Source organism: Phoenix dactylifera, chromosome 7 (assembly GCF_051530095.1).
Source record: "Phoenix dactylifera cultivar Ajwa chromosome 7, Ajwa_hap1_PhDact_Kaust_v1.1, whole genome shotgun sequence".
Lineage (NCBI taxonomy): Eukaryota > Viridiplantae > Streptophyta > Magnoliopsida > Arecales > Arecaceae > Phoenix > Phoenix dactylifera.
In genome coordinates this window covers 31,826,471-31,959,304 of record NC_143196.1, presented here as the reverse complement: position 1 = coordinate 31,959,304, position 132,834 = coordinate 31,826,471, and the positions used below count along the sequence as shown (strand labels likewise).

The window sequence follows — 132,834 nt, the reverse complement described above, 5'->3', positions numbered from 1 at the left end:
TCGGAGTCGTTCTCTGATCAACTGAATCTTTTCCATTGTCTGCTGCACCATCTCTGGACCCAAGATCTTCCTCTCCCCCACATCATCCCAACAGATAGGCGATCTACACTTCCTACCATATAGAGCTTCATAAGGAGCCATCTGTATGCTTGCCTGGTAGCTATTATTATAAGCAAACTCTACCAGTGACAAGTGATGATCCCAAGAGCCCCTCATATCAATAGAGCAGGCTCACAGCATATCCTCTAAAATCTGGATAGTCCTCTCAGACTGTCCATCTGTCTGTGGATGAAAGGCTGTACTGAAACTAAGGGTGGTCCCCAAAGCTCTGTGCAAGCTGCCCCAGAAATGTGCCACAAACCGGGAATCTCTGTCTGATACAATGGATACTGGAACTCCGTGCAGCCGTACTATCTGCTCGATATATAATTCTGCCAGCTTCTCCAGTGTCATCCCAGTCTTGATTGCCAGAAAATGAGCTATTTTGGTCAGTCTGTCTACAATCACCCAGACTGAATCATGACCTCTAAGGGTACGAGGTAGTCCTGATACGAAATCCATAGTGATATGCTCCCATTTCCACTCTGGAATCGGCAGAGGCTGTAGCATACCTGCTGGTCTCTGATGCTCAATCTTAACTTGCTGACAAGTTAAGCATTGCGATACATGCTGGGCAATCTCCCTCTTCATGTTATTCCACCAAAACACCGCTTTCAGATCCTTGTACATCTTGGTACTGCCTGGGTGCACTGTATATCCCGTACTGTGAGCTTCATCCATGATTTCCTTCTTCAGACCAGGATTTTCTGGAACACAGACTCTGTTAATAAACCTCAAAGAGCCATCTTCATGTATACGGAAATCTGACTGTGTACCAGACTCGATATCTTTCCTGATCTTCTGGAGTCGAGGGTCATCAACTTGCGCTGCCTTAATTCTATCAATAAGTGTAGGCTGGACTCGCAAGTTTGCCAATTTCATAGTAGCCTCATGTAGATACACCTCTATCTCTGCTCTCCTCAGATCTTCCAGAATATCCTTCTGAGTAGTAATCAAGGCTGCAATATTCCCTGAAGATTTCCGGCTCAGTGCATCTGCTACTACATTTGCCTTTCCAGGGTGATAGTGGATAGTCAGATCATAATCTTTTAACAACTCCAACCACCTCCTCTGTCTCATGTTCAGCTCTTTTTGAGTAAAGAGATATTTCAGGCTTTTATGATCAGTATATACCTGACATGTCTCTCCATACAAATAGTGCCTCCATATCTTTAAAGCAAACACCACAGCTGCAAGCTCAAGATCATGAGTGGGATAATTTTCTTCATAAGGCTTGAGCTGTCTAGAGGCGTAGGCAATAACTTTTCCATTCTGCATCAGCACACAGCCCAAACCCTTCTTGGAGGCATCACTGTAAATAATATAATCAACACCCGTGACTGGCAGAGTCAAAATAGGTGCTGACACTAGCCGGCGCTTCAATTCCTCGAAGCTCTTCTCACACTGATCTGACCACTCGAATTTCACTCCTTTGCGAGTGAGTCGAGTCAAGGGCCCAGCAATACTAGAGAAGCCTTCTACAAATCTTCTGTAATAGCCGGCTAATCCAAGAAAACTGCGGATCTCTGATACATTTGTCGGTCTGCTCCAGTCAACTACAGCTTCGATCTTCTTCGGGTCAACCATAATTCCTTCTTTAGATACCACATGCCCCAAGAACATCACCTGATCCAGCCAGAACTGACATTTCTTCAGTTTCCCATACAATTGATTCTGTCTCAAAATTTTCAAAACAATTTTCAAGTGTTGCTCATGCTCAGTATGACTCTTGGAATAGATTAAAATGTCATCAATAAACACAATTACAAATTTGTCCAAGAAAGGTTTAAATACCCTATTCATCAGATCCATAAATGCAGCTGGAGCATTTGTCAACCCGAAAGGCATCACCAGATACTCATAATGGCCATATCTGGTGCGGAAGGCAGTCTTGGCTATATCAGACTCCTTTATCCTCAACTGATGATATCCAGATCGCAGATCAATCTTTGAAAACACCTGGGCACCCTGAAGCTGATCAAACAAGTCATCAATCCGGGGCAGGAGGTACCTGTTCTTGATAGTCACTTTGTTAATTTCCCGGAAATCAATGCATAGCCTCATACTGCCGTCCTTCTTCCTCACAAATAACACTGGTGCACCCCAAGGAGAGACACTGGGTCGAATGAAACCCAGATCCAATAGCTCCTGTAACTGTTCCTTCAGTTCTTTTAGTTCAGCCGGGGCCATTCTGTAAGGAGGTCTAGATATGGGTGCCGTACCAGGGTTTAGATCAATGGCAAATTCTACCTCTCTAACTGGTGGTAAACCAGGAAGCTCATCAGGAAAAACATCAGGGTATTCCCTGACCACGGGTATGTCTTCAATTTTCTGTTCCGACTGCTCAGAATCCATGACGGCCGCCATATACACAGAGCACCCCTTCCTGAGAGACCGAATACCCTGTAAGGCTGCCACTATCTGAGAGGAGACACACCCTCCATCACCCACAAAATAAAACTCTTCAATGTCAGGGATTCGGAAAGTCACCCGCTTCGAGAAGCAGTCAATGGTAGCGTGATATATAGCTAACCAATCCATACCCAGAATTAAATCAAATTCATGTAAGTCCATGACAATAAGGTCAGCTTTCAAGTCTCTACCCTCTACAATTACTGGGCAAGACTTGCATATCAGTGAAGTGATCATCTTACCCCCAGCTGGGGTACTCACACATAATTCCCTCTCCAAGGGTGAGCAAAATATATCATGCTTATGCACATATGTAGATGAAATAAAAGAGTGTGTGGCCCCTGAGTCGAATAGTGCATATGCATAAGTAGAATGTACTAATAAGGTACCTGTCACTGCCGTGTTGGATGCCTGAGCATCCTGCTGTGTCAGTGCATATACCCGTCCCTGGGTGCGAGACCCTCCTCCTGTCTGCTGTCTGGGAGCGGCTGGCTGAGAAATCTGTGCTGGATCAGGGGGAATCTGCCGCTGAGGAGCCCTAGCGCTCGGTGGCCTCTGCACAAATCCGGCCCGGGGACAACTAGAAATCCTGTGGCCCGGCTGACCACACCCATAACAGACAATAGTCCTAGACTGGGTCTGAGGACACTGAGCCATCTCGTGGCCCTGTTGGCCACATCTGTAACATGCTCCAACCCTGGGCAGTCTCCGGGGACAATCAATGGCCTTGTGTCCAATCTGACTGCAAAAATAACAGGTTCCTGATATCACCCGGTGCTCTGGTGCAGTCCTCCCAGGTGGAGCTCGCTGTCCTGCTCCGTGACGGATCTGCACGGGTCGACGTACATGCCGCTCACTATCCGAATCAGAATCTCTGGCCCTCTTCAGCCTCCCTTTATGTGCTTCCTGCGTCTCTTTCCAGATAATCTCCATATTCTTCGCTCTGTCTACAAGATCATCATAGTCGGTCCAATGAACAGCAGCCAAGCCTCGACGCAGGTGGGGTCTCAATCCCTCCTCAAATCTACTCATCCTGGCTATAGGGTCCTGGACGAGGGAGGGTGCAAAACGAGACAATCTATCGAACTCTGCCTCGTAATCCTCAACTGACATACTCCCCTGAGAGAGACTCAGGAACTCTCTCTCCAACTCTCTGACACGGCTGGACGGAAAATATTTGGAATAAAAAGCCGTCCGAAATCCAGCCCAAGTCACAGTCCCGATATCCTGTATCATGGTCCGCTCCACTGACTCCCACCAGTGGTGTGCCCGGTCCTGGAGCATATAAGTAGCATATATGACTCTCTCCTCCTCGGTGCATCCCATGGCCCTGAAGGCCTTCTCCATCTCGTCTAGCCAGTGTTCGGCCTCCTGGGGATCTGTGGTTCCCTTGAAGGCCGGAGGAGCCAACTTCCGGAATTCTGCAATGCTCCTCCCCTGATCCGACGAGCTAGCAGAGGGATGCTGTGGCTGTGGGTCCCTCTGCTGTCTGACCAGCCCAATCACCTCCCTGACCAGTTCCAATACTGGGGTCGATCCTCCCGCCTGATCCTGTTCTGATCGGTCTAAAACTGTCGGAGCAATCTCCTCTTCCTGAACTCGCTCAGCTGGGCGAGGAGTCGCCGGATCATCTCCCATCGTCTCAATCAGACGACGAGGTGGTACACGAGCACGGCGGGGCGGCATCCTGATACAGACATAATACCACAAGTTAGGGTTAAGTCAAAAATCATCCTATGAGTTTACTACCCCACTCTTATTTCCTCACATATGTCCCTATGCTCCTAGGGTTTTCATTAGTTATTGTTCTTTTGTTCTGATGTCCCTAATGATCGTTAACCTAAGCTCTGATACCACTAAATCTGTCACGCCCCGAACCCGAACCTAGGCCCGAGACGCGCCAGACGCCGCACACCCGCACGGCGGACCGCACGGGCGTGCAAGGCTGAATAATCAGACACTCAAGTCACAACATCAGATCACAATATCAATACTAAAAATCTATCATTTAAGATAATCAAATCAATAATTCAATTTCAAATGTCTCAAATAAAGTTGATAACATTTATTTACAAGATCAATTACTTATGACAAAATGAATCTAAATCTATCTATGTCCAGTGTCATAAGTCCTCTCCTCCCGAATCCCCCATCAATCATCTCCTGCAATTTTGTCAAAAACAGGTATGAGCTACAACAGCTCAGTAGGTAACAACATGCATAAAGTCACGATAACATGTATTAAAGCATATGCAATGTAACTACAGGTCATGTGCACAAATAAATGTGATGATCCGCAAACCAATCCGATACTCAAGTAATATATATATATACCATTTCAGTCTATCATATCACGCATAACATAATCCACAGCTCTACCGCATGACTACGGCCACATCACCCAGTGGCATGGTCACACCGAAGTGTCAACACTCTGCTCCAAATGGAGCCCTGCACCGCAGTGCTGCACCCCAGGGTGCCCCAATCTCTGCTCCTCAGAGCATGCTCCGCAGAGCCAAAACACCCCATAGTGCCGGAACTAGCTCCTCATACAAGTCGACAGGGCCAACGTTTCCACCCCATTGGCGGGAATCCTAGACAATAGTCACGCGGTCTCCAAAATCACATCCACAAATTCCAACAATTAAACTTAATATAAACATAAGTTTTCAAAACCAATATATGCATAATAGATTTTCAGATGATCGATTTCCAGTCAAAAACATGCTTCTAAATAATAATACTGCCAAGAATATAAAACATATCAATATGCTGGAAATAATCATACACATATGCATAGTACATGTAAATCATACTTTAAGCAAGGTTACCTACCTGGGTTAGCTTAAGAATCCCTGCCACAGATATCACGAACCCCTGATTAAAACACAAACTTTAATTATTTAATTAACTAAGAAATATAATTTAAACTATTTCTAATCCCTTAAACCCTTAAGTTCATAGATCCAAGAATGGGCCCCTAAGATCAAACATAGACTCTAAAATCAGGATCCTTTAAACTCAAGTCAATCGTGGCCCAACACAGATTAAGCCCAATTGAGCCAAACCAGATAACAGGTCCGGATCAGATTTCGAGCCCAACCCAAACCAGCCCACAGTTCCAATTTGGCCCGACTCAGCCCAACACAGACCCCTAGCCCAACCCAAACCAGGTCTGATCAGACCATAACAAAACCCATTCATGGAATAGGTGGAACCGGTTCACAATTTAAACCCGGTTCAAAGTCTGGTTCACCCTTAAGGCACGGATTTCGATGCAAAGGAAACACCCAAAGCTCATCTGTGCCTGGTTTGAGACACCAACAGGGCACAGAAAATGATGCAAGGAAAACACCCAGCCGGCGGAAGAAGAAGAAGAAGAGGAAGAAGAAGAAGAGGAAGAAGGAGAAGAAGAAGAAGAAGAAGAAGAAGGTGGCTGGTGGTCGGCCCTCGGCGGCCGACCGTGGTCCTCGGCGGCGTGCTCGGCCAGCCGCCGTCGGCTACCCCACCTTCACAGGCGGCACCGAACGGGAAGAAAGAGAGAAGAAGGAGAGAGAGAGAGGAAGAAAAAGGGAGGAAAGAGAGAGAGACCGGGGCTGGAAGCCCGGCCCCCCGTCACCCACCTCCGGCCGAACCCATTTCGGCCGGATTGACCTCGGCCGGCCACCGTCGGCCGGTCGATCAAAAAAAAAAAAAAAAAAAAAAAAAAAAAAAAAAAAAAAAAAAAAAAAAAAAAGTCTTTCCGAAACAGGGCATGAAATTGATTAACCTAACCTTATTCTTTCCCCTCTTAAATCCATAAAACAGTAAATGTGTAGTCTTTCTCACCTCCGGCGGTCGACGAGTGGCTTCTCCGGCGGCGATGGCGGCTCCGGCGACGCCTACGGCTCCGGCGACCGTCTCTAGAAGAGGGGAAAATGAGGAGGAAAAATGAAATGGAACAAGGGTTGGGGCTCTCAGAGAAGAGAAAGAGCGAGAGAGAGAGAGGGAGAGAGGGAGAGGGAGAGAGGGGAAGGGCGTGCGGAGATCTCGCTGGCCGTTCGGCCGGCGTGGTCTTCGTGGGCAAACCACGATGACCCAACTGAAGTCGGCACTCCTTGCCGACTTCAGTTCGGGTCTTCACAGTCGGGTTGGGTCCACGGTTACAATTTTTGACCTAAAGAGTCGAATTTTCATTTCCTCTGTTTATTCTAGCTATACTAATGTCTGTTTGATAGATTTGCTTCATAGAGATGTAACAGATGGGTATATGAAGATGGAGATGACATATGAAAGGTTAAAACAAAAAATACTCTAGGATATATGTATCCTTTTAATTTAGTACTTCTTTAATTTAAAGAATAAAATAGGTATTATAAAAAAATTATTAAGTTCCAATTTGTTTCTCTCCAAATTCTCTTAAGAAACGAGAGCATTGGAGCCCAAAATTTTTCCCCCTATTCTCTCCTATTTCTTTTTTTTTTTTTCCACTAAAAAACTCTCAAACATCAAAATTTTTAACTTTTTCTTTCATCCCTTTTTTTTTTTTCTTTCTTAATTTCAAGTTTTCAAATGGCGCCTTAAGTATTTAACTCAAGCCAGATTATTCCTCGCCATCTTGGCGCATGATTTTTACGAGACCGGGTCCGTTTCCTGGATTTCACCACTCCTGTGCGAGACTCACACGTTTCGCACCCCTTTTCCGAGACCTCGACTCCCAACTCTTCGACCGAGCACCTGCGCCGGGTTCACGTGTCCAGCGTCCTAGTCTTATTTCCGAGCAACACAGACCTGGCTTTGGAAACACCGCCGCGCACCCACTCACTGACCCTGTGGGCCCCGCGCATCTGGCCGTCCCAAGCACCCGGCCGCTCCCCCTTGGCGTTACCTGCTGCCAGCCGGACTGAAACCTGGACCAGCCAAGTCGACCGCCCACGTGGTGCCTCCAAACCGGCAGCAACGAGCGTGGCCCACCGGTTACGAAACCGAACAGCGAACGCTGGCCTTTACCACTTCCTTGTTTCCCACGTTTCGAGGCCACCGTGGGCCCCACGTAAAAGTAAACGAGCTGGTGGGCCCACGTGGCGTCGACTAGGTAGAGAGATGGGTGTCATTAAATGTGTTCTTGTCCGATTATCGTTCCTAACATACATAGCCTCGATTCTAAATCCCACAAAAATCTCTCTCGTCCAAACTGGGGACGTTTCAAAGGGGTGGGGTGAGAGAAAGAGCGAGAAGCGAGGAAGGGAAGAAAAGGGCAAAGGAAAAAAAAAAAGGGAAGAAAAATCCGGGGCTATAAATTCGTCCGGGCGGTGCGACCCACACTGGCTCCACTCGCTGCGATCTCAGGGCGAAGGGGGGAGAGCGAGAGGGAAGGAGAGGGGAAGGAGATTTGGGGAATCTCGGAAGATCCATTAAATCTCTTCTTTTCTCGTTCCAGGTACAAACCCTAACTTTCTCGCCCGAAAGGGGCGAAAGATCGTGCCTTTCGGGCGGTGGATCGTTGGATTTGCGGCCGGAAGGGAAAATATCGTGTCTATATTGAACTTTATGCTGTTTCCTGATGGAAATCTTTTGATTTCAGGTTTGCGATCGGCAGGGCTCGGGTTTAGGGTTTGCTGGAAGCCGATCTGAGGGATCCGGGATGGGCGGAGCCATGGAATTCGGGTCTTCGTCTTGTGTGAGCGTAGAACTCAAGGTAATTATCGGGTTGCTCTAGGGTTTTCACTAGGATGGCTGACGGGCGCATGAAGGCCGTGGTGGACGATGACAGCAGCGTGGATGGGGATGATGAGATCGGAAGGGCGGATGAAGATGAGGAGGAGTACGATGAACTAGAATTAGAGCTTTCCATCGGGAGGTGGGGATGGAAGGGAGGGATGCCGATGGATGGAGGAAGGAGGGAATGGTTCCCTCAGTGGGACCAAAACGTCGGGAGCTCGCGGTTCTTTGAGAGGCAGGCTGCTGCGAGGCAAGCTTTTCCTCACAGGCAGCCCGTTGCTGATCCTGCGCTGAGATTTTGGGGAGAGGATCTGGTGGCAACGCCATTTGCGCGGGTGGGATCTGCAGGTTTGATCCGATTGGATGATGAGACCATCTCGGAGACGGAGAGGGCCATGTCTGATAGGGAAAGAGACAACCAGCACAAGCGGCCTAAAGTTCTTGCCTCACCAGAGTGAGTTTTATTGTTAAGATTTTTCAAAAACTTCTTTCCCCCTTGTATGGTGAAACCCTCTGGAACTTTGGTCTTCTAACCTTTATTCCTACAATTATTTTAGGGTTAGTGTTAGGGCTTTATATATTATTGGTGTTGGTTTTATTATTAGGACTTGTCTTTTATGTCTTTCACCTGGGAAGATTTGTTTTTGGCCACCACGGTTTCTACTGAAAATTTATGTTTCTATTGCCTTAGAGTCAAATTATATTTTAAGGATTTCGTTTTGGTTTATGCTATGAAATGCTCTTTTTTGATGATCCATCTTGGAAGTTCTTTAACAAGCCAGACATATCTATGGTGTTATGGAGAAGCATACTTACCGTAACTGTAACAACCGGACGTTATTCAAACTATATGGGTTGGCTTTATGAATTCTTATGCCAAAAATTGCTATATAGGGTTATGTCTGATGTCATTACAAGACAAAACAGGGGCCACCCTATGATTCATGGATAGTGAGTGTGGATTCGTCTTTTCGTTACAGATATTTGCATTCTTATAAATCAAAAATCAAGTTTTGATTCTGGAGTTTCTGTCAAATCCTTTTGTTTTGATGCACCTTTAGTTATAACTTGGTGGTTCATTCGCAATTTTTGAACATATCTAGCATGCAATGGAGATAGGGGTGTAAACAAGCTAAGCTTAGGTTGCTATTTTATTCTCTAGCTCCTTAATGCTTATGAACAACATTTTAAGAAATCTAGCGAGAGCTTGTGACCCCTGAGGTCTTTTATATATCTATAATTCTATATCTATATATGTTCATATCCATCATATTCTCAAATTTGGTTGTCCTCATTAAAATATCTAACATACCCTAGCCTCTATTCTATAGGTTATTTCGTTTAATCACAAAATTAATGTTGTGACAAGTTATATAATTGTTAGATCTTGAATTGCCAACTATGATTAGCCAATTAGTGACCTTTGTTTTATAGTTTAATATGTTTTATAATATTAATAACGGAGTTGGTTATATAATTGTTGGGTGAACTATTTCTGCCATTACATGTATTAAATGACCTCTTATTAGCAGTTTTTCTTGTCGTGGACTTATAGCCCAAAAGCTCAAGCTATTGGGAGGAGAATCTATTTGGTCTAATAAATCCATGAGGCAACCCTTTTATTAGTTAGTTTAGGACTATGACAATCTTCTCCGCCCAATCTCATGATGTCCTCATCACGATTGGCTCCTACTCGAGAGGGGGACCTCACCCCATGGCCCGGATCCTACTTGATCCTGCCGGATCCTCCTTGACCCTAGCATCCTCCAGTGAAGGACCCACCTAACAAATAAAGATTGTAATGCACAATGGACTCGTCTCTGATGCCACTTGTCACGAGCTTACAACACAATAGAGTGTTTTATTATTATTAGCGACTGTGGATTCCGTTGCTTCCTTTCATTCCATCTATAACATCGACGGAGCTCAACATGAAAGAGGTAGGCAATTTGGAATATCTCCAAGTTTGAGAACATGGCCTGACATTCTAGTTCAAACTGTATAAATTCTAAGTTCTAACCTTGCAGTCCTATTTTACTTCTTGTTTTTTTTTTGATGGTCACAAGGTATCACATTTTCCTATGGAAAATATGGTCCTGTTGATCAGCTCTTTCAAGATCTTTGTCGTCGAACATAATTGGGAGAGTTTCTTCATTCCTGGGATGGACACCATAAAAACTAAAATTCTTCTTTTGCTTGGCCAATGGATGACCTTTACTTAATTGGTTATTTTGTTTTACTGCTTAATTGATAATGCTATGAGTTATACGATTGATATGTGAGTATTTTGCTTTTACATGTGTTAAGAGTCTTCATTGCTATCATTTTATATAATACCATTCGATGAATTTAGAATTGGACTTATTTTTCACATATCATGACTTTTTAATTTATTGATTCGATCTTTTCTTTCAATAGTAACATATTCCTTAATGGCTAATTTTCCTAAGCCTAGAGAAAAATGTTCAAGGGATTTTAAAGCTCTAGAGGTATTGGGCTATTACATCCTGTACAACGAGTAATGGTTTGCTTGCAATATAATAGTGTCTATGGGCCTTTCACACACATCAATATCATTATAATATTTATTTTTTACATTTAGCTATTTTTTTTGGGTTATATCTAATATTAAAGCTGGAATACATTCTTTTATACGTAAAATATATCAGTCTTTAATATTTCTAAGAAAAATGTATTTTTTATCATAAACATAACAAGTAAAAATAAATATTACACATCAGCTAATTATGTTTTCATGTTTTAAGCTAATTGAGCCTAGCTTGAGCAAGCCAAGCCTAGTTATAGCAGTTTGGTTACACGGGTGTCTATAGCATGTTCATGAAATCATGTTAAACTACATATATGCATGTCTTGGCATATATGCAGAACCATATCATAGTCACAAACAACATATTAATATTGATGTGATTTGTTTTCATAGTTGCGCTGGTAATAATTGTGGGAAATACTAGCAAGCAACATATTATCACATAGAATATGGATCACTAGAATGGAGCCATGCATATAGAAGGTCAATGAACTCAAGTCCATCTTTGCGGTTGAAAGTGCCAATTCATGATCTAACCATTGACTCGTGGCTATTTATGATGACTCATTTGAATTTACTAAGGGCCTTAATATGTGTATAAATGCATACTTACGTAACTTATGGGCTTCCCCTATAGGCTTTTTCAAGTGTTATTAGAGGTCACTCATTGCCTTCTCTAGGGAGAGAAGGATCTATTTTGCTAAGGCCATTACACAGTTATGGTGTTGGCAATCCACGGTCTTGGGAGGCGCAGACGGGGACCAGGTTTAACATTTGGCCCTTTTTTCTTTCTTCACAAAGCGGCTGTCCCAGGGCTTGAAGTTGCGCCACTGTGCTTGTCAGCCTTTACAATTGCACCAAGCAATGACCCCTTAGGGATTTTGAATCCATTTTGTATCCATTTGTAGCTGTCTTCTTGGAAAGTAATATATAGGTATGCGTGTACCATCTTGGTTCGAGCATAAAAGTGGTGTTCCTTGTTTCTTAATTTCATTAGTTATTCATGTGAGGGATTGTGCAGTTGTTTCAGAGAGTTCTTGTCATATAGCAAGTTGAGTTTAGGTATTTTAGCAGAGGTGCTTGTTTTATCTGAGGGGTGCACAATGATGATTTCTAAGTCAGTTATTCCCAGATATTAAAGTGGTTTGCCTTTTTTGCCTTTTTTTGGTAGTGTTTGCACTTTGCAATAAAATCTTTTTTTCATTCAAGTGCTGGAACCAAATTCTGGTGATTAGCATGACTGAACGGGGTTTCTAGAACTTCAAGACAACTATGGTTGGACATAGTCAAAGATGGTCGAACATGTTGACTATGGGCTAGTCATATGGTCAACCATGGCACCTATGGATAGTTATGTCAAACAGATGCAAAAGCTTAAACATTGTCATCTTCAGCTTTTAGAAGTGGCTTTATCTTTTTTTTTGGTCTTACATTGGAAAGATTGGAAGGAAAATGCACCCGACACCTGGAAAATAGGAGTGGCTGATGTATATAGCAACCTTCTACTTTCCTCAGATTTCTCTTCATTTTAGTTTTGCTTTCGTGCGATTAATGATTTCCTAGTTTACAATTTTGTTAATTATATTTCCTCAAGCAAGTTTTTGTCTTCTTTCCTTCTAATGCATTAGTTGATGGTATTTGTTTTGCCTACATTTTCACTTTATTTTTTAATTTGAAATCTTCCATCTCCTCTTATGTACTTCTATTTTCAAATCTAGACTTTAAGCCTTGGTTAAATGAATCCTACCTTTTCTTCCAAGGTTGCTATCTACCAGCAGAAGTCTGCCTTTCCTTCTATTAGTCATTGGTGTCGCACCTCCTTAGTTTCTCACAATGTGCTATAGGAGAATCCTACCTCTTATGCACTACTTTCCTTTCTTTCTTTTTTTCTTTTTATTGTTTATTTATTTTATTTTTCTGGGTTCTTCGGGGAGATTCCAATTGCTTAATCAAGTTGAAAATCTTCTTTGGGATCCTCAAAGGCATCAAGTCTCAAAGAAACCCAATCCATCCGACTCGATAAAGTAGGTTTCAAGTGTGCTTACTAATTTATAGTGCTTGTAGCCTTGCTTGGATTTATCATTGTTTTGTTTACTGAAACTTACACTATGTTGAATACTTGATTTGGAACATTGTGCTTTTCTAGAACTCCTGTTAAGATTGCTCCACTTGGTTCTCTAGATTGCAGTCATTTGAACTACGCATGGGTTGACTCTATTTTAAATAATGAAATAAGTTGTATTTCTCTTTCCGTTTCGGAGAGTGGTAGTCCGGAGTGTAACTAAGGGGGTTCGGGGGTACTCCCCTGAAACCTGCCCGATAGGGGCAACAGTAATAGTCCTGCCCTGCCAGCGAAGAAGCTAGCTCAACCGAATAAAGATCTTCAAACTGAATCTGTATTAGAATCAAAAAAAGTACCTGGATCCAAGATCAGGATATCCGGTTTTGTTCCAACCAAGGGAAAGTCTTATTCTATAGATTCCACCTCAACTGAAAGAGATGCAGGAAAGTTTGGAACTGATAGCGCTAGTCACAGGAAACTACTTAGTTATTTGAATTGTCACTTTCCACAAAGAGATAGTCGGCAGAGGAGTGGCAACCTAGGAAAGGAGTGAAATATGCTCTCAGGAGTCTTGCTTTGTAGCTGAACCAGTAGCTTACGGAGGAACTGACTCGACATCAAGGTTTGGAACAAAGCTGCTAGCAGATAGTTCAGTAGCAGAGTTGATAACTACACCTAGACCTTTGGCTAATAGTTCCCAGAAGACTCAATCCATTCCCCAGAGTTGATAATTGGATTATGCATACTTTTGTTTCCTATGTATAGCATGAATATTGCATTAGTAAAATGTTTTTTCAGAATAGGGTATTCTACTTTTGAACAGTTCACTGAAATAGCAATTTTTATTCGGTCATGAGTGGCTGATTTCCTATAATTGGGTAAGTGATAGTCTTGTTTATATGTGCGGACAAGATGTATGGGTCCATGGATTTTCAATTGTATAGATGCTGTTCATGGAAGAAAAATGTGCAGAATCTCTATTTGCCTCCACCATTCTATGGGTCACTTATTGTTTATGACGACCTCACTCCTGTTCAATTATGGACCTTCGACCTTGTGGTTGATAAGTGCCCAATTTACCTGCCTGGGTTTGACGGGATGGCACAAACAGGGGGAAGGGAACGTGGAAGGAATGTGGAAAGCTGGGTGGAGAAACGAGAATGGTCAGACATGCCTCACACTCGGATCCATTAGGGGCATTGATGTTGGAGTTGCTCCATGTGTTGCTTGATCTAAAATAGTTAATGGATTTCTCTGTTTTTTGTTGATTTTTTTTTGCACATGGCTCAATATATAATCTAAGAAGATGGGGATCTCTTTCGAGGGTGAGCTTTGGCGCAATGGTAAGATTGCTCCGTTGTGATCCGGAGGTTATAGGCTTGAAACACAGAAACAACATCTTTGCAGACGACGCTAAGGTTACTCATATCTAACCCTCCCCAAACCTTACAATGATGGGAGTTTCGGGCGCTAGCCTTTCTTTTAAGCCAGTGATTTTTCTGACCTTTTACAGAATACACTAAACCAACATGTTAACTAATTGGATCAATTTTTACAGTTTTTCTTCTGCAGTGCCTTGATGTGACATGGGCGGGAAAGTGGTTCAAGTGCCGGTTCTCTTTTTATAAGAACTAAAATGAATCATTTGTTTTGGATTTTGACCTCTCTGCAGGGTGGATCTCGATAGATATAAAAAGATCTCCCTACAAGCCATTCATTCAACTTTCTGTAGGATTATATATGCGTGATGTATATATGTGTGCATGTGTATGTTTTAAATTTGTTTTTAGAGATTGATTATGGAATTCTTTTTACTAACTTTAAATTGAGTTTCTATTTCCTGCTTTCCTGCTGGATTGGAAATCCTGTATTTCACATATCCATATGATGGTCCTTAGGTTTCTGGAATAGAGTAATGTAAAATGAAGTGCTCTGACTCTAATTCATTTATAGAGGTGACATGCTTATCAGGTTATGAAACTATGTTGACATTTGACAAGGCCTATAAAGATGCCCGTATTGTGTATGTAGTACTGTCCTTCTGATTCATTAATTTGAGTAGGAAAAAGGTCATGCTTCTCTATGGATGCCTTTCATGACTTCATCACTTTGATAACGTTCATTCTACTATTACTTAGTTCCATACCTGTGTTTCTTTGAAGTATCTTTTTTCTCCGGTTGGTACTTTTGTAAGACTTTCTGTACCATTGATGATTGTGTTATTGCAATTAATCTCTTGTGGTGTCGAGGCTCGTTTTAGTTAAAGCCTCCACACAGCACTTTGCAAGGATTCTAGAGCTGAGCACTGATAAGCTTGTTTCATGTCTTATTTTTAAACAGGGCTTGCGATTATGCTGCTGCATCTTCCTCAGGGGCTGAAGCATCTGCTCCACCGGAAACCAGGGAGTACACAATTCAAAGCTCGCCAGTTCTATCTGATATTGAGATGGCTTACTACTTAAGCCTCTTTTCAAATGATGATGGTAATGGAAAACCCAGGGAGTCTAATGATGGAGGAAGTGCTGATGGAGGTGGTACTAGAAATATTGAGGATGTAGAGGTTAGAATGGACCTTACAGATGATCTATTGCACCTGGTATGCCCACATCTCTGCTTCATGTTTAACCGTTAGTTTGCTTGAACAGGACTCCATGTTGATATATTATATTTCCTTGCAGATTTTCTCCTTCTTGGGCCAAAAAGACTTATGTAGAGCTGGCGCAACTTGCAAGCAGTGGCTAGCAGCTAGTACACATGAGGATTTCTGGAGGTGTTTAAAGTTTGAGAATACAGGGATCTCTCAGCAGAATTGTAGGTCTTCTGTTCTAACCTCTCTGCCCCTTCCCCTTTTCTTTCCTACTCTGGTATATCTATGAACTATATAATGCGCCATTTAAAGGAACAGCTTTTAATGTTCATGGCGCTAGCGGCAGGTGCATTGAATTGCTTAACATGAAATGTGGACTTGTCAAGTCAATTTTAGAATTGTTCAACCTTTGCATTCTGTCATTCATTTACTTTGGATTGTGCTAAAATAGCCTAAATGAACTTGGCTTAAAAAACAAACTGAAAGAGCTGAAATGAATCAGGATGGCCCCAATTTTTGGCTGAGCATGTGATATAACCATTACATCAAACCTTGCTCCTCAAGTACAGCTTGTTATACCATAATTTTGTTGAGTTGAATTCCTAATTGCCAAACGTGGGACATTTTCAATGAAATGAAAACTGAAAAGTACCCATCCTTGTACCTTCATTTATGATTTCTACAAGTTTTAGACCAATGAATAATGTTTTTGATTTAAGTTTCTTAACTGTTCATCTAGGAGATATAGTATGATAAAAGTAGGTTGAAGATTGAAGTTCTTCCTCATCTTTTGTACCACAAGAACCTCGCATATCCTTGCTGTGTGAGACTTCATTGTGGTTCCTCTTTGTTGTTGGTGAAATTGATAGCAGTGCAATTATTCAATAAACATACATTGTGAAATTTTCAACAAAATCGTTGGTTTCTGTATTGCTTTCTATAGGCACTTCACTGATTGTCTCCAGTGTTAACCAAAATTGTTTCTAGAGTTTACGAAAACTTATATTAATCATCATGTCTCAGGTTGGCACTATGCAATTTTTTATTACTCTATGCTAGGTACCTTGGTTCACAGAAATAATAAGAATGAATTAGGGCTTCTCACACATCATACTTGTTGAGACATTCTACTTTGTTGTCGAGGGTTTACAAGTCTGAGATTAAAAATTGGAGTCTGGGGATGTAAGAAGTTAGAACTTCAAAGTATAACTTGTAAATGCCATACTCCTCTTAAGAGAATTGCAAGGGAAAAGTGCACTCCATACTCTTTGAAATTGAAGCAAATCCAGACAATTTTTTTAAACTCAAAGATGACTTGACATCTCTAAATGGCTTGACTAAACTGTGGGAGCCATACCAAAATTCAGAATGGAAAGACAAGTGAAAAAATTTTAGAAATTGATTTTTGTGTCATTCTAGACTGAAATATAATGTGTTTTTGGGCTGCTGTATTAACTTAAGCGAGCTATATTGTCTTTTCTGATTATACTCTTCTGACTTGCGATTGAAATATAGTGTGTATTATGGTCCGCAATCTCGATACAGACTCCTTACTGTTTCTCATGCTGATACAGTGTTGATATGCCCAGTTATGGGGGTTGGTTTGGTGCATTGAGACTCGTTTAGGTATTGATACAGTACAATATGTCCAGGATGGGGTGGTAAGGCGAACCTACCGTGTATTTTCTCTTTGACCTTCATATTTGTATTGGAACTCTCACCGACAACATAGAAATATGAATAAGATGCTTATTGGATAAATGACCTTTTGAGGTTCAAGATTCAAAATTTCCTTGTGTAATTATTGATCAAATAACCTGAACTACATCTGTACATATAGGGTTGGAATTGGGACCAAGCCGACCCGATAGGCCTTATTGGGCTACGGGCTAGGCCTAAAAGATTTTGGACCGAGTTTGGGTTTAAATATAGAGCTTATATTTTTTTGGGCCGGGCTCGGGTATATCATTGCCTCGGCCTAAGCCCAGACGAAGCCCGAAATGGAGCCTAAACTTAGGTACTTGTTTTATGAACCATTTAGAAACTTGGAATGCCATTTCCAATTGTGTTTTCAATTTTTCTTTTCTAGTAAACATGTTTCTGATCATTAGATGGTTGCTAACATGAAGCTACAGTATTTCATCAAAAAATATGTGAAGCTACAATATGTGAAAGATTAAGCTTCAATTGGGTTTGGCCCAGCCCAATTTTTAGCTTAAATGGATAATTTGGGCTGGGCTGGGGTCGGGATTTTCTAAAAGTTTTAAGGCCTAAGCCCGGCCCGAAGCCTGAAAATTTTTTGGGTCGGGCTTGGGTAGGGGAGTGGCCCGGCCAACCCGGCCCATTTCCACCCTATGCACATATGATTATCTTTGCTTGGTCATCGGTTGATGGAAATGTATAGGCCCAATGGCTCAGATAATTTGCTTGTGGTGGACTGTGGACATGGCTTTAGTTGCTCTAAAATCTTGGTGGACAGTGAAACATTTGAAACTTACACCCATCATAGGAGATTAGCATCATATCCAAAAACAGCGCTAACTTGTCTGACTATAGGGGAGCCCACCCCTTTCAGGAGTAACAGTCAGTGTTTTGTAATTCAGTGCATGTTGCTGAATATGCGCTCCCATATGTGTAGGGAGTCTCTTGGCCACACTGCATTGTCCATATGCAGTTACTCTATGCAGTCATACCACATATGGACTGAAAAGATGATCTACTTTGAATTGTACCACATATGCAACTCACTAAAGTTTTTTCCTGGAGGTTTCAACCGTCGTTGACTATGACAACAGTCACGACCGACTATAAAGATCCTCGCGACTATGGCAGGGCGGTACGCTCTGCTCTCTCGCGACCTCTACTCTAATCAAATCAAGGCCCCTACGGAAGATGAAAAAAGGGCGAGCACTGAAATGAGAAAGGAACGAGTGAAGCAAGACGACTTCGGTACCTTAGTACAAGATCGAAAAGTGGCTAATTTAGCTCAGTCGACGCTCCCTATTAATGAATGTTGGTGACTTCTGTTCCAACTGGACGGGGAGAACAACAGTCAGGTGCACCCATTGGACGCTGGAGCCAATGTTCTACACACAGAAGGACTGCACACCATACAAAAAGGTCAAAGTAAATACAAAGTAAAAAAATGATCAAAAAACAAAAAAGGCTGGGCATTGCCTCCCAGTCGGCATCGGAGAATGCAAAGAAGGTGGTTTTTGGTCCCGGAGTGTTGGTTACCGGCGATTTCCGACAAGTCTTTCTTCATTTTTAGAGCAAGAAGCGGAACAAAAATCGACGCTTTCTTTATTTATATTTATGGATAACCAATCCATTTGCAAATATAGTTGGGAGACTTTCCCCAAGAAATGGGTACATAAAATGAAAAGATCGGAACATGGGAATAGATCTTATACCAATACTGACTACCCATTTCCATTGTTGTGCTTTCTAAAATGGCATACCTATACAAGGGTTCAAGTTTCTATCGATATTTGCGGAGTTTAAAAGTATGTACGTGCGTAGTTCAAGTTTTCGCCCGATTCACCAAGGAATATTTTGGTTGCTTTTGGCGGATCGCTTACTACTAGGTTGGATCGGATGTCAACCTGTGGAGGCACCATTTGTGACTATTGGACAAATTCCTTCTTTCTCTTTCTTCTTGTTCTTTGCCATAACACCCATTCCGGGGCTTTACCTTTATCTGGGCCTGTGCAGATGAAGTGGGTTCAAGCTAATGATTAGGTTTCTTGTTGGTTGGCTTTATATGGGTGTAATAATACTAAATGCTGACTGTGTTATAGCTATGCTATTGCACCTTTGTGACCAGCACAATTGCTAGTTGTTATTGTTATTTATATTGCTACCATCCATCCAGAAGTATAATTATCTTTATTGTTCTTATGATTGTATATAATGTATTATATTTAATTTTAAAATTGTTATAAAATAGTAACTGCATATGCAGCCTGTATGTACTATGCAGTCTCTTGACTACTTGCATACAGCAACTGCCTTTTAAAGCATTGGAAATAATCATTTGGTCATGTCCCTTACTGCTCAAACTTGAATATTTTTCCGTTTATTGACTTGTTATGCTCAACAGATAGGAAAAGTATATCTCTCCTGTTCTCTTCATAGACTAGCCAAAATTTATGCAAGTTATCTTGAACAAACCAAGGACTTCTGGACTTACACTCTACTATCTGTAGACATTTTGTTCTAATTTGCTTACTGCTCCAATGCCTTTGCAGTTGTTGCCATTTGCCGGCGATATCCAAATGCTACTGAATTGAATATGTCTGGCATTCCGAATGCTGATGCGCTTGTTGTGGAAGCAATGACTTCTCTTAGGTTTTTCTTCTGAAATCCTTGCTTTTGTGTCCTTGTTCATTCTTTTTTCAATTTACTTATTTCCCTTTTGAGTTGCTAATAACTTACTGATTTTCAGGCGTCTTGAAACTTTAATCTTGGAAAAAGGGCAGCTGGGCGATGCTTTTTTCCATGCTTTGACAGATTGTCCTGCATTGACCAATCTGAAAATTTCTGATGCCTCTCTTGGAAATGGCATTCAGGAGATAACTGTGTACCATGATAGGTTGCGCGACCTTCAGATTTTAAAGTGTCGCGCTCTCCGTATTTCTGTCAGGTGATGATATCTCTACTCTTTTCTCTGAACTCTGGTTTACTTCCATTACTTCGTTGAAATGTATCCATCTACTGGTATGCTTGACGCTGATAATTTACAGATGCCCTCAGCTTCAAACTTTATCTCTGAGGCGCACCAGTATGGGTCATGCCTTGCTTAGTTGTCCTCAATTACATGAATTGGATTTATCTTCCTGCCACAAGCTATCTGATGCTGTGATTCGATCAGCTGCTACATCATGCCCTTTATTGGCATCATTAGATATGTCGTCTTGCTCATGTGTTAGTGATGAAACGTTGCGTGAAATAGCTTTTGCATGCCCTAATCTCTGCGTTCTGGATGCTTCATACTGTCCAAACATCTCATTTGAGGTTGGTTTCATGAGTTTCTAGATGTTCTTTTCTATTGATCTGTTTGCATTGATTTGAGCTCACATATTTATTTGTCTTACTGGAAGTCTGTGAGACTGCCAATGTTGATAGATCTAAAACTTCAAAGCTGTGAAGGCATAACTTCAGCTTCAATGTCTGCAATATCTCATAGTCATATGCTAGAGGTTAGAGCTTTCTTTCCCAGTTTTCTTGTCATTTAATCCATTTGTTTCATGATATCTTTGGCACCATTATGTTTTATTCTATTTATATAATGATTGCAGGCGTTACAACTCGATAACTGTGGCCTACTAACGTCTATCTCATTGGATCTGCCACACTTGCGGAATATAAGTCTTGTACACTTACGCAAGTACAGTATGATATTGTTTTTTTGTCTATATCTTTGTGAAATTATGCTCTTTCATGGGCTTTATGCTAGACTTTTTAATACTTATTTTAGATTTGTGGATTTAAATCTGCGGAGTCCTGTTCTTTCGTACATAAAGGTTTCTAGATGTTCAGCCCTCCATCGGATCAGCATAACATCAAATTCTCTTCAGGCAAACTTTGTTCTTATGAGACTTGCATTCTTTCTCTGTTCTTTATTTTTGTTTTGGTGGTTAGAGATTCAAAGAACAATATTTTCTGGCTTTGCAGAAACTGGTATTGCAAAAGCAAGAAAGTTTGGCTACATTATCATTGCAGTGTCAGAACTTGCAAGAAGTGGACCTCAGTGATTGCGAATCTTTGACAAATTCAATTTGTGAAGTTTTTAGTGATGGCGGTGGTTGCCCAATGCTCAGATCATTGGTTCTTGACAACTGCGAGGTCTGCTGTCCAGTCTGTTTCGAGATTTAATTAATGCAAATATCGTATCCAGTTTTTGAGCTCAAATATCCCTTTCTATTTAGAGTGCTTTGGCAAAACTAAGGACCTGAATGTTATCACCAATACAGAGATGTAGATTATCTTAATGGTGCTATTTTTCCTTCAGCTTATGAATCTGCTTCATAGTTTATACAGAATCATTAAGCATGAGAGGATTGGGTAAATTCAGATGAGTGAATTATGACAATGACGATGGAAAGAAAGAATTATATTACCATTAGTCACTGCTTGTTTTTTCTTTTTGCCCTTTTCACAGGGAATTGATGTACAGTTGACATTTTGAAACTCTTCTATCCTTTTTTGAAAACTCTGCTGCACTTAGATGCTATAAATGTTTGTGTTTTATTGTCTTTGTTTGGCCTAACTTTAATTATCATCCATTTTTGTTTGTCATTTGCATGCATGATCAGCTGCTGCTATTGACTGCTGGTCATCATTACAAATTCTAACCACCACTTATCTCCATCATTTTAGTTATTGTTTCATATCCTGGTGGGATGTCATGCGGGATGTGGGAATGGGTGCTGCCCCAAGTGTTGGGATGGAACCATCTGCTATCATCCTAGCATCCCGAGTGGCATGTCCTAGGTCATCCCTCATCGATGGGATGGCGGCACGTCCCGTTCCATGGGGGAACTAGGACGGCCTTGTAAAATCTTGGTTATAGTAATAATTACTCTAATTATTGCGTTTGTCATTTAAAGTGGTTAAGTCTAAACCATTTCTTTTCTCATCCAAATTCAGCTTTTCGGGTTAACTCTGATGGTTGTGATGTGGTCTATTAAATGTTTATTCAGGGAATCCTAGTGCTCCATTGTTCATTTGGTAGATTTTTTTTGGAAGCTCAATACAGCAAGCCTCTATGAGCACTACTTCATAGCTCAGTTTTGTTGTTTTGAAGTAATAATTTTTTTCTAATGGTCCTTTCAGATAGTGTCTTATGCTAATGTTGTTTGATTTTGTTGCTGGCTTTTCAGTGTGATTGTGCATTTTCTTGTGAATATGTTGAGGTATTTTTATAAACTTGGTATTTACTTTCTCGTGACTTTCCAGAGCTTAAGTATGATAGGACTGAACACTAGCTCTCTGGTCAGCCTGTCACTTGCTGGTTGCCGTGCTATGACTTTTCTTGAACTCTCATGTCCAAATCTTCAAAAAATAAATCTTGATGGATGCGATCATCTTGAAAGAGCATCATTTTGTCCCGTAAGTTGACTTTTTTATTATTTTTTTAATAAAATATAGTCAATGTTGAATCTATACATTTATGCTTTTCATGCTTTGCTCGCTTTATCGTACTCATGATGATGTACATGCATCTTTGTGCGCGTGATTGTGTGTGTTTTGTACTGTGTTTCTTTGCTTAAATAAATACGTATGACATGCCTGAAGGCTGTTGCCCCATTATAAGTCCAGACAACTTTGTGAATCTTCTACATTAAATTGATATGCAGTCTCATCTTGTTATCAAAACAGTTTGTAAAAAGAAATTGTTTTTCTTATTTAATTCCTAGCTATCTTTCTTATATGTAATATCTAATTTTAACTAGACTTATCATGCCTTCATCTTGTCACTGAGAAATTCAGAACATTCCCTTAAAGAGATGAGTTTCAACTTCCACTACAGGCATGCGGAACTGGATTAGGATTTGTGTATCTGAGCTGGGAACTTACGGTCTTCAAAATATGACAAGATGCATCCCATGTGCACTATTTGGAAAGCATAGTCATGCAAATGGCATAAAGTTTAATTTATTGGTCTGTACCCATGCAACAGCATATGCACATTTGCATGTGCACGCACGTGGACGAATGCACATACATACAAGAGTTAAGCTAGTACCCTAGTGGTGCAAAACTGATGATTGACATTTTTTTAGTTGAGGTTCCATTCTGCTGGTTATGATCTACCATATTTAACATACCTACAAACAGAATAATCATGTGTTTGGAGTTCTCCCATCTATGCATCATGTGGATGGAAAATCAATAGTGTTAATGTTCTAAAGATATATATTGCAGACCATATATACATTAAATCATAAAAAGTAAAAATCGACTGATTTGGATGCTTCTGAGCCAAATCAAATACTGTTTATTCCACCAGATTGGTTTTATTTGACGCACAAGTATGAAGTCTTTAAAATTTTTGATTTTTGGTTTCTAGGCAATGTTATATGATGGAGGTCATGTTTAATGATGTGGGGTTTCAATTTAGATGCTCCGTAATTAATAGAATTATAGTCTTAATCCCAGAAGGGGGTATTACTATTGGTGTAAACAAGCCGAGCACAAGAGGGCTGGCTTCAGCTTAAGCTCGAATTGAAATAAAATGTGACCAACTTGGGCTTGACCTATTGTTATAGAGCCAACTCAAACTTGGCTCTGTGGGTCATCAAGGAACATGGGGAGAGGAGAAAAGGGAAAAACGTTGACTAGTGATTACTAGGGAGACGAAGCAGCCTCGACGATGTTAGTGGCATGGGTGGAGGAAAGGAGACTTAAGATATAGAGGACTACCATCTCACTGAATGTCTTTTTATCAATTCTTCAGCCAATGATCCACTGATCAATAGCCTGATCTAGAAAATCATTGTCATTCCTGTAAAACTAGAAGAGGAAGGAGAAACAGAATTTAGGAGGCTCATCTTGAGTTCTCTGGTGGGGTACAGGCCATGGATTAGCGGTTAAGGTTTGGCATCGAGAAGAGAGTTGCTGTTTGAAAAGGAGAGGTAGGCTGTCAGAAACTGCTCTAGAGGGTCTGGGTGACTCGGCTTTTTTCTTTTCTTTTTTTTTTTGGGGGGGGGGGGTGGGGATGCTGGGAGAGGAGATGGGGACAGGGAGGAGAGAGTAGGAGGTGGCTTCAGGTGAGTTGTCATGATTGTTGAAAGAGGGAAATCAAAAGCATTAGCATATAAAATATCTTATCGATCTAAATCATCATATATCATTCCAGTGGTCACAATCTAATATTTTTAATTAAGCATCAGTCATAGTTTTTGGATGAAAAGTAACTACTGTGTAACATTATTCTTTATATCAAATTTACTAATTTCATCAACTAATTCTGTAATTGACATTTTTAATTAAGTAATAACCAAGATACGCGCACACATAATTTATTTGTTCATATTTCGAGCTATAGCGAGCTGCACTGAACTCATCATCCTCAGATAAGAGACATGGTTTTACTTGAAAAGATTAAGAATTGCCGGGCTTCTTCGAAAGGGATATTACTTATCTCTTTAGGAGGGAGAATTACTCTTTTAAATGTGATGCTTTTACCCTTTCTACCTACATCATGTCTATGTTTAGATTACATAAATGGGTGATTAAGAGATAGATCAAATAAAAAAAAGCTCCTTTTGAAAGGCCAAGAAAAGACAACATGGTTTCATTGCCTTGTGAATTGGCTTGATAAAAATAAATTGTTTATCATCTCACTTTGTGTTCACACTGATCAGAGCATTCTTTGTAGGTTGGTCTTGAATCACTCAATCTGGGGATATGCCCAAAGCTAAGTATTCTTCAGATTGAAGCTCCAAAAATGTCAACTTTGGAGCTGAAGGGCTGTGGTGTGCTGTCTCAAGCATCCATCGATTGCCCTTTGTTGACATCTTTGGATGCTTCATTTTGCAGGTGGTATTTATTCTGCATGCTTTTTCATTATCTGTTATTTCTTCACATAAGCTGAGTTTTTCTTCTGTATACAGGCAATTAGTGGATGACTCACTGTCTATGACAGCTGCTTCATGCCGTCGTATCGAAACTCTAATCCTGTCATCCTGCTTATCAATAGGATTTGGTGGGCTGTCATCTTTGCATTGGCTTCGACGTCTGACCCTATTGGATTTGTCATACACTTTTTTGATGAACTTACAGCCTGTTTTTGATACTTGTTCGCAGTTAATGGTGAGTCCATTGGATTGTTGGAAACATATTCATTTGAATCATTAAAATCATTACTTCCATTTAAATTTTAAACTTTTATTTGAAAACTAACTTGACCAAATTGGATTATTTTAATTTAATAATCTTTAACTAATTATTAATGCTGCATTCTTTTGAATAATGTCTCTCAACTTGTTGTATGATCGTCTGTGATCATGTTCGGTTTTAATATTTGGTATAAGAGGTAAATGTTAATCTGCACCACTCTATGAATTTCCCGGATAGGTTTGAATGGAGAATTTGCCGTTTAAATTGTAGTGACAGAGCACAAAATATCAAACGCATTATATCCAGAAGGTGCAAAGCCATTCATTTTAATTTTTGAACATCAGAACATTAATCTACCACTAAAGGATGGTGTAATATATCCTGTTTTTATAAATGAGCAGCAATTTTCTTCATCTTAATGCCATTTCCTTTTCACCATTCAGAAGCATTTTCTGCCTTTATGTTATTTATAGACTGGGCAATGTTGTGACTTCTATTTCCTTCCTCACAGACCCTAAAACTTTCAGCTTGCAAGTACCTTACTGACTCGTCTTTGGATGCTCTCTATAAAGAATGTGCGCTTCCAGCCCTTTGTGAGTTAGACTTGTCATACTCATCCATTGGGCAGTCTGCGATAGCGGAGCTACTTTCTTGCTGTACGAATTTAGTTCATGTGAACTTGAATGGTTGTGGGAATATGCATGAACTTGTTTGGGGTTCAAATGATTTCCTTTCATTGGAGATGCCAGATGATGTTTGCCCATCTAACCTGATGTTCTTGAAGAAAGAAAACAAGGCTTTCAGAAAATCTGAGCATTTGCTCGAGACTCTTAACTGTACTGGATGTCCAAACATTAAGAAAGTTCTCATTCCTTCTATGGCTCATTGTTTTCATTTATCTAAAATAAACCTTAATTTATCCACAAATCTGAAGGAAGTGGATCTTGCATGTTTCAATCTCAGCACTCTAAATTTGAGGTTAGTGTTCCTTTTGAGACTTCACCTGGTTTCAATCTCAGCACTCTAAATCTCTCTGTTGATATTTTATGCTTTTGGGTTATTTAGCAATTGTAACTCCTTGGAGATTTTGAAGCTCGACTGTCCAAGATTGACCAACCTCCAACTTCTGGTAATTCCTCTATCCATGATCATCCACAAAATTGTTTACAAATACAATACTTGCATGAAAGATACAAAATTGCTTACAAATATAATACTTATCATGAAAGATACATTGCTCATAGCTGTTTCAACTGATGCTATTATCAGTGCTTTATCCTGTGTGGATAAGCTTGGTTTTGAAACCAAAAAAAAACCAAGTTCCTTCACATGGTATTAGTCTGGAGTTCTAGTTTTTGTACATGGCTTCATGGTTGTCATGGTTGTGCTTGCCATTTCCATGGACAGTGTTTCTTGGACTTGAAATTATTGTGTTGCGCTTGAGTACACTTATCTACATCTTGAAGGCACCACTGTCTTGTGTTTGACTTTGTCTAAGGCTATCAATTGGTCATCTTTGACGTGCGGTAGCAGCATGCAGGTGTCTGTCGTGTCACCCAATCGTGAACTAAATATTCACATAACCATCCAAATTGGAACAATTATTGGGATCCTACTAACTGTATACCATATGAAGCCATGGTCACCACCTGGCCATTGCGTGACAATTCTTATGTCATGGAGTTTTACATGTTAGTTGATGGACTGGTATGCAGTTCCATAGTGCACATGGCAATAATATGAACAACTGCAAAAAATTTTCATGTGGGTGCTGGTGTTCAAGCCATGTCTGGCTGCATAACAATCTATAGTGTGAAGCTGACCTGCCTCTGCCCAGCTGGTTAGCACCTCTCTCCTGGGCACTTGAGCTGGGGAGAGCTCCTGAGTTTTGACTCAGGATGGTGGCTTTCCCACTGTTATTTTCAAAAGCAATTCATAATATGAATTGATCTTGCTATATCTGTAAAAGTTTGTGTTCATGTGTTCACCTCTCTGTTTTGCTGTTTTCTTTTTTAGTTTACAACTATCAACTCATAATGACCTAATGCTGTCTTCTTCTATCAGTTTTTTATTTTAATTTTTGGGTAAATTATGTTTTACAGGCTTGCAACATGCTGGCTGTGGAAGATGTAGAAGTTGCCGTATCCCACTGTACTATGTTGGAAACCCTCAATGTCCACTCCTGTCCAAAGGTGAGATTACGTGATTAGTTGCTATATATGCATTAAATTTGCACACTATCACAGATATTATGTGTATTACCCTTTTTCTGGTTAAAAATCTCTTAACCTGTTGTTCTGTGTATTTGTTTCTTTCCTGGACAGATAAATGTTGAGGATGTTGGGAGATTACGTATGGTGTGCCCTAGTCTGAAACGCATCCAGAGCGGCCAACCAATGTAGTGGCATTAATGCTTTTGTAATATTCATTTCTCTTGCAGCTGGTATTTAAAAAACTAGTCTTGTGGAGTTCTGATATCGTAAAAATGACCCATTGGTGCTTTTGTTGTACATACACCAAGTGGCATTGCTTCTTGTTTGTTCCTGGCAGCTTTTTTGCTAATGTGAGCGCGTGGTAGCTTGTAGAAGAGCCATACGCTCGTGTGCGAACCAAATGCAGTGGCATCGTTGTGTGTGGTTAATATATTGAAAATAATTGTGTAGTTGGATCTGAATTGATGGTCTGTGGCATGTAAGATTGTGCTCATTCATATTCTCCTTGTTCTCAAATTGGCTGCTATTAGCAGCATTTCCTGATAATATCAAGTTTGAGGTGACTGCTCTGCCACCAATCTGATTTGAGTGGTTGTGGCATATTATTGCTTCTGGAGGCTGATCTACTTTCCTTTATAAGCCTACTACGAAATTGTAAGGTTCCCGAATATATATTTTTGAAGGATAAGGATTCATAAACCCTTGCATTTTTCCAGTGCTCATGGACTCCGAGTAGACTGAAGGATAGGGTGAGCTCTCTAAAATTTTAGTTTTAAAATGATCCATCCTGGTTCTTTGTGGAGATGGTCTGATTCTGGTACGAGGCCATACTTAGAAGATTGGGCTGTCGGACTTGTTATACGGTAAGGTGAGTTCCGAACGCTTGGAGGTCCTTCTAACTTATATACCCTATGGGGATTGCCTATCACTTGCTCTTGCATCCACGCTAAAGTTAACACTCCAACGATGGAATCGTCATCATATGGGAAGCATCTTTAAAGTAGGGGAGATTTTTTATGACCGGCAGCTTCGCTTGCAAACTAAAGAAGCACAGCTGGGTGCTCTCTCGCCTGCTGAACACACTACTATCTTCTTGAAAGGCTCCGGGAGCATCATGTTAATCTAAAGTTTCAAGGATTACATGGATCAAATAGGGGGATACAGATTCTAAGTATTTTCAAAAATCAACTATTCTTAGGTGTAAGAGGAATAGAATTACAATACTTCAAAGGGAAAATGACAGGGAGGGTGCGCCGGGAGATCAGGGCGACTATGGGGATACAGGAGCAGACGGGGGCCCTGGTGTATCTTGGGGTTCCTATCACAGGGAGGAGGTTACGGGTGGCAGAGTGCGCCACCTTATTGGAGAGGGTGCGGAGCAGACTAGAGGGATGGAGGGCATCGTCTCTCTCTATGATGGGGAGATTGACGTTGATCAGGTCAGTTCTGTCTTCCATGCCTATTTACTTGATGGCTCACACAGTGGTGCCAAAGACTGTGCTGGTGGGGATTGAGCGGCTTATGCGGAGCTTTCTTTGGGGCTCCTACCGGGGGGGGCCATGGGATACATTTGGTGGCTTGGGAGAGAGTGTGTTTACCACTGAGGGAGGGTGGGCTGGGGGTGCAGTCACTCTTGGTGCGACGCGAGGCTCTTTTGGCACGGAGGGCGGCACAGCTTGTCCTGGAGCCGCTCGGTCACTGGAGTCAGGTTATGATAGCCAGGTATGGCCGAGCGGGTCTCGAGGGCCAGGCGATAGGACGGCGGAGGAGATCCTTTATGTGGCGAGAGATTGGGAGGTATGTGCCTATGGCCCTGGCGCATTCGAGGTGGCTGATCGGCGACGGGCGGAGTGTTGATGTGATGGAGGATCCATGGGTGGATGCAGTTCCTTTGAGACTATGGCCGACGACTATTAGCATTGAGGTGGGAGAGGGACTCCGAGTTTCTGATCTTCTCCGGCCGGGAGAGGCAGAGTGGGATGGTGACAGGCTGGGCCAGCTATTTGGAGAGCACCTAGTTGAGCGGGTTCGGTCGATTCCCCTTCCGGGATCAGCAGGTCCAGATGTCAGGGTCTGGAGCACTACCTCTCGAGCGAGTGTTGGGATCGGAGAGGTTGCCAGGCTCCTTCAGTCAGGCTCACAGTTGGGCATAGATTGTGGCTGGGTGTGGAGGTTTGGGCTACACCAGCGGGTTGCTCTCTTCCTGTGGAAGGTGGCCTGGGAGCGGTTGCCGACATGCTCAGTGTTGTGCAGACGAGGTTTGAGCCTTTCCCCCTCTTGTCCAGACTGCGAGGTGGAGGAGTCGGTGGATCATGTTTTATTCCACTGCGTATGGGCGAGAGGGGTTTGGAGCTTGACTGGGATTCTGGGGGCCACCTGGAGTGGGAGAGATCTCTTCCTGGAGGAGGTTCGGCTGTGGGCTAGTGCACCTCAGACACGGGGATTGGCTATCAGGGCGTTTTGTACAGCGTACCAGATATGGCTGGCCAGGAACGCCCGAGTGTTTGGTGAGCGTCGGCTATCCCTACGTTTTGTGATGGAGCGGGCCAGAGCTCAGGCTGTAGAGATTGTTCAGGTAGAGCCAGCTCATCGACCTTTGATAGCTCGGGACATCTGGGGTTCCTATATTGCTTCGGCAGCTCCTCACAGGGTATTCTTTACCTGGGAGCCCCCACCCCCGAGCTTCCTCAAGGTCAATTTTGATGGCTCTGTCATGGATGGCGGCAGGAGGGGAGGGGCCGGATTTGTTGTTAGGGGCCCGAGTTTTGATGTGGTGGCAGCAGGGGGCCATCAGATTTTTGATATCTCTGTTCCAGGGGCAGAGCTGCGAGCGGCATGGATGGGCCTGTCTTATGCGTGGCGGGTACTCCGAGCGAGCTCGGTTTTTCTGGAGGGTGATTCGGCCACGGTGATTAGCTGGATCCGTAGGGGCCCGGGTAGTCATGCATGTGTTCATCCTTTGCTTCGCGACATTTGGACAATGGTGGGAGAGGGGGTTACATTTCAGGCCAGGCATGTATATCGTGAGGCCAATGGGGCAGCCGACTGGGTGGCTGCGTATGTAGCGAGCCACTCAGGAGGCACTCTTTGGGCTGGGGTGAGAGAGATGCCCGGTGCCCTTCGGGACATTTTGTATTCTGACTCCTTAGGGTGTATTCGTACCCGTGTTGTATGAAATGACCGCTTTAGCAAAAAAAAAAAAAAAAAAAAAAAAAAAGGGAAAATGACTAGTTGGAGGATGATGCAAGAATTCATCTTATGCTAGTATACAACATTTCCCAAAAAGGTGGGCACCACAGCGATATTCCATCTCAGGCTAGTTGCAGCCAAATAAAGCCTCAGGTCCAGATAGATTTCTACCTTGTTTCCTTCAGAAATTCTGTCACCTTATTGAAAATGATGTTGTCTTAGCCATCAAGGAATGCTTTAGGTATGAAGCCATACGTATGACTTGGAAATAAATCTTTATAACCCTTATCCCCAAGAAACCTAATCCTTTAAGGGTGAGAGATTTTGGACCTATTAGCTTATGCAAGACCATATATAAAATTATGGCCAAAATAGTAGTACAAAGTCTGAAAACTCTTATGCCTACTCTAGTGTCTCCCGCACAAGGTGCTTTTGTTCAAGGCCGACAAATTGTTGATAAATATTCTAATAGCACAAGAACGTATGCACTCCCTTAGTAATGCCCCTAGAACGAAAAGCTTAATTCTCCTAAGGTTAGATAAGGAAAAGGCCTTTGATAGAATTCTTTGGGAATTTCTCCTTAGGGTGTTGCATCACTATTGTTTTCATCTTATTATTGCTTGGGTACGTGCATGGCATGTGTGATGGATCCTAGTTTTGCCCTACTAATAAATGGGACTCTCACTTGTTGGTTCATTCCCTCTATGGGCCTTAGGCAAGGATGTCCATTGTCCTCCCCGTGTTTGTTCGTACTATGCTGTGATATCCTTTCTACATTATTGCAGCTAGTAGTATTGCACCAGCTATTGAGAGTTTATAAACCTGGTCAACGGGGGCCTTCTGTCTCTCATATCATGTTTTCTGATGACCTCTCTTTGATAGCTAGAGCAACCGCCAGAGATGCCATGTGTCTCAACAGATTATATATGGATCTTTATTTTGCTTTATCCCGACAGGCAATCAATCTTGAAAAGTCACAAATAATCTTCATCCTTTCTCTAGATCGCATTGTCGGCGAGCAAATCAGATGACTTCTGCATATCCCTATTCATAATGGAGTTTGATACTATTTGGTAGCTGGTCGTAGACTGAATCTTCTAAGTTTAATTCCTTACTTCACCAAATAGAGGCTCGTATGGCAGGTTGGCAATGGAGGGCTTTGTCCTTTGCCAGACGAGTAATCTTGCTCCAGTCCATGCTAGCTTCTGTGCCTATCTACACTATGTTAGCTGTTCACGTTCCCCTTGCAGTAGTTTTACAGCAGTTGGAAAAGGAATTCAGAGCATTTTTATGGGGCCGTTCTACACAAAGGAGGGGCGTGCATCTGGTATCGTGGGAGTTCCTCTGTTCACTCAAGCCTCATGGTGCTCTTGGACTTCAATCCATGCGCCTCAAACAAAAACTGCTGTTGGCTAAGTTGGCTGCATAGGTAGTGCTACATCCTCGTACTTTAATTATGGGCCCACGTAGTTTCTGCTAAGTACAAGTTTAATGGATCGATCTCGAGTTATGTATCACAGACCTCATGGGACATCAGTTATTTGGAGCCGGACATGTGCCGCGGCATCTCTTGTTCAATATGAATTCATTTGTTCCTTGGTAGATGTCATCCCTGTTGGCTATTTTGAGTGACCCACAGGTCTCTTCACTACCTCTCAATGCGGTGGCCTACATTTATTAATATGCATCTAAATCTATCCCATTTACGTACAGCTTGCTGATTTCAATTCATTTTCCGTAGATTGTGGTTCTCTTTATTTATACTGGTTTCTTATATTTCATCATACTTTATCTGTTGTTTTCATGTAACTCAGCAAACTTTATTTTTTGCACCAAGAAAAAAAAAAAGAAAAAAAAACACTTTGAAATGAGCTGGTTCATCTTGGTGCTATCCATGGAGCTTTCGAAAAGGTAAGTGCTACCTCTCTGCTATTATAGTGCCTATGCATGTTCTTGTTTTTTGGAAGCCCTCATCCTCTTGCCATCTCAAGATGAATTTCAACGGTAATCTGTACACTAACATGGAGATTGTGATGGTGGGGCATTTGTGATCAAGGACCATGACTCCAGACTGATTGATGCTGGAAAGCGTTGCACCTTTGAGATTTCAGCTTTTAGGGCGGAGCCCAGGGCGCGCAGCATGGGAGGGACTCTCTTATGTGAGATGCGTATTGGAGGTTGGGTATATTATTCTTGAGGGAGATTTAGCCGAGGAAATTAAGTGCATACTAGAGGTGGGGCGGGAAGAGGCAGAGCTGCTGCTTCTAGGTGACATCCGACAGATGATGAGGGACTGCTGTGTTTTTCGGGTGGTGTACGTACTTCGTGAGGCGAAAAGAGCTGCAGATTGGGTCACCTCATTTACTGCCTAACACTCTGGTGCGATTCTCTAGACTCGGCATACTTCGGTTTTATTCTCACTGTGTAGTCTTATTGCCATGGATTTAGATAGTTGTGGTCATGCAAAATTAGTGTGAGCAACCGATGTACAAAAAAAAAAAAAAAAAAGAAGGAAGAAGAAGAAGAAAAATAAGAAGAAGAGGAGGAGGAGGATGAAGGGGAACAACTATAGCTTCAGAATTTTTCTTCGATGGGATAAGTTTATGTTGGCCGGTTCATGAAATTCTGATTGGATCAATGATCATTGTGCCATTAAGAAATAGACTTCACAACGCTTCAAAAATTTGATGAATTCAGGGAGTGTATGCACAACTTTTTCATTACCAACCTTGGATTGTTTGTTGCTGATGTCGTCCCTTTTTCTCGTAGCTTGCTTTTTCTTCATGTCTCCTGTGTAACACTGCCGCTTTGTACACTTTCTTCAAAGAGATTTTTGTCAAGTTCTTGGCCATTTTTAATTTTTTCTGAAATTATTTATACTTTTTGCCACCTAGCTAAATTGTTTCCAAATTCTCAATCCAATAATATGCTTCTCCTTTTTCTGGTTTTAATAGCTATTAAATAGTTCTGATTTTGTGTTCCCACATCGCCAGAATAATATTAATACGTAATTGCAACTATACCGGTCTCTTCTTTTGAGATTTTTTTTTCGCTCCAAGTCGTGAAAGGACGTGAAGAAAGCGGTCGACCTTATGATTCCATGCCACGGTGGCACGTACGGTTCGTGGCTCCTGATTTCGAACTCTCGGGTCGCACTCCATGGCCCATACAGCAAGCATCACTTTGCTGAGGACACGTGGGGCTCAAGCTGGCCAACTGATTAAAGAAGCATGGGTAAGCCAATCCACTTGCACCCAAGGGGAAATGGCCTTGTTGGACAAACAAAGATCTTACGGTGCGAGCACTACCGCATCATATGGGACAGAATTTTTTTTGTTTTACCATATTTTCTTATGTTTATTTAAAATATTAAAAATTAAATAAAAATTAATGGAGACCGCCAATTTCATAACTTAAAAAACTATATATATATATATTTACATACCAGTAGAGATCATGCGCGACAGAAGACCCACGCTTCCTTTTTTTTCCGTTAAGTGGTATACACTCATTAGTTTTCTGATACATACTATAAACTTTTTTTTCTGTGCTAAAGCGGATGTATCATACATGGCGGAGTCATAAATTCTTTGATACATACTGAGTAACAACCTAATACATACCTCTAGATAAATCAGTACATAATTTCCAGAATATAGTGTTCACCAGTACATAATATATGACTAGTCGATACACACCTACTTAGCAATGTTGTCATCTAATATCCCAATACACACCTCCATTAAATCGATATAGTCTAAAATATGGTGCTCATTAGTACAAACTAAATGGTCAAGTGATACACACTTGTCGGCTTCCTAATACACACTGCAAACTTTTTTGATACATACCTATTAACAATCCAATATATACATTTAGGTAAATTGATACATAGTTTTCAGAACATAATAATATTCATGAGTACGCACAGCACGGTTAGATACATATAACATTTTAATACACATCTTTAGATAAATTGATACATAGTTTCCAGAAGAAAGAGAGAAAGGGACTCGGGAAGAGAAGCAAACCCTTACAGATGAGAGAGATGACTTGATGAGGAAGAGGATAGAAGAAGAGGTTTGATGAGGAAGAAAGAGGATCCCGATGGTTTTTCTTCACAAAGAGTCTCTCTTGGTGCATGCAATTCTCTTTCCTTTTTGTTTTTTATTTAATTTTGTTAGTAAGAATTTCTTTAATTTTTATATGACTTTAGATTTTCTCCGTAAGGTCGGTGTAAAAATAATATATCAAAAAAGAAGCCCCATTCCATGTTTTCTCCTACGGTGCTCGCCCAAGATGATTTTTTGTTCTTATTGGACAGAGAAAGGCTCTTGTTTCTTCAAAAGAGTGAGCCTAGTTTGCAATTGTGAGACCCACACCTTGTCCTCCCTCTCTTTCTAAACCCCTCTTTTGTGTAAATTTTGGGACAGCTCGGAGTTGAGCATAATATTAGTTGGCAGTTTGAGGGTACGTACCAACTAAGCTAACACAAGGAAACAGGGGCGGAAAGAGGATGAGGACATGACTTGTGATGCACGGACTTACACGCAAAGGCCCAGGGTCCCATTGATTAAACGCTGGGGTGGAACAAGATTTTTTTTTCTTCTTTTCTTTTAATGAATCGGCACATTGCTCTAGCACGAGCATAACCAGCTACATCAACATCAAGTAAATAATATAAAGCAAAAAAAAAAAAAAATTGCTAAGTCAAAAATTTTCGAAGTGGTACACAACGAATGAGGCGACCCAGTCTGCAGTCTGGTTCGTCTTCCACAACAAGAATTTTTCCAACCCCCTGTGGATTGCACAAATTCCCTCTCGCCACATCACACAGGAACGGAGCCATGCCCGATTAGGCTTGGTGTTGTGTTTTGAGCGTCTTCCTAGACAAATGATATAGTGGTCTTTGTCCTTACAAAAGCAAGATGATCTTATGATGATATAATTTAAGCTTCCATAGTTATAACAGAATCTAGCACTAGCTGCCTTGACACATCCGATGCAAGGGAAAAATGCTCTGAGGTGCTTGTAATTTAGAGCTCGTTTGGTTCGCAAAAAAAGAAGGGGAAAAAGTGTGGTCAATGAAAAAGTAATAAAATGCCTCCTGTTTGGTTGGAGTTTTCGAAGGAGAGATATGAAAAAGTTATATTCCCATAGGAATATAATTCCCACATTTCATGAAAAGTCTTTTCCATGAGAAACATGGAAAAATTACTTTCCCATGAGGCAGGAATCGCTCCATCTTTATTTTTTCCCAAAAAGACCCTTCAGCATTAAAGAGGCATTAAAGACCTAACTTTTATTAAGGGTATAATGGGAATTACACATAACTTTTACAGAAAAGTGGATGGTCAACCAAACATAAGCACTCTAAATATCTGTTACTTTTCCATGTTAAACCAAACATGCCAAAAATACATTCACAAGCATTCTCTTCCTAGGAATTTTCTTTTTAGGAATCATATTTCTAGAGGAAAAAATGCTTCCCGCGAACCAAACGAGCCCTTGATCTTGTGATGATATAATTTAAGTTTGTAGACTCATATTCATTTACTTCTCAACTCTACAATCAAACTATCCACTGTATCTGGCAGCAAATCTATAAGATGCATTGACATCATCTTGTCATTTGATAGAAAGATTGCATGCGCTTTATGGAAGCCGCGTAGTTTATTCATCGCATGGTACGCCAAAAAAAACAACCAAAAAAATTCTACTGGGGAGCTTCAAGAGTCGACCCACCTCTTAAAATCCATATGTAGAAAGAAAATTCAGTTCTAAATCCAATTACAGGAACAGTGTTAAGCGACATGAAAAACAAATCTATTCATGCAAATTTCTCTCATTAAAATAGTAAAAATTTTATATTACGAAAAAGTTTAAGACGTTTGGTGTAAATTTATGATTGATGGCTTAACAAGTAGATAAAATGCTTTAGTTAATAACTGGAATCAATGACTAATCGAATCACCTAGATAGTATTTTAGTTATTGTTTGGATGTAATTTTTTTTTTGTTAAATGCACATATTTATAGCTACTATCCTCTCTTGCTACTTGAAAGCTTCTGAGCTTGACATTGCCGAGAACTTTTGCTCAGATGGTATCACCAAATTCGATTCTGCTATTAAGAAATGTAGCGGCCCTAGAATAAAATATGGAATAGAAAAATAAAATGCAACCTTGACAAAGGTAGTATATATGGCAGCAAAAGGATATCGGAAATGCGGTGTCAATTGAGACCATCTACCTTGTTGGCAACTTGAATGAATTTTTTGACCTGATCAATCTAAGTATAATAGTTTTTTTCATCTACATCATCTATAGTTAGACAACATTTTTCTAAAGGAAAAAGATACGTCCTGTGTCACTGCTGATACCAATTTTCAGTTGAATTGAAAAAGACAAATTATTGACATCACATTTAGATGAACTATAGAATGAAAAGGGGAGTGGAAAAGAGAAAAAAAAGAAGAAAAACTAAAAACAATAGAACAAATGCTGATTAGATTTTTGTGAACATTAAAAAGTGTTCAGTTTGAATAATTAGGATTGCACATAGGCACAGATGAAGATAGAGAGATGGTTATCATTTTTTTTTTGTTTTTTTTAGTATATTGGCTGCTCACACTAATCTCGCATGAGCACAACCAGCTGAATCACTAGTAAAAATACTACATAGTAGCGTAGAAGCAGAAGCATGCCTAGTTCGAAGGATGATAAAAGAGAGGCAATTACTGGCACTAAAACCGTTTTCTCATTAAACATGGTTCTCCCCTTGTTTGTTCCATCGCATGGCTTTAATATTATTGTTATGAACATATTAAATTGTTATAACATATTAAATTGTTATATCATTGTCATCCACAAAAAAATCAAGGTTTGTTTTTGAAGATCGCGACCCTGTGTAGCAATACCCGCTGGTAGTTGGTTGGACTGAAACCAAAGATAGTAAAAATAAAATATTAAATTTTTTAAGATAATAAAATAATAAAATAAAATAATATTATTGGACCATTTTGTTGTTCTTCTAGCTTCATTTTTATGTGGAATTTATATATTTATCAACGAGTCAAAAAATCTTTAAATAAAATAACTTGGTGAATGGTGGCAAAGATAAAATAAGTTGTTCGTAATGCTGTTGCTATAAATATTACATATCATATAATACAATAGACTAATGAAATAGGCTCAACTATTTAACATATATTGTTATCTTGTACAATATACAAAATAAGTCTACAAATATTTGATAGAGTTTGCATAAGCAAACTTGATCGCTTCGTTGACTCTCCACTCCCAAGTTCTTACAAAAAAAACAATCCGACAAAAGAGAATTTTCTTTTTTTTTTTCTTCTATTGTTACTTCCCATAACTTTTGTTGTTTCATTCGATTATTATTTTTTGTTAATATTGAATGTGAAGCGTATCGTTTTTTTTGCAAAAAATGATCTAAATGAATTTCTCTTTTTAAAGAATTCAATTTTTGAGACTATAAAATTGTTTTGGATGGTGAAAAATAAAAGAATGCATAAAAAGGTTTTTCAGACTCAGCTAAATTAGACAACCGAAGACAGTGGACCTTTTCTAGAAATCCATTCTTCTCCCTTATTTTAATGTTATAGTTTATATTAATAAAAGTTTATTAGCTGTTGCAGAATGGGAAACAGCCATCTACTCAAAAAAAGAGAGATGTTGGCGGGGCATGTAACCGAAAACGCTTCCCCTCGCTCTCTCTAGCCGTTGCCAGCCTGGCCTTCCTCTGGGCCTGTTTTCCTCTCTCTCTCTCTCTCTCTCTCTCTCTCTCTCTCTCTCTCTCTCTCTCTCTCTCTCTCTCTCTCTCTCTCTCTGGGCTCGTTTGGTTCGCAGGAAAAGGAGGGAGAAAGTGTAGTCAACGGGAAAGTAATGAAATGCCTCTTGTTTGGTTGGAGTTTTCAAAGGAGAGAGATGGAAAAGTTGTATTCCCATGGGAATATGATTCCCACATTTCTTGGGAAAGTCTTTCCCATGAGAAACATGGGAAAGTTACTTTTCCATGAGGTGGGAATCACTCCTTTTTTATTTTTTCTCAAAAAGACCCTTCAGAATTAAAGAAGCATTAAAGAGGCATTAAAGACCTAATTTTTATTAAGGGCATAATAGAAATTATACATAACTTTCCTAGAAAAGTGGATGGTCAACCAAACATAAGCACTTTGGAAATTTGTCACTTTCCCATGGTTAACCAAACATGCCAAAAGTACTTTCCTAGGTATTCTCTTCCTAGGAATCTGATTTTCAGGAATCATATTCCTAGGAGGGAAAATACTTTTCGCGGACCAAACGAGCCCTATATATAAATTAAATGAGAGGGGGATTCTGGGAGGAGGAAAGCAGTAGGGAGAGATAAGAGTTCAGGTAGTGTTTGATATTTTCTTTGCCAGAAGTGGAGAGAAGCAGGGAGAGTCCTTGAATCAACAGCGGCCGCTTCCTCTTTATCTCCTCCTTCCTTGAAAAAAAAATGAGTTTCTTTGGTCTGGGAAACAGGTTAATCTCTTCCATTTCTCACGTTTCTTTTCTTTTCGAGGGGTTTTGTCATCATTTCTTTGATTTTGTTGCCATTTGCTTAAGATATCCTTGGTAAAAATCTCTTTTTTATCAGATTTTGGATTGTTTCGTTCTTTTTTTTTTCCCCCACGAATTATGTGGTGATCCTGAGATAGGAAGTAGGGGAGAGTTGGAACGGGCCTAAAAATTAGATTTTTGATTTGATGTAGTAGTTAATAAGCTGATCTTATGGAATAAGAATGTTTTGGTCTTGAGTGAAGCGTCCTTTTTCCTTCTTGGAAAGCTCTAAATTCTCATCTTTCCTCTTCTTTTGTGAAGAGATGCTATGTGTCTTATGATGTCTTGGATGTGCAGAAATCAGAGGACTTTTCGACCCAAGAAAAATGCTGCATCTGGCAATAAGGTCAGGTTTTCATCTTGAGATTTGTTGCTTATAACGAAGAATTCAGCATGTTTAGGTTCTGTATTGTACTTTGTATATTTTTGAGTTTGAAAGTTTTTGTATATTGCAAAGAATTTGTGGTCATTGACATTGGTCACCGCACTTTTGATTATATGGTTGGATTGCATTCTTCTTGTGCTCAAATGTGGAGGTGCTTGCATATTTTTTCTAGAGTGAATGATTATAGCCACAGCAACTTGACAGGATCTTTTGGCTTGAATAGAAATGAAGGATGTTTCTCAACCCCCTTTTAATCAGACAGTGATATGAAGAATGTGCTTTTGAAAATGTTCATGTTGTCGCTATCAACATAAATTATAAGACTGAAGCAGAGTGGCCAAGTTTGGTCACATGCTCCTCATGCTTTTATGAGTTAAAGTTGAAATGGTCAGCTAGGGTGTGTACTGCTGAGCTTCGTCAAACTCGGCTCGATCTGGGAAACCTTACATCAGTTTGGGACAATTAGGAACTCTTGTGGTCCTTCTCCTTTCCTCACCTTGGGTCATAGGCTTGCACTTTCCTACATTTAGCATTAAGCTTGGTCAGTGTGGCTCATGCGATGTCGGGCCTACTTAAGTTATAATCCAACTTCTGAACCACTTCCATTTGAACTAAATGAAGGATATCCCAGTACAATGGCACACTGTGCAGCAACCTATTAATCACATATGAACTGATGGAGCTGGGGGAAGAGAACCATGTGCATGCAATCCATGCAATAACTCTTGCATATACTAAAAATATCTTTTGGTTTATTCAGAAAAAGGCATTCTCTATGGGGCTCACTTGATCTGTAAGTGCCGCTATAAGCATAAACTAAAACGGTGCTGCTGCACTCCTCTCTTTAGTCTGAATAATGTTTTAAGATAATTGCATTCTGACCATCTTTTGTTATCTGAAATATGCTTAGTGTTGCAAATTAAAGAAATCTAACATCCTTTTGCTTTTGAGCAAGCAGGGTACACAACTGAAAGGGCATATTGATACAACCTTGGGCAGTGGGAACTTAACAGAGGCTGTTCGCTTACCTCCTGGAGTGGATCGCAATGAATGGCTTGCGGTTAATAGTAATATCTTTAACTTTTAGTTGTTGCCATAAAAAATATTTATTATGGTGGTAGTGTGGAGTTCAGAGAATTATGTCTTTATATGTACTGAATGATCATGCCATTCAAGTTATCACAATAATTTTTTTTAATGATGAGTGGTAGTATTGGGCTATCTGATTATTCCTGTCATTGGCGGTTTTTGTAGCATCTGTTTGTTAACACCTCATTTTCTATTTTCCTCAGTTGTTGACTTCTTCAATCAAGTGAATATATTGTATGGCACTCTGATGGAATTTTGCACACCAACCACCTGCCCAACGATGTCAGCAGGACCAAAGTAGATATCTTTTAGCCACTCGAAATTCTTATACTGATTTCTTAACACTAACGCATAAATATTTAGGTTTTAATAACTATACCTTGAGCAAAATTGATATACCAGGTATTTATTTCATTTTTGGTTATATTTTTAGGGAACTAAGTGCTCTAATGGGATGGCTTTCGACAGGTTTGAGTATAGATGGGCTGATGGAGTTCAAATAAAAAAACCCATAGAGGTCTCTGCACCAAAATATGTAGAGCATCTGATGGACTGGATTGAAGCTCAGCTTGATGATGAATCTATATTTCCTCAAAAACTTGGTATTGTAAAATGGAATGGTCTTGATGCATGCAATGAATGTGAGTAATTGAAAAGAATTTTCTTTGACTCACAGAAATCTACTTTTGCAGGGGCACCTTTTCCTCCCAATTTCCAAGATGTTGTTAAAACGATATTTAAACGTCTTTTTAGGGTGTATGCTCATATCTATCACTCTCATTTTCAGAAGATTGTGAGTCTCAAGGAAGAAGCTCATCTCAATACTTGCTTCAAGCATTTCACTTTATTCACATGGGTAAGTTTTCCTACTTGGTTGTTTTATTCTGTGCCTTCTGTATTTGATGCCTTGATTTGCATACACGAGATTTTTTTTTTTAAAAAAAAATCCTTTTTTGCAATTTTTATCAGTGCTGGCCTCATCTATGATCCGTACTACCCACTGAATTGCACTTGGATTCTTTCTTGAGTTAAAACCCAGTGAAACATTATTGGGTAATCTCAATGGTTTGATTTCAAAGCAACTTTTTAATTATTTTGTTCATGATGCAAATATCTTGTCCTTTGTGCAAGCTTTTCACTTTCTGGTTTGAACTAATGCTGATCTCTCGTGGTCAATGATCACAGAAGTGATGTGTATATATAGATCAAGAAGTGCCTTCAGGTCCAGTTTATGAAATGTTGCATGTGTTACTTCAATCTCTCGGTGCTGTTCGTCTGATGTGTTTTGTGATATAGGAGTTCTGCCTGATAGACGAGCGGGAGCTTGCGCCACTCAATGATCTCATTGAGTCGATTGTCCTTGCATATTAAGGAAGCATGACTGCGAATGATGGATGAAGAACTACTGAATAGGAATTTTTGATATAGCACAGGGATTCTATTTCTTTTTCTTTTTTTTTTTGTTTTTTTTTTTTAATCCAAAACTATTCTCAGGTTCATGATTATGATTCTGAATTTATTGTGATGAGACTCAATTAATTGACTTTTAGTTGGTCTGTTTGTGTGCTGTGTGCTCTTTTATCTGTACTGCTGCTCTTGTACTGCTCTGTAATTATGTGACTGTAATCAGTAATTTTGATCATTAACCCTATTATTTGTACTCTTGGCTCTCTCTTTATCAAGAGTTCTAGTTTCCCATTTGTTCCATTTGGTAGTTCAGAATGTAAGTAAAAAGAACATTGGTTGAAAGGTTTGAGGAGAATCTTCTTTTCCAAAATTTGCTAAAAAATTAGAAATTATGCCAAAAGGGAGAAAATTAAAGATCATCATCTTTTAATGCGAAGGTAATATTATTTTTTCTCTTTTTAGGTGGAGATATACTCTTATATCCGATCCACTCACTTAACCGATTGGACTGGTCCCAATTTGAAGGCGCCAGAAGCTAATTTTGGTTGGTTTGCAATTTTTGTTGGGAGTATTGAGTCTTATTTAGGAATTAGGACATAATAGGAGATTTAGTTTTGGATATTGCTGGGTCAAAATCAGATTGAGCACTCAAGTCAACTTGAGACATCTGCACCCCTTTGAAACATGTCTTTAGGAGGTCGAGCTTATCGGTATTGTGCTGGTTTGAGCCTGCCTGAAGCATTGTGCATTACCATGGAGATTGTATGCTCAGATGCATTAGGGTTCATTAATACAACAGCAACCTTTTTTCTTTCCCCCCTCTGTTTTTTAGTTGGTTAGAACAAACAACCGCCTTGCTGTTTACATTTACTTCAAATTTGATAATTGATGGAGTCAAGCTTATTGTTCTATATGCATATTCTTCAAAAATAAAAAGAGAATATGTCTTCTCCAAAACACTTGTCTTCTTTAAATAGAAAAAAAGCCATCAGTGGCTAATATTTCCATGTCAGAAGCTTAAACTTTGCTGACAAGACACATCAATAAGGAGATAATCAGGTATAATCAAGCAGAAGTATATATTTTGTGGATAAAGAACCAAACTTTCATGAAGCTCATCAATAAAATCCCTGGGATTTCTCTCTCTGTCTTGTGTATGAATCTTGAGTGGGCAATTTTTATATACTCTGCATTCAAATGAACTACTTTCTAAGACCTTTATCATAATAAGAACCACACCTCCTCACCCCTCTCAAAAAAAAAGATCACTACATTGAAATGAAACCAATAGAAAATACATTCTTCATTAGAAGAACAATCTGGATTGTCGATAAGAACTCATGTTTGATGTCACTACAAGACAAAGTACAGTAAAGAGTACCATATAATGCGTAAGCTCAATATATGGAAGACTCTGAGCCTCAATAAGTAAAATTTAATAACTGGATCATTCTTTAGAAGTGCCTTCCCATGGACTTCATAGAAGCGCTTCCAACTGTTTCGTGCTGGGATCCAGGTCTTCCGGGCTGCTTTCATCACTCTGCTTGCTTGGAACCCGATAAGCATCTGCAATTGCCTTCCCTTTATCCAGCACTGCCGTAGGTACGGTTTCCAAAAGGCTGTGATGAGAAAATCTTTATTCATGGGCTAATTCTTCTTTCTAATACAAGCTCCGTAGTAAGTGAAAAAAATCTGTCTTAATAATAACTTGGCAGTGCATGGTTCCAATTCTAACCCCCCAAACCTTAACCATCTGGTGCTTCAGAACATGGACTACCATAGCACATAAGTTCCACTCCACTAAATTAGGAGCTTATTGTTAGTCATTGTTTAACAAAGACTGCAAAATAATAATTTTTATTGGGTTGTCACATGTCAGAAAACGAGGGTAATGTAAAGGGAAAGTTCTTCAGTACCTGTCCAAAGCTCCCAGAGCAATATCGATCTTCCTCTTCATAGATTCAATGGAAGCTGTTGGATCATTCCTTGAAGCATGCAGCAGCAGTGAGTCAAGATCTTCCAAGGCCCTGCAAAAGAATAAACAAGTTTCAGGAATAGTTATAATAAATTTAGAAATGTCTTCCAAGGCAGGCTAGGCCAGGTGAAATCACTTGGATCTTGTTCAGGATACTTGTACCTACCTTAGGCATTGATCAACAGCATCGGAAGCAGCTTTTCCTTTACCATCATCGGTTGCATATTGTGCCACCTATAATTCCGAAGATAATGTTCAAAGCTACAAGGAACGGAGGTCAGAAAAGACTGCCACAGCAAATAAAACACGAGTAAGAACTCTATGCTAGATGGATTTGTCTTACATGTTACCCTAGAGTCTTTTCATATAATATAATACATATACAGAAGAACAAACTGCAAACAATGATTATATACAAATCTGCAGTAAGCCAATGCATTAGCAGGCAAAGTTCTGTATGCAACTTTGCCATAAAGGAATTTCCAGTCAAAGTCGCATTCTTGGACTGTTCTTTCTTATTAAGGGCTGTATGAAGTAGGCAAGCTTTAAACCCAGATTATTCCAATTCTCTTCCAATTTTGAGCCTTTCTCATAAACCCAAAACCCTCTTCTTGTAGGTGTCCTTTATAACTTCACCGCAATGAACTCTTTCATCTCAATCATTTCTCCATGCGACTCCTCAAACTTCCAATTACATCTATACCTGTTAACTACCTTGACATAGCCATTTTAGTATGCATAGAAATATTTATCAAACACGATATAAATCAAATGATCATTTTGCTCATCTTTTTTGTTTTCCCTCCGGGTAGATGATTACAAATCAAACCCCTATCCTTTATAGTCTTTAACAAATGTTTGAGGAATATTTTTGGATTTATCAATCGTGAAGGTTTTTAGGAGTCATGTATTGTCTTGTAGATCCTGAAATTACAGGTTTCACATTTTAAAGTATAGAATACTTATTATAATTAAGAAAGCAGGGTTTCAACCATTGCCATGGTCTTATTTTATGCGTAATCTTAAAGCTCGATGCATTGTCAGAACAAGGAATCAAAAATTTTTCGGCACAGTTTTGGGATTTCCATAAACATATTCACAAGGAGCTCCACCCAACATTAAGGTAACGATGATTAGGAGTACCAGCAAGGTAAAAGACGAGAGAAAAGAGTGAAATTTTGATTTGAAATATGATTACTGAATCAGACATTGAATCTTCCTTTTTAAGTGCAATACACCATTCCTTTCCCCTCTCCACACCCCCCTCCTAAGAGATCAGCTTTGTCTGACTACCCCGTATTACAACCTTGTCCTCTCTCACCACTGTCCCATCTCCCAAAAAAGTGACTGCTGGTGCATCTGTTCTTTTCCTCCTATTTAAACTGACAAATTTGTTTTCTGCTTGTGTATTTATAATCTCGTTGACATTAAGGAAAAGCCATCTATGGATTCCCTTGAAGTAGGTATTTTCAAGCACCAATGCATACTAGTTGTACCGTATCATATCAGTAAGCTTGATACATGCCCCGTTGTGCGATACTGTATCAGCATGCGGTATATGCCTCCTATTGTTGTAGCATGAACAGGAATATTGTTTGTTGGGTATAGTACCATACCATACCATAAGCTACCAGTATAGGTACCGGTATTGGTACTCCAACCCTTAAATTATAGTTTAAAATGTCTTAGTCTTCTTTAATTTGAACGAATTCTCAACACTCATACCTCCCTTACTGCTCATCATAGAATTAATAAGTTTGCCTTGGGATTCCAAATATAATATCTACACAATTTTTAACTAACCAAATACCACATCATCTTCTTATCACACATACAAAAAGCCCATGGAGAATTTCTTCCAAGAATCAGTAGGGATATGAGAACTTCAACCCACCTTCCAATACACTATCTTCACTGCAAATAGTTCTAGCAGTGATGAAGTGTAACCTAAGCAGCAAGCAGCAAATACAGGTCTATATATCAATTTGCAGCTCATATTATTTACCATAAAAGAATAAGCCACTGAGTTCGAAACGGGATTGGAAGAGCAACTTACAAGCACCAACTACATCACAGACTAAATTAAAATTAATGATTGTAAGTTTTAAATTAGCGACTCCAAGAAAAACATTTAAAACAGAGAAGAAACTACAAATCATAACCATATGTAAAGCAGTTGGTACAACACTTACTGCTCGAATATTCACGCGCAAAGATGCTGCCGGACCAGAACGCAACAAAGATCTGCTTATGCCATACTCTGGCTTCTCAACATCCAAAGATTCCTCTGAGTGAAGTTATTGACAATATGAGACCGCAGTAATAAAAAAGAACTAATGCGATTTGGGATGTAAATCATCAAAGACAGAAGATTCCAAGATGGAAACTAAAACTACTTTCCAGCAATTACAAGGCTCAGAACAAATAGATAAAAGTTGTAAACTATTTGGGTGGTAACCACTCAAGGTCTTTGTTAGTCAAGCAAAAATCACCGATTGAGTTGTAAATGTGAAATATGAAACATAAAAGTGATCTAACGCCCGTATCACATATGTGTTCTGTTAATAAACGATAAGGTTATTAAGGCAGCTAGATATCTTTGACAGAATGACAGAAAAATACAATAATGAAATGATAATTTTCTCTTTCTCAAAAAAAAAGAAAAGAAATGATAAGCATGAACCTGATGAATTAAATCCTAGACATATGCAGCAAGAGCTTTCATATTTTGATCAGAGAGTAAACAAAGGATAGGACTTCATGCCCAAATTATAAATTTGATACAGTTCTACTGTTAATCCTTTGGATGATGAGAACCATAACTAGAAGGTATAGTCTATCTTCTAGTGCAAAATCCGGTTGTTTCCCTGGCCAATAGATGGATTCGACAGTCAAGCCAATTAATGAACTTGATAAAAGATAGAGGAAACTCCATATCTAAAGAGAGACTAATGATTATATTAAATTTTCTGAGCACAAAGATGACATCTATAGTCTTGCAAGTATGACGTGACATGCATCAGGGGTTCCAGTGGTGGAGAAAAGCATCAGGCAGTGGAAGCTTATACTCTTATTTTTGGTGAAAATCGAATGCTAAGTATGAAGTTACATTGTGTGAAATAGCTTGGGCAAAGTGCATGCATTAAACATGTCAATACATTGACTTGCTTCGATTTTCCTAAGCTTCATGGTTATAGGCATGTCAATATCACAAAAAAGCAAAAAATCTTATGTTAATCATCCTTGTTTTTCTTGGGAAATACATTAATCTGTGTTTTGGAGCAAGCTTTGCACATCATCAAAAATTCTGATCCGTTAAATGTCAATATCCTCGAAGATAATATTAGATGCATAACAATGGCTGACCTATAACAGGAACAATAGAAGCCATTTGATCTTTTCCCTTCTCACAAATCAAAGTACTACTTTATATCTAATGCTTTTATCAATATATAAAGGGATTACTGCAAAAATTAATATCATAATCGTATTAGAACAGTGTTATCAAATAATGCAATTAATGACAAAACAATGGCTAATGGTAGCAGTTTGCAACACCCATTACTTTATTTAAAAAAAGAACGGGACAAATAATAACCAATCTCGCCAGTATTCTGTCAATAAAGATGACATCCGGGGCCAGTTATTATAGCCAAAATTGATCTTTTCCCGTAAATCGCATATTTTAATCCCATCAAGGTCTGTATGTATTTGAAAACTCATTTCCAATAAAAAAAGGAAAAAATCCAAAGAATTTGTCATTACCCAAATCCTTGAACTGTGCTTGCGTCAATAGAACAGCAGGTACGTATGTCTCCAGTGGATCCAACTTTTTCCTGATGACAAATCGCAAATTAAATACTCATCATAGAACAAATATCTTTCTTTTTGTGAAAAAAGGAACAATTTTACTACGGAATTGCTGGCACTTTACGTAAAAATTAATGGGGAGCTCGAATTGCCTCGAGAATCATGGGTGGTCGGTATGCTTACCGCTTAACATACTTGTCGAACGGGTTGGCGGCGTAAGCACCTGAGGGTGACGGAAAGGAATGAGATCATCAACTTCGAGTTATAGAGAAAGGGAGAGGAGAGAGATGGGGGGGAACGCACGGTTGGGGTGGGTGGAGAAGCCGCCAACGACGAGGAGGAGGAGGAAGGAGACGGAGGCGGCCCGCCTGGTGGTCCCGCGATGGTCCTGGCGGGGAATAAGAGGAGGCGCCGGCAACGACGACGACGACGACGAGGATCTCACCGGGAACAGGCGACGCCGCCCCTGGATCGAGGTGGAGATCGGAGGGAGAAGGCGGGCGGCGAGCGGGGTGGAGGCCATGAACGAGAGGACGAGAGAGCGAGGAGAAAGCCTTATCCATCTCTGGCCAAGGTTCCATTAGCGCCGTTATCTCGTGATAACGGCCACTCCAGACTTTGTTGAATGCACTCCAGTGAGTCACGGAGCTTGATTTTATTCTCTTTTTTTTCTTTTGGTAAGGCGGACATACTATACACCCTACCGGAAAAAAAAGAAAAAAAAGAAGAAGAAGCATACTGCTAGTCTTTTATCCACCGAAGAAAAAAAATTATAGAAAAATTTTATCCATCAGATAGAATCGTTTATGTACAATTTTTATTATAAAATTTTTAAAATTATAATTTTTAAATTCAGTTTATGATTACTTTTTATTTTGATAACTTACAAATTTTTTTATTTAAATTTTTTAGATAAAATTTGAAATTTAATAAAAAAACTTTATTTTTATGTGCTAGAAATAGAATTAATATAGATTTTGAGAAATTAATAACGGTGACAAAATTAAAATATTTGTCATCTATACTTGAAATTTTTGTTGGCCCAGATAAATTGGTGGAACTATAATTTTTGATATGAAAAAAATCTAGTTTACTCTCTTAGTTGGAATACATAATAGATTCTATTTTTGATTTGTACAATCTTTCCAGAGTAGGACTGAACCAAAGTGGAGTGCATTTATTTAAACTAGGAGCAACTTTATAAAAAATTTGATGGATGTACCCAAATTTTGCCCGGTACTTATCTTGCCCCTCGCGATTTTCTGGACAACAGAAATAGTTACAAGAGCGGGGAAAATCCATCGGGACAGACCAAGCGAGCCATGGCCCAAGCTCTCGCCCCCTCCTCTCTCCTATGTCTCTCTCTCTCTCTCTTCTCTCTCGCGAATAATCCTTTTTCATCGCATAAATCTAATTTTCTCTCTCTTTCTCTACGCGCAGATGCCACTGCCGCCAAATCCGGGCGAGCTCGCGCCGTTCCTCGGCTACGCCCCTCCTCGAAGTCTCCTGGGCTCGTCTTTTCCTTCAAGCGCGGCTCTCCCCATTGTAATGAATACTTACTTGTCTGTGTCAATTGATCCTTACATTTTTCCTTCTTTTAGTTGAGAGATGGCACTACTGTTATGCCCAAGATTATTACTATATCATTTTAATTCTGATGTATATGTGAAAACCAAGTATTGGGAAATCTAAGTTGAGGGATTAGCGCTGCAAGTAAAAAAAAAGAATGGGGCTTTTTTTAAGGGAGACTTCTGCCATTTTCAGTGGAACTAAGATTTGTAGTTTTAAGGTCTATCAAGACGCCTCTCTTTTCCAGAAACTTTCTTCCAAATACAAGAATTAAGCTTCCTTGTAAGTGGACAGCTGCAACTAAAATTACGATGCGCCTTGAGTTGCAATGCAACTTCAACTACAGGGCTCCAAACAGCCCCTAATATGTAGACTGAAAATAAATGGCTATCGAGGAATTTAATATTTTTAAGCTTGGTATTGGACCTCCCCTAGAATTTGCTATTTTTACCTATTTCACTCCCAAAAGTATGATTGGTTATTTTCACCTATATTAACTCAATTTAATTGGATTATTATCACTTTGTCCGTGTCTTCTCGATGACTGCATTTAGGATGAATTCCAAATTGAGTCAAACAGCATGGGTGAAATTAATGATTTTCCCCCTTCTTTCCGTTCGCGATGCAATATTGAAGTGCTAAATTTTTTATAGGAGAAACTAGAACATAATCTGATACTATAAGTTAGAATGTGTTTGTACCTGCCTTTATGGAGCAAAATAGTCTTGTGATAAAACAACAAATATTTAATTGTCGGTTTCTGCTATATGCTTCAGGTTGATCTGTTTGTGTGCGTGTGTGCTTTAATGTGTCAACTACATATGAACTTTTGCTGGTACTTCAACAGCATATGATATCTTTAAACACCTATTAGTGATTGCCATCATAGCTTTGTCTGATACAGAATTATCTTCTGTTTCAGTTGCCCTAGGTGTAGTCCTAGATTAATGCAACTAATAACTGATGGAATGAAACTGCGAGGTTCAATAAGAAGTGCCAACATGGAGAGCATAATCTATTAAGTTGATGAACATCATGAATTTTTCGTACTTCATGAGTCTTAAAGTCCTTAACTCAGACTAGATGGCTTCAATACTGTTCGCTAAAATCAAAGTGCTGAAGGAAATGAAATTTGCTGTAATCGTGCTATATTTTTCTTAATGTAATTTGAGTCTCATGTTGCAAAATGTGGAGAACGGGTTTCTCTTCGAGTGCTTGTTGCCATATTTTGCCTCAGTAAGGGAATTCTGTTTTAACATTTTTTAAAAACTTTGATTATGTCTCATCATCCTAGTTGAATTTGAAAGGTTTTACCTTTTCTTTCCATACAGTTCAATTGGGTATTCCAGACAGTTCATTACTATAGAAGTTAGTGGGCTGCTATGTGTTGCATTCCTTGTAAATGAAATTACCACCAAGTGGAGTTCTGAGCCCAATACTTGAGAATTACCTCCCAATGTTCAAACGCAGAACCTTCTCCAAGATGGAGGTGAGGGTATCTGCTAGGCTAAAGCTGAACTTGCTGTTTCTTAGATTGGTGATAGAATTAAAAAAATAAAAAATAAAAAAAAAAACACCATCTTGACTCTTTTGGACAGATGGGTTTTTTCAAGATGGTAGTAATCATGGTTTAAAATTTGTTCCAAAATACAAATTATTTCGAATCTTTGATTGCTGACTCAGAATGAGTTTTGAAGTAGATGTGCACCCTATTTCCTGTTTCTTTCTGGGAAAACTTAGTTTAGGCCAACATTAGAAATTCAACCAAACCATTACATACCAAAACCATCTAATGAGTCAAAGCTATCCAAATTCAGTTTCCGAAATACTAGTTGTTTCTACTGATTGTTTTTAAACAAAAGATATTTGACCCTGAACTAACAATGAGTGCTCCATAATATAAATTTTAAGTAGTGCTGTGTCTTTTATTTTTTTAGAGAACACCTTGAATAATGTCCAAAGAGCATGAAAAATACATCTATTAGGATGTGGACTGTGGGAAACTGGTATTCCTTTTTGTCCTTATGCAATTTGATGGAGAATATTTGAATTTTGAAGCTCTTTGAAAATGCTATATTTGAAAGGAGTTTCTTTGGACGAGTCTTGCCTTATGTAGATTTACACATGGAAAACACAGGAGGAATCAAATCCTGCCTAATGGATGTTCTGTCTTATTGTGTTAGTTGTTGTACCCTTCTCTTGTTTGGAGCATTTTTCCTGGATTTTTATGTTTTTCTATGATTGTTGCTCAAGTTTGTGTAAAGTGAGCACTTTTTATCATTATTTTTGTTTGTGTGCTTCCAGATATGCATGCTTCCACACAACTAGAACCAAGAAACATATTTGTTGTTCTGGTTTCATCTGCATGATTCCATGATGCTAAGGACCTGTTAAAGGCATTCTCGTTGAAGCAATGGAATGCATTGGACTATGGACGTGCTTAACTTCTTATAACCTTTATATTAACCAAAATCAAATAGCCAAGCAACTCAACCTAGCATTGGAATTTCTTTATTCTCTTTGTTCTCGTAGACACTTATTGCTTCATGTTCCTTGTTGGCATATCACCTGAGCCTAGAAGAGCAAAAAGTTATGAGATAGTTTGCAAACTTTATATCTACTGCTTTAGAAGGGGACCATGATCACTATTACATTCCAGAAATCTTTAGTTAGAGGAATGATTTATCTTTAATTAGCTATCTATTATTGCCCTGTAAAATATCATTTGATACCTTTCTTTAGAAATGTACAGTTTTAATCTTTTTATTTTTCATGATCTTATGCATGTAAGATGCTCGATATGTAGGCCTGGCTTCAATATATTGCCTAATAATTTTAACAAGAAATAGGCATTATGTTTCTTGTTGCTGTTACATAACAGCATTTAAGAATTAAGCCAAATTCTTTGATTTTAATGAAGGCATATGGTTTCAGTTTTTTGGATTACATCTAGGAGAAGGAAAAATGTATGTCAAGCAATGTCAGTTTCCATAAGGTGCGAGCAGGGTACAAAGCAGAACAATGGATTGGATGTATGGCTGGGTCGCCTTGCAATGGTTGGGTTTGCAACAGCAATAACTGTTGAAATAGCGACAGGGAAAGGACTTCTAGAGGTATGGTTTCTATTAAAGACTACAAATATGATGGATGTCAACTGAAATTATGAAGCATAGTGAGACTTATGGTAATGCAGAAGCATGCAAATGCTTTAATTATTTAAAAGTGTGTAAATTACACACCTTGGTTCTCCAGCTATGTTTAATCCTTCGAAGTAAGACTATGTTCTTATCTGACTTCTTGATATGTTAATTCTTTTTATATACAACAGGACAAATCTCCCTAGATGATATTGCATGATTGTTACTTGGGTATCTCCTAGCATCAAATTTGAACAAGAGCTCATTTTCATATCTGTTCCTACTATTTTGTTTCGCATAAACTGCCCTGTATCTACTCTTATCCTCCAAAATTCCTCCATATTCAAACATACTGTTCATTCATATTCTTATCATACAAAGATGCATCACCTGCCAACAAGATACACCATTTTACCTACTATAGATTAACAAGAACTTTCTCCAAAATGTTTTAAAGTGATAAGGGCTCTATTCTGATCAAGTCTTTTTTGTGAGGCCAGAAGGAGACAAAAAATGAAGTAGTAGGAAAAGAAGCAAGGGTTAGTAAGAGGATTTGATCCTAATAAAAAGCATATGATATCTCAATGATAGTTCATTACCCCTTATTGATATGCCAATCCTATATTCTATTAAAGACTGCTCTGAAATTTGAATTTTGTTAGACTCATTTTTTCAGCAATTCATCTCATTTTATCCCTTCTTTTTTCTAGAGAAGAGCGGGCGATCCACCTGCATTTTAATTACCTAGGTTTAAATACTTGGGGATGCACCATCCAAGACTCAAACCTAGAGCACCTGGTTGCTAAACTGAGAGATGTGACCACTAGGAGAAGTTCCAGTTCACATCCATCTCATTGTATCTTACTGTTCATCACCATGAAATTCTATTGTTCGCAATCCTTATGCATATAGCATGATTTTCCTTCCAACTTTGCAAGATTTTGGATTTCTTGATTATTTTTTCTTGCACCATATCTGTTGTCAGAATCGTCTCTCACTCCATGTTTTTGGCATTGCCAGCTCTTCTTTGCCTTGTTTTTGCTCAAGTAATGACTGGTCTCTGTTTCATTGAGATATGGTTAGCAGTCTGAGCCACTTGGTCATGTATATGACCTGCTTGTTCATGTGATTGGATACATTCAGCATTCTAGCAATTCTTTTGAGAATTATATTTCTTGTTTGTATTACTAACATCATTTCAAATTGCTAATAACTTAGTTGTTTTGCAGAATTTTGGATTCACCATGCCAATACCAACATTAGCATTGGTTGTTACAGCATTAGTGGGTGTTCTGACAGCATTCTTCATCTTTCAGTCTGCCTCTCAAGATTGATTGCTCTTGAAGATTTATATATGTTTTCCAGTTTAAAAAGATCCTCCATTTCATCATTTTTTTCATGCCTATGTATTAGCTGCTAAACGACAGTTCTATTATGTAAGGAAGATGGTTTATGTAATGCGTGGATCCCTTTTGGATGCCTTTTCGTTTGGAAATGTAATGCGTGAAGATGGTTTATGTAACAGTTCTTTTGTCTAGAAACCTGTCATTGTATACTGTTACTTGCAATATATATGCCAAAATGCTCTATTTCCTCCTATGCAAAGTTTCGTCTCTCTTGTATGATAAGTTGAATCAATTGCAAAAGTTCAATAAATTTATGAGTTTTAATCTTCTAGAGCAGAGGTGTTTTTTCAGAACATTGGATGTAAAGATAGCAACCTCTCATCTGCTAATGAAATCAATTCCCCTTTGAACAATGGCAATTTGATGGTAAAGTGTAAGCCTTCCTGAAACAGAAGCAAAAGTTATGGTATGGACATCAAAACTTATGCTCAACTTTTGATCATGAGATCTATAGGCCATGTCATATTTCAATAAGAGGAACAAGAGGATCGTCAAAAAGTAAAAAAGGAATATCTTCTAGGGTTTTAGGGCCTGCTTGGTATTGCTCCTGTTTTCTGTTTTTGTTTTCAAAAAACTTAGAAAGAAAAATAAACCGAATTGGGGGATCGAACATGTATAACCAAACTTCTTTGTTTTTTCAAATGTTTGTAAAATCCTTAGAGTTCTTAGAAGCAAAAATTTAATGCTTTTGAAAAAAGTGAAAAAGAAAAGAGCAAGGTATAGGGTAGGTTGTGTGCAAATGCTATCTTCAACATCAATCTCTTTATAATCTTTCACAAATTTGTCCAAAAACAAAAACACAAGCAATGACACCAAACTAAGCCCTAGCGCCATTCTTGAAGAAAGCCAGCCCACAGCACCAGACTTAGCAGAGTTGCAGCCAGACAACCACAAAGAAGCAGGAAGCAGCAGGAGCAGCAACTATTCAAAGAGCACCTCAATAGAATGGAAAGCATGGAGAGATCTGTGCATGTCACTGCTGCTGCTGCTACTGTGATTGATCCTCGACTTCCATGTCCATCTCAGCATGCATCACGCGTTCTCGACAAAGAGGGCAGATATCTGAACCCTTTATGAGCCATTGATCGATGCATGCCTGGTGGTAGACATGCCTACATCGTGGCAGTACACACGCCCCTTCTCCTTTTCCCAGCTCCTCCAAGCATATCGGGCACCGACCTAACTCAGAAGGCGTATCGGGGGACGACGACGACGACGAAGAAGAAGAAGAAGAGTCATCTATATAGATGATGACTGGCGTGCGATCAGGATCGTGGACCTGCTGTGAGCAGGGGAACAACTGATTGCAGATGAATTTGCCGAGGAGGAACGTTAAGGAAACCATGAAGTAGATGACCAGGAAGTAGAACATGAAGTCGGTGGAGTATGGTGTGGTGGTCGGAGGCGGCTCTTGTTCCGGGACTGGGGAGATTGATGGTGACAAAGGTGGAAAGGGCCTTTCCATTGGAGCGATCAAGAGAACTCGGTGATGATGTGATGAGAGCGAGAGCGAGAGCGAGCGAGCGAGAGAGAGAGAGAGAACTACTATAATAGAAGGTGGCGAGGAGAGAGGCAACTATTGGTTGGGTGGTGGCGGTGGCAATCCTACTCCTACTAGTAGTAGGAGAAGAGCTGTTATCATGAAACAGCACTCCGAGTCCAGGTAGGAGAGCCAGGTAGCTTCCAGCATTGCCCACCTTCCCATGGGAGCATAAGGGAAGAGAGAGAGAACAAAAGGATTTAGTGCCGTGTTTAGATAGAGGTAGAGTTAAAGGAGAGAACATAATCCTCTGCAAGCTGCACAAGCATAGATTCTCGAGTATCGTATCTCGAGACAGTTTCTATTTCTGCATCTAACGCAACGACTTCTACGATGACTAGAATTTTAAAATTAAAAAATTGTCGCTATCAACGGTTTCTGTTATTATTTTTGATTTAGACAATATCAGAACAATGAGAAGTTAGTTTTGGAGAAAAACTCTCACTTCATTAAGATGTTGTAGGAGTATAAGGAAAACCACAAAAACTAGGAATGAGAGGCTGAAAGCACAAATTGTTACGAGAGAATACTACCGTTGGTATTTTGACGCGATGGACCTCTTCTTTCTTTCAATACCTTGACAATCCCTCTTTTATGAAAGAGTGTATATATACGTTGTTGTACATGTTGACTTCTCTCTCAACAAATTATCAAACAAAATCAATCCAAAGGAAGAAGATCAGCTGAGGCTCATGCATGAGCATGCCTCAGGCCGCACCACATCATCAAGCCACCAATTGACACGGTGGGTCTTTACAGCATGGACGATCACTCCTTCTCGACGGATGGAGCAGAAGGATGAACATGTGATGAACTAATTGATCACTGTCCTTATGAGAATATGCTATCAAGTTGTAGATTTTCCATTTAAATCCTGAATCTTATAATGTACTTCTACGTAATCTTATAAATTAAAGTGTTTATCTATTATCTATAATCTTGTCTGATTAAGCTTTGAATTATATTGTTTTAAACTTTGTCCAATCTTGTTTTTTTTTGTTAATCTTATGCATCTTGGTAATATGCTTTTTGTTAGCTAAACTACGTTTAATATGCATCTGTTTCAGAATAAGCTCATTATTTCAGATTGGAGGAGAATGAGAAGCTCGTTCTTACTCCTTTTGAGAAGAACTTGAATATTTGGAGACAGCTTTGGAGAATGCTTGAACGAAGTGACTTAGTTATGTTCCTTTTAGCTGGATAAATATTAGTTAGAATTAATAAAGTATTTCGGATGGGGACTATTTCGATGGAAGCTGCTTGATGAAAGTTTTCATCCAATTCTCTAATTTATATGTCAAATATTTATTGTAATTTGATATCCTGCTCCTGCTTGCACAGCAACCAAACTGTGAAAGAGAATTTAAACAATCTATAACCATAATTAGTTTTTAGATTGTCTTGTTTGTCAATCAACATGTAATGGGGATTAGTTTCATTAGGAAAGGAAGGTTAGTATGTAGATCTCTTCAATTTTCCGGTTGACTGTTTTGACATAATTCTTTGCCACCCCCCGCTCGCCCACCCTCAATCTAAACCTAGATCAATTGATTTTTTTTTTCTTTTTAAACTAATGTCATCTTTTGAAGGGCCATGTAATTGGATATCATATCTTATATATTACTATTTCAAGGCCATATAAAATGACCTATTAAAACAAGTGCGGAGAGGGAAATTCAGGTTTGCCTTCTGAATTAGCAATTACACATGGGCATTTATTAAAAAAAATGAGGAAAGATGAAGTAGCACTCTGTATGCAAATCAATTATGAGATTCTTGCGAACTTTGAATCTACATTTTTCTTTTTTGGTGATAGCAAGAACCACATTAGGGCCTTAAGAACGACACTCTATTTGTATTAGTATTGAAAATTTGAACTAGTCAAGTAGCTTCACTCCATATTTTTTTTAATATAAATATAAATAATTTAACAAAACTTAAAAGCTAATACCACCTTATTCTTATATTACTCTAAACTCCTTGGGGGGTAACTTCGACCACCATTGACATCTTACCTAACTAGCAAGGTATGGTACCATCTGAACTAAAGTTTGATGTTAAAAGCTAAGCTAAAGTTAGGTAAATCTATACATCAAAGGTTTTATAATTTTTGAAAGTTTAAAATATTTTACTATTTTGATCTATATTATGCATATAATTTTTATTTTTAAGAGATAAATAAGCAACTAGGCATCATTTAAATAGCATATTTGTGGAACATAAATATTTTAGCACTCTGCGTCGAGATCTATCAGAAAAAACCAATCAAATATTTCTGTTGATGGTAAAAACATGCAGTAAGACGAGATAAAAAAAATATAGTCAATTTGGTATACCACCATAGTTATAAAAACCACGACCGTGCCGTCTGTTTGTATATTAGACAGCAATAAATTCTTTATCCACGACATATCTAAAATGGATAAGTCCATCTTCGTTGACGGAATCGAACCAACGCAGACTTGCAGCCCACCAAAATCCCCAATCTCTCTCTCTCCCCGTTTGGGACGCCAGAACGGGGGTTAGGGTTCCATCTTTTCTCCGTGCGAACCGATGGCGATCGTCGCAGCTCCTCCGTCTGGTCTGCGACGAATCCCCGTCATCCGAGTCGGAAATCGCCGCCGATCCCTGAAAAGATTTTCCTGTACGGTGATGTGAGTCGCTCATCTTGCAAAGATTTTTTTTTTTTTGGCTTTGTGGATGTTTTCTCGATTAAAGCTATAAAATTAAGGAAGAAGTAGTAATTCTTTCTAATTTGTAGTCTCTTGATACTTCTTTCTATGTTTTTGTCATTCTTGTGTTTCCTATCGTGAAAGCAAAGGGAAAGAACAAATTTGATGCTTAGATTTTGGTTATTTATTCTTCGAGAATACATTTCCACAGAAAGAGTTATCTTTTGGTCTTTTGAATTGGTGAAGTGCATAGAACTTAGCCGAAGCTTAGATGTCCAGATTTGGATCAGTATCATTTAATCATAGTTGTTTTTCGAATTTTGAAAACTTTTTATGGATGGTTTTGTTTCTCTTTTCAATTTAATTGAAAATTTATAGGAAGGATGGGCCAATGAAGTCTTACGATGATGAGAAGAAAGAAGATGATTCTGGTGGTCTTCATTTGACCATTAGAGGTACTCAGCTTGATATCTCTGCTAGCCCATCAAATATGGGGCCAAGAATTCCTCATCTTCAGATGTCATCGGGTCCATCCAACCTCCGTTTTAACAAGTTGCAGGCGTCGGATGAGGAACCTGATTGTAGTCGAACGTCCGATCTTCGTTTTGATCGGTTGCAGCCCACGGATAAGGAATGCAATTGTAGGCATAAAAGGGTTTTTGGGCGTTTTGTTGCTCGAGAGGCTCTTCTTGATGAAGAATACTGGGTAAGCTTGCACACGTGTTTGCATGGACTGCTATGTTGTCCTCTGAACCTTGTTTAATATTTGAAATTTTCCAAGATTTTGAGTTGAGGGAACTCGTGTGGGTTTCTTGATGTCTTTCCACTTTGTGCTGTTGTGATTCATGATAGACTGCAGCATGGTTGAGGGCAGAAAGTCATTGGGAGAACCAATCAGATGTCCGGTGAGTCTCTGCAACAAGATTAATATCCAATCTTGATCCTTTTGCCCTTTTCTTTTTTAGTTGTATTTTTTGCTTAAACAATGTAAAATGTAGAAAATGCTGTTAGTAATTTTGAAATTTATATCTTATTGCAGCTATCTTGAAAATTTCAAGAGGAAATATGCTGAGCAGGTATGAGATGTATCTTGGTTTGTTCGAATGATTTTTATTTATCAATTCAACCAGTCATCATGCATTAATTTCTCTTCCTTGCAGATTTAGAATGCTTGAGTTTTATGTTACCTTGGTTTGGAACCGCCTTACCTTCATTCTGAGAGAAGGGGAAAAAACATTAGAAAAAAAACAGTTAAATAAGAAAAAATTAAGGGGGGCAAGGCAGATATACAAAAGTGAAGGGTTTCAATAGACAGACTAGATGTTTCAGTGTCAACTGGCCTAGTAAATTCATTTGCTTGCAATAAAAAATATTCTGGAATTACATTCAATTGTCATAAATTGTCTGTGTACCAAAAGTCTGAAATAAAGCTGTGTACAAATATAGCAATCTTTTGGCACAGAAATACTCAAAAATATTAGGCAATCAAAGCAAGAAAATGGAAGCCTCGTCTATTATGCCTTTTGTTTTTTGACAGAAGAGTGGTCTATTATGCCTCTAAGCTGCCTTTGCGATATTTATGTTTTATTCCAATTCTTTTTCAGCATATCCCAGATTGTCTCTTCAAGGTGTTTACTCATCCAACGTGGAGAAAGTGCTTTCTATTTTCTTTAACAGGTCGAACCCTCTCTGAAGACCTTGTGACTGCTATTGAAGACCTTGTTACATATTGAGCTCTTAGCAAAACAAATAAGAGAAAAAAGAACTTTTCTCATACCAATGATAATAGCAAGCACACCCAGTTAATCATGATATATCATTGATGGTATGCTCTCAAAGTCCAGTTGGACCTTGACATTATCAAGTGTAACCTGGACTTAGTTTTGGTCCATCATGCAAGCAGTGCATAACTTATCAAGATGTATTGGAAGTGTCAATCCTTTTTTCCATCTTTTTATGACACAATCATCAGTTCATATGCACCAGTACTAAGGTAGGCTAGCTTTTTTCGATGCTTCTAAGGCCCTGATGCTTGCACTTTGCCTAGATGAGTTTGTATTATCTTTTATATCATCTTCGTCACATTATTAGTCAGGTTTTATTGTTCTGCAACTTCACTTTTGGTTTTCAATCTGATACAGGAGTTCAATGCAATAAAGAGGCGATGCAGTAGGCAGCATGCTGAGAAGTGCATCTGCATTGTTGCGGTATGGCTTAAATAATAGGCATGTGCTTTATGATTCTTATTGTTTCTCTTGCTGTCCAGTGTTAAGGATGCGATGCAGCAGCTGCTTTTTTTTTGTTTTTGTTCCTTGCTGTTTGGCTCATAAGCTTGTGTAATGAAACCCATGTAACCTGTTAAAATCACAGATATTGTAGATAATTCATATTTGATGCAAGAAGACAGAACTAGCTTCTTTTTTGCAATGTTGTAAATCCATCCATTAAATACATGACTCTTGACCAAAGATGTATAATTCCTAATTAATTTGGTGGCCTGATGATGCATATTTACCATCCTGATCTGTTATTTTAAGTAATTGTTGCTTTCCCAATCTTTTATTATCTTCAATTAGTATCAAAATTAATCCACGGATCTGCTTTATTAGTTTGTATGAAATTTAAAATACATGGTCTAAAAGAATCCCTTTCGGTGCCTTATTAGAAACTGGATTTTACCCCCAGCACTTTGTGTTGTTTGTTTATCACACAACTTTCTTGTCTTTTTAATGCAAAATTCAGATGAAGTTTAGATTCCAGAAACTAAATATTTCAAACTTCCTATCAAACCCTACAAAAATCGGAAGATCTTTGTCCATTGCACTTCTTCCTTTAATACTAGAGCTTCATGAATAAAGTTGTTCTATATGTTTTGGTATCATTGCCTAGATCCGGTGTAGCATGAGCTTGTTAAGCTGCAAGAACTTCCATGATAGGTGACAGATGGGTAATGTGATCATAATCTTTTGGCTAGTTGCATAAAATATTGCAGATTGTGCACATGGCTGGTTAACTTGAATAATCAAATGAAGATCTGGAAGGGAAGAATCTTGCTGAAGCCAATGGTTCAATCTTTACATGTTCAAAAGTCCAATACCTTCTATGGTTGTATTAGATGTGAGGAAAAGGTATATTGCTCAAGTATTGATAATGGAATTCATATGGATTTCATAGCTTAAAAGATGATCGGGAAGTTGAAGTTGCAAACTAAGACACTCGCTTGAGGTTGCTTAAGAAAATAATGTGATTATTTCCGTCATGTATGGGTGTTTTATTTCTTACAGAGTTAGCATCTACAAGTTTGTGCTTATAAAATAAAACATGTTCTTTCAGGACAATACTAATGGTACGATTGAGAGTTTTCAAATGGCAGCAATTCAAACATGTGGACTATTGCACTTTAGACCAGAAGGCCATTTTGATGCACTGGATATTGGGATGTTGTGAGGAAGAAAATTAAACTCCAAAAATATTTTGTGTTTCTTCCATGCATTTGGTAGAGATCAACAACAGAAAATAGGTTGACTTGTATGATGCAGTCACAAGAACACTATAAGAATATGTTGTGATGAAGGGATTGAGTAAAAACAAGAAAATGTTTAAAGAAAATGAACTATGTGATGAAAACTATCATGTGCACAAGGAGAATGGGAAGTTGGGAACCTAAGTTTAAAGAGCATTGGTAAACATAGAGATACACCAGAATTGATTCATCATATGTTTTTTTTTTTTTTGTAAAGAAGTTAATGTGGATGATGAGGTTCTTCAGGATGTCCAAAGGCACTAAAGAGTGTCAGTCTGTGAGGGACGCATATAGAATTGCAAAGGCCATCTATTGATACATATCACCATTTCCTAGGGGTAAAGTTTATTGTCTCTTTCATGTATTTGAACTCACAGTTGTCAAAAGTTGAAGACATCCAATGATGGGATTTATTATCATATTATGAAGGAAGATTCAGATAGACCTTCGACTCAAGGCGAGTCCTGCATAAGAAGTTGATGATGTGAGAAAAATGCTCTTTTGGTTGTTTTCTATTTTGAATCATAAGTCTAATGGTACTTTAAATATTTCATTTTCATTTTACCTCTAATTTTGAGATTCAATTTCTATTCAGGAGAGGATTGCTTCTCTTTTTTTTCTTTTTCTGAGAGGAATTATTCAAGAGAGGGAATGCTATTCAAAGTAATATTCCTTGGTTAATCATGAGTTATTCAAAGGTCTTAATTTGATTCTAGAGATTATAAGTTAGGAGACTTATTAATTTATGCATCTTTTTATAATTGTGGAATTAATTTTTATGGTTATAGAAGGATTATTGTTTTAGAATCCTATATTAGTTATAGGATAGGTTGGAGAAGTCTTAAAGTTATTTAGTTCTGGAAAGTTTTAGGTGCTCTTGTATATGGGGTCTTATGAAGAAATGAATGTTATGAGTTCCCTTTTTCCGTTACTATTTAGTCAACTGCGTTTTGAGTCATAATATGAATGCTACTTGTTTTTCAAGGCAAAGAAGACTCTTTTTACTCTTCCATGTAAGCATTTACTATCACGCTCCGAACCTGTCACCTAAGTCGACCACATAACACGACCATATGAATTCTAGAGCGATACCTTAGAGATCATGCAAGGCCTAAGATGAACAATCTCCAAGAATTTCAGAAATTTAAATCAACAGTAAATAGCTGAATAATTCAACTAAATAAATCCATTGTGACCAAAAAAATTAACTTGTTCAATTACAAGATTTCAAATATTCATCGGTAAAAATAACTAACTCATAACTCTGATGCTCGAACTCCGTGCCCAACCCATCCGAAACCATGCATTCTACGCGCACGCACACCAACATGAATATGAAGAGCATCTATTAGCAAATATAAAGTTGATAGAAAAATAACAAGATTTGTACATCAACAATCTCATAATTGAATATTGCTCAACAGATCTAGTGTATATATTTATAAACACCCATATAAGCCATGCCAGCATACCCATCAAGTTTTGATCATATAGCAACACAATCATATATATATATATATATCATCATGGATGGAAATCTCGAAATAGATGCCATATATTACCATAGTACTGTATAAACACATAATATATTACCCAAATCATCAATTTTATTCAACAGTAAGTCAGTGAGGTTATTTATCATTGACCGATTAACACAGTTCAGATCTTGACAATATTATTATTCCAGCGCTAGACTAGTCTCGCCCACACTCTAGCCCATGGCAGACTAAAACACAACATTTCTGCTCGTGGCTGGTAACCACAACATTGCATCTCAGCCGCAACTGAAATCACAAACACCACATTTCACACGTGTCGGGTAGTCCAATTGCTCCTCTTGTTCCCTATTGCATAGTTATGAAAAATTCAATTTACTTATAGTTAAACACAATTTATCATTTTGATTTGATTCTGATGTCGGACTAATCCCAGCCATGCTCTAGCCCATGATAGGCCAATCACATACCATGCTTCTGCCTATGGTCGGCAATCGCAATATCACAACTTAGCCCACGGTTGACACACCATGTTTCACACATGGCCGGCTAATCCAACTGCTCCCCCTTTTTTCCACTCTTACAATTATGTAAAGTTCAATTTGATTATGTCACAACTATGATTAAACTGCAGTTCATTATTTGGAATTGATTTTTTGGCATTGGACTAGTTACATCCATACTCCAGCCTGTGGTAGGCCAAACATAATACTGCACCCCAGCCCAAGACTGACCCAGCATATACGCCATGTTTCTTGCGTGGCCAACCAATCCGGTGCCGCCCATACCCCATTTTATAATTATATCAAAGTTTTTATTTATTTATAGTCTACATGATTTCTATAATCAATCACCAATTAATAAGTTTCATATAGAGCTAGACTAAGTAACATCAAAATCCATGCAACATCACATCAACACATAATATACATAGCAATATGTATAAAATATCCACAATTATGTAGATATATTTATATACAAAACTTTCATAATCATGTAGATTGTGTTGATGGATTCTTACCTCTACCAGTGACAGATTAGAACACTAGGTACATCGATCCTTTCCTCGATCTACGAACTTGGGGCATTAAATAAATCTGCCCAAGACCTTCTTGTCTAGACAATTGCTCACCTAAGATTTTGGCGAGCGCTCAACTGAAATTTTTGGTGAGCATTGTGAGTCAAGGATGTTGGATGCCAAGAGGAAAAAAGAATTAGCGGTGGTTTAGTGGTGGCGATCGACAAAGCTTGTCGGTGGTGAGGCGAAAAGGGGTGTGAGGGTTTTTAAATAGTCGTTGGAGACTAAGTTTCTTAGCTCTCGTAGAAAATCGGAATGGAGGAGTCCGTCTCCTACTTCAAGTCGAACAGGGTTGTATCCTTTTTTTTCTATCTCCTGCTCCAAGTTGGCAATCCTTTTTTTTTTCCAATTTCCTACTCTAACTCTTATATCTGAGTCGATCAAGTGGATTAGGCCCAGTTCCATATTAGCTGGGCTGGGTGTTACATTTACGCGTCTGGACCTAATTCCTAAAGATACTAGGAACCTTGAGGATAGTGTAAGGGATATCCCTCCATATGAAGTGACATGTAAGATTTTATGCATTGGTTGCTTCTTTTTCTAAATTGTGCAACTCTCTGGGCCCTTAGTGCAATGCCTCAGTATCTTGGTGGGTTTTTACTTATAACTTCTTCTTTATTATCTTAATCATCAAAAATTGAAAGACACTTTAAAATGTTATATACTCTAGTCTTGTTGTTATTCATAGCTTTAACTTTCTCTTCTGTTTTCCTTCATTGGTAGTTCAGTCAATCTCAAAATCAGGATAGCTAAAAGAAGATCCAGAAAATTTGAAATTTGGATATTTCTTCTGTAGGATTCCCTTAAAGATCTAATTAAAAAACTTAGGTTACTCCTTATGCATGTAGCCCTACTGATTTGCCATGCAACATGCAATAGCAGAAAAGTATTACTTCTTTTGTCCAAAATTGAGATATGTTTTTAGATATTTGTAACTATATCTTTAACTTCTTTTGATCTTTAACGTGTTAGAACCTAAGGTTCCTTGTACCTTCATGCATCAGTGTGGTATTACATGCCCTAGGTTCCATTTCATCTTCCCCCCCCACCCCCCCACCACAAAAAAAAAAAAGAAAAAAAAAAGGAACTCTAAAACTTCCATAATGTTTTGATTTCATTTCCTTCATTTAACTTACCCCATCCTGTTTCAAAACTATCAGGTAAAGAATGATGAAAGAAATGGTAAGCGTACTGTATTGAGCAGCATAGTCGGGACTCTGGATTTAAACATAAGACATCTTTTATGTGGAGAAACATTTCCCGGGGTATAAAATCTCATGCTTATCTCTTCCACAGAATTCGTTATATTTCTCATAAAACTTTGTTTGAGTTAAATTTTTAATAGGAATGCACAAAGCCATCTGCTTTTTCCAGCATCTACCAAGCAGATCAACCGAAATATGGTTATGTGGCAAACTTATGCGTTGCAAAATATGCTCGCCGTCAAGGGATTGCAAGCAACATGCTGTTTTTAGCTTTTGAAGCAGCCAAATTATATGGTACAATTATGAACTTTCTTGTTCCTTTCTTGAGGTGTTTATGCTTCCGCTGGTAAAGTAAGGAGATCTGTCTATCCTGCGATGATGCATGAAAGCTGCTTTTTACAAATTATTGTACTCAGATCTTGCTAAGCTGGTTATCATGTGGCAGGCGCTGATGAGACATTCGTGCATGTGCATCAGGATAACACTGCAGCTCAGAAACTATATGACCGCACAGGATTCCAGGTATGCCATCATAATATCCACATATATGATTTGCTCCTCATATTCTGGTTCATACTGTCTGATATTGCAGAACTTTGCAGATGGTTGATACAGCGATTCCTCATTTATTAGCGGAGAAGAAATATTTGATGTCTTTCACGACTAAGTCCTCTTCCCCAAACGCTGACTGCTCCCATGTTGTTGCATAGAAAAAGTCAGTTTCCATAACAGTTCTATTGACACATCATCCCATACCCTATGGTCTATTAACGAAACTGATAGGGTGTGGCAGAAAATACTCCAAAATGAGTTGTAACTTCATCCACACCAAGTCCAAAATTGTGTGCAACTTATTGGTTATAAGTAAAAAAACATCTCATTATCACTGATTTTCTCCTGAATTATAGAGTTTAACATTTTGTCAATTTGTGTGGTCCATGCGTTGCTGTGATGCTAACCAGGTGCATGTGGTGGCAATGGCAAAAGATAAGAAGCTGTGCGACAGCATGACAGATACAGCAGGGAAGGTCGAAGGCTGAGAATTATAAACTTAATCTGTTCTTACAGATATATGGAGCATCTGTTAAATTGCAGAATATTCTTTAGTCAAAGAGGACCTTGTTCATCTAGTATGTCTCCGTAAGGAGTTATATTAGAATTTAGTACTTATGTGATAGGCATTTCACAAAAATATATGAAGTCTGCTATCTTGGGTGGGCCCATTGCTTTCCCACCATTATATCTGGCTCAATTCCTTGGCTTCCTGTCTTGTCATGTATGTGAGTGTTTGAGTTGGTTGGGCCTGTGTCATTCAGAATTAGTATCTTGAGCATTTGCTTGCATGGAGAATTTTTATTATTTAAGTCCATTAGCATCATCAGAAACACAAATTTGTTTGTTTAGCAGAATAGCAGGTTGTGTGGCTCTCCTGCAAAGTCTATTTATAGTAAATATTGTTTTTTGGCCTGTTGTTCAAAAAGAAACCAAACCGGCCACATATATCCACTGGACAATACCTGGACGAAAACTTCCCTCAAGTTTCATGACCCTCGCATCTACCTTCAACCTGCCACGCTTGATGCTGCTGGGCCAAGAGGACTGAGGAATGGCGAAGTCGATCATCCAATCCTGAGCTTCTTAGAACACCTGACGTATCCAGAGAGTTTTGAAGATTGAAGAGGTCATGAGCTCCTCCTGTCACGAGGACACCCATCATCCTTTCACTGTTTCACCTGATACTTTCATACTCTGTTTATTCACAGATGATGTATCCAAATAAATTGGAAAATCAAATGGAACATGCAAGCTTGTCCATCATGAGAGGTACGTTATGGGACCTCTTGTCTGTATTCACCAAACTGCATCCAGGAATCTTCTTCAACTCCAGCTCCCTCATCATGTTCCTCAACCTCGCTGCATCTTCCCACCTACCAGCTTCTGCATACATGTTTGACATGAGCACATAGAATGTCACATTATGAGAGCCCAACCGGAAAAGATCCTCTGCCACAAACTCTGCCAACTCAAGGTTCCCATGAATCCTGCAAGCACCAAGCAGAGCTCCCCACACACTCGCATCGGGTTCCACAGGCATTCTTTTTATAAACTCATATGCATCAACCAATCTACCAGCGCGACCCAGGAGATCCACCATACATGCACAATGCTCGACTGTAGGTTTAATTGCATAGTCCTTCTCCATGCTTTCAAAATGCTCCATCCCTTCATCTACAAGACCTGAGTGGCTGCAAGCCGCAAGAACCGAAGTGAATGTGAAAGCGTTTGGTCTCACGCCTTCGGCTTGCATCTTGGAGAAAAGCTCGAGCGCCATCTCTGCATGCCCATGAGCTGCACAAGCCCCGATCATGGCACTCCAAGAGACCACACCCCTCCAAGGCAGCTTTTCAAAGATTTCTCTAGCAGAATCTACATTCCCGCACTTTGCATACATGTTCGATAATGCATTGCCAACTATCACATCACTTTCTAGTCCTCTGCTTTTTGCGAGCTTATGTACCCACTCCCCAGTTTCGAGAGCTCCCAAACTAGAACAAGCTGATATAACACTAACCAATGTTACACTGTTGAATGTCGCCTTCTCTGTCAGCATTCCACGGAAGAGTTTGACTGCCTGCATTCCATCACCACTTTGCTCATAAGCTGCAATCATGGTGTTCCATGAGACTAAACTCCGGACCGGCATTCTGTTGAACAGAAATCTTGCCACTTTTATGCTCCCACACTTCCCATACATTGCGATTAGAGCATTCATCAATGAAACATGGGAATCCAAACCGCGTTTAATCATGTACCCATGAATCGATTCCCCTGAATGCAAACATTCCAACCCTTTCAAGGCAGGGAGGACGCTGGCAAGAGTGACATCATTAGGCTGCGTCCCAAAAGCAAGCATCCGTTGAAAAACACGCACTGCCTTCCCAAAAAGGCAATTTTGGGCATACCCTGCGATCATTGCAGTCCAAGAGACTATGTTCCTAGAAGTCATCTCACTGAAAACCAACTCCGAATCAGAAATCTCACCGTTCTGTGAGTACATAGTGACTAATGCACTCTGTAGAAATGCATTCGAGTCAAACCCAGTTTTGATCGCGTTGCAATGGACCTCCTTTCCTTCCCGAAGAGCAGAAATGACCGCACACGAGCGGACAACAAAAGGGAAAGTGAAATGGTCTGGAGAGAGTCCCATTCGATGCATCTGCTTGTAAAGGACAGGAACCTCTTCGCAGGGGCCCGAGTCGGCGTAGCCGCGGAGGAGGGTGTTCCACATGAAGGAGTCTCGGTGAGGCGCAGTGTCGAATATCTTGCGGGCATAGTCTATGGTCGGGGAGAGAGCGGACGCAATGGAAATGAGCTTGGTGGCCAAGGCGAGGTGGTGAGAGAGGCCTTGGGTTAGGATGCGGGCGTGGAGGCATTGCAGGGCGGAAACCGAGGAACAGGAGTTTAAAAAGTCGTTGAAGGGGAGGGAGTGGCAGTTCGTCCGGAGGAGAAGAGATGGCGGGAAGGACGGGGCGGTCAGGAGTCGGAGGCTCCGAAACATGCGTCGACCGTTGGACTTCCGCGTTCAAATATCTGGATCTTATAAATGGGTCATTTCCCGACCGTTGCGCTCAAGCCCTGGAGAACCCGCTCCTTCCTTGAAGTCTTTAATCCTGGAAGCTTTGGGACACGGAAGGGAATCTCGACTGACCCCAAATGGCATTAGTGTTCAAGGGACATGATCGTTGGGTATTTTAGTGGAATAAAACTGGCTCGATCACTCTGGACAACTACAAGACTCATGCTAGGAGCATGATATACAAACATAAATACAAGTGTATTTGCCAATTTTCTTCTACCTTTCCTTCAAGATATTGGACAGAATCACTGGCTGGAACTATGCTCAATGTGTTAGGTACACTATGGTTAGATTCAAAAAGGATAAAAGAAAAAAGAGTGCTCGGAAGGATAAAACAATGATTCCAACTACTGATTTGTTATTTTGGTGGATCATGAAGAGTATAACCATCCTAGTCAAGAGAGCAACATCAGATCTTGCAAGGTCCTCAGGATAGCGTCGGAAGCTAGCAAAAATATGCTTAACCTAAGGATTCTATAGTTTTGCAGAAAAATAGAGTACAATTGCAGGAAAAGTGAGCAAGAAATGAGATCCATGGCATTTGATGAAGGGCAAATTCACGGTGCAGACGACAGGAAGTGCATAGAAAGACCGAAAGGGTATTAAGGATGAGATGGGACAGAAGAAAGATTTTGGAAGAGCAGTTCAAGGATTAAATTGAGGAAAGTACTTGGAAAAATCTGGAAGTAGTCTATGTGCACCAGAAGATTGTCATCCGCATTGTTGTGTCAGAACAAAATAGATGGTAACGCAGCAAACTGTCACTTATGACATCATAATATAGCTTCCAAACAAGGCAAAATGGTCAGAAAATATAAGAAGCCCAAGGCATTCAGAACTAAGAGAGATCCAATGTTCCCCCGAGAGGCTGAATAATCCCACGGAATATGTTCAGGTAAGCATCCAAGTACAAGGTTAGTGAAAGAGCAGTGAAACAGCTCAACTGCTGAAGGCTATGAAAATGGAAGCGGACAAATCTAAAATTTTACAGAAATACTGGAGTCACTAAATCACCAATTTCCATGCAATGATGTCCAATGTAAGAAAAACAGACTTCAATGGGTACATGCAAACTAGAAACCACCGGAACAAGTGAGTGTTTTAGCATGTCTACTTACAAACAGCTGAGTTGAGTTAGGCTTGATCGAAATTACATTTCTTTTGTAAGCTTAAATTCAACATCTGATCAAAGCTGAAATTCAATTGTCATCGAAAATTTTCTCAAGTTTGAAAACTGTGTTCTCTAGTTATAGGATGCAGAGGTACAACGGCTATAGACTGATAGTGAGAAGGCAATTGAAATGTAGAAGGGAGGAGAAGGAGACATGGTGGGTCCACTGGAGATTTTGGTGGGAAGATTTTAGAGAGAGAGAGAGAGAGAGAGAGAGGATAATGCTAGGAGAAGGGCTTTGCCATTTGATTCAATGGTTTCTTTTTTTTCTTTTTCCGATGATTAGTGATTTATCTAGATCTGGGAGTTGTGTTCTCAACCATAAAAGAATTGAACAAAAAATAATCTACATCCGAGAGTTGTGTTTTCTTTGCTGTAGTGAATGACTCATATAATTTTAATATGAATATATAAAAAAAAAGTTAAAAAATAGTAAATTTTAAAGTGTCCTAAGTAACTTTCTTTTTTTTTCCAATCTATAAAGCTCTTTGTGTGATCGACCACATACGAGACCATCCAATCAATATAAATATGTGCAATTTTTTTTAACAAAGTGCTAGATCTTGGCAACGAGGCACAGGATTTTTGGACCCAGAGAGGGGTTAAAGTTAAACTAATAGAAAAAAGTTATGGGTTTATATAGCTTGATTAAAAATTATGCCCATCATAAACTCGTGCGTTTTAACCTCTATCTCATGGACTGTCACGTTGCAGATAAAATAATATTTTATTTTCAGACGCGAGAAAAATCGCTGTACCTGATCCATTCCCCATCGTCTTCTCCCCTCACAAAAGTTTGAGTCGCAACGATCACGTGCGTGGACTCTTCTTGCCAGTTGGCCATTGATCCAACCAACCCGCTGTGTCCCGTCACCTATGGTAAAACTATGCTTCCGTCACCGCCCCCATAATAATATGATATGACGATAAATCATGGAGGGGTCCCCAAATCAGCGGTCACAAAACTTCGGCTATTAGTTTTCAGACAATACGGCTCGAGGAAAATGTGGTCGAGGTCCAACGATCGTCGTCCCCAAAAATAAACCCAGAATCGCACGAAACTAGTTACTTTCCCACGTGTCACTCAAAAAATCCTATGCCTGGTTGGATGGTCTTAAAAATAGGTTTCATTTCCTGGCGTTACTTCTCGCTACCTCCATCTTTTAGATCCCACCACGGAAGGCCTGAGGCCAAGAAAGGAGGAGGCGCTCTCTCTCTCTCTCTCTCTCTCTCTCTCTCTCAGAAGCATGGCGACCGCTCTCCTTCGAGTCGCCCTCTCCCTAAACCCTAACCCCAATGCTGACCCCAAGATCCACCTCGGTTCCGCCAGAGCCCTTCGAAACCCCGTCCCCTTTCTTCAGCCGCCGCCCCTCCGCCGCCTCCACCGTTTCTCCAGGCCCGAATCCCTGCGCCTTATCCGCGCGAACGCCATCGATATCGGCGTTCCGGCGGGGGAGCCCCAGCAGGAGGCGGCGAAGAGCTCGTCGGTGCTCCTCGATGTCGGCGGGATGATGTGCGGCGCCTGCGCCGCCCGGGTCCGGTCGATCCTCTCCGCCGACGAACGGGTCGAGTCGGCGGTGGTTAACATGCTGACGGAAACCGCGGCGGTCCGCCTCGGACCAGGTGGATTGGAGGACGTGGATGCCGGCCGGGTCGCGGAGGAGCTCGCCGGGCGGCTGACGGAGTGCGGGTTCCCGGCGAAAATGCGGAGGTCGGGGTTGGGGGTGGGGGAGAACGTAAGGAAGTGGAGGGAGATGGCGGAGAGGAAGGAGGAGTTGCTTGTGAGGAGCCGCAATCGCGTCGCCTTTGCCTGGACGCTGGTGGCTCTTTGCTGTGGATCCCACGCCTCTCATATCTTGCATTCTCTTGGAATTCATGTCGCTCATGGTAAGATTTCCTTGCCTTTATCGCAAGATATGGAATCTTTGATGTTTGTCAGCAATTAAAAATTACTCCTTATACAATTTATGGAGAATTTAATCAAATAGGGATCAGAAATGTTTGATCTATTGTTTATAGTCCATCTTTGAAAAAAATTTGATTGAATAGGCTCTGGATTAATAAATCTTGATAAATAATTCTTTCTTTATTTTATTGTTGGCTGATGCAGGGTCCTTGTGGGAGATACTTCACAATTCATATGTCAAATGTGGTACCGCCGTGGTCTCTTTGCTGGGACCTGGTAGAGGTAATTTTAGCCATTTTTATAATTTTATTAGAGAACATTATATATATTACACACACACACACACGTGCATATATATATATATATATATATATATATATATATATATATATATATATATATAGAGAGAGAGAGAGAGAGAGAGAGAGAGAGAGAGAGAGAGAGAGAGAGAGAGAGAGAGCTGTCGGTGCATTCAAATGCTCTCTAATGGAAATTAATGAAGGGTCTTTCAAAATGAAAATCGGTATCAATTTTCATCTATGATATATGGTTAGAAATCAAAAATCATGAATTTTCAAGGACAAAATTAATAATTTTAATTGTATGATGTATTTTTTATTAAGATTTTACCCATGTAATTATATTAGAGATTGATAATGGTATTTGCTTTTTGGTCTTTGTACCCTTCTTATGTCCTCTCACTGTGAAAAATGTTTAGAGAGAGATGATATTAGGGGAACAGTTTCATTCAATGAGAGGAGTCCATTTATGGATTCCCACGTAATGCTATATCAAAATTTTTATGCTGTGACAGTGTTCCCTGCTTCCGGGTATTAATATAAAATGAGGTAGACTGTGTGATAAGCTTTATAAGCAACATCTAACTTCCACAGGATTGAAATTTTTCGGAGGAAGGCTGATGTATTTTTCTCACTAATCCATATTATCTTGCCATATATTGAATCTAGATTGATGGCATACAGGCTACTTAATAGACAAATTGGAAGTTTCAGCTTGCTGTATCATTTCATTTGTAAACTTGGGCTACTGTATTAAATTTCTGTAGCTAGTTGCATTAAAAAAACTATAGCTGATAATCAATTCCTTAATTAACCTTAGTTTAATCCCGGACAATATCCTGAGTCAGACCCTGATTTATACCTGTGTGGCCAGCTGCAAATTTTTCTCCCCTATGTTCTATATTCTCTGTATGATAGTTCTTAATGCTGATACGTTGACTACTTAATGCACCATCACTAAAGTAACCTTCTTGAATCCTGTTTATTAAAATAAATGAACTTATGTGCCATATAGTTAGAATAGAAGACAGACTGATTGCAATGGCTGCAAAATATTTCCGCAACATTACAAGTACGTGGATAAGTATGTAGAATACTAAAAAGTGATAACTTTGTAAGCAAAGTGCCAGTTGTAAGAGCATAAAGTGAGGGTTGCAGTTAAGGCATGTTCAGAAAATGCGCTTGATCTTCAGTCCTTCTGGAAGCTAGGTGAGAACAATGGTAGGTTGTTGTGTGGGCGGTTATGTAGATGCTTGAACAGAAGTTACCATGATCACCTAGGTAGATTTGTCAGGCAAAATAGAAAATTATGATGGAGACCAAGGTTCGCCGTCTCGGTACCGAACTCCGTACCAGTGCCACATTAGCACAATGTCAGTATGGTACGGTACGGAGTTTTTTTCGTGTACCGAGTATTGGTACGGCACTCGTACCGAGTACCGGTACCGAATCAGTACGGTACGGTACACTCCGTACCGCCCGATTTATGCTGGTACAACATACCATGATTGTGACCCATTTAAAATAGGCTTGGCCTCTTTTCATAAGTTGTTGTGGGAGTTGGGTGATAACAAAATATTGGAAAAGTTTTTGTTTATTGTCACATAAATAAACTAATTAAATAGTTTGAATATGCTGAAATAAGAAAGTGTAAATAATAATAACTTAGAAACGTAAAGCTTGTTCAATGCATGTCATGGTAAGCTCTTTCTTTGGAGTAGATTTCACCCTGTTCTAGTTCCAAGATACATCAAGTCACTTCATGATTGTCTTAAAGTGCACGCTAATAAGAGTTAAGGCAATTCAAGGGGGAGTCTAAACTAGTCTAGGTCCAAATGCAAAGGGAATAGGATAAAATAGAATTATTAAAATGGGGGATGTACATAATAGGGATTTCTCACATCTCCTAGTATCTTTTCAAACAGATTTATGCTGATGCTACCTTATGGATCTCTATTTATAAGCTTCCAAGAGACATGACATGCTTAAAGCATCTCTTTAGTGGGAGGACAGGCATTGTCATAAAGAGTAGCCTTTAGAAGATCCGGGACATCTCTTAGGATTGCCCTGTGAATAGCCACCATTGACATAGAGATGTCTCATTGAGACATCCCCAGAAAAAGTTAAAAAAATATAAATAACTTTTTAAGAAATATGATCCCCCATCAAATTTCATTAAACTAATGAAAAACGAGACATACACCCTATAATTGGGAAAAGAGAAAGAAAAAAGGAAATAGAATACAAAATACAAGCAGGAAGAAACAAACATCAAGAGAGCTAGGGGATAGGAAATGGGGGCAGAGAGAGAATGGTTCAATTGATTTAAAGCTCTTTGGTAGGTTCTCAAGGCCTTCAACATCTCGTTCCTCCTCGAGAACTAAAGGCCAACTCGAGACCAGCTACCAACCTTGATGCTCACAAGCACAGCATATTCTTATTTCCTCTAAAAATTCCATTGTTTCTTTCAAGCCAAGTACTCAATAACTTCAAATTTTGAGTTACTAAAATAAAAATCATGAATTATAAAATTCCAACAATCCTGCACTTGATTTAAAATTTTCACAATTATGTAAATACTTAAACAATGCATATGGGCTATGAATGCCATGCAATGGATAAAGGTACGTGCAAGTTTGAACCTTTACTAAGTGATATCATGCTTCATATGCTAAGTTTGTGGTGAATATATAGTCTTGAAACAGGCTCTTTGATATGCATTTCAAATGATTTACCCATAATGTAGAATTTGTTGGGTTCATTCAGGTTAGCACGCTATAGTCTTGCACTAGGATCTTGGATTCATGAGTACTTTAGAGACAGGCCATTCTCATAGGTTGCGGCTATGAGAATACCCTGCTTAATTTGGCTATGAACTCATTCAGGATCACTGTCCTTCCTCTTACTATTGCATCTATAGAACACTTTTTATCAAAGCAGGACTAAGGAGTAATACACTCCAAATCACTCAGTGCTGCTTCAATCACCCATAAAACAACTTGTTGTTACTCTTTGGACCATTGTTATGGAATCTACATTCAGTAAGGTTGGGTGATCATTTAATGGACTTTACTCCCTACTTTTTTATATTTGGCTTGTTTACAAATCCAAATATTAATCTTGTCATCTTGCAAGATTCTAAGTTAATAACTTAGTAATACTGACTTGGTATACAACATGATATATGATCATAATAGATATCTTTATCGTAATAATAAATAACAGTTTGATACTTAGAAAATTACGAAATCGAAGCATTCAACAATGACTAGCTTATGCACTTATAAATAAATAATTTTCTTATAATCATAAATGTGCGTATTCATGATGACATTACATTGAATTATGCATGTTCTCTTCCTAGGTCAAGATAATAAGACATGAAGATATTCAGAATGATACAATCAAGTTGCTATGACCTGCATGATCTTTTCTCAATAACATAATTGTATTTTTAGACTTTTTTTCATAATTGTGATGATCAGTCGTAAATCAGGACTTAATCATCATATTGTATAAACTAAAATATAAATAATTTTTGAATATAAAGTTAATAAAATCATTACCTTAGTATAGGAAGTTAAGACTTGAATATTTATACTATGAACTGAGGTTCAAATCTTACTAATAATTAAAAAAAAACGAATAATTTTAGAATTTGATTTCCACTTCTAAAATAATAGGTGGAAGGCATAAAATGGGAAAATGATTCTAATCTGAAAATAAAATTAGTGACTAGGTGATCTAAAAGAATCACCAGTCATCCTCAAGTTCCATCCCAAAAGGTGTAGGTAGGAAAAGTTTGCTCAGCCAACATTTCTCGTATATGGGTTTAAATTCTCTCAAAAACTCCAAACAGATCTGCTGGTATCTTAAGACATCAAGACAATCATATATTTTTGTTTCGAAAAGAAATATATATCCTTATGAAGACAGAAAGTGAAAGCTCACTAATAATTGATACTTTTACGCTTTCTTTGCAAAGAGTTCAATTGGTAGAATGACCCTGCATATTCAAAATATTCTGCACAAAGAGATTTATCAGAATATTTGTAACTTCTTATGAAGTCTGCAAAAAAGACTTTTAAAATGTGTCCTGAATGGTGACCCTCACAAAAATAACATACAAGAGAGGTCAACCATTAATAATAGTTCACAAATCAATATAATACAATAAAATAAATGTGGTCATTCTCAGTAGAAGCAAAATAGTTATCATATAAAATACATGGTCTCCACGTAAACTATAGACCATACAAAAATTATATGACTCAATATGAATATGTAAACATGGTTATATAAATCTACTTTAAAATTGTTATAAAAATTCTTCTTTCCTATCATAAACAAATAAAATAATTATATAATGAAAAACAAGGTTTTAGATCTCATAGGACAGGGCCGTCCCAATTTTTCTGTGGAACGCTAAGCTTCGGCAGCCCCACCCTGTCCCAACACATAGAAAAGGGGATGTCTTAGGATGCACCGCTCGAGATAATAGGATAATAGAGGGATGGTCCTGTCTCGAATGTGAGATAGTACCTCATCCCAGCATCCTATGAGATGTCCCACAGGGATTTGGAACCATGGTATAAAATATACTGAAAGAAAGTACAAATGAAAATAAGTTAGAAAATCTAACTTTGTTGATTGTCTAAGACATTTCAAATTCACTATGCAGATTTACTTTTCGATGGTCTTAGAGCATTTGCAAAGGGGTCGCCAAATATGAATTCTCTTGTGGGATTTGGCTCTATTGCTGCTTTCCTTCTTAGTGCAGTAAGTGCACTTTTCATAGCTGAGTTGATTTTACGAGTTTGTTGCAGGATGGGTGTTTTCTTATTAGTAAAACCCCCTTTCTCCATTTTTAAGCATGCTCAATCTACTGGTTCCTCTATATTTTTACTTATGCAGGTGTCGCTATTGAATCCTGGACTTGAATGGGAAGCTTCCTTTTTTGATGAACCGGTGAGTTGTTTTATTTTGATTTATTATAACCTTATCTGATAATGGGTTTAACTTTCATATGAATGATCTGGTGCAGATTAACTGCATCGGAAGTTCCATTCTTGAGGTTTATCTGATTATGTTTAAAGGGATTTTTTTGTGGAGAAAAAATATGTAGTCCTTTAGTGGGACAATTACACTCATTACATGTACTTAAAGACATCCAAAACAATACCCTTAATGTGCACATCTGTCCCATAGCATCACTTCCCCTTCTCCTGCCTGTGCTGATGGTACTGTGAAAATTGAAAATTGAAATCCACATGCTACCCACTGATGGTAGACAGGGAAGTGAGGGACCTATCAGACTGATGCTGAATGAGAAATCAAAAAATTTAATGTCTTTGGTTAAGTGAGCTATGTGCTTATATGAAGGAAAAGGCAACAAATCCAGTGTATCATTTAAAGGTAGGCGTGCTATCGTGTAGGATCTGGTCATGATGCTTCCTTTCCAATTTTTGATGTTTCTTGCTTCCTACTGATATTACCTAAACTAGATCGTAACCTTGGCACCAGATAGCATGAGGATGCACTTAAGTTTGCACCCACACAAGAAAGTGGAGAGTGACTAGAGCAATGCAATATTTTGACTCCAATAGTGTCTATATATGACGAATGGTGGATAATATAAACTGTTGAAAGATACGATTCTTGTTTAAGGTTTTTCTGCATATGAATAAACTGATTATAGAGTGAAAATATTGAAAGCTGGATTGGACTGACTGTCATTGAGATGATACAAGTGATAAGATGTGCATGATTTTTTAACTGAAAAGAGGCATGATGCCCGTATACTATTATTTATATGGTAACCAAGGGTCCGTGGTGATCACAATATAACTGTTGCTCCATGGGATGTTGGCTGTGATTTATTTTGTGGGATTGGGTTCAGCATTTCACTGCTTTTGTATATTTCATTTTTATATCAATTACAGACAATTCTTATGTATGGATAATAAATTTTATAGTTCAGACTTATTTCTTACAAAAGCAGAAGCTTGCTTCTTTTTTTTTTCTCAAAGATATTGTCTCATCCAAGGAAGTTGTTTTGTAGCATGCAGATCATGCTTCTTGGTTTTGTACTTCTGGGACGTTCTCTTGAAGAACGAGCTAGACTCAAGGCATCTAGTGATATGAATGACCTTTTAGTAAGTTTTGTGTTTCATAATATATTCCTTTGAGCAATTTGTTTCATAATATATTTATTCCGTCGTTTACCACATGGCTGGATCTGATACCCTTTTAAGTTTACTTGGGATCATTGTGTAATTTGAGAATAAGTGAAAGTCAGTTAACACGTATCCTGTCACACCAGTTGCACCTATCATCATCATCTTCTGTTAAAGGACTATAAAAAACTTAAATATAAATAATGCTGACGAATGAAACCTGAGAGACAGTATAAGCATTCAATTAAAAATATAGAGCCTGGAGATGTGAAAGTCATCATTAAATTTCCTGCAGCCAAAAGTTCATAACTAAAGTTTCATTAATTGTAAGGATTGATGAACAAGAACTCACAAGCCGATCATATAATTGGGACAAAGATTTATAGTTATGTCCATGGGGAAAGGATAAAGAAAAAAAATCTTTCTGAATCAGCTCATCAAATTCAACATCCAACTTTAATTTCCAAAAAGCCTCTTTTCTTTTATATGCAGACTAATAGTAATTTTGGTAATGATGGTTCAGTGTTATCTAAATAGTGACACTTGCAAAACTTCCTATTAATGCATTTCCTTGGAGTCACCGGTATCCTCTCAGTCACAATTTGTAATTACATCTTCCAATGATGATATTTTATCTGCTAGCATTTTAAGTACTGATGCAATATCTGAATTTCAACATCAAAATCTGTTTCAAAATTTTGTAAGTGCAAGCTATAAGCAGTAATGGTAATAATAGTTCAACAATATCTGAACACACTTACTTGTGACTTCCTCTAATATAATGCTTTTTCCTGCAGTCATTGGTATCCTCTCAATCACGGCTAGTAATTACATCCTCCGAAGAGGATCCTTCATCAGATAATGCATTAAGTACAGATGCAATAAGCATTGAAGTCCCTGTTGATGATGTTCGTGTTGGAGATTCAATATTGGTTTTGCCTGGGGAAACTATTCCAGTGGATGTATGTTGCTAAAGCATTTAACTTCTCCATGTTTTTGGCGCATATGGTATATCATATATGAATTCACTTTTGCCGCATTATTTTGTTTCTGATAAATTTTCATTCCTCAACTTCTGCCTTTTTGCATCTTCTTTTGCTTATTGACTCACCATTGTCACAGATTATATTACTTTCACATTCACCCTCTCCTCTTGAATTTTGTCATGATTGTTGCCGCCACTTTATATGCCTTTTGGTATAGTATCATCATAACTAAAGTATGGGCATGTCTGTTGTTACCATATGGTATAATGTTGAACATTTGCAGAATTGATGATGTGATATGTCATGCAATCATGCGGTACTTGTTCTGTTTCTAGGTTGTTCAATAATTGGAAGGTTTTACTTATTTATTCTTAGAAAAAATGACTAATGGCAGGAGTTTCATGTTCTGCAGCAGAGAAAGATGATACTAACATCCTGCTATAAAATGCTTACTGGAGTTTGCTGTACTTAAGACTTCCATTTGCAAACCAAGTGCAATATACTGTGTGAAACAGTGAAAGTGTTGCTAGTTGTCAATAGTCCAAGGAAATGGATCCTTCAAAAATATTTCCAAGCCCTTTGTCTAATATATCTATTTAAAACTTTAATTTTTGTGGTCTCATCTCCTAGAATGAGTAGAACAAGTACATAAATAACAGATGCCCTTGGCAATCCAGATTTTATGGAAACCTCTCTGGTCTCATTTAGATGCCAGTCAATTTGCTGTAACCGATCAATTTAGTTGTATTATGTTAATGACAAAAATGGGTATTGTGACCATCTGGATTGTTTGCCATGCAGGGAAAGGTTCTTGGAGGGAGAAGTGTTGTTGATGAATCAATGCTCACAGGGGAATCTCTTCCTGTTTTCAAGGAAAGAGGTCTGCATGTTTCTGCAGGAACAGTAAACTGGGTATGCTCATTCTTAACATGGTGCACTGCCATCTGGGAGTTATTGTATGGATTAACTATGAAGTGTATAATGATATGGCAGCAAACTTGCAGTTCTATTCTCTCACAAAATAAAATAATACAATAAAATATTTGGATTCCATTTTAATATCAAACTTTATCATTCAAATGACATGATTGCCAGTTCTAGGAACACTTTGAGATACCATTACTACTTACAAGCATATCTTTTGCAGATATATAAGGAATAAGATTATTCTTACCAAGATTAGTTAGAGATTTCAGCACAATTCCTTTAAACAGCTATTTCTTGTTCACCATTTTAGGCCCTCCATGGCACAACAATATCTCATTGAATATTGTATATGACAATTGTGCCACTTGAAAAATTGACTCCCTAAAAATATTTAAGAAGGTTGAGCTTGTCGTGACTAAGGAGACATAAGGATTTACTCTCTCTCTCTCTCTCTGTCTGGTGGGATAAGGGCGCTGAGATAACTGTGCGTTGAGGATAAGGTTGCAAAAGGATTTAAAGGAAGCTGAAGAGTTGGAGCTACAGACGATATAGATTTAGACTACATACAGATAATTTGATCATGTACACTGAAAAATAGAGGTACAAATAAGAAGAGGGATGCAATCAAGGCTAGGAAGGTCATGGGGGAACTATATAAAATTACATGGATGTACATCTTGCAGAAAGAATAATACAGGCCTGATTAAATGTTAATGATTAGTGTTCATTAGAAATGAATGGCAGAAAAGGATTTAAGGTTTGATCCTAGGTAGTTGGAGTTGGTGCCTTGGTAGTTAGGTTAGAAATTAAAGGACATAAAACGCTAGTAGTGGTCTTGGCCTTTAACAAGCGAGACACTCCCTCCTTGTCGCCACATCTAAACATTTCAATATCTAATACTGTAATTTTCCTTCTTTGAAAACCTGATTGACGGTTTAAGTAAATTATTCAATTTACTCTTGTCACTTACATAACTAGGAAACAAATGGTTGATCTTAATTTCTTAATTAATCATGATGTGCATTAGAAATTTATTTGAAAATGTAGTAGGTCCACTGTGACCTGCTTCATTTTTTTGGTCTGCCATGACTGCCTGGCTAGATTGATTTTAGAATTCATGCATCTAAAATTGTTCCAAATGTTCTGTTTTCCAGGATGGCCCTCTAAGGATTGAAGCTACGACAACTGGTGCTATGTCAACAATTTCAAAAATAATTCAAATGGTTGGTATATAATTCTTTTCCTAGAACATTAATGGATTCCTTTTTGATATATAAAAGGAACTGGTTGTGTTGCCTTTTCCCAGGTTGAAGATGCACAAGCTCAAGAAGCACCTATCCAGAGGCTTGCAGATTCAATTGCTGGGCCTTTTGTGTACAGTGTGATGACACTGTCAACTGCAACATTTGCTTTCTGGTGTGTTTTGCTTTCCAGACAATTTTTAACCTATAAAATCTTACAAGAAACTTTTCATGCCTTTTGTATGTTTTCAATTAGCAATTTGGTAGGTGTAGAAGCTTTCGGGCATAATTTATTGTACAGATTATTTTTTAAGCGTCTGAGCACTAGTCTGATAATAATTTTCGCAACTCCAGATGCAGTTCTATACTTATTGCATCATATATAGTTGTTCTTGCATTTGAACGAAGTTGAACATACTACACAATTATGAATGTGCATATTTAACAATAAGAGAATTCTACTCAATTATGTTCATCAATATTGCTATCTGCATGGTGCAAACTCGATGCAAACAATCGATGGTTAAGTCTCTCGCATGGAGGCATATATATATATATATAATTATGAATGTGCATATTTGACAATAAGAGAATTCTACTCAATTATGTTCATCAATATTGCTATCTGCATGGTGCAAACTCGATGCAAACAATCGATGGTTAAGTCTCTCGCATGGAGGCATATATATATATATATGTATATATATATATATATATGTATATATATATATATATATATATATATATATATATGTATATATATATATATATATATATATATATATGTATATATATATGTGTATATATATATATATGTGTATGTATATATATATGTATATGTATATATATATGTATATGTAGATATATATGTGTATGTATATATATATGTATGTATATGTATATGTATATATGTATATGTATATGTATGTAGATGTGTATGTATATGTATATATGTATATGTATATGTATGTAGATGTATATATGTATATGTATATGTATATGTATATGTATATATATATGTATATATGTATATATATGTATGCGCATGTGCACATATAAAATAATTCATAGTACAATGCATATTTATGTAATTTTGGTATATGTGGAATATACTTGTAGCCCATCCCTTAATATAATAGCGTTAAATTGAAGATCCTGTACACATTATTTGTTAGGCTTATTTATTTGGTCTTTTTGGTTATATTTATGACATGAATTTCTAGCCTGCTTAGCATGAAAGTAGATCGTCTTTTTAAGCAGGTAGTGAACAATTTTACTTCAGTTTGGATCAATGGAGAAAAAACTCTTTCATCTTTTAGTGGTTTTGCATTTGGTGAGAGTAATAGTTGCATATTGTTCTAAACTACTGTTTTCTGTTTCCTACACACTTGTACAGGTATTATATTGGGTCACACATCTTTCCGGAAGTCTTGCTTAATGACATAGCAGGTCCTCATGGGAATTCACTGCTTTTAAGCTTGAAACTTTCCACGGATGTACTAGTAAGTTTGACAATAAACTATTTTAGATGACAAAAATTTCCTGGTCATGTTGAGCTGCTAACATTACATTTGATAGGAGTGCAAATTGTTCATTAGTTATAAAAATTATGTCTATATCATTTGATAAGGTGTTTCTACTTGTTAAACTCACACTTGAGCCCAATGTACTTGATCCAAATTGTTCTGATAAATTATGTATTCTTTTACTTCAATATTCTTTTCAAATGATTCTGCACTTTCATATAATATACAAGCAAACTTACATGCATGTTCATCACCTTTTTGTTTCTTAGCATTTGCTCTATTAATCGCTATCACTTTTTCAGGTTGTTTCCTGCCCTTGTGCGCTGGGTCTAGCTACTCCCACAGCTATCTTAGTAGGCACCTCTCTAGGTACTGTCTAATCTGTTTGGTTCACATATGCAAGAAATTTTCTGCCAATTGTAAGAACCTGTTTTTCACCCTACCAAAGATGGTGGACTCATTTAATTCAAATATGTTGTTATCGGTTTTTGAGATATCAATTCCTCATCATTCTCTAGCATATAAAATTGGTTTAGGTGACGCTGCATAGACTGTTAAGTTTGTTAGTCAATTAATGGATCCCCCCCCCCCCCCCCCCCCAACATCTTATGGCCAATTCCCAGTGTGCTAGATATGATTTGATGTCTTCATGAGACTATGCCTTGAAGCTTACTTTTGTTGCATCAACTCATGACTAGGGGCTAAACAAGGACTTCTTATAAGAGGAGGTGATGTATTGGAGCGTCTGGCTGGGATAGATGTCGTTGCATTAGACAAAGTACTCCACTATTTTTTTTTTCACTTCTATATTTCACTAGAAAAGATATATTGTCAAAGAATTGCAAGTTTTGCTCCAATATTACTTTGTATTTCTCTCCTTTCGCAACTTGTTTGTTTTGACTTTCAGACAGGAACCCTTACAGAAGGAAAACCTGTTGTTATGGCTGTTGCTTCTTTGGCTTATAAAGAATCTGAAATCCTCCGTCTAGCTGCTGCAGTGGAAAAAACAACATCACATCCAATTGCAAAGGCTATCATAACCAAAGCAGAGTTATTAAATTTGGAACTCCCTAGCACAAAAGGACAGTTGACAGAGCCTGGTTTTGGTACCTTAGCAGAAATTGATGGTTGTTTGGTTGCTGTTGGTACAATGAATTGGGTCCATGAGCGTTTTCAAAATAAAGCATCACACTCTGAATTGATGGATCTAGAAAATCGGATAGCATGCCTGTCATCTCCAGTGACATCATCAAACCACTCAACCTCAATCGTTTTTGTTGGGCGTGAAGGAGAAGGCATAATAGGTGCTATAGCAATATCTGATATTCTGCGTCATGATGCAAAATCTACAGTGGATAGGTATATCTTCTAAATAATCAACCCACATAGTCATATATCAATTGATGTTTGATAGTGAATTGTTATCAATGTTCAGCTTTTTCAACCATGCTGGATTTTTGTTATCCTTGCTCTTTCAGTTTAGTAATTTTTTGCTGGGTCAGCAGCCACTTAATTTTCCTGATTCTTGATAAATTTGGGAGTTTTACAAGATCGTTGGCTTCAAAATCTAGGCAAGATGCATAATTTTCTGCTTAGAAATGTCAGATCTAATGCTTATGCCTATTCCTTTGGATTGAAAGGCTGCAGGAAAAGGGAATCAAGACAGTCCTTTTATCAGGTGACAGGGAAGAGGCAGTGGCAAGTGTCGGCAAGATGGTTGGAATTGGACATCAAAATATAAAGGCATCCTTAACTCCAAAGAAGAAATCAAGCATCATATCAAGTTTGCAAACTGAGGGTCATCGTGTTGCTATGGTGAACAGCATTTAAGTTTGAGATAGCTTTAATCATATCATTAATGAGGCATAAATACAGCCCATCTAATGCATTTCTAAATGATTTTATATAGAATGCAATATTAGCACAATCAAAAATAGCTAAATCATATTCTCCTTTTGTATTTAAGGTTGGCGATGGGATAAATGATGCACCATCCTTGGCACTCGCTGATGTGGGAGTTGCTTTACAAATTGAAGCAAAAGAGAACGCTGCATCTGATGCTGCATCTGTGATTCTTTTGGGCAACAGGCTTGGACAGGTGTTGTATCTGCTATTATTTCTAAGTTTTGTGACTTGACAACCAATTATGTTGTTGTTACAGGAAGACCAAATTATCATTTTATGCACAGTCTTCCAAACATCTCTGTAGCAACCAAACCAAATTCCTGTGTCATAAATCAGTCATCCCACCATCACCCCTGCCTCCCTGCACCCAAAGAAAGGAAAAGAAAAGAGTATTTTTTTTCCCCGTCTTGCCTTCCTGCAACAGCCACAACAGATGCCTGCCAATATATCTTAAGAAGAAACAATTGTAGGTGCTACTTTAGTTGAAGGATTGATGATGTATCTCATCTGCTAGTGTTGTGGTTCCTATTTTTACTACGTGAGGTTTGGATGCTTAGACATCTTCTTTCTCGATTTGATTCCATATGTTTGTGTTCTATCTTGGATAATATCTGGTTTGAATAGGTATCATCTGTTCCTTTGTTGCATAAGCTAATGGCATTGATGAAGAGTGATATTCCTATTTTAGTTAGTGATTAGTGAGATAATTGAAATCTTCTCTCAATTTCATCTTCTTTTCCTCTTGTCTGGATACAAGTAAAAACCTACTTATATAAGAAATATTACTTCTATTTTCTTTTGCATTCTAAATCTTCTACTAAGCATTTTTATAAAAATATACTAACATAAATGTAAAAGTATATGCATATTTAATTTATGCAAATGTCATTTCCTCTTTATCATGCAATTCCTTGTTGGAAAAAATAACTCCGCTCTTTTATACTGTTCTTAATTCAATATCAAACTGTCTTCATGTACAGATGGTAGATGCTCTATCCCTTGCTCAAGCAACAATGGCAAAGGTCCACCAGAATTTAGCATGGGCTATAGCATATAACATAGTTGCCATCCCTATTGCGGCAGGTGTATTGCTTCCACAATTTGATTTTGCCATGACTCCATCACTTTCAGGCAAGTACACAGGGCCCCTTATTAAAATAGTTTGCATCAAAGAAGTTATTAAATAAGGGATGAGCCATTTTAAGTTTGGGCGTTAGATCATTGACCGATACCTTACCGGTATGGGCATGGTACAGTTTGCTTTTATACTAACACATGGTATATTGTTGGAGTCATTTCATCATTTGTACCACCTTCATACAAGGTTGTACTGAACTCCCATACCATACTGGTATGGCATTGGGTTGGTGTGGTGTATCTTGCACGAGCCAGTTAAAACCTTTTTTGGATCATCTCCTGCAGTTTGTATGAACTGATTACAAAGAATAGATACAGGGGTTGTGAACAATAATGACACTTGACAGTTGTTCCACAGGAGGCTTGATGGCCTTGAGCTCCATCTTTGTTGTCAGCAATTCATTGTTTCTGAGGCTTCACGGGTCATTTACAAAGAGGGAGAACAATGTTTAGCCACAAAATTTGGACAGATGAGATACAACTTCCATGTATATATTTCTTCACTGGTGTTCTTTAAATACAATTTTCTCCAAGCTGCTTTATTGAATAACATGCCTCTGTCAGCATGGTGTTCAGAACGATGTTAGTGGAAATTTTTCAAAGCTTTCTGGTTCTTGGGGTTTGAGTGCCCCCAAACTGCAATCGCTAGCGTATTATGGATTTAGAATATGCGATGTTGTAATTGGAAAGAGGATATTCAAAGAATGCCATTTTGCCAATATGCATCAACATCTTTTTAACCATGCATCACGTGTAGATTGAGGATATTGGCTCAAACAATTGCATCATTTGGGTGAGTCGAGTATGTTGGCTCGCAATTTTTGTTATTTATTTTTGTGATTTCAGCTGCTTGCCCTTTTTTTTTTCTAGATTTCTGGTCCGCTCACCCCTGTTGAAATCATGCTCATGTAAGCAGACAAATCTCCTTTCTAACATCAGGCCAAACTGGGGAGCGCCTAAAAGCTTCGCTAAAAATGACAACCCAGAAATCTTCCTCATTTGCATATATGGAAATTGGTGAACGTTTTAGGGGGAAATAAATCTTTTTTCTTGACAGAATGGTAGAACCCTGCAAAAGTCTTGTTCCCTTCGCAGTTGAAAATAATAGAAACAGGTAGCGTGAGGCTTAAAATTAAATGAAAGCTGATTGCTGGACCTTTGAATGTTAGCATAATGCACTTGGATCAGATACCTCCAGCAATTATGTTTTTTTTTCTTTTTGTGAATAAGATTTCTTTTTAAGTGGCATAATTTTATTATAAAATATGTACATCTAATGATTATATCACTGCTGTAATTAGAGAACACTTGGGAAGCCGACCTGTAGACGAATTCCCTACAAATATTCCTTACCTTCGGTCTTATTGCCGGTATTCAAATTCAAGAGTGCATATTTGCCCTGGCAAATTAGTTAGTTATATGGCATGATTTTATGATACAGAAAATATTTACATGGTAATAATTATAACACAAGATGTAGTTCTACGACACTCGGAGAAACCAACCTGCAGATGAATTCCCTACAAATATGCCTCACTCTTTTTTTTTTTGGTACAACAGCTGCTCACATAGCTCTTGTGTGAGTATAACCAATAGTGTCGAGAAAAAGAAGATGGCGTAGAGGTGGAGGGGTAGCTACATAATACATCTAAAGAATCTTTTCCGAATGTTGAACAACAAAGAAGGTGACCCAATTTGCGGCTTTGTTCACTTTTCAATACACAGCCTAAAAAGAGCTATGATCTCTCACCAACCTGCGGATGTCACTAAGCAGCAGGTGTTCATCCCCACATTGGTCCTCATCCCGTATCCACTCGATCACCGTAGAGAATCCTCTTTAGGGCAAATGCTATCAGCACCTATAACATGCCTCGCGTAAGTGATGCCCTCCCTTGCTGCCCTGAACTCCGTCTCTGTAGCTGTCATATCGAAGGTGCATCGCCTCCCTGCTGCACTCAGCTTGGGGTCATGACCTCTAATCATAAAGCCCACATCTTCTCTATCTCTACCTATGGACACGCTACCGTCGAAGTTCATCTTAAGATGACCGGGAGGAGGGGGCTCCCAAGAGACAAGGAAAAACCTAGGCACTGCAGCAGCATAGTGGGGGCCCCAAATGTCCCTAGCCATTCCAGAGTCGCCGCGTAGCCTTGGTAATCTCAGCAACATGGAGGAGAGCTCTATCCACCACAATCCTCGAGGCGCCCTCCTGTCTTTAAAGAGATGGGCATTTCTGTCCAACCAGATGTGATAGGCCAAATAGGTGCAAGTGATACCCCACTCGGTAATGCTCGGTCTCTGCAGGGAGTCTTTCAGGTGGTGTAGAAGGACCTCTGCTGACTCCGCAGGCCGTGACAAGGGAAACAAAGCCCTCCTCCAAATTTATATTGCCCGAGGGCATCCGAGAAGAGCATGGCTGATGGACTCCTTTGTGTCAGGGCACGCCTCGCACATCAGAGTAGTCCTAACACCTCTTCTGGCCAGCACACTCCTGGTCGGTAGACAGTCTCATGCCACCTTCCAGATGAACAAGGCCACTCGAGAGTGCATGCGCATCCTTCAAATCCAACCTCCGTCGATCTGCCGAGTCGTCTCCCTTTCGATCAATGCATGCAGATCGCTGGCACGTACCTTCGACCTCCCTATCGAAGCCCAGACCGGTCTGTCTGTTGCCTCCCTAGTAGGAATAGGTAGTGCCAGAACTCTCTCGGCCAGTTGCTCCCTGAATACGTCCCGAATTAGCACCTCATTCTACCTGCCCTCTCCAGGGGTGATCAGGTCCCTAAATCTATACCCTGCCAACCTTATAGAATCAACCATCATCGACAGCCGACAGAACAGCTGTTTGGTCCACCAACTATCCTCCAATACAAACTGCCCATCACTGATAGCTAGGGGTGGCAAAATATGACCCGACCTACCAACCCGACCCGCGTTCGACCCGCCATAAACAGGTTCGGGTCGTAAACAGGTTGACCCGTTTAACCTGTTTATTAATTGGGTCGGATACGGATTTTAAATATCTTGACCCGTTTAACCCGTTTAGATTGTAATTAAGCTGCTGCCGTTCATCTAAGATCAGGTGGTTTATAATCACTAGGAGTTCTCCAAACCCTAGGCCCCTAACCCTTTTCTATTCCCCGTGCGCTGTGCAGCCTTGCGGCCGTGTCGTGCGAGGGCTTGGAGTTGGAAGCACCGAGCACGCGAGTCCGAGAGGAGGGGAAGATCGCCGCGGTTAGGAGGAGGGGAAGAAGATCGCCCCGAGTCTGAGAGGAGGGGAAGACGAAGATCACCGCGGTTAGGAGGAGGGGAAGATCGTCGTGGTTAGTATTTTAATGTTCTCATAATTTCGCTACTGCCCCAATTTTTTATTTTTCTTTTCTTTTGTTTTTGGTTTCAATCGATCTAGGTTAAGCAAGTTTTGCAAGGATTTCTCACTTGATTTAGATTTTTATTCACAAGGTTCTGAAGATTTTCTTTTGGATCAGCAGTTCTTCCGATGAAGTGAGAGCTTCGTTACTTTTTTTTCTTCTTTGTGAAGTTGTTGCTCTTTTGGTCCTTGGTGTTCTCCGATTCCGGCTTCTTTCTTCGGTGGAGTGAGAGCTTGGAACCCTAGGATCGTCAGATCGGACGGCGGATCGGCCCAGAAAATAGAGTTGAGAACCGTTTCTTGGATAGGAGAGGTGATTTCATCCATCCATTTTCCGAAGTTAAATCTTCGATTTTCTTTCTCTCTTTTTATATGCAATATTGCAATGTTACTTATTTTCTTACCCGGGTTTCAAATCCATACATTTGATTTCAACCTCCAACGTAGTAGCATTCAGGAAGGATTTAAGAAGATCGACTATTTGCTTTTTTTTTTGACAACTTGATAAAATGACCAAGATACTGTTTTTTTTAAAAAAAATGCTGATCCTATTCATCGACTTCTTTTTATTAAATTAATAAATATATTTGCTGGCTTTCAGGTGGAAGCTCCTGGAATTAGCTGGATCTCTCTCATTGCCGAAAGCAATTCCATTTACTTGGATCTTAAATAAGATTATCATCTACCTCATGTTTGTGAATGTCTGCACTGTAATACTAATTTGGTAAAAGGTGTGCTTTTTGGCTGGCGCTGTTTGGAATTTTCTGAGATTTGGTAGCATGAGCACAAGACGGGGTTTTAATTTCCATTTGATATTATTTAAGTGTCATACGGTATTTTCTTGAGCATACTGCTACCCCAAGGACAGCACTAAATCCTTTAGCTGACCTATCAACTATGTGAGAACATTATCTGTTGTTTGATTTGAAGTACTGGTTTGTTTATTCCTTGAGAGCAGAGATCAATGAAATTCCATACCGCCTTGTGGTTGCTGGTCGATTTTTCTTCAACATGCGTGGTCTTTGAAACTTGTATTTGTGGAGGTTGGTTTTGTTGGTTGTTGTTAAATTTGGCTCCTTTTTCCCCTGAGAAAGTTCTTAAGTTTGGCCTCTGGTTTATTCTTTGTGTCTTGCAGATAATATTATAGTAGTAATTCCCTCTATGAAATCTTTCCTTTTTCTCTGTCTTTTGGACCTCTTCCATGCATAGATGTTGTTGAAGGATTGCTCCTTATTGCATTAACAGAGACCATCTCAATTTTATGGATAAGTGTCGCCTTAGTTATTGTTGTGTCATGTTGTTTTTATTTTTATCTTTGTTGTTTTCTTGATTCATTGTGGTTATACTGTTGTAATTTAGGCTTGTTATGCTGTTTGTTTGTTATGCCATTTGTGTGCCTCGGTCAGATCAGTTTAACTTGTTATGTTTGGTCACTTTGTTTCTAAGATTCTGGTGTGGATTACATGCTATGTGCTAGTGTCACTGGGGTAGGTTCTGTATATTACTGGTCCACTACATTTCTTTCTTCTATCATATTATGTGAGTTGCTTCTGCTCATAAAACAAACTAAACTGTGTTCCATGGGTCTCTACTGCATATTGTTGTTTCAGCACTTTCTGTGCCTCTAAATCTTATGATTTACATTTGTTGCTTCACTAACCTCTCATGTATCTCAGATGCCTTTCATGATTTTCAAAAGCTTTGGATTATATTGACAAAATTGTCCTTGTCTTTTCTCCAGGATGCTTACGGGTACCATTTATGGATTACTGATGTTTGTCTTTGCTTGTTAAATTAGATAGAGATTGTACCAATAAGCTGCAACCTTACTTCAGTGAAGCGTGTCCTTTGCAGGCAAAAATTCTCAAGGTGAAATTGTTGTTAACATTGAAAGACTACTCAAGTGCTATTTCAGAGACTGGATACATACTTAAACAAGATGAAGATAATTTGGAGGCACTACTGCTTCGTGGCCATTCTTATTATTATCTCTCAGACCATGATGTTGCTACATGGTTTGACTTATGAAAATTCCTATACAGAATTACAGATATATGTAAAAGGTTTCAAACCTTGTGTCATATGTGTACTCTTTTGCACTTTGCTGCAATGATGTTCTCCTTTTATTTAAGCTGCAGTTATTAGCTCAACTCTGCAGATTATCACTTCCAAACATTTGCAATGTCTAATGTCTGCACATGTTTAACATTCTGTTGCATGCTAGAGCTAATTTATTCTAGTGCTTTTGGTATGCCAAGAAAAAGTGAACAAAAAGAACATGAAAGTTCAGAAGAAAGTTTAAGATGCAGGCAGTCCTATATCTATGTTGGTAACCATGCATATTGTTCAGACGTGATATACTTTGCTAAAGGAAATAGATTAAATCCTAAAGGAAACAAAAATTAAAGCCTAAAGGAAACAAAAAGGTGCAAGCAATCTTTTTTTCAACTAATTTTCTTAATTACTGCAAACAGGTTAAACAGGTCGGGTCGGGTTAGGCAAACAGGTTAAACAGGTCGGGTTAGGATGGGTTGGGCTAAACAGGTTAAACAGGTCGGGTTGGGTTGGGCAAACAGGTTACCTGTTTATTAAACAGGTTAAACGGGTCGGGTCGGGTTACCTGTTTAATAAACAGGTCAGGTTCAGGTTGTAATTTCTGACCTGTTTAATAAACAGGTCAGGTTCAGGTTTATGATTTTCTGACCCGATCTGTATCTGACCCGACCTGTTTATGTCTGACCCGATCCGATTGCCACCCCTACTGATAGCCCATATGATCGCAGGGAGCACCGTCGGGGCACGGGCTCAAATCTCCCTCCAAATGAAGGAGCAATGACACCCTGCCTAGAATAGTGTGAGCCTCGACTTGGCACTCAAAAGGGTGCACCAAAGGCCGTTAGGTTTCAGGATATACCTGGCTACATGTCTCGCCGTAAGAATCTCCCACCTTGCCGCTAAAGAGTGCACACCTAACCCACTACACCTGACCGATTAACAAGCAACCTCCCATGCTACCAGGTGAATTCCTCCTCTGTCCTCCCGCCTGCCCTAGATGAAGTTCCTGAACAACTGCTCCAGGGTCCTCAAAGGCGCCAACAGCATGATGGTGTTCGATAGAGAGAGTATGCATCTGCTAGCCCTCAAGCCTGTGTCTAATACTCAGCTCGATAAAGGAGTAGTCCTTGCTATAAGACGGCGGCCAGTGATAGGAACTCCCAGATCTCTCGATATGCCCTCTTGCTCACCCACTCTCAGGATCTCTTTAATGGAGGCCTTCACCTAGCTTGATTTTTGGACTAAAACAGATAGCTAACTTGGCTAGATTGACCCGTTGTCTAGAGGCTGCACATTAATCCTCTAGAATCCTCCGGATGACTAGCACCGCTTGCCTCGTCACCTGAGCCAGAAGCATGCAATCATCGGCGAATAGGATGGGCGAGATCTAAAGGGACACTGACACATGCTTGTAGGGCTCCAAAGCCTGAGACTTAGCTGCAAGCCGGAGGGGCATAGACAACGAATCTACACAAATGATGAAGAGCAGTGGAAATAGTGGGCATCCCTGATAAAGTCCAACAGAAGACTCGAAAATTGCGTAGGCGTGCTATTCACCAAAGTGGCGAAGGAAGGAGCCCTAACGCACCCCAACACCCAACCAATCTAAGCCTCATGAAATCCAAAACTCACCAGCGAGTGCCACAAGAAGCCCCAGCTCATCATGTCATGGGCCCTGTCCATGTCTAGCTTGATCCCCATCAAACTCCTCCGGCTCAGCGCTCTCTGGAGATCGTACATGAACTAGGCAATAAGCACATTATCGGTGATGCTTCGACCTCCCACAAAGGCTCCTTGCTTTGAATTGATGAGCCTCGGTAGAATGCTCCTCAATCTAGCCACCAGAATCTGTCGTAGCCTTATACAGAGTAGTACAGAGGCTAATCGGACGACAGTGGCACGGCTCCATAGCATCCTGCCTCTTTGAAATCAGGGTGACGAAGGTTCACTTCCAATCTACATGCATCACTGTTGTGCTGAAGAACTGCTGAATAGCCTCTACCACATCCTGTCTAGTATCTTTTGAAGAATACTGGGAGAAACCGTCCAGCCTCGGAGCCTTGTCCTCGACTAGGGACCAAAATGCCCTCTAGATTTTCTTGGCAGATATTAGGCTAATCAGAGTTGCATTCTCCTCCGAAACCATAGCCAATGGAATCGACATGTCAGTCAGGCTCTCACTATCGGCCTGATCTATCCACCTGGATCTAAAAAACTGCTTTAGCACCCACCTGATGGTATCAGGGTCCTCTATCATCTGACTATCGATCCCCTAATAGCTCTGATCATGTTCCTCTGCCTCCGAATGATCGTCGACTGGTGGAAAAACCTGGTATTCCGATCTCCTTCCATGATCCACTTAACCCACGACTTCTTCCTCTATAGGGTCTCCTGCTACTGAAGGAGCGAGTCATACAAGGACAGCTGTGATCTAAGCTCCCCCAACTCCTCTGTCGTCAGCCCCCTTGCTCCTCTTGGGACTGCAACTTAGCAATAGCAGCTTCAACCTCCTCTATCTTTCTAAAGATATTCCCCACCTCTTTCTGATTCCACCGCCTCAATCGCCGCTTGGTCATCTCCAATTGCAGGACACCTTGTATATAGCATCCCTGGCACTGATACTCGCCACGCCTCCCAAACAATCTCTCAAGACCAGGAGGTATAAGAGCCAAAACTTCTCAAATCTAAAAGGACACCGATAAAGGGTAGGTGAGAGGTACTAACCAGGATCGGGCAGTGGTTCGAGGCAATTCGGAGAAGATGGATCACATGGTAGTCTAAATAGCTCTGAACCCATCCGACAGTGGCGAATGCTCGTCCAGTCTCTCCCAAACTCTTGCTCGGCCCAGCCGGATCTTGCACCAAGTGAATCTTGGACCAGAAAAACCAAGATCAATCAAACCATTGGCCATGATAAAGTCCTGAAACTCTCTGACCTCCCTCTTGTTAGTGAAGGCCTCCCTCCAACTTCTCTTGCGGGCTGTCAATGTACTTGAAGTCCCCCACGACTACCGTAGGATGTCCCTGTTGAATCAACTTGGCTGCCTTTTCCCACAAGACCCTTCTATCCCTAAAGTTTGTACTGGCATACACTGTAGCTAGAACCCATGGAATTCTATTGCCTTCATAAATCACCATAATTACCTGTTGTTTACATTCATTGAATATATTAAGGTTACAACACTCTTGTCTTCAAGTTACAATAATGCCACCCGACAGCCCTTAGGATTCCACTGCATAAAAGCCCCAAGATCTCGAAGAGCCTGCCTAGCACGCTGAAGACTCCTCTCTGAGAGCCGAGTTTCAAAAAGAACACAGACCGCCAGGTTGTGTAACTGCACCAACCTATGGAAGGATGGGGCGAAGAAGGATTTTCCAACCCTCCAACAGTTCCATAACAAGATCTTCATTCTGCAGGTTGGGGATTGGATTGGCCCTCTTCCTCAGGCCCTACCCCCCCCCCCCCCCTCTCTATTAGCTGACTCACCCACCACTAGTGTAGCTCCCCGCTCCGACTCCTACAAGGCCTGCTTCAATTGACAGATCAAATGCCCATGAGCTGTCCCACCAGGGCTCGGGTCTTCCCCACACGCCCCATCACCCAGACTGGCCACGGGCGATCCGGACTGCATCACACCCTCCTGCCCTGGGGCTTTTATCGCGCCCTCTCTCCGACCCCCGACCAACTCCTCCGAAGCCTCCACACCGGCTGAGGACGCCTCTACCGGTGAATGGGCCACCTCATAAGACGACGAAGGAGCAGCCGTCGCTCGGGGCAATAGAGACAAGCCACCCCTCTCCGCTCGCGAGGCACCACCCTTGCCCTCAACTCCGACCCGAGAAGACCGAGCATTCACCGCCATGGGAGGAGGGGAGGAGCTTCGATTCTTCAGGCGTTCGCGATCACCATGCCGAACCTGGTGCCCGTCAGCAGATGAAGATGATCCGGGTCTCTAGTTGCCCAGCCCAAACTCCCTCGGCCCAACTTCCGCACGCGCCTTGGGCGGGCTTCTAGCCCTCTTCAGTAGGGTCGGGCCTGGTTCAGCCTTCATCATCAAGGTGTTAGCCCGGCCTTCCTGCCCTCGACCCAACTTGCCAACCAATTGAGCTCGACCCACATCACAACTAGTCCGAAGCTTGACTCAGTGCTCAGCTCAAGTTGACCCACCTCTTCTCCTGACTCTCCCGAGTCGCTGGCCAAGCCTTCCTTCTCTGGCAACCTCCTCCAGCCAACTCCGAGCAAATTGGGTGAGCTTGGCCTAGCTCTAGGAGAACTCGACCCAAATTGAGTGGAAGACAACCTCGAGGCAGACTTGGCCAGTGACCTAGTCGTCCTCCTCGGCCGACTCCCCACCTTGGTAGCCCTAGGCTGTCGGATCCTGTCAGTGGCCAGCCACAGGCCAAAGACTGGGTGGCCATCCTTCCTATCCCACTCCTTCACTGGTTGTCCCAGGGACTTCGAGGCGGTCTCCACAACCATGGACTTCGGAGCAACCCGAACCCCCGCTCCCTCCACCGCAACCAATGATGGGGAAGAGAACTGGCAATCACCCTCTCTATGACCGATTCGGGCGCATCTGTAACAAAAGATCGGCAGATTTTCGTAGATAAAAGCCTACTAAAACTTCTCCGTTAGCCCCTTGATGAAGACGTCAGGCTTGAGAGGGGACCTGGCATCCAACTTGATCTTGACCCTCGCATATTCGAGTTTCTGAAGTTGATCGGCGAAGCCGTCCAACACCAACGCCCGACCCACCACTGTTGCGATCTCTGGGATGGAGTCCTTCTGCCAGTACTTTAGCAGGAGCTGTGGGAGTTGAATCCACACTACTACCCGGTTCACCGTGTTGATACCAGGTACGAAGTCCGGCTGCCACCTCTGCATGGCCAGAAGTTGGCCAGCCACCAACCACGGCCCGTTCTCCATTGCGGCTTACCGATCCACCTCATTCTTGAAGCAGAGGGTATGGTACTTCTCCGCTATCGGAAATGCTCCGACCTTGTAGTTGAGCTTCCCCTTTAGACGCAACTCTCGGGCGACTCATTCTATCGAGACTCGCCGCTCTAAGCTCCGCACTCACTACCATGGAGTTCCAAGCCTTCCTGGCCTTCTCCATTTTCGCCAATTGCAACTCAAGGACTTCGGTGAAGTGCCACTGGAGGGTCTCCAGCTCCTCGCCCAAGATTCGATGACTGGTCCACGTCAACTGCCGTGGAAGACCCTTAGCCACCGCCGACGGGTTAATTTCAGTCGCCCACGGGAACCGTCCGTCGTCCCCATGGTCGCCTCCTTCACCTTTCCGGACTCAACGGTCACCCATCTTCCGAAGCCACCAGCTGTTAGATGAAATTTCGCACTCGTCGCACGGATATTCGAACAGGCGCGACCAGAAGATCTGTATCGTTTTCCCAGCCCACCTCCTTTCGTTCTTCCTCACCTTCAGTCTCACAAATTTCTCAAGCAATATGAGCAGTTGGCATGCGTTCATGGTAGATTTAAGAAAAATCTCCCACCCAGCAGAATCCCCAACATCACCTGCATAGGAGAAACATATGATGCTCTTTTCGTTTAGTTCTGTAAGAATTACTAATAGCACTCCTTGAAAACTTGATGAGTGATAAAAGCAGGCAGAGCAAACAATCTTCCATTTTGACATCAAACCAACCTCCAGATGGGCAACATCTGATTCAAAACGAAAGAACCATTACTTAGCATCAAAATCTTTTTCTAAATTTTCTAATTCACTACTTACCTGGATTTCGCCGGTGATTCCTATACTATGAGGTGAACCGAAGAATGGATGATTACAACTACAATTTCTACAAAATAAATAGCATCAGCAACATTACCGAACATACGGCGTCATGAGAAATAAAGAAACCAAGGATCAAGTACCAGTGTCCGTATCCTTTTTCTGATCACAGACATCTTTCTGGATAGATCTTTTATCAAGAAACGTTCTTGATGGAAAGGAATCTTGAAGCTAATGCCTTTCCTCTTCTTTTTTTTTTTTTAAAAAAAAGAGAAAGAAACAAAAAGAAATTGATGAAAATCAAGAACCCTAAAGCAAGCGAAACCAAGAAATTAACTAATGTACGTCCGACTCTCACCTGTCGTCGCTGATGAACGCGGAGGGCATGCCCATGGGAGAGAAGGCGAAGAGCGCGCGACGCTGACGCCGCTCGAAATGGGGAGCTAGCTCCTTGGCCTTCTTCATCAATGCGGCGCTCCTCCTCGCATACGCGGTCTTGCGGCCGCGCTCAGTCGGCAGCCTGGCAATCCCCATCTTCCTCCGCTGTTCGTCTCTTCAGCAAAGAATAGGGTTTGTAGAAGGAAGGGGATCGATTCCTTAACGCCTCGCTCTGGGAGGAAAAGAGGAAACCGGCGCGGCTGGTTTTGGTTCGAAATGGGAATGCGGTTTTCTTTTATAGGGGGCGCGGGGGGGATCGGGTTTGGTCCACTGCGGGGTGGAAGGTTTCGTTGCAGCTTGGAGGCCGATAGGGACACACGGGGGATTTCAAGAGTCGTGCAGAACGCACCTTTTACTAGGCCGGATAGAAAGGAGGCCCAACAAGAGCGTCGAGGTGCATCAAGTCACCCGGCCCTTCACAACCCAATACGTTCATATCTTAACTTCTAATTTGCTCCTTGGCCACCCTAATTTTATATTAGAAGACTCTTGACCTGGATCTCAATTATGCTCTCTTGGGAAGATGTCACATTCACAAGGTCTTGGTTTTAGAATGTAACTCAGCTCTAATACTTCCTTGTCCTTGAGGCTCTCAAGCCAATCTGCCTTACCTCAGCATGCTGCCATCTATTCAAGTGAGATCCAGAATTCGAGATTAGAGTTTAAATCGACAGCCACTCACATTTCTGAAAAATAAGTGGAATAAATTTTGAAGGACAAGAAAAACTCAATTGCAAAGGTTTGAAAGGACGGAATTTATTTTCACTGAACAAGAATTTTGTACATTTAATTGGACACATTTATGTATAGAATAATTAAATATATATAATGTACATTGGATTTCATAATAATTTGATTCATCAAGAGAAGAAAATTGCCATCACACTTTTGTATATTTAGAAAAAGGATAGAGACAAAAGAATTGTTGGAAGGGATAATTTTCTCTTATTCCGCTATCCAAATCTATTCCGCCAAGATGATTATACCTTCTCTTTTCTGCTGATCACCTTGTGCATAAAGCTATTTTATCAAGCCAAAAATACAAGGATCTTCTTCCATGGTTATAACTCCCAAAGTTATATTAGAGAATTTTAAACCTTAGACCTCGATTAGGATATGGTTTGTGTCAATTTCTGTTTCACTTTCCCTTGGTCACCTAACCAGATGACATCTTGAACAGTCCAAAAGAGACTGCACTACTTGCAAGCTGGTGTCTCACATCCAATACACATGAACGAACTAAGGATGGTTGTTAAGAAATAAACTTTCTTGCTCCATATCGGAGCATGGTTGAAGGTGCCAACTTTTGTATTTGAAAGAAGTTTTGGGGATCGGTAGCAAAGACTTGGCTCTGAGTCCAAGCCTTCCTCGTATTTTGGGCCGAATTTCGTTTAGTCCCAAGGAAAAAAGAAGTTCCTTTGATTGCCAGGACTCATGAAACACTAGAAAAGAAATAAAGCAAAGGCCTACCATGCATGTTCTCCAAATGTTTCCCTTCATATATTGTAGAAGTATGTGCTATATAAAATAGTTGATGGAATCATTTTAACGTTTAATTAATACTAAAGTACGCATACAAGTTTTAGCTCAACAAGGCGATTTTCTGATTTACAACATTATTTTCTGACTAGCATATATCCCGCACCATGTACAAAGTATGGTTTTTACTCCTTTTCTCAACTACTATTAAAGAACAATAAAATAATATAAACATTATAATAAATAGACAGCATGAATAACTATTGTAGAATAAGTAATGAAATTTAATGATGGCTAAGTAGAAACTTCCATCTGTTGACATCTACACAAAATTCTCTACACAAGTTGAGTGTTCATGAACAAGCTCTTATCATTAACATCGGCATCATGAATAACAGTCTTTCGCAATGCATAAAATACAGTTTTTTTCATGTTTTTCTATTTGTTCGTAAAATATAATATAACAATGTAACAAAATATAGTAAATAAAAGATTTCGATAACCAAATTTTTATTATACATTAAACAATAAACTTTAATGGTGACCAAGTAGAAACTCTAATCATTAATGCCAGTACCCCCATAGTAAATGAAAAACTCTGCATAAGAACCTTTTTCAAAAACTTCTAATATTAGTACGTGCATCAATAATACTGTTATGTAATACGCAAGGTTTGATTTTTTTCTCTCCTTTTCTGACCATTCTTAAAATGTAATATAACAAGTTAACAAATTATAATAATTAGAAAGCTTCAACAGCCAAATTTTTGCTACACATGAAGCAACAAGCTTTAATAATTATCGAACACATTCATACTGACGCGTTAGTTTTTATTGCACATTAAGCATATAATTTTAGTGATGAATTAGCATTACTAATAGTGATGTCCATATGACGTATGGAGATCTCTACACGAACTGAGCGTCTCTCTCTCTCTCTCTCTCTCTCTATCTCTATCTATAAAAGTGTGTGCATCCTTTCCCTTCATAACAATTAACACAATCCTTTAAAACAGTCATTCTATAATTCAGAAAGTTGGACGAAAGAATAAATGCCTGTATCTCCTCCGTTGTAACGATCATTAACTTTGAGAGGTGATTATGACAAGAAAACAGCATTAACATTGAATCGGTTTACTTTGCACTTTTCTAACCGTACTAAAGAGAAAAAGAATTTAGGCTTGTAAGCAATGCCAGACCTATGGTGCTGGAAACAATGGATGCCTAAGTCCGAGCACCTTAACGCTTAAGGTCAAAAAACTAGGGAATGATTGCAATCGAACTTGTGAATAAATCAAGCAGTGCTAATAAACCTGCAAGAAAATATGCTAACAAAGTTGCAGAGCAAGAATTGATCTAAGTAAAGCTTAGATAGGAAAACTACTCTTAGAGGTTATATCAGACCCTAGTCAAATGATTGACTCATTTGTTTGACCATCACAAGCTTGTTTTTTTTTTTTATAACGTTTATGGGTGAAACGAACAACTCAGCATCTTAAAAAGGAAAATTATGGCTCAACATGGGAGGACAATTAGATCAAGTGGGATGTATAATACTGTGAGAACTTGAAGGCTCCTGCCCTCTCCTCCATTTCTCTCATTTTATGCAACTATGGACTAGAAACCAGAGACCACAAAGAAAACAGGTTGACACTCGGGCTCCCAATGATAGAAAGCAGCAGATGCTTTTATATAACAAGCATTACTAATCGAACTCCTTGATATAAGACTTGCAGAAGGCATGAAAAATTGTTACTAAGAAATGTTTAGTTGAGATCGAAATAATATCATTTGCCCAAGAATTACAGAACAAGGCAACTAGAGAGGAATTGAGCCTTAATTTAATGTGGGGGTTAATCGTCTTGCCACGGAAACCAGCGATTAGCGGAGCCACTTGGGTTTAAAATTCAGGACAGCTTTATGTCAGCAGAACGCTTAATTAGAATTTATATTAAGAGTCAGAAGCCCCAAAACTTGTGCCATTTCAAGATAGAGACCTCTGCACATTTCAATCAGTGTTACATTGATGTAAACATCATCAACAAAATAATAATAGCAGCGGCGGCGGTGGTGACATAGGAAAAGGTATAAGAGGTGAAGTCATAGCAACTGAGATCCATTAAAATGTAAAGAGTTCATGCAATGTGTTGGTGTTTTTCACTTCATCATGGCACATTTGCAAGGAAAAAAAGCAAAGAAGCAGAAGGGTCGCTAAGAATAATATATGCAGGCTTGATTTGGTAATATTTTTATCCGCTGTCTGAACAGATCAAATGTAAACAATGATCTATAAGAAATTCAAATAGTTCGTTTTATTTGGTTTGCATTCTGGATAATTTGAAATCCTACTGCAGAAGTTTACAGAAGCTCATTGAAAGTGATAACTAACCTTGCCTAGACCAACACCCATGATGACGCACAACAGATGCAAGACTTAGAACATCTATGGAAATAATTCTCATGCTGCTCTGTGACCGAGTAAGAGTGGCTAGGTTTGATCGTCATTCTGTGACCTTTAAAGAGAGGTTAAGAGTGTTGGCAGTTAAAGATCCCTTTTGATAGATTAGGATAATCCAACTTGTGTGATATTTTAGCTGTATACAGCTCAATCTAGAATTTGGAAGAATGGGACCACTAGATGGACCTTTTATTTCTATGATGCAGAGCAATTGGAAAGAGAGGAGAGTCGCAATCTCTCAGTGCTGGTGCTCGTCACCGCTATGAATAAAAGGAGCCGACTAAACGAAAGCCAAGTGTGAAAGCAAAGGTCATCAATGTTTCAAATTTATGAGAGCTATTAAATAATACAGGATAACATAATATTTTAAGAAAGATGCCTTGAAGAAGAGTATCTAATTGAAATTTGAGGAGCCAAAGGACTTTCTAGCTAAATATTTCAGAAAAGGACCTTTGCAGCTAAGGAGGAACAAATGATAAAGAAATGACAAGTAGATAATCCAGTCCTTACCAATAGACGTGGCAGGAGTATATTATTTTTCTTTATGAAACTATATCATTTTTCTTCATGCATGATTTCTTCCATGACATCATACAAAACCGAGGCAAAAAGCTTAAAGCCAAAATTTTCCTTTCTTCTTCTCTTCGCCATTTATTTTTCAATCCTTTAGCTTTGATTGTTGTTCAACGATCCCTTATAAGAATATAAGATAGATGGCAGTCAAGAAAATATTATTTGAATAATTAAGAGAGCCCCGAATTGTGACTTGAAGTTGAGCAACTCACTCTAGGAGATTGAAAAATGAGATGGTTACTTCAAACCTTTATAGATACAGGGCAGGACAATTAAGAAGTGATTAAAGTCACGTCCTAATAGCACATGCTGATGTCCTTGCTACATAATGAACGCGGAGTAAATGAAAGTGAAATGGTAAAGCACAGGTCACTGGAATTTCAAATCAATGAGAAATATATGAATGGAGGGAAGACATTTCTTAATCATGATTGGTACAGAAAGATTTTATCCTAAGCTGTATAATCAGAAAAAATTATGCAAGTAAATGTTTGGATATATTGATGAAAGCAACATAATAGTGCAGTGGAAGAAGGGCACAGAAACATCCACTATGAGAAATAGCCTCACTATATGCAATAAAACTCTGAAAAATTTTGACACTTGTTTCATTCTCTATTCTTTCATGGCACCTTAACAAATCTAAGAAAAACAAGAGAACAAAAACTACAAGCTTTATCCATGAAAACAAATCGAAAATGAAGAAATAAAAAGTCTATAGAAATGCTGCTTGTTTCTTCTTTTGTTCCCTTTGTTCTCCAGTTGCTTTAAGATTTTAAATTATTAAAAAAATAACAAGGCTTCTGGGATTCACTTGATTTTCTTTCAGGAGGATAAGATAGTTAATATAACAAGAAAGATAAGACAAATTAACAATATGGTTCCAAAGACTGAAGCCTACTTTAAGAAAGTACAAGGAATTACAAAGAGGCACATCCTGACAATTTTCACTAACTCAACAGCTTCTCATCAATTGGGTTTATCTTACTCAAATAGATAGATCTAAGACTCCTAAGAGTCATTCATTCCCACCCCTCTTAAATATCACTGAATGAAGCAAGTTGTCCATACGAATAGGCCAGGCTGATATTTCTATATACTTGAAGTTTATCTTGCCAAAGTCTCATGTTGCTAAGATTCTTACTAACAACAAACAAGAAAATTAGTGAAAAACACAGTACAATATTATTCTAACTAGAATTATATTACAGTCTCTATGTTTAGAATAACATGCATGTTGGCGGCTGCCTTCATCATGGTTGTCCTAATCAAACTGGTTCGAATAAGGTAACGAGTGTGATATAAGCCTTCACTTAACAGGTCACCCACTTTATCTTTCTATCCTTTGAGCCATATTACTGTCAGAGTCCCTACATCTGGCCCTGCTTTATTGATAAGCTTTGCTGAGTTTAGCATAGCCCAGATACTAAAAATAGGTAAAGGCTTAAATTGTTTGAAAGGTGATAAGCTTTTCAAAATACACTGATTGCAATGCCGGTGCTATATCCATAAGTAACATCCAATGACTCTTCTTCACCCTTCCTCTATCTTTGAACAAAGCCCCCTCTTATCTTGTCTCCTATATGCTGCTAGATAATTATTGGAATTGAAGTTTGTCATTGTCTACTTTCCAGGACTTCTCATTAGAAAAAATATTAGGAACAAGGATTGAATCTATGGACTAAGTAAAGATATTTGCATGTAATAGCAATCCTCAAAATTAGCAAAACAGTTTTTCATAACAATAAAGAATAATATTCCAACCAGCCTAACTCAGCTGCTTGGCACCCCTCTCCACTTCGGAGAGGTAAAAGGTTCAATCATGGTGGTAGACTGGTAGTGTAGCCATCATATTTTGGAAAAAAATAAAGTTTACTTTGTATTCTATGTTGTAATGCTTATTTCTGTTATCCACTTCAGCCTGCATCTAGATCTACTTATGTTAGGCTGGTTGATGGAGAGAAAACAAAATGATCCAAGCATGAATGCAGGACACAAATTCTCTGCAAGATGATGTTGATTTTCCAAATGAGCAAATCAGGTAGAACTAACAGGAAAGTAAGGGAGAAAAGTGAATTGCTACAGAGATTTCGGCAATGAACTACAAATGCTAGTGTTTGTCACTTTAAAATACAAGATTATATGCCAACTAGCAACTTCAACTGTAATGTAGAGTTAGACTGAGATGATATGTTTATGTGCAATGAAGATCAAAGAAAATGGTAAGAACAGCCACTTGCACATGAAGCTATGAAGAGAGAGTATGTTTACATCTAACAAAGATCCATGTCCCCAATGAGTGTATATTAGATTTCATAATGAAAGGACTACAAGTTGTGGAAGATCCAATATAACATGCATGCTAATTTTTAGATAAAATTTAATATCAGTTACTCCAAGGATAATGTGCTTGAGAGAAACGAGAGACAATTCATCAAACCGTCTAAATAGTAGAGTGTTGCTTGCCGCTTATGGTTATAGTTATGCTGCCTACTCCATATATAAGATGCCGAACGTCTGTTCAAACTTCATTGTTCATCGATGTGATGATAACCTGACACAAAAAAAAAACACAGAAAAGATAAGAGGTATTAAAGCCAGATGATGCATGGTGCCAGCAAGGACTGTTAAAAGTTAGATGATATATGCTGCCCACAAGGACTAGAATGTCTCTTTCAATATTGTTGCTAAGTTTCATTCACAATTTTATTGCATTACAGTGTGTTCTTGCTGACCACTGAAATTAAAATTAACCACATTTTTTTTTCTCCAAACTGACATACTGCCAGCAGCATGCATCTTCGCACATAACCAACTAAAACATTACACATGCACAGCATACATCTTTTTAGAGAAAAATGTTGATATTCTATAAGCCAAGGTCTGCAGCATCTACAAGATACTCCACTGAAAATCCCAAACAGATCACTGTCATGCAACCTTATACATCTTGTACTGTTGTCATTTGGATCCCAATCATTCACATATACAATGCAGAGCACAACGAGTATTATATTTGCATACCAACTAACAACCAACAGCTATTACTCTCCCTAATAAACCTGCAGCAGAGTACAAAAAACCACACTCAAACCTCCAATCACAACACCAACCGCGACCATAAAATATATCAATTCCACCGCCCTTCCTACCATCTCCTCCCTATTGTTTAAGCTTCCAACCACAGAAGAAACCAAAATTATCTATCCCAAACAATCTTAAAGTCTAAAGTCAATGCTCAGAATCATCAAACCTCTTTCCATCTCTCTCTTCCCCAGCATGATCCCGTTCCAACTTTCTAAACCTAAAACCCTTTCAGAGCCTATACTTCTTTTTATGTAATCTTATCCTCACTCACACTCTCAAGTCTAATACCTTATTCACCATGATATCCTTCTTACTATCTGAGCCAAAAATGCTTTAAGAACCTAAACCTCCATTCGTATCATTCTCTCTCTCTCTCTCTCTCTCTCTCTCTCTCTCTCTCTCTCACCATGACCTTTGAGGAAGGACCAGACCTAACAACCTACCACCACCACCTCCTAGATTGGTTAGAGGACTCCATCTCCTTCATCCCCTCCTTCCTCGATGACCCCTACAGCATCCCTGAATCCATTGCCGGCTCGGAATGGTGGACTCAGGAGCAAGACCAAGCCAACCTCCTCCAGATGCCCCCATCCACCACCCCCATAGCCGTCCCTTCCACCACCACCACCAGCAGCAGCCCTCAGTCGCTTCCACAACCTGAATTCTCCAAGAAACGGAAGCTGCCCACCAGTCCAACCACCCCCAACAAGGTGGCAGGTCATGGAAACCGGCGGAGAACTGGGCCTGATGCTAGCGACGAGCGCAATGGGAAGTTCGAGGAAGAAGGCGAGATCCCCCAAAAGCCGGGGAATGGAAGAAAGGGCCAGGGAAAGGGGAATGGAGGGAATTCCGGCAATGGGAACAAGGAGGTGAGGTGGGCCGAGCATTTGCTCAACCCCTGTGCCACCGCCATCGAGGTGGCCAACCTCTCGAGAGTCCAGCATTTATTATGCGTTCTTCATGAGCTCGCCTCCCCGTCCGGCGACGCTAACCACCGCCTCGCCGCCTACGGCCTACGCACTCTAACCCGCCACCTCTCCTCCACCAGGATCGCGGCGGCGGTGAACGTTCCCGCCCGCGGCGGTGGCCCCGCCGACGACTCCCCGTGTTTCGTTTCGACGGAGCCGAAGCTCTTCCGGTCGGCGCTCATCAAGTTCCACGACGTCAGCCCCTGGTTCGCCCTCCCCAACTCCCTCGCCAACGCCTCCATCCTCCAAGCCCTAACCCTAGACTCCAACCAGCGACTAAGGCCCCTCCACGTGGTGGACATCGGCGTCTCCCACGGGGTCCAGTGGCCGACGCTCCTCGAGGCGCTGACCCGCCGCCCGGGCGGCCCTCCTGCCCTCGTCCGCCTCACCGTCGCCGGCGCTGCCGCCCCGCCAGGGCCCTTCTCGGCGGCGCCGCCGGGGTACGACTTCTCCTCCCACCTCCTCCGCTACGCCAAGTCCATCGACCTTAACCTCCGAATCGAGCGGGCGGACTCCCTCGCGCCACGTTCCCTGTCCCTCACCGGCGGCGAGATCCTGGTGGTCTGCGCCCAGTTCCGCGTGGGCCACGGCGGGCTGGACGCCCGGACGGCGTTGCTCCAGTCGGTGAGGGAACTAAACCCCGACCTGATGGTGCTGAGCGAGGTCGACGGCGGCCGCGCCGGTGAGGGCGATGGAAGCTTCCCAGCGGAGTTCGGGAGGAGGGCGGAGTTGCTGTGGAGGTTCCTGGACTCGACGAGCGCAGCGTTCAAGGGGAGGGACTGCGCCGAGAGGCGGGTGGTGGAGGGCGAGGCGGCGAGGGTTTTGGAGGGACGGGCGGCGGAGGAGGGGAAGGAGCGGTGGCGGGAGATGATGGTGGGGCTAGGGTTCCGGGATGAAGTGTTCGGGGAGGAGGCGGTGGAGGCGGGGCGGGCACTGCTGAGGAAGTACGACGGGAACTGGGAGATGAGGGCGGCGGAGGCCGCGGTGGGGCTCTGGTGGAAGGGCCAGCCCGTGTCCTTCTGCTCCCTGTGGAAGCCACACACCGGAAGCCAGTGAAAGATCCAGTGTGTTACGGGCCGAGATGGGCCTGCCAAGATTTCACACCATCCACGGCATCGCTGCCGCCCGATAGGTGGTCCATCTCTGCTGCCTTGTAGTTGGTGTGATGCTGGCGAGGACACCCGAATTTGATATGCTTCTCTTGTGGTACGAGATAGATAAAATGTAATGTAGCTGTGGATAGTGTCTGCCTTGCAATAACGAGAGCTTCAGTGGAATTTCCATGAGCTACGATCTGATGTGTAATATCAAGCCAAGTTTTTACTGATCTAAAGTATAATCACTCTCAAACATAAGGCCACTGAATATTAAAATACATCATATATATTTCATCCATGATTTAATCTCTACTCCCCGATCTTGATGGGATGGTGATCCCACCAATGCAAACTTGAGCTCAAACATTGGTGATTGAGTTGACATATTCCACCTATGTTTTTTTAATAAAATGACATTTTAATGAGAATGCTGATCATAAATAATTAGGAAAAAGTTGAATGGTTATAAGTATGAAATATGATATTAACTATTTTAATGACTGCTACTCGTATGAACTAGAGCTTATCCAAGTAGCCATACATCTCTACTTACCAACCAAAGGTTCCAAGCTTCTTGAATCTTGAGTGGTGCAACCTACTACAACTTAGATAATTATAGTGCAGATAGATCCCCACACACATACATACATATAGCTAGATTGGCTATAATAGATCTCCACTCAAATTCGGTCAAATTTAAATTAGACAATGAGGATCTTATATTAGTAATTCAAGCCATCAAATATTATTTACTATCACTAAACCACTTACATGCAAAATAAAAAAAAAATCATATAATTCAAAAACCACTGGCCTATATATCAAACGATCAAAAAAAATTTAGTACATTAAAAAATATATATTATTTTATACTATTTAAACTATCCAAATTTTAAACCAGTTGATACATATACTACGAATCTCCAAATCACATAATTTTCGATACGTAAATAGTTTAGAGATAGTAAATCATATCCAACAGTTTGGATCATTGATGTCAGATTCACATATCAATCTAGATTTGACCAGATCAAAGTGAAGATTAGGTATATAGTGCAGATAGATCTCTCTTAAGAATTTAAAAAAAAAAAAATCTCAAAACATTAATGGAAAGAGCCAACTGCAATTCAATGCTAAAGAGCCAACCTTTGCACATATTCAATGCCACCAACCCATTAAAATGTACTTAAACAAAACAGTTCATAACATCTTTGCAATTTACAAAAATTTACATCATCACTGAAACGTATACGGACCCACTAGACCAGCAGATTATTTAGTGGGGGTAGATAACCAGATCAGCAGGTTAAATAACTTTACCGCCCTAGGCAATGGATGAACCACGTAGCCGATTAGGAGAAACAAAACTGAAAAATCGTCTAAAATATACAACAAACATGTATATCTTGTATATCAGAAAGTTTGAGGATTGGAATCTCTGGTCATCATGCATAGCCAATCTTCCGCCGTTTTACATCCCTGGCATAGAAAGCAACAAAAGCATTGCATAAATAAAGAAAAATGTCAAGTTGCATGTTTCAGTGAACCACAACCCTGCCCTTAATTTGAGAAGCTGTACAAGCCTGATAGGCGGGGACCATCGCAACAATATGAATTCCAGCAATTTCTGCTGCAAGTGATCCCCAAAAAATTTTGGGCCTTTCTTTTTACTCATCAAGGGGTATTTACATTTGTGCATGGATGTTACTTCATATGGCTACAAGTGAGGAGAAAAAAAGGAGTTATAATACGTTGCAAATAAACCTATTCCTAGAGATCGGGAATCAGATCTCTTTTTTTTTAAGGGTAAAATCACTCATCTTTCACCAGTGATGGAAGGATACAGGTAAAACCACGCAAGTAAACCATACATTATGTTCTTTATTCACAATGATGGAGCATACGTAGTGGAGCCAAATAAAGAGGAAACTGACTTCGGAGCAAGACAAGATATAAGAGTTTGTTTTGCAAGTCAATGGAGATGTTGACTTGTATATCTAAAAAGAGGTAAGACAATTGTTGATTGATAACAGTGAAAAGTCAGATATGAAATTAGTTCCAACCTGTGATACCCTAGCAGTATTGGAGATCCTCACTCAGAATTGATGGTCAGACTACCTCCACCCTATTCACTCTATCAATGTAACAAAACATATGCAGAAATATTGCAAGGCGTCAAGAGTCTATATACCTCAAGAATCATAAATCCTGATGGAAGAGCTAATGCTTTGGCGACAGACAGGACATTTCGGTGATGAACTAATCTTAACATCTATTGTGCAGCGGGGACAGCAAACACGATGTCCACAAGGAACAAAAGCACATCTTCTTTGCCTCATTAGACAGATGACACATAGTTCCCCATCCGGTACATCTTCAGACTCATCATCACTGACTGAAGCTTCATCAAGTAATTGTTGGTTCCTCCATCTCCTCTCTTTCCATCTCCACCAATACCTGTAGCAGGATCAATAAAATTGGAATAAATCTAACTCTTACTCTATCTTGTTTTATAAGCTAGTCCATTACAAAATTATGCCAAATGCTGTTGAGCTACATCTAAGTTCCTGCTTTCCAAAATATTTGACACAAAGGTGCTCGCTTTAGTCCATTTACTGACTACATATTACATTGGCTTTAAGCCAAATGCTGTTCCGATTAAAGGATAAATAAAATTTTGCTTTCCAGCAAATTCGATGTAAAAATGCTGGCTTCAAGCCATTTACTGCCTATGTATTACTATATTGGCTTGAATCCATTTACTGACAGTAGCTACATTAAATTGGCTATAACTAGAAATATAATGCCAATAAGAGGTTAAAAATTGTTTCAAGGGCATTGTGGGTGGCCATTGCCCTGAGATACAAGAAATCCGGACAGGTCAGGCAGTCCCAAACCCTGGACAAGCACATCTCGCCGATTACAGCCATGAAAGAGTTGATAATTGAGTGCTTTTGTATGCATAAAATATGGTGAACTTTGGAGGATATTTTACATTTTCTTATTATTGAATATGAATGCAATGGAACTCAACAAGGAAAGATCATGGGACAGTGAAACAGCCTTCACTGCATGGAAAGACAAAACTAGTATCTGGTCAAAGCACACATGGCAATAGCAAGTTAATGATCATTAGAGTCCTAAATTGCTTCTGCCTCATATTGCTTGTTACTGAATGATGTCATGCATATGAGAAGGGCTTGATACCTTTTAATCACAATACATGTGCTATCTGCTCAAAGACACATGGCAGTAGCAATTTAATGATCATAGGAGTTCTAAATTGCTACTACCTCATATCGAATGTTACTGAATTATGTCAGGCATATGAGGAAGGGCTTGATGCCTTTTAATCACAATACATGTGCAGTAGTTGAGCAGTGGTGCTAGCACAGCCTGGTCTTCCACTCTAAAGCTGGTTAGTGAATATAACATGGTTCTAAGTTTTATACCAATTTGACACTGGGTTCATTTTGGAGTTTCAGCCAAATTAACTTATGGACACAAATTTAAGTCATAGTCTAATTTTTAAATTTCTTCATTTCTTTTGATTAGATTTGAGTTTATAAGTTTTGAGAAGAATGGAAGAATTGGAAGCATTGCAGCTTTACATTCCAAAGAAAATTTAGAGCGAAAGCGAATGTATGGTCAGAAGTATGGCTATCCTAGAGGTCGGATCTCATTGATGCATCTATTATTAGTTCATATTATAAAAAAAAGATGGATTACTAGGCTTTAAACATGATCTTTGAGTAATTTAATTTCAAAATTTCATTCCAAACATTTTTTCAATATGAAATTGCCAAAAATTAGTATCTAAAGGCCCTATACTATTTAAAACAATATCTAACTAATCTTGACTGATTATTTTTTCCCTACATTCAATCGATGTTTTTTTGGATTTGTCTAGAAGTTTCGACAAGAACTGCTGAACTAGGACTCAAACCACTGAAACTGCCAAACTTGCCAAAACAGAAACTCATCTAGTCTGACCAAACCAAAACCTAATTTTTGAAACTTGAAAAATATAGGAAAATCAGTTAAAGCAGCAATACTTGAAAAGATAACCATCTCCCTTCATCTTTTAAATCCTTCAACTTGAACTCAAGCTTCCTTCCTCAATATGAATTTAATGCTTGAATTGCAGTAGTTGAAACTCTCTTAGACAGTTCCCTTCACTTTATAGTTCATACTCCATTGCTACTTCCAGACTTCCTTCAACGCATTCAAATCTTTCTCCAAACTTCACTATACCCACCAAAAGATAACAATGTTGGGTACGATCAACTTATGACTGTTCTCATACTATCTAATGTAATCGTAAGGCACTGTCAGTCCTTTGATTGCCTTGTTCATCTAGTTCTACATCCTTCTATAGAATGAAAACAGGACAGAAAAAATAATTCTTGGGGTAAGTCTCCTCCAAATGGACCAACAGCCTCAGCCACCATATTCCCCCTGAACTTCTGTCCTTTTATAACAAATTTGTCATCGATTCTCATGTAGTTTTTATCTGCACTATATATAAAGCAAACTTCTTAGAGTGTCCTAACATGAGGGTATGTGAGAAAGAAACAGCAGGCATTAGCGTGACATGTATTTAATTTTTTTTTCTTAAAATCCAATTCTAACCATGAAAAGTCCTCATGTAGAGTTGGAACTGGGCCAAGGTCGAGTAGGGTTTCCATGCAACACATGCCCAGCCCAGTTGATACTTTTCAAGCTCCGAACCTGGCCTAGGCCCAAAACCTTTTTGCAAGGTTAGGCCCAAGTGCAAACCTAAGCTCATCCTGAACACATAGGCCCGATGGGTTAGGCCCAAGAATAAACCTGAGCTTAGCCCAAACACAAATAGGCCCGACGCCATCTAGGCCCTGCCCAAGTGGAGAGAGCAAGAGCTTATGCAGAGGCCAAAGGGGAAAGTGGGAGGAGGAACAAAGAAGGGAGTGAGCAACTGAGGGAGGGAGGGGGGTGGGTGGGGGGGGGGGGGGGGGGGGAAGGGGGAGAGAGAGAGATGGAGAGCAAAATATATTCTTGTATTTTCGGATGTTTTTCTTAGGTTTTGTGAGAGTTAGTTTCAGAGTCCTGGTTTGAGTAAGATTGGTGTTTAAGCATCCTAGTTTAATTATATATTGCGTCGGATATGCTAGAAAGTTGTTAAGATTTAATTTAATTATTATTTGGAAAGTTCGGATATAGCAGAATTTTAGATTGATTAACAGTCTTCTCCAGAAACAATTTACGTGAAGAGTCCTAGGATCATAATAGATAAATTGAACAGTCCTTTCTTGGGTAGCAAAAGTTTTTTATTGTTTCAAAGACTATGAAAATGGGCCTCTGTGAAGTGACGAATTTATGAATCTTAGTGAGTTATTTTTTGTGAATTTCCACTGCCCAGGATTGGTGCCCTCCTTACTCTCTCTATCTTTTTGTTCTTCATTTATTACTCTCAAAATCTGTTATCTTTTTCTTTATTTCCTGCCATTTATTCCTCTCCTGGCTATCTTAATCTTCTTCCTTTTCCACTGTTTAACTCTACTTCTTCTGTGTTGTCAATAGGTCAGATCATTGTTTACAGAGATCTGTGCGCATTATTTGATCAAATCTTGTTGTAGGCTTATATTGGATTATTCAATTAAGACCTAAGAAACTCTAGGTTTTGATTTAGCTAATCCTTCCACGTGTAAGGAACCCTAAAGAAGATTCTTCATGAACAACTGCCCCTAATTTCAAATTCTGTTGCCTGTTGTCCTGTTTTGAGATTCTAGATAGCAAGTAACAAAAGTACTTGTTGTCCTAATTCAACCTGACTTTAGGGCCACCGCACCTATTGTAGACAATCCCTAAAATAGTCCTACATCAATTTAGTATTGGAGCTAAAGGGTCCTATTCTTTTCCTCCGTGCTTTCCCTTGATCTCCTTTGTATCCTCTTCTTTCTTCCCACCCTTTCATCATGTTATCAAATAACGAGTTAGGTTTCAGGATGGATGCCTTTCATCAACATATCAAATATGAGAATAAGGTGTTTGGGCAAATGTTTTATGATATAACATCCATCAAAACTGATACTGCAACAGTAAAGGATTTGTTGTAAGCACCTTTAGAAGCCCGAGGCCTCGGGCATCACACTTATATGATTTCATCTTCACGAGCTTCTAATCATTTAGAGGTTCTAAAGCAGATTTCTCCAACAAAAGCCCAAGTTGAGTTGCAACAAGAACCTAAAACCGAGGATTTGCCATGCAAAGATCAAACAAATAATGATTCAATTAAACAAAAACTTGGCATCAAGCCTATCAAGCCACAAGGGGATCTTCAATAACTTCATCAAACCATCAAAAGAGCATCCAGAAGATCTGATTGTTGAAGGCAAAACTAATTCCAACTCAGTAATTAACGTTGAGAACCAATGCTATGATGACACATACTGATGAGGACATTAGAGCCCTACATTCCAATGATCGTGCCTTCAGAGCCACTCGCTCGCGTTCGCACCATAGATTGGCATCATTGTGGCTAGGAGATGCTCTTGAGCCACCAGATTGAGTCAGGCCCTGGATTGGGTCCATTCGAGTCTGTGTCATGTTTCTTTTATTGCCTTATCAGTTGCTTTTGTTTGAGTCGATTTGGTTGTTGAGTCAAGCGATTGGATCAATTGATCAATGTAAGACCTAATTATAATGGTCCAACTTTGGGTGTGATCAATTGGTTTAATGGTCTAATGTTAGTAAGGTTTAATTTGGTATGTAATCAATTAATTGACTTAGTCAATTAATTGAAGGTCCAAGTAAGGCTTATATAAGGGCCACCCCGCTCATGAATTAGAAGAATTGAATGATTGAATAAAAAAAATCCTAGCCTTCTTTCTGCTTCTTCTTCCTCCTCCTCCTCTCTTCTCTTCTTTCTGCGTCTCTATAACTTCTTCTTCCTCCTTCTCTTCTTCTTCCTCTCTCTCTTCTCCCTGCAGTGGTCCGCCATCACATACTGAGCCAATTTTTGTGCTTCCTCATGTTATGGGGTACATTGGATACTTGGAAGCCTTCAAGCGGTGGATCGAAATGCACCACAGTAGTCATCCTATATTTTGATTTCAAGAGAAATGTGTGTGGAACTCCATCATCAATTATTGGAAATCCAACAGTAGAGATTGTATGAGCACCATTCAAGAGATTGCATGGACGCAATCTTGTGGAGAAGAAGTGAATGATGAAGGACAAAAAAAATATCTTATTATATTTGCAGATTTTTTCTTATGCATTTTTTATAGTTAGCTTTACAATCCTGATTTCTGCAAGATTGGTGTGTAAGAGTCCTCGTTCAATTATATATTGGGTCAAATAAGTTGCAAAGTTGTTATGATTTAATTTCTTAACTATTATTTGGAAAGTTTGGATATAGAGAATTTTAGATCAATTACATCTTTTATGGAATCAATGTACAAAAAAAGGAGTTCTAGGATCATCATAGATAAGTCAAAGAATCCCTTGTCGGATAGCAAGCAAAGTTTTTCGATGTCTCAAAGTTTATAAATATGGGCCTCTATAAAGTGACGAATTTATGAAGATTATTGAGTTATTTTTGTATGGAATTTTGTTGGCTAAGTTTGGCCCTCTCTCCCTACACTCACTCTTCTTCTTCATCATCATCTATTATTCTCTTAAACCATCATCTCTTTTCCTTATCTTCTGCTACTTATTCCTCTCTCATCTAGCTTAATCTTCTTCTTCTTCTTCTATTGTTTATCTCTCTACTTCTGTATGGTGATAGATCAAATCACTGCCTATAGAGATTTGTGTGCATTATTTGATCAAATCTAGTTGTCGGTTTATATCAGATTATTCAATTTCAGATCACTGTCTACAGAGATCTGTGTGCATTATTTGATCAACTCTAGTTGTAGGTTTATACTGACTATTCAATTAAGACCTAAGAAATCCTGGGTTCAGATAATTCTTCCATGTGTAAGGCATCCTAATTGAAGATTCTTCTTGAACATTCATCGCCTCTAATTTCAAATTATGTTGTTGGCTGTCTTGTTTTAGGACAATTGGTAGGACACAATAGAGGGTCACTTCCAACACTATGACCTTAAGGAAAAGGATTTCGAAACCAAGCTATCTCCTCTCTCGAAATGGGAAAGAGACCAGAAGCCTCCACATGTCCCTACAAATAAAAGATGTGATAGTCAAAATACTAGAAAGAGGATTTTGATAATATATCAGACTCTAACAAGCCAGATTCTCTTTAACTCACAAATTCCAACAAAAGTTGGATCTCAACCAATTCTCACTTTTTATGCTTAAGAATATGTACTTTCAAAACTAGGGGGAAATCAATGAGATGGTGAAATTATAGTTGTCATGCAAACTCTTTAATTCTCTAAGAAAAAAATTCGGTATATAAACTGACTCTATTTTCCTCTCTTATGAAATCAACTCTACAGAGTAGAAAATATTTTTTAATAAAATAAATAGATTATATCCATGTTTGCTATCACATCACCATGTGTCAAGATCTAGCCACTCCTTCTATACGCATGAGAATATTTTGTTATCTCAGAGATCTGTCAAGCACACCAAACCATTAGTTCCACATAGTTAGGTATAGTGCCCTTGTATAAAGATCTTCCGCACCTTGCATCCCCTCAGTTCATCTTGCCTCCTATATACTATTTCCCTTGCATAGAATGCTAGGTGCTCACTTACTGTCACAAGTATTGGTTACCATAAAAAGCAAAGATTCCTTCAAGTTATTCACATTATATTACGACGAACACTAAGACCAGCAATATTATTGAGATCTTTTGGCATGGAAACATATTAATCTGCCAGGTGTCATTGTTAACTCAGCATGTAGTCATGAAAACTAAAATAGCATTCAATATAGAAGCTAACTGAAGATGAATATTACAATATGTTTTTGAAAAAACAGACTTTACTCCATAGATATTTGTAATTAGAGGGAAGAAATTTCACAACATCAAAATAGCATAAATTATGTTGATATTCACAATAAAGTTCCCTCATCATACCTGATAATGGAATAGCTCAAAATACCAATGGACACTGTTCCAAGAACTATGCCACTCCAAAACAGAATCCCAGAGTTCGTAGCAAGTTCACCTACAATTTCATCCTTTGTCATATCAGATCTGCATTGGTGACACCAGATCAGTAGTTACAATAAATAAGAAAGTATAACTTTCAGCAAATAATAGTTTACAGCTAACAGAAAATAAATAGGGTATTTTCTTCAGGTGGACACAAAGTTAATAGTCATTGAAGAATCATGAGTTTTTTTTTATTTTTTTGAAAGAAAAACTACAAAGAATGCATAAACCAACATCTGTTCTGCCACAAAGAAATATACATGAACGAAATGTAAAAGCCTGACCCTCAGTTAGATTCTTACAAGAAATAAGGGAGCTCTTCACATGATTTTATCTCGAGACTTCCATCTCGCGTTCTGCAAATGCCAACTGCAGTGATTTCCTTTCCAACTGGAAGGATCTTTTCTTCATGCAACAATGCAACCTTTCAAAACCACAGTTATTCAATCAAAGGTGCTGTAAGAAAATGAGAACAAGAACGGGCATAATAAAGAAAGAAAACAGTATTAGAAAAAGCAACAAGAGCAGAACAAGAACCTACTGGAAACCCACTGCCAAAGATGGCCTGGAAGAATGTGTATGGAGTCGCCTGAACAGGGCGCAAATGATGATAAACTGTGGTGAGAGGAATTGGATGAGCTGAACCATCCAAACTAACATGAACATAACCAGAATGGGGCCATTGGCCACCTTCCACAAGAGCAAATGGTACCTACAAAAGCATACAGGCAGAAATTCATCATATATTGTCATAATGTAAATTATGTAAGATAGAATGTATATCTGGGTAACATTGGTAGCTTACCGTTCTCAATGAGCTTGACCTTTGCTCTTTCAAGGATTTCACAAAGAGCGCATGGAGATCAAAACTCCATCCAAACATGCCCCTCCATTCATTGTACAGACACTTCATAACATCAAAACACAAGATGCAAAGCAACATTTGACATTAAACCTAAATCCCAGATGAAAAAATATATAACACCCAATGCTTGAAAGCATATTATTGGGGAGGTGCGAGAAAAGAATATTTCAAAGAAGAATTTAGTTCAGATGTTGTAGAGACATCCACTTTGACTTTAACTTTGGTGTGGGCCATCATTTCAAGAAATGGAAGGAAAAGTATATGCAATTCAAATTTATATCATATAATTTTGAAAGTAAAGCACCGAACGTCAAAGTTTTGCAACTTTGGACAGTCCCACATGGAGAAGGGCCATGATTTTCTCCGTCCTATTATACGAATGGAAGCTTTTCAAGATTAGGGCCTTAAGAACTTTGAGAAAAATTATATTGCATGCACATAACAAGCCAAGGTGTTCATGTCAATACCAAGTCAAACTCTAGTTCAGACCGAGTTTTTTGCCTACACCTTTACACATGTCAATGTGCAAGTGTGCTTGCACTATACCTACTCAATTTTTAATTATTTATTATTATTTTTATTTGATGAACGTCTGTTTGATTTAGCATGTTATGAAGCTCAAACTGCTTGTGTGTGATGCAATTTTTCATATTACATGCATTTTCTAGCATTAGGAGAAAACATACACTTTTCACACACGTACATTTAATAGACCAAGCCCCATACAGGTATCTTTTTCTATACCAAGAAGTAAGAACCTTCTATAACATGGCATCGACTCTTTGTTGTCACTTGCTAATTGAACAAAACAGACATATGGTTGGTTTGCCAGCTCTTCATTATCTCGCACACAATGCAAAAGATTTGTGGCATCATATCTACTGAAGCAGATAACAGAGGCAGGTGCTGGTAGGACTGGTGAAGTTTACATCATCCCAGAAATCAACTGTGCCTTGTCCACTAATAAATTACTTACTTGCACTTCTTTGTGGTGCAGACTTGAAATTATAGTGTTGTCACCTCATATAAATCAATTTATGCGACAATAAAGATAGATATAATAGCTTACCGTCTCAGAAAACTCAATTACAAAGTTTTAAGAGATGATTCTACAAATGGTATACGCAACTTCTGCATTTGACTCCCTAAAGGAATAAATATTCAGCTTTAAAAAAAAAGGGGTTAGAATTTAGAAGATTGATGCATGCAATAGAATGTTAAAACTCCTCTACAAGAAGTCAATATAATATGTGAATTGAATTAGCATACAATCAAAACAAATGGAGACGGAAAGCTAAATCGGTAAAATGGGTTCAGCGGTTTGAAAGATTATTAGTGATTAACGTAATTTATTTGATAATCCAACTGAATGGTGCTTCGAACCAGAACTACTGACTTCTTCCGCTCGGAACCCCAGTTTCTTCAAAGGGGTTCAAAGCACCAATCCAAATCCTAATTTCTTGAAAGTATTCGAACTACAACTCCAAACCCTAGCATCACGCATCATCTAATCTATTACAAAGGGGAAAGAAATGGATAAGGGGACAAAGAGGGCTTACCGTTTCGGTGTGCTGCACGACGACGGCCCTCTCGCCGGAGCTCTCAGAGACGAAGACGCCGCGGTTCTTGGGGGCCAGCAAGCTCGACTCCACGGCGGGGCGGGGCTGGACCTGGCCGCGGACGACGACGAGCCGTCCTTCGTCGTCGGAACCGGGGTCGCCGGGGAGGAGGGAGCGGAGGTCGGAGATGTGGGCAGCGGGGGCGTCGCGGATGCGGTGGAGGGCGGAGGTGGTGGCGACGTACTTGAACCAGGACCTAGCGGCGCAGATCGCAAGGGCGACGCCGAGGAAGGCGCCGTCGCACGCGGCGGCGATGCGTGCGAGGGAGACCGCGGTGTCGTAGTCGCGGGACATCTCCGCCCGTCTCTTTGCGGGACAAGTAGGCGGTTCGGACTCTGGCCGGCTTTCATACGCTTTCTCGGCCGTCCTGACTCCCGAGTCCCGACTCCCGAGCTAACACAGTCCGCTTCCTCTTTGATGCGCACCCGACCGCGTGTCATGCGTCCTCGCTCCTTCCACTCTACTTTCTAGATCCCTCTCTAACTCGCGCTCGCACACCATTCATACGTGATTCATAGGATTTTATTTAAGTAATGATCAAAGTCTTTAACAATATTTTGCTATAAAAAAAAATTCAGTACCTTATGACCCTTTTTGCATGCATTGTAGCCACCTAGCAATTCACTCTTCTTCTTCTTGTTATTGCATCATCTTCTTTTGCTTCCCTCTAAATTGATCCACATAAAGAGCAAATGTCTTCTGCTTCCTAGTATTTGGTAGATCTGCCGAACAATCTTATCAAAGATGTCAACCGTTGTAAATAGATAGCTAACCGTGATACTAGTATCAGTAAGGGCCTATTTGGTTGCTTGTATTTGGCTTATCTGAACTCAGTTGACCTGAACAGAAGCCAATTTTGAGTACGTAGGTGGCTCGAAGCAGAGCCAAAGTAGGTTTCCAGCATGACCCACGAAGGAAAAAAATTGCTCAAAGAAACCCCAACCTCCGAGAGCCAAGGTCACTACGGCGAAGTGGACACCCGCTTGACTCACTTATATCAAACCGAATGAGCTGTAATCCCGTAATTTGGGATGGACGCTTGCCAAAAGAATAATAACAATACAAATTATAAAAAACAAAGAAAAAAATAGGTGTCTCTAGCTCGAGATGTGTGAAAATACTATCCTAAAAATGAAATTCATCCCTCCCGTGTGGGTCTACAGTGAGATCGTCCCCAAATTATGATGAATCCGACTCAAACCAAAATCTCCAATTACGAACACGATCGCATGAGAAGCTTGTTCCAATCGACTCTCCTTCAGCTGCCCATAAAGAAGTATAAAAAAAAACTTATGAAATTGAGAAAGGAATGGAATTTGATGGAAAATTGAAGGAAAAATCAAAGAAAAATAATGCTAATGGGTGCTCTCTCAATGTAGCAGCACAAGGTCTAATCTAGGTTTAGATGTGTTGAACTAAGATCCAGGATCTAGAGCTTTTTTATAGGCTCAATCTAGGTAACCGTCAAAGAGACCCATAAAGATTTTAATAGTCTATTAACGCTAGCCTCAACCACCATATGCAGATGCACTTGTGGATTTCATTTTCTTGAATGAATGAGGCAAAAGCACCTGTTATCATGCAAACATCTAGGATTAGAGCGCGCCCTTACAACCATCTAACCCCGAAGCACGTTCTTACTTGCACCTAAAAAGCCAAGTGTGGATAATTATCCATCCACACGAGCTCTCGTTTTGCAACATGATGGTAGAATCGCTAGGGCATTGGCTCTGGGTATAGGTACGGTAAAATTTGCAGGAGTCATGTAAGTGCATAGGCCTTTCCTTTCTACCGAGTTGTCTACAAGATGCTTTCTGTTGGGGGAAAAACCCCAAGTCATACCGCCACGGAGGCGCTCGGCTAGAGAGCGCCGACCGGAAAGGCGCTCGGCCAAAGAGCGCCGACCAGGAGGACGCTCGACTAAAGGGCGCCGACCAGAGAGAGAGCGCCAAGAGGCGCCCAATCAAAATAACCAAGTAGAGATGCTCGGATAGGAAGAGCCGACCAGCGAACGCTGGCCAGAGAAGCGCTCAATTAGAAAGCGCTGACTAGAGACAGCGCCAAATAGAGGCGCTCGGCTAGAAGGTGTTCGCCCAAAGGGCGCCGACCAGGAGTACTGAAGCAACCCCGCCACAGGGCGCCCCTCTGGGCGACCAGCTCGGCTCGGCAAGGGTGCCGAGCCGATGCCTTAACTAATACTCCTCCCCGCCAAGCTTTCTCGAAAGGTCCGGCGGCTATACACGCGACTCTACTACAGCCTGCCACTATCTCCAAGCCATCAAGGCATAAGATCTCTGCAGGTATTCGGCACGACCTGCCATTAATGCATGAGACTCCCTCAAGTCTCCGATGCACCCAGTCATTTAATGAGCACGGCCCAAGACGATCTCCGGATCACTGAACCATCAGAGCGTATGGCTCTCCCTGACCGCCGGTTCATTCGGTAATAAATGCACTTACCATCCACGGACCCCAGGCCCACCACAGCCGGCAGTTCAACCACTCCAACAGGTCCGATCGACCGTGACAACTCCCTGATTCCGGTCCGATTCGGTCCCGTTCTCCACTACGCCATTAATGGGCCAAATCGTGCCCAATTATTACAAAAGAGGACAAACCTCCTGTCACCTCCCAGGTAACAAAAATCCTTCTATAAAAGGAAACCTGGGGGGAAAAGGATGGGGGGCCCCCGGACAGAACCCTCCTGGACCGGGTGAAAAGAAACAAACAGCACAGACACAATAGAGGATATCACCCTCTTCATCCTCTTCATCTTATTCACATATTCCTGCTGTCTTCTCCATAGACTCTCTTCCTTGCTCTCTCTACATATCTGCCCCCTCTGACTTAAGCATCGGAGGGCCGGCGCCGGGGAGCCCGGCCACCGGCTTTTTGCAGGACTTATGCCCCTCCAGGAGGACGTCACCAGTCGGCGCGCCGCCGACCACCGTCCCCGCAGCGGAGCTCCTCCTTCCCCGGCTTCGCGGTAGCCCCCGGGTCCAATTTCCAGCAACAGTTGGCGCTAGAGGAAGGGACCGAGTTCGCTGCCATGAAGCTAAGAAGCAAAGGGGCTTCCAACGCCTCTCGACGTCCTCCACCCAGTCCTGAGCATTCCGTCCGGAACTCACCACCTCCGGCCGAGCCAACCCCTCAAGTTCGGCCGGAGCAGTTTGATGCCCTGGTGCAACAAGTGCAAGCCTTGGCTACCGCTGTCCAAAGCTTGCAACCCAGGGGCATCCCAACGGCACCGCCTCCTCCGGCTCCAGTCCAACCGGAGCCTCCTGCAAGCGGACTTCCCCTTCGAGGTCAGGACTCTCAAGTCCAGGCCTCCCTCTGGAGAGAGCACCCCATCAGAGGCCATGGAGGCTGGCCACAACCTTCAAAAGCTGAGTCAGTTCCAGGGCAACCCGCACCCGAGCGAACCGCTGCAGCAATCCTCCAGAACGATGAACTCGACAGGAAGGTCGAGAAGCTGGAGCGCCAAATCCAGGCACTCCATGGCAGGAAATCGGGGCGCGATAGCGACTTTGAGTTTACTACGAAGTCGCCCTTCTCCCCGGAGATTGAAGATGAACCGGTTCCGCTACGGTTCAAGATGCCCCAGGTAGAGCCCTATAACGGCAAGGCCGATCCCCTTGACCACCTGGAGAGTTACCGGGTCTTGATGGCCCTACAAGGAGCCTCGGAGGCCATGATGTGCAAAGCTTTCCTGCGACACTCCGAGGACCAGCCCGACTTTGGTTCACCGGGCTGAAGCCGAGTACTGTCTCTTCCTTTGAGCAGCTCGGCAGACAATTTGCTGGCAACTTTGCCGCCAGCCAGCCCCGGCGGCGGACATCCGACTCCCTCCTTGATATCAAACAAATGGAGGGAGAATCCTTCAAGGAGTACTTGGACCGGTTCACAGCCGCAACATGGGAGGTCCGGGAGCTTGACCAGTCAATCGCCATATCGGCATTGAAGACTGGAGCCCGGTCCTACAGATTCCTCTTCTCGATCGAGAAGAATTTTCCCACGGACCTCATCGAAATGCTCGCTCGGGCGCGGAAGTATGCCAAGGCAGAAGAGGCCGTGGCAGTTAGGCGGGGTGGGACCGAGCAGAACCCCAAGAAAAGACGCCGCGAGGAGCGCGGCCGGCCCAGAAGCCCGTCTCCGCGACGAGCTAAGAATCCGCCCCGCCCGAAGAGTCCACCCCGGTTGAGAGGACCGCCGCAGCAGAGGTCACCACTCCGCCCGAGGTTCCCACTGCAGGCCCGTGCACCTGAAGGGAGGTATGAAAAGTATACTCCCCTCAATGCTCCTCGGGCTGAAATCCTCATGGAGATTGAGAGTCGGGATTGCATCCGGCTCCCACCCCCGAAGCCAGACACCAAAATCCGGCGTGATATCCGGAAGTATTGCCGTTTCCACCGGGATCACGGCCATGATACCGAGGATTGTTATCAGCTCCGAAATGAGATCGAAGCACTCATTCGCCGAGGGGCGCTCGATCGGTTTGTGCAAGGCCGGCGTGAAGGGAAGAAGCCAGCCGAAGGAGCAGCACAGCCTGAAGGTTCAAATGCCAACAGGCCCATCGCCGGCGTCATCAACACTATCCGAGGCGGGACCTCGGCTGGGGAAGCCTCAGGGAAAGAAGCCTCCTCAAAGCGCCCGCGCACCTCTGAAGCCATCTCCTTCTCAGATGATGATCTAGAGGGAGTCGAAACTCCCCATGATGATGCCGTGGTCATCTCCATGATCATAAATAAATTTGATGTAAAACGCATCCTAGTTGATAATGGAAGCTCGGCGAATGTTTTGTATTTTGGTGCCTATTGTAAAATGGGGATGACAAAAGAATAGCTGCGGAGGATGAATGCTCCGTTAGTTGGATTTACTGGGGATTCAGTCCCAGTAGAGGGCGAGATCGACCTTCTGGTCACAGCCGGGCTCGCCCCTCGTGAAAGTACCGCGGGTATGAGCTTCCTTATAATACGCCTGCCCTCGGTTTACAATGCCATCCTCGGAAGGCCAGGACTCAACGCCCTCCGAGCAGTGGTCTCAACTCACCACCTGCTGATGCGATTCCCTACCAGCCAGGGAGTCGGTGAAGTCCGAGGGGACCAAATGGTGGCAAGGCGATGCTACCTAGCGACCCACGAGGCAAGACGACCAGCCGAGGTGCCTGCCCCAACGACTGACCAGCCCTCAACTGAAGTTATGGAGGCACGGGTCAACCCCCAGAAAGAGCGGGTAGAGCCTGGTGAGTTGTTAATTCAAGTTCCCTTACGAGAGAACTTTCCCGAGCTAACCGTGCAGGTCGGCTCTGGCCTTGGCGAACACGAGAGGAGTCGCCTCGTCAACTTCCTACGGGACAATATGGATGTCTTCGCATGGTCGCCTGCAGACATGCCGGGGATAGATCCGGAGGTCATGGTCCACCGGCTTCAGGTGAAGCCGACCTGCAAGCCTGTGCGACAAAAGAAACGAGGCGCCGCCCCTGAACGACAACGAGCAGCAGCCGAGGAGGTCGGCAAGCTCCTTGAAGCCGGCTTCATCCGGGAGATATCCTACCCGGAATGGCTCGCCAATGTGGTCCTCGTCAAGAAAGCTAGCGGGAAGTGGCGTATGTGCGTGGACTACACCGACCTGAATAAAGCCTGCCCGAAGGACAGCTTTCCACTTCCCAGCATCGACCAACTCGTGGACTCCACCTCGGGTCACGAGCTGCTGGCATTCATGGACGCCTTTTTCGGATACAACCAGATCCGCATGGCACCAGAAGATGAGGAAAAGACAGCCTTCATCACCGACGGGGGAACCTACTGCTACAAAGTGATGCCGTTCGGTCTAAAAAATGCCGGGGCAACTTATCAAAGGCTGGTCAGCCGGATCTTCAAAGACCAAATAGGCCGAAACATGGAGGTCTACGTGGATGACATGCTGGTGAAAAGCAAGGCGGCGCAAGACCACATAGCCGACCTCAATGAAGCATTCTCCACACTCCGAAAGTACCAGATGAAGCTCAACCCAGCTAAGTGTGCATTCGGGGTCACCTCTGGCAAATTCCTCGGCTTCATCATTACACAACGAGGAATTGAGGCCAATCCAGAGAAGATCCGAGCCCTCCAAGGGATGACGCCTCCCAGGACGGTCAAGGAGGTACAGCGGCTCACGGGCCGAGTGGCAGCCCTCGGGAGATTCATCTCCCGCTCGGCCGAGCGCTGCCTTCCATTCTTTGCAGCCCTCAAGAAGCCGAAGAACTTTTTGTGGTCGGATGAGTGCCAGCGATCTTTCAAAGAGCTTAAGCACCTGCTGGCTTCTCCTCCCCTGCTCACGAAGCCTCAACAGGGTGAGCTCCTCTACTTGTATCTAGCTGTCTCCCCTGTAGCAGTAAGCTCGGTCCTGGTCCGAGAGGAGGGAAAACTTCAGAAACCAGTGTATTACACCAGCCGGGTCTTAAGGGACGCTGAGATCCGATACTCCAAGCTTGAGAAGACCGCCTATGCTTTGGTCATCTCGGCTCGGAGGCTCCGACCCTACTTCCAAGCTCATACAGTGGCTGTGCTGACTGACCAGCCGGTCAAGCAGATCCTGCAGAGATCAGATCGTGCGGGTCGGATCACTAAATGGGCCATTGAGCTCGGAGAATTCGACATCGAGTACCGGCCCAGACCGTCGATCAAAGCACAAGCACTCGCAGACTTTATAGTCGAGTGCACCATACCGGATGAGGTCGAGCCTGAACCTGAGCCACCGCTGGAGCAGACCCCGAGTTTGACATGGACTCTACATGTCGATGGCTCTTCAAACTCGGGGGGTAGCGGAGCAGGATTTATTCTCACCAGCCCGGAGGGGGTGGTCGCCGAGCAGGCCCTGCGCCTCGAGTTCCCTGCTTCCAATAACATGGCGGAGTATGAAGCGCTCGTCGCCGGGCTTAAGCTAGCCAAAGAGCTAGGAGTGAAGGACTTGAAGGCCTTCAGTGATTCTCAGCTCGTCGTCAACCAAATTGTGGACGACTTCGAAGCCAGAGACCCGACCATACAGAAGTATCTCCAGAAGGTACGGGATCTCGCCTCGACCTTGGACTCTTTCCACATTCAACATATTGCCAGATCGGAGAATCTCAGGGCCGACCAGCTATCAAAGCTGGCGTCCTCTCGCATGAGCGAGCTTCCCAAAGAGGCAGTACTGGAATATCTCCAAAAGCCCAGCACAGACGAGCCCGAGCAGACCCTCTGCACCGAGCTCGAGCCAAGCTGGATGGATGAACTCATCAGCTATCTGCAAGACGAAACCCTCCCCGCTGATGAACGAGAGGCTCGCCGAATAAAGCGCCTCGCCACCCGGTACATACTACACGAGGGAAAGCTCTATCGGAGATCCTTCACCTCTCCCCTCCTCAGATGCCTTCGCCCAACGGAAGCTAATTATGCCCTGCGCGAAGTCCACGAAGGGATTTGTGGAAACCATCTGGGAGGGCGAGCATTGGCCCATAAAATTCTGCGCCAAGGATATTATTGGCCGACACTCCAGAAGGATGCTATGGATTTCGTCCAAAGATGCGACCGGTGCCAAAGGAACGCCAATGTTCAGCGCCGGCCCTCGGCTCCTTTGACTTCTATCAGCTCTCCTTGGCCTTTTGCCCAGTGGAGAATTGACATCCTCGGGCCATTTCCACTGGCCACCGGGCAAAGAAAGTTTCTGGTCGTCTCCATCGACTATTTTACAAAGTGGGTGGAAGCTGAGCCCCTCGCCCGGATCACCGAGCAGAAGATGCGGGATTTCGTCTGAAAATCCATTATCTGCAGATTCGGGCTTCCCCGCATCCTTATCTCTGACAACGGTCGCCAGTTTGACAACATCCACTTCAGGGAGTTCTGCTCCGAGCTTGGCATTGACCATCGCTTCACCTCGGTCGCGCACCCTCAGACGAACGGAGAAACCGAGGTAACAAATCGTACTATCTTGCAGGGTCTCAAAGCCAGGCTCGACAAATCCAAAGGACAATGGGTCAAAGACCTATACAATGTCCTGTGGGCTTACCGGACTACGTTCCGCGTCCCCACCGGCGAGACTCCCTTCAACCTAACATATGGGACGGAGGCCGTCATTCCACTAGAGATTGGGCTCCCCTCTCCAAGAGTCGAGCACCACGATGCCAGCTCCAACTCTTCGCAGCTCAGAGGCAACCTCGACCTGATCGAGGAAACAAGGGAGGTCGCCCGAGTGCGTATGGCGAGGTACCAGCAAAAGACAGCTCAGTACTACAACGCCAGGGTCAAGGTCAAATCTTTCAGACCAGGGGACCTTGTCCTCAGAAGAGCTGAAGCCTCCCGACCAACTGAGCAAGGGAAGCTGGCCCCAAATTGGGAAGGACCATACCGAGTCACGCGCATTCGCCGACCCGGAACTTATCAATTGGAGTCTCTAGATGGGACTCCCATTCCGCGGAGCTGGAGCTCTGAAAATCTCTGCGTGTACCACCAATAGAACCCTAAGGGGTTCCCCATTATTCAACCATTGAATTTCATTCTATGAATTTCATTTCACAATAAACTGATGGTTTGCGAACTTATTCCGAGCTCACCAATTTTCCTGATTATCTCATGGCATCAGGTTTATTCTTCTTCCCTGACCACGGTTGGGATGCCCCGATGCCTCGGGATGATGGAGTACCTGCGTGGACTCCCTGAAGATGCCCGTGAGTTCGTGATGCGCTCTCCATCGACCAACGAGCTCGGCTCGTTCTCCTACCCTGACCACGGTCAGGATGCCCCGCCATAACGGGATGCCCCCATCCGTGGGGATGGCCCGAGACGTCGGGGTGTGGTCTTAAGTGACCAGACGAGCTCGGCTCGTTCTCCATCGACTTCCACCGACGAGCTCGGCTCGTGCTCCATCGACTATGAGTTGCGGTCCTCTCTCACCAGACGAGCTCGGCTCGTTCTCCTATCCTGACCACGGTCAGGATGCCCCGAGACGTCGGGATGCCCCGAACTTCGGGATGCCCTGAGACGTCAGGATGCCCCAATATATTGGGATGTCCTGCCACGACGGGATACCCCGATCCGTCGGGATGGCCCGAGACGTCGGGGTGCGGTCTTAAGTGACCAGACGAACTCGGCTCGTTCTCCATCGACTTCCACCGACGAGCTCGGCTCGTACTCCATCGACTATGAGTAGCGGCCCTCTCTGACCGGACGAGCTCGGCTCGTGCTCCATCGACTATGAGTAGCGGTCCTCTCTGACCGGACGAGCTCGGCTCGTGCTCCTACCCCGACCTCGGCCGGGATGCCTCGAGACGTCGAGATGCCCCGGTTTATCGGGATGCCCCGAGACGTCGGGATGCCCCGGTTACCGGGAAGCTCGAGACGTCGAGATATGAGTAGCGGTCCTCTCTGACCGGACGAGCTCGGCTCGTGCTCCATCGGCTATGAGTAGCGGTCCTCTCTGACCGGACGAGCTCGGCTCGTGCTCCATCGGCTATGAGTAGCGGTCCTCTCTGACCGGACGAGCTCGGGTCGTGTTCCATCGGCTATGAGTAGCGGTCCTCTCTGACCGGACGAGCTCGGCTCGTGCTCCTACCCCGACCTCGGCCGGGATGCCCCGAGACGTCGGGATGCCCCGGTTACCGGAAAGCTCGAGACGTCGAGATATGAGTAGCGGTCCTCTCTGACCGGACGAGCTCGGCTCGTGCTCCATCGGCTATGAGTAGCGGTCCTCTCTGACCGGACGAGCTCGGCTCGTGCTCCATCGACTATGAGTAGCGGTCCTCTCTGACCGGACGAGCTCGGCTCGTGCTCCTACCCCGACCTCGACCGGGATGCCTCGAGACGTCGAGATGCCCCGGTTTATCGGGATGCCCCGATGCGTTGGGATGCGGTCTTCATTGACCAAGACGAGCTCGGCTCGCTGTCCGCCGGCTTCAGCCGACGAGCTCGGCTCGTTCTCCATCGCCGGATTTCTCTGCCGACGTCCCCAAAGAACGGAGTCCGAGCAGAGAAGCGTCTTCAGTCGCCTCGGCGCAAGGACGCACACGGTACAAGGTACCCATTTACTTAATGTTTCTACATTAGTGTCTCTATTGTCTATTCTGCTTTTGGATTTCTCTGCCGACGTCCCCAAAGAACGGAGTCCGAGCAGAGAAGCGTCTTCAGTCGCCTCGGCGCAAGGACGCACACGGTACAAGGTACTCATTTATTTAATGTTTTTACATTATCTATTCTGCTTTAGGATTTCTCTGCCGACGTCCCCAAAGAACGGAGTCCGAGCAGAGAAGCATCTTCAGTCGCCTCGGCGCAAGGACACACACGGTACAAGGTACCCATTTACTTAATGTTTTTACATTAGTGTCTCTATTGTCTATTCTATTCTTGGATCTCTGCCGACGTCTCCAAAGAACGGAGTCCGAGCAGAGAAGCGTCTTCAGTCGCCTCGGCGCAAGGACGCACATGGTACAAGGTACCCATTCATTTAATGTTTCTACATTATGTTTTGGATTTCTCTGCCGACGTCCTCAAAGAGTGGACTCTGAGCAGAATGTTTTAGTCGCCTCAGCGTGAAAACACACGACACCAGCACATTATCATACTAAGTCCGGTGAATTCCCGTCACGAGCTGACGAGCATACGACCCATTCGATGGAAACGAATCTGGTCCGTCCCGGCCACGCGAGGATCGAAGTTCACTAACTTCACCCAAAGTTTAAGTCCCAGTGACCGCTTTAGAGCTTGGTCGAAATCTGGGCTAGGCTCGGAAGGACTCTCCGAGCCCAAATCCTTTGAGCACAAGCGTTGCTTTACCGCTGGTCGAAGGGCCGAGTAATGGAGCTCGGCAAGCCGAACCTAAACCCAAACCCTGTGGCGGGCGAAATTAGAGGCCATAGAGCCCATCTCCTTGGAGCCTAAAATGGATCCGAGCAGGAAAACTTGGGACTATAACAGAATAGTTTCCAAAAATATGCATTCATTTCAAAAAGGCCCGTAGGCTAAGTACAAAATTCGGGTTCGGCCCTTACAAGTACGGGAGGTCATCCCGACTTTACAAAACAAAACAAAATTACACTCTTAAGGCCCGAGCCCGACCACTTCGGCTTCGGCAGTGTCGGGAGCGGTGGGCTCAGCAGTCGGGACCTCCTCGGCCTCGACAGCGATGGGAGTAGCCTCGGGGGCGGCTTCGGTCGCCTCGGCCTCCGGAGCATCCGCCTCCGCATCCAGCCTTTCGACCCCTGCTCCCGGTTGGAGCAAGTTCACGTCAAAATCCGGGAGGAGCCGCCGCAATTGGTTGCGGAAATCCCGGAAGCCCTGGATCAGCCCATTCACACCCTCCTCTTCCAGGAGGTCGCGGAACTCCTCCGACTCACGAAAGAGCGCCACCGCGCTCTGAGCTTGCTCCCGAGCCTCGAGCTCCCGAGCCTCGTGGTAGGTGGCCTTCTTCTCGAGGGTTTTTATTTCCCGCTCGAGCTCCGAATGTCGGAGGCGGGCATTCCCCACCTCCTGCTCGCGGGAGGCCAGCGCCTGCTCGGCTTCGGCCAATCGAGCCTCAGCAGCGCGCAGCTCGGACCTCGCCAACGCATGCGCGCCCTTTTCCTCAACGAGCTCGGCGGTAAGGGCTCGAATCCTTCCCTCGAATGCTCCGACCTTTTCTTGGAGCACCTGTCGTTCGGCCTCAGAGGCCTGGTACTTCGTTTCGGAGGCCTGGTACTTCACCTCGGCAGCCGTGTACCTCGTCTGGGCCTCGTCATACCCGCGCTGGCACCTCCGGGCCTTCTCCCGGTATTCTTGTACTAGGTGCATCAGCATCTCCGTCTCGTGCAAATGCTGTAAAAGAGACGAAAAGAAAAACATAAGGCGCCACTAGTAGAAAATCTATACAGATTACACAGGTGGAGAATTTTACTTACCCGGACGGCGTTGCAGCGGGTAAAGTCCATTAAAGCATTATAGCTCATGGACTGCATCATGGCCCGGTCGGCTGGGAGCAGCGCGACCCGAAATATCTCAAGCGCTACTCGAGGGTTTTCGAGGGCTGAATCACCCTCGAACACCGACCAGGTGGGTGCAAGGGGCACCCGTTCCACCGAGCCCGATGGGCCCGGGAGGCCAGCATCGGCTGGCCTAGGCGGAGCCGACCCCGAGGCTCCCTGACTGCTCTCCGGCTCGGAGCTAGGGGGCTGGGGTCGCACAAGCGGCCGATCTGACCGCCGCACAACTATGGCGGGGCGTGCAAGCACGGGACCCGCAGAACTCCTCCCCTGGTCGGCAACTGAAGCATCCTGCCGACCAGGAATCTGCGTCAAGGGCGCCGGGCATGGGGGCGCCATCGAGGCTCTGGAGCCCGAGCCCCCGGAATCCGCGCCCTCCCTCCGACCAGCTTCGGGGCGCGCGGGCTGAGAAGGACCCGCCTCGGAGTGAGCGGGGCGAGAAGGATCCGCCTCGGCCACTGCTGCCGGAGGCGCCGGGGTCGCCGGGGTAGCCGAGACCTTCTGCTTCTTCCTCGGCTCGGTGGGCTCGCCCGAGAGCTCGGCTGCCCTCTTTTGGAAGCGGGCGTAGAGGACTTCGTTTTTCGTCACCATCTTTGCGATATCTGCAAAGGCAAAAAGGATTAGAACATTAGAACAGTAAGGAAATAAATACACCTTGAAATTACTTTTACCATGGGGACGCGCCGAGCTCAAGCCCACGTTTACCAAAGCGTCCTCACATATGAGGCCGTTCAGTAAGATGCCGTCCCCGAAGCTGCGGATGGCGTCGAGGATCCCCTGCTCACGTGGAGAAAGTTTGGGGGGTTTGTTGATGGACTTGAGCTGAGCCGGTCCCCACCGTGGGTCAAACCCCCAGGACTGTGCAGAACCAAGGAAGAAGAATTTCTCCTTCCAGCCATGAATAGACGAGGGGGCACCATGAAAGAGTGGCCGACCCGCCCGAAGGGCGATGTAAAGCCACTCTCCGTCTCCCGGATTCGACTTAAAAATAAAAAGTCGCCGGAAGACGTTGACAGAAGTCGGAATCCCCTGCAGTAAACACAGGGATAGAAAACCGACCACCGTCCTCCAGGCGTTCGGAGTGAGTTGCGCCGGAACCAACTAGCACACCGTTAGCAACTCATTCACGAAGCCGTGAAGAGGAAATCGGAGGCCGGCCCAGAGCGATTCCAGATGCACTCCGATCCGGCCTACCGGAGGATCGGTTATCCGGTCCCTCCGCCTGGCGGGCTCCAAACGGAACCCGTGAAGAGGGAAGAACCACTCTTCGGTCATCTCGACCTCCAGGACGCTCATGGTGGACTCAACTTCGCTAGGGAGAGAACCCATTGCAAGCGAGAAGAAGAAATCAAAAAGAAGAGGGACCTGAGGGAAACGCCGGAGAGAAGGAACTTCGGACTGAGAGAGGCTAAGAGGAAGAAAGCTAGAAGCAGAAAGCAATAGAAAGAGGACAGAGGGCCAGGGGAGAGTTTAAATAGACCTCCCCAACGGCCCGGATCAGCGAGAAAAACGCTGTATCCTGTTTAGATGGCGA

The 132,834-nt window shown here is 41.1% G+C and overlaps 8 protein-coding genes, 1 long non-coding RNA gene and 1 pseudogene across 28 annotated transcripts; 7 read left to right on the top strand and 3 right to left on the bottom strand.

Annotated features, from left to right (window-relative positions):
* The first annotated feature begins 7,611 nt into the window (after window positions 1-7,611).
* Window positions 7,612-27,928, top strand: SLOMO (F-box family protein). 2 transcript variants are annotated; one of them, XM_008799206.6, is made up of 18 exons: window positions 7,612-7,930; window positions 8,075-8,665; window positions 15,162-15,417; window positions 15,500-15,632; window positions 19,659-19,758; window positions 19,856-20,053; window positions 20,154-20,424; window positions 20,511-20,609; window positions 20,709-20,797; window positions 20,888-20,987; window positions 21,085-21,255; window positions 22,369-22,521; window positions 24,794-24,954; window positions 25,029-25,227; window positions 25,766-26,232; window positions 26,320-26,383; window positions 27,357-27,446; window positions 27,579-27,928. In XM_008799206.6, exons 2-18 carry the CDS (start codon window positions 8,223-8,225, stop codon window positions 27,654-27,656), a joined length of 3,072 nt encoding a protein of 1,023 aa, XP_008797428.3. In that variant the 5' UTR covers window positions 7,612-7,930; window positions 8,075-8,222; the 3' UTR covers window positions 27,657-27,928. The 2 variants fall into 2 exon arrangements, with proteins under 2 accessions (XP_008797428.3, XP_088557840.2); XM_088701714.2 differs by lacking the exons at window positions 25,766-26,232; window positions 26,320-26,383.
* Window positions 27,929-39,018: 11,090 nt separating this feature from the next.
* LOC103712624 (MOB kinase activator-like 1A) lies at window positions 39,019-42,893 on the top strand. Of its 3 annotated transcripts, none has more exons than XM_039127147.3 (7): window positions 39,019-39,183; window positions 39,559-39,607; window positions 40,605-40,713; window positions 40,939-41,032; window positions 41,204-41,337; window positions 41,428-41,591; window positions 42,032-42,893. In XM_039127147.3, the coding sequence occupies exons 1-7, from the start codon at window positions 39,158-39,160 to the stop codon at window positions 42,104-42,106; spliced, it is 651 nt and encodes a 216-aa protein (XP_038983075.1). In that variant the 5' UTR covers window positions 39,019-39,157; the 3' UTR covers window positions 42,107-42,893. The 3 variants fall into 3 exon arrangements, with proteins under 3 accessions (XP_038983075.1, XP_089780587.1, XP_088557839.1); XM_089924461.1 differs by having other exon boundaries at window positions 41,204-41,376; window positions 41,526-41,591; XM_088701713.2 differs by lacking the exons at window positions 39,019-39,183; window positions 39,559-39,607 and having other exon boundaries at window positions 40,689-40,713; window positions 41,169-41,337.
* A 528-nt stretch (window positions 42,894-43,421) lies between these two features.
* LOC103712609 (uncharacterized) lies at window positions 43,422-48,554 on the bottom strand. 4 transcript variants are annotated; one of them, XM_088701711.2, is made up of 7 exons: window positions 48,231-48,554; window positions 48,111-48,150; window positions 47,883-47,953; window positions 46,310-46,404; window positions 44,284-44,351; window positions 44,059-44,169; window positions 43,422-43,982 (listed from the first exon to the last, which is right to left on the bottom strand). In XM_088701711.2, the coding sequence occupies exons 1-7, from the start codon at window positions 48,448-48,450 to the stop codon at window positions 43,973-43,975; spliced, it is 615 nt and encodes a 204-aa protein (XP_088557837.2). In that variant the 5' UTR covers window positions 48,451-48,554; the 3' UTR covers window positions 43,422-43,972. The 4 variants fall into 4 exon arrangements, with proteins under 4 accessions (XP_088557837.2, XP_008797399.3, XP_088557838.2 ...); XM_008799177.6 differs by having other exon boundaries at window positions 43,422-43,761; XM_088701712.2 differs by having other exon boundaries at window positions 43,422-43,735.
* A 609-nt stretch (window positions 48,555-49,163) lies between these two features.
* Window positions 49,164-54,232, top strand: LOC103712598 (stress enhanced protein 1, chloroplastic-like). Its single transcript, XM_008799167.6, has 4 exons — window positions 49,164-49,283; window positions 49,368-49,472; window positions 52,431-52,609; window positions 53,863-54,232. The coding sequence occupies exons 1-4, from the start codon at window positions 49,250-49,252 to the stop codon at window positions 53,965-53,967; spliced, it is 423 nt and encodes a 140-aa protein (XP_008797389.2). The 5' UTR covers window positions 49,164-49,249; the 3' UTR covers window positions 53,968-54,232.
* A 3,723-nt stretch (window positions 54,233-57,955) lies between these two features.
* LOC103712584 (Acyl-CoA N-acyltransferases (NAT) superfamily protein) lies at window positions 57,956-66,443 on the top strand. 2 transcript variants are annotated; one of them, XM_008799149.5, is made up of 9 exons: window positions 57,956-58,233; window positions 58,630-58,957; window positions 59,104-59,156; window positions 59,291-59,327; window positions 60,393-60,458; window positions 65,509-65,613; window positions 65,694-65,847; window positions 65,999-66,075; window positions 66,156-66,443. In XM_008799149.5, exons 1-9 carry the CDS (start codon window positions 58,133-58,135, stop codon window positions 66,261-66,263), a joined length of 1,029 nt encoding a protein of 342 aa, XP_008797371.2. In that variant the 5' UTR covers window positions 57,956-58,132; the 3' UTR covers window positions 66,264-66,443. The 2 variants fall into 2 exon arrangements, with proteins under 2 accessions (XP_008797371.2, XP_088557836.2); XM_088701710.2 differs by lacking the exon at window positions 65,509-65,613.
* Window positions 66,444-66,944: 501 nt separating this feature from the next.
* On the bottom strand, window positions 66,945-69,934 carry LOC103712575 (putative pentatricopeptide repeat-containing protein At3g11460, mitochondrial pseudogene; annotated as a pseudogene). The gene has a single exon (XR_015967529.2). The product of XR_015967529.2 is annotated as a putative pentatricopeptide repeat-containing protein At3g11460, mitochondrial pseudogene (transcript).
* Window positions 69,935-71,324: 1,390 nt separating this feature from the next.
* On the top strand, window positions 71,325-87,183 carry LOC103712567 (copper-transporting ATPase PAA2, chloroplastic). 8 transcript variants are annotated; one of them, XM_008799123.6, is made up of 17 exons: window positions 71,325-72,248; window positions 72,472-72,549; window positions 77,248-77,345; window positions 77,481-77,534; window positions 78,635-78,721; window positions 79,540-79,704; window positions 80,530-80,640; window positions 81,810-81,878; window positions 81,962-82,071; window positions 83,293-83,398; window positions 83,725-83,791; window positions 84,121-84,200; window positions 84,330-84,781; window positions 85,063-85,237; window positions 85,389-85,520; window positions 86,308-86,458; window positions 86,823-87,183. In XM_008799123.6, exons 1-17 carry the CDS (start codon window positions 71,609-71,611, stop codon window positions 86,915-86,917), a joined length of 2,670 nt encoding a protein of 889 aa, XP_008797345.4. In that variant the 5' UTR covers window positions 71,325-71,608; the 3' UTR covers window positions 86,918-87,183. The 8 variants fall into 8 exon arrangements, 2 of the variants coding, with proteins under 2 accessions (XP_008797345.4, XP_089780585.1); XR_015967528.2 differs by having other exon boundaries at window positions 71,376-72,248; window positions 85,389-85,793; XR_015967527.2 differs by having other exon boundaries at window positions 71,492-72,248; window positions 85,389-85,865.
* Window positions 87,184-89,598: 2,415 nt separating this feature from the next.
* Window positions 89,599-92,007, top strand: LOC103714912 (uncharacterized). 3 transcript variants are annotated; one of them, XR_016396021.1, is made up of 5 exons: window positions 89,599-89,787; window positions 89,956-90,147; window positions 90,436-90,565; window positions 90,793-90,877; window positions 91,633-92,007. It is a non-coding gene; the product is annotated as an uncharacterized LOC103714912 (long non-coding RNA). The 3 variants fall into 3 exon arrangements; XR_016396019.1 differs by lacking the exon at window positions 90,793-90,877; XR_016396020.1 differs by lacking the exon at window positions 90,793-90,877 and having other exon boundaries at window positions 89,953-90,147.
* Window positions 92,008-104,838: 12,831 nt separating this feature from the next.
* On the bottom strand, window positions 104,839-120,061 carry SPL2 (E3 Ubiquitin ligase family protein). 3 transcript variants are annotated; one of them, XM_039127153.3, is made up of 8 exons: window positions 119,917-120,061; window positions 119,276-119,814; window positions 117,657-117,758; window positions 117,393-117,563; window positions 117,154-117,275; window positions 116,774-116,893; window positions 109,933-110,198; window positions 108,868-109,220 (listed from the first exon to the last, which is right to left on the bottom strand). In XM_039127153.3, the coding sequence occupies exons 2-7, from the start codon at window positions 119,627-119,629 to the stop codon at window positions 109,934-109,936; spliced, it is 1,134 nt and encodes a 377-aa protein (XP_038983081.2). In that variant the 5' UTR covers window positions 119,630-119,814; window positions 119,917-120,061; the 3' UTR covers window positions 108,868-109,220; window position 109,933. The 3 variants fall into 3 exon arrangements, with proteins under 3 accessions (XP_038983082.2, XP_038983081.2, XP_089780586.1); XM_039127154.3 differs by lacking the exon at window positions 108,868-109,220 and adding an exon at window positions 104,839-105,143 and having other exon boundaries at window positions 119,276-119,958; XM_089924460.1 differs by having other exon boundaries at window positions 119,276-120,038.
* LOC103712559 (protein NODULATION SIGNALING PATHWAY 1-like) lies at window positions 105,143-107,996 on the top strand. The gene has a single exon (XM_008799113.6). The coding sequence runs from the start codon at window positions 106,084-106,086 to the stop codon at window positions 107,698-107,700; it is 1,617 nt and encodes a 538-aa protein (XP_008797335.3). The 5' UTR covers window positions 105,143-106,083; the 3' UTR covers window positions 107,701-107,996.
* Window positions 120,062-132,834: the final 12,773 nt, after the last annotated feature.

Bases quoted from the DNA above. Each gene is read 5' to 3' on its own strand.
- SLOMO (XM_008799206.6), top strand. From the start codon at position 8,223: ATGGCTGACGGGCGCATGAAGGCCGTGGTGGACGATGACAGCAGCGTG. The intron at 20,610-20,708 runs GTTAGAGCTTTC...TAATGATTGCAG, and splicing joins CTCATAGTCATATGCTAGAG to GCGTTACAACTCGATAACTG. The intron at 24,955-25,028 runs GTGGTATTTATT...TTCTGTATACAG, and splicing joins TTGGATGCTTCATTTTGCAG to GCAATTAGTGGATGACTCAC.
- LOC103712624 (XM_039127147.3), top strand. From the start codon at position 39,158: ATGAGTTTCTTTGGTCTGGGAAACAG. The intron at 39,184-39,558 runs GTTAATCTCTTC...TTGGATGTGCAG, and splicing joins TTCTTTGGTCTGGGAAACAG to AAATCAGAGGACTTTTCGAC. The intron at 40,714-40,938 runs GTAATATCTTTA...TATTTTCCTCAG, and splicing joins TGAATGGCTTGCGGTTAATA to TTGTTGACTTCTTCAATCAA.
- LOC103712609 (XM_008799177.6), bottom strand. From the start codon at position 48,450: ATGGCCTCCACCCCGCTCGCCGCCCGCCTTCTCCCTCCGATCTCCACC. The intron at 44,352-46,309 runs GTAAGTGTTGTA...TCGGAATTATAG, and splicing joins TGCGCGTGAATATTCGAGCA to GTGGCACAATATGCAACCGA. The intron at 44,170-44,283 runs GTAGGTACAAGT...ATTCTTTTGCAG, and splicing joins GCTGTTGATCAATGCCTAAG to GGCCTTGGAAGATCTTGACT.
- LOC103712598 (XM_008799167.6), top strand. From the start codon at position 49,250: ATGGCCCAAGCTCTCGCCCCCTCCTCTCTCCTAT. The intron at 49,284-49,367 runs GTCTCTCTCTCT...CTCTACGCGCAG, and splicing joins CGCCCCCTCCTCTCTCCTAT to ATGCCACTGCCGCCAAATCC. The intron at 49,473-52,430 runs GTAATGAATACT...ATATGGTTTCAG, and splicing joins CAAGCGCGGCTCTCCCCATT to TTTTTTGGATTACATCTAGG.
- LOC103712584 (XM_008799149.5), top strand. From the start codon at position 58,133: ATGGCGATCGTCGCAGCTCCTCCGTCTGGTCTGCGACGAATCCCCGTC. The intron at 59,328-60,392 runs GTATGAGATGTA...AATCTGATACAG, and splicing joins AGAGGAAATATGCTGAGCAG to GAGTTCAATGCAATAAAGAG. The intron at 65,614-65,693 runs GTATAAAATCTC...AATTTTTAATAG, and splicing joins GTGGAGAAACATTTCCCGGG to GAATGCACAAAGCCATCTGC.
- LOC103712567 (XM_089924459.1), top strand. From the start codon at position 71,609: ATGGCGACCGCTCTCCTTCGAGTCGCCCTCTCCCTAAACCCTAACCCC. The intron at 77,535-78,634 runs GTGAGTTGTTTT...TGTAGCATGCAG, and splicing joins CTTCCTTTTTTGATGAACCG to ATCATGCTTCTTGGTTTTGT. The intron at 85,521-86,307 runs GTGTTGTATCTG...CTTCATGTACAG, and splicing joins TGGGCAACAGGCTTGGACAG to ATGGTAGATGCTCTATCCCT.
- LOC103712559 (XM_008799113.6), top strand. From the start codon at position 106,084: ATGACCTTTGAGGAAGGACCAGACCTAACAACCTACCACCACCACCTC.
- SPL2 (XM_039127153.3), bottom strand. From the start codon at position 119,629: ATGTCCCGCGACTACGACACCGCGGTCTCCCTCGCACGCATCGCCGCC. The intron at 117,564-117,656 runs GTAAGCTACCAA...ATGCTTTTGTAG, and splicing joins GGTCAAGCTCATTGAGAACG to GTACCATTTGCTCTTGTGGA. The intron at 110,199-116,773 runs GTATGATGAGGG...ATCCTGCTACAG, and splicing joins TTGAGCTATTCCATTATCAG to GTATTGGTGGAGATGGAAAG.